Source organism: Myxocyprinus asiaticus, chromosome 45 (genome assembly GCF_019703515.2).
Source record: "Myxocyprinus asiaticus isolate MX2 ecotype Aquarium Trade chromosome 45, UBuf_Myxa_2, whole genome shotgun sequence".
In the NCBI taxonomy this organism is placed as follows: domain Eukaryota; kingdom Metazoa; phylum Chordata; class Actinopteri; order Cypriniformes; family Catostomidae; genus Myxocyprinus; species Myxocyprinus asiaticus.
In genome coordinates this window covers 8078546-8222724 of record NC_059388.1, presented here as the reverse complement: position 1 = coordinate 8222724, position 144179 = coordinate 8078546, and the positions used below count along the sequence as shown (strand labels likewise).

At 39.7% G+C, this 144179-nt stretch overlaps 1 long non-coding RNA gene across 1 annotated transcript; it reads left to right on the top strand.

The window, feature by feature from the left end:
- Nucleotides 1-23317: 23317 nt before the first annotated feature.
- Nucleotides 23318-91225, top strand: LOC127435445 (uncharacterized). Its single transcript, XR_007896207.1, has 3 exons — nucleotides 23318-23392; nucleotides 30056-30219; nucleotides 91157-91225. It is a non-coding gene; the product is annotated as an uncharacterized LOC127435445 (long non-coding RNA).
- Nucleotides 91226-144179: the final 52954 nt, after the last annotated feature.

Here is a 144179-nt window from a genome sequence, read left to right as displayed (position 1 = left end):
GTACGGGAGCTGTCCAGTCCAAAGGTGCTGATCACTTTGGCCAGTATGTCCAGGTGTTTGTCGTCTCAAAATGAAAATAAGGTGGAAATACTAACAAACATGAAAGTTGTTTTGTCTAGGCACCGAAACGTATTACCTAACTATTACAGAATTCAATTAAATAAATAATTATGGCTTTAGTAAGATGGAGTTTCAGATGTATTGATGCTCAGTCATAGAGATGAATGAAAGTGATGCAATAAATGCATATAACGTGAATGTACATAATGTGAATCATAAGGGGCTCTCACGTAGCCTAAAGTTTTTTGGCTGGAAACTGAACAAATGCTCACAGAACAGGATTAAAATGACGGGCATCAGTATTGAACTACTCATAGACCTACAGTATCTACATATTAATAGATCATCTGGTTAGAGTTTAAGGCACTGTGTACTTGTTGCCTTACTGCCATTATGCATCATGCAGTTTGTTACTGCCTTGTAAAAAGACTATGAGCAAGCCGATTTGAACCAGCCATTGGAGGAAGAAAAAAGAGGAGGAGGATGAAGAGAGAGAGAGAGAGAGAGAGAGAGAGAGAGAGAGAGAGAGAAAGAGAGAGGAATCTCTTATTGCACACTCTCGCTCTAATCTCCTCTGTTAACCATATTTTAATTATTTATAAAGGCATATTTATTTAAGTTTTAAACTGCATTGTCACATTACTCACATATGTCTTCTTAAATAATCTGTTTAATAAGAACATGTCATCTTTCTCTTGCCATTACAATTATGCTTATCAAAGAAGGCTAATATAACGTTATACTGTATTATGTGTCTTGTAAATTTAGACCTATCACGTTGCATGCGCTGACTGCAGAGACTATTGATTTAAATGCGATTTTTTTCAACACTTTTTTATCCTCTGAAATAGTTTACAATGGCTTTCCAATGATCAGAATATATTAATAAAATTTATTAAATGTCCCATTGTCTTGAATAAACTGTGAAAAGATGCTACAAAGATATGTTTAAGTTGCAATTAATGGACTTAAGAGCGGTTCAAAGCTCTCATTAATTTACGAACGTTTTTACGAACTACTTAGATAACAATGCTTTTAGGAAATGCACCTTAGAGATTATGTAATACTTAAGTGCTAATAACGTTCTGCTTAGTGCTTTGGGAAACCCAGCCCTTGTTAGTTGACAAAGATATATATATATATATATATACTGTATATATACTGTACATATATATTTATGTTTTAACATCACTTTCTAGAAATTGAAGAAACACCCAAATACTGTCATTGTTTAAAATTACTATCTTAATTACTAATTACTGTACAAATTAGGAGTGTGGCCCTTGAGGTTAAATGGATCCTGCTTTGTGCCCTCTGTGCTCTCCAAAGATGAGTAGCCCTGCTATACAGATACACACACAACAACACCACACTATGTGTGAGTGCAAGTGAGCTTCTGTGTCTCTGTGCAAATCCCATCGATAAAATGTGACAATCTGACATTTTATGCTCCGTGTTCCGTGCAGGAAAGGTAACTCACCGTAAGTGCATTCATCTCAGCTATTCAGCATCGCTTTGAAAAATATCTCCCAGCGTTCAGCCGTTAAACCCCCAACTGTGGCACTTACACGTTCAGATTTCATCTATAAAAAGCCGAAAAGCAACCCGTAACGCAATCAATTCTTTTCTAAGTGATTACGTTGCAGCCCCTTTAGATTCACTTACGCGAGTCACTCTAACCCACTTCACCCTCTGCTTATTTGATCCAAGTCGTGTCGGGAGTTACATTTCACACTTTTGATACAGGAAAAGGTCTTTTTATGCCCATGTAAATACCGTGAAGTAGGGATGTCGATTATATTATACCTCACTCAACTGAAGAGCTCAGTGGACTCAACGGGGGGAGGCATTTTGCTGGCACTCACCAGGTGGGCAAAGATTTGTGCATGGGGCTTTGGTGGTACTAATTAGTATGTGCTGGGCAGGGGGCGAGGAGCCACAGGTGCTGTGGGAATTAGGGACACATCCTGTCAACCTCTGCAACACTTTAATTAACACACACACATTTATACAAACAACCTGAGTCATGCCTGCTAAATGTGGCAGGTATTAGTACTCAGTCCAGATTATGGTTTCACGGTTTACTGGTACTAATGAAGTACCGCGATACCAGAAAAACTTAAATGGTATGATATCATCTTGTTGCTATTTTCAGTACCATATTACAGTATGCTGTCATTAGCAAAATTATATGAGATGTGACTTCTGGTTATGGCCAAGTGTGATCATTAAACAGCAGAAGGATGATATTTCATTAAATATTAAACAGTCACATGCGCTCCACACTACAGAATGAACAAGAGGTGGTGCTCTGCTCTGTCATCTGCTTCACACCCACGCATAGTCACGTGTGCATGCATGCACACACACTCACACAAACGCAACACACACTGATGGTGCTTAATTTTCTTGCAGTGTGTTTCGAGTATAAACGGCTGTTAACACTTAAATGAACTCCTCCGGAGCAGCTTGGAGATTTCAGCTCGAGAGTCACAACGGGAATATCCCAGCATTAATGGCAAGCTTGATATAACTAACCCGTCAAAACAGGAAGAACTCAAATGTCTGTCAAAATAAAAGTCCTGCTTAAATGAAAGCTCTATTCAATGGGATGCATGAAATTGAAGACAGAAAAATATAACTACTGTATAAAAAAATGTATATTCAAAAAGTAACAATATTACAATGATGTAATATTAAATGGTTTTATTATTATTATTATTATTATCATTATTATTAGTATTATTGTCTGTAAGCAATATCACAAGTTTTTTTTTTATCAGCATGTTGTGATTCAACCATAGCAGCCTTGTGCCACAGGTAATCAGATTTTTTTTTTTCATTAATGTTTTCATTAACACTGTGAAGCTTTGTTGTGCAGCATTTTATTTTACCAAAAATAAAATTTCAATTAAAAAAAAAACAAACAAACAAAAAAAAAAAATATTATACTTTTATTTGATTAAAGCCATATGTATCAATTTGATTAAACAATATTTGATCATAACATTTAATTAAAACCTTTAACATGGAATCCATAAAAATTCAAACGGAAAATGCATAATCTGTATCTGTGAAACTTTATGCAGTTCTTTTAATCAAGTTGTTTTCTGTGTCATTTCATCAAAAATCTGAGGCTTTTTATTTGTTGATAATATTATCGATACCAAGGTACCAGGGCAGGTATCATACCGAAACCAACATTTTGGTATCAGAGCAACCCTAGTACAGATGGTTATGCTACAATAAAGTGTGCAGACGTAAACCTGCGTGATGGTGTCAGATAGCAGGCTGGGAGCATGCCCGTTGATTATTAGGAGCCCACTGTGCATGTAGACTATATTTGTATCTGTCTGGTCACAGCTGATGTGGGGTGCAGGTGCATTGTTTTCGATCTACACAGCTAATTTGACTTCAGGTCTGGTGAGAACTGGTGATGATCCATGAGATAGGTCAAGGTATTCATATAACTTTAACATGCACTCATGCACATTTACAAGCTATGAGACATGCATGTATTTGTAAAAGTTCCAGCAAGAAGGAAGCAGGGTGGCAATCTAGGGAAGTCAGCTTTTTATTCAAGCGTTTCCAGCTTCACACTCAAAGCATTGGCTTTTCAGCTTCACAATCAAAGCATTGGCTTTTCAGCCTCACAATCAAAGCATTGGCTTTTCGGCTTCACAATCAAAGCATTGGCTTTTCGGCTTGCAGCTTTGGGTGTATGTTTGTCTCTGACTCTCTCTCTCTTGGTCTGTTGCTCTGGTGGCCTTTTATAGCCCATCTCCGTCATCACTGAAACGAGACACAGGTGTTTAGTAATAACAATCACCAGGTGATGGCCCTTACCACTTCCTCTCTCCCCAATGACAGACACACGACCACGTCCCACTCAACAGTATTACAGCCCAGAATTTGGGGGATGGGATTTCATAGTGGGACTGAATACTTCATGATCCTGGACATTAACACATGTTTGATTGGTAACTAGATCAATCAGCAAGACTTCCTTCGTCAACCAGCACCAACCAGCTGATGATCCACCACACTAAACCAGCACTAACTGGCATAAACCAGCCTGGACCAGCATGGAAAATCTTACTGTCAAAGCTGAACTTTTGTAGCAAGGGGGATGTGTCATAATACTTGAAATGTTTGACCTTCTAAGTTTGGGACTTTCCATTGTAGATCATTTTTGAGAGTGTATGTCAGTTCTGAAGACACTGATCACATTACTGCAACACAATAAAACTGTCACTTCCTGTTTCCTAATACCTTAGGAGTCTATCTAGGTCCTTCTACACTCTTTCACTCTTTATTCACTTTCTCTACCTGTTCCATCACCTGATCTCTCCGGGTTCAGCATGTTCCACTTCCCCCAATCCCCCCTTACCCTTCAATTTTATTCCATTTTCTTTTTGATTGTCTCCTCAACTTCCTTTACCACTCTGTCTCTCTTTACCCATCCCATTTCAGTTATTGGTCTCCTTCAAAGGCTGTGTTCACACAGCAGCTGAATATGGCCTATTTTTTTTTTCTTCATCATTCATCATAAATAACAAATCTGTTTTTTGGGAGACTGTATGAGCAGCAAAAATCATATTGAATCTGACATTTTAAATTCTGATCTGGGCAACTTTTATAAATAAATTAATAAATTAACCTCCTGAGACTGAGCATGACTGCTGTGAGCATTTTTCATTTCACTTTTTGATTTGTAACTAGTAGCACCTAACAAACAAGCAAGCAAATAAATAAATAAATAAATAAATCTAGAGCAAATAGTTTTCCTAAAAAGTTGTGAAATTTTAAACAATACCAGAAAAACAGAAAGTCAGATTTCTTTTAATCAAATTGTTCATTATTTTTCCAGGAGAGCTGGTTATTCATGTTTTTGAGATGTTGCAGATATTACATCAGAAATTAGCATCATTATTAATTCTGATTCAAAGTAGTCAAGTCATTTTTATTTGTATAGCGCTTTTCACAACACACATAGTTTCAAAGCAGCTTTACAAAAAAAAAAAAAGGAACGCAAAACTCCATATGTTCATCCAGTCACTGCCAGCCATGTTAAAAATAAAATTGTACATTATAAATGCTAAATCTATGTACTGATTACCATTGTCCCATGTCTGCCAAACATGTTGTATGTAGCCTGAAACTGAACACCACATGCACTTAGCTGCTTAGAGAGTTATAGGATGCTCCCTTGCTCCCTATTTAATGAATGACTTAACCTCCAGTGTGCTGTCTGTCTGTACTGCTCTCAGAACAGTTCAAAATGCACCTTATTTTCATCCTAACTCCATATTAAGCCTCTGAAAGCAACATTTATCAGCTTTTGGATGAACCCATTGATTTTAAATGTGAAAATGCACAGTATATATATAGGAATGCATTTACAAATGTTTATGAATAGAACCATTTTGTACAGTGATAACAAAATAAAATATGACAACATTTATATTAAAAGTTTTATATTTAATGGTGTTAAAGTGTTGTTCAAAGATGTTGAAAGTTATTCAAAATAACAAACATATTTATTTCAACTTTTGAGGGAATACTGTCCCAATTTCCACAGATGTGGACATCATGTTTATAAGCTCTGTGATGCACGAAAAATTAATGATTTTTTTTTTTTTTTTTTTTATAGCGGCATATCAAACAAAACTAGAGATGGTACTCTTTACACCCAAACAGGTTTCAATGAAAAAACTTAAAGAGGTTTCTTACCAGAGGCACTTTTGTAGAAGCCTGTAGAAGCATTTTAAGGAAATTGATGCCATGCTGTTACATGGCTCGGTGCACCAGAAGTTTAACCCTTAAATGACAGTCTAGAGTCTTGTGAACAGTATTCAGTCAGTTTAAATTCATTTAAATTATGCGATGTGTATAGCGAAGCCAAAATACAATGTCCACATATGTGGACGTAGAGTTGCACAAGGTTAATTTGAACAATGACTTCAGTGTAAACAGTCACTGGAATTGGAATTCATGTGTTTTATATGTCAGTATAACTGAGCGCCCTATTTTAAGAGAGCAAAGTCTATGGGCATGGTCATGAAGTTTTGGTATTTTCGTGCAAGAATGCGCTAAATCTAGGTTCATGTGGGTTTGGCGATATTTTGCGCGCAAATTGCTAATTGGCTTCAAGTGCAATTTAATTCTGAGTTTCTTCTCAGGCACTGTCTGCCAATGTCAGGCACATTTCTATGACAGTGAGAGGCTCCTTTTATACGCATTGGAAAATGTGGTTCTCTGCAGGATTTGGACTAACGGTCAGTTAAATTATAGAGAATGTAAGTATTAATAATCATTTTCATATACTGACAAACAAATCATGGCTAGTATTAACAGTGATTTGGACTGTGTATGAATGCACTTCACTTCTACCATTGATTTTGATGCTGAAAAATTAAATTCATTTATTGAAACACGAAAAATATTAACCAAAAATATTTCTAAATTCAAATTACACTTCAAACGAAACATAAATACAATTGTAAACATAAAAATGATAATAATAAATGAAAAATAAACCATGACCTAAAGATAGTTTAACGCAAATCTCATAAATATTTGTTTCTTAAAGTGGCTACAGCAGTGGTGATCATGGACATAATTACATTTTCCACTTCATTTTCAGAGTTTGGACATGGACTTTAGTACCACATGCTGGTGGAATGTCTTAGCGCAATGACCTATTTCTCAGGATAATAGAAAATTGTGCTTTGCACCACTTCATCAAAACACAATACACCTACAGTTTGTGTGCATACACCCACAGATAGTGCAAACACTCTCACCCACGCCCACTTGCACTTTGTGCTGGCACAAAAATTGCACTTGCACTCTCACGAAAATTGGATATGATGCTAGGCGCAGTTTAATGTGCAATTACGAGGAGTGAGTTTTCAGACCAATGAGAATTCACAGTGGGCGGGGCTACACAGTGCATTGCCACAGAAAGCAAGCAATCAACAAAATGTCCTCTTGTACAACATTGTCAGAATCGCTGCAGGTTAGGACAAAAACTCTGATTCATGTGGAACTGATACCTTTTATCGCTTGTTGCTTTTTAACTCAATATTTGCCAATATTGCATTCTCAGTGTCCTGCTTTGCTGACCTCACAGACCTCAAGGCACATTCCACAGCTTTGTTAGCACTGCCTCAGATTTTTTACTTATTTATTTATTTTACTTCTGCAAACATGAACATAAATGGTTTAGAAGCATCGTCTGTTTAGACAAGTGTCTAAAATAGGCCATCTAGAAAATTTGAATTTGAATAGTAAAAAATCGGAATTGGGAACTTTGGTGTGAAAATAGCCTATCTCCCCTCTGTCTGTCAGGTGTTAAGCATAAAATCAGACTTTAATGATCTCAGTCTGTCTAGATTATTGGAGGTGATTCTTGGTAATGATCATATGTTAGAGATCTATTCTGAAAGGTGAGTGTGTAACACTTAACCACCCATTTGGACCATTGATGAATCACAAATCCATAGAGAGCACATCATACATGCACATTAATGAGGGTGCATACATCGGATATGTTTGCAATGGAATGCTAGCTTACTACTTGAATACAATGCAGTGTACACTATATACTGACTACTAAAAGTTGTAAGTAAAACAGCATGCACTACAGTAATATGCTACACTGTTGTCATATGATCTAAATATGTAACATGTCTTATTTAGCAAGCAACATCTAGTTATTATCTAGGAAATAAATATTGTTATTTTCAGTGTTGGGTAAGTTACTCAAAAAAGTAATTCACCCCAAATTACTAATTACTTCAATATTTATCGAAAAGTAGTTACATCTTAATTTACTTTTAAATTACTTTCCAAAACACTTTTCATAGAAAAGTTTTAGTTTTTTGCTCAACGAATTCAAAATAATGTCAATATTTCCTCCTTATTCATTGTTGCACAAATGTCAGTCACTTAGAATTACTCGTTTCTCCCTTATAATGACTCATTAGTGGGCGTACGCCCTTCAGCTGTCACAGAAAAACAAACATAATGAACATAATATATGTTTTAAATTCTATATAAATAATACTTTTATTTTTTATTTTTATGTGTAACCCCAGTAATGTACTGAAAGGAATTAACTTATTTGAAAGTGTAATCTGATTAATGGAATTGAAAATGTAATTTCTTACACTACTTTTTGACTAAAGTTATTACACTACAGTAACTAATTACTTTGTAATCAACACTGATCATTTTGCTTTTTAAAAAAAAATAAAAATACAAATAATAATTTGTTCAAGCTTTAAAACAATTCAATCAGGGCAAGTTGTCACATCTTAAATGTTGCAAGTGTACAACATTTGTGTCAAAAAACAATGACTTGACATTTACAATTTTGCTGTTTCAAAAATTGTTTTGTGTTTCATCTTTTTTTTTTTTTTTTTTACAGTTAAAATTTAGCTGAAATGCCTATAAAAGGCTATTTAATGGCAGGTTCCATTGTGATTTAGGGGCATGTTGTCACAAAAGGCATGTATTCAATAAACTGTTAAATTTTTCTTTGGCAATAATAGTCAAAATATTAAATTGCCTTTTTTTTTGCCAAGACTTTAACGTATGTGTCTATAAAGAAATTGACTTTCAAAAATGAACTTAAGAACAACAGAAGAAATCATAAAGTGTGACAACTAGCCCCAGTCGCCCCTATGTTATGAATCGTTCAATTGTTTGACTCTCTAAAGAAGAACTGCTTGTTTCATGTTGTTCATATCTAGATAAATATTCTTTCTCAAACACAAAAATATCTCTGTGTGAATGAAGAGCGATCAGCATTGCACAGATATGATCATATTTTCTAATTGTGAATAAATGCTTATATAAATCAGCATATGCACAGCTCTACTTCAGCGTGTAATAGGCTGGCATAAGAACAGATTGTGTCTTTATGCACGTCTGATAGGCTGTCATAATTCATCCAGAAGCCTCTCATACCTCCATAACTCGAACAGCATCAGACGTGGGCATCTAGCAGACAAAGCTATCATCTTATGAGCTCACATCAGTCACTTTAACAACTGGCTGATGCTCTGTGCTCCCTATGGTTATGATATGGTCACTGGGAGGGGGGTGAAGAATTCTTCTCATATAAACACTGCAAAGGCACAGCGCTTTAGGAACGACTTGCCGTTGCGGAGGAATTAACCGCCTGTGCGTCGGTTTGTCATTTCCCAAATGCCATCACACTTAAAAGCACAGAAGGATGGTGGGGGCTGCATGATATCTAGGGAAAGGAGAAAGATAACCCTAATGGAAGAGAAAGACAGGGAAGAATGTTTGTCTCTATTTGGCAGATGATGAGTGTGATTTTAATAGCAACGGGATTGTCCAGTGTGTTTGTACAATCCACTAGGATTGATAAAGCCAAGAGCCATAAGCTCTTTTCTTTAGAATACATCTGCTTTCTCTTCAGATTTTCCCACTGGACAACTATAATGTCGATGTTGCATAATCACTAGACAATAGTTACTAATTTACTCTAGATCCTTATATATATATATATATATGGCGTTTTTATGAACTCAAATTAATTGGGAGACTACATGGAATATTTGTACTTTTAGAAATTCATTGATTATAATCTTAAGTGAATTGCAAAAGAGCTAAAAGGAGATATTTAAATGTACATTTATGCATTTTGAAGATGCGCATTTTATCAGTATGCATGTTCCCTGTAAATTGAACCCTTGGCCATGGCGTTGCTAGCATGTTCTATAAAAATAAATACATATATATATATATATATATATATATATATATATATATATATATATATATATATATATACATGATAATTATGTGTTTATACTGTATGTAATGAACGGAATTATTTAGGTTATTTAGGTCAGCTATTCAGATATCCATATTTATGGTTTTATTCTGCATTGAAATCATTAATCAATCGCTGATTTCCATGTTTGTTTGTTTTTTTTTTTTTCTTTTTTTTCTTCTATTTAATGGATGCAATAAAAATGCTAATGAATTCAAATGGCGTTCTGAGATTAACTAATTTCATGTAGTCGGCTTACATTCAATATTTCTGAAAGATATGCTGCAATTAATTGCCAGTGGAGGAAATTGAGCCTTCTGTTACAGCTGGACAGACTTCATTGAATAATCATTTTATAGCATTGTAGATACCAATAAGAACATCCACAACCAAAAGGACAGAGGGAAACAAAATAAATGCACGAAAAATCGAAGGGTAGTCCCGCAGAGCCACTTTCTGACTACCACCATAAATTGTCCTTTACAATGAAGTTTATTATTGTCTACATAGACAGGAAGAGGCCAGCTGACTGTCATGAAAATAAACCAACCACAGTTTGCTGTTTTATGTCATGTTTAGGGGCAGGAATATTTTAAATGGGTGATTCCACAATAATAGACCTGTATGCAACAAAGTGCTAGCTCTTTTAAAAAATGGTGCAGCATTTTACACTAAATCTGAAATCCGAAATCTGAAAATGCATGTACACATTTCCATCCGTTTTGGGGTAGGGTTAGCCCTAATCCTAACCCTATATACCTCTAAAAACAATACCTATACAGTTACAGATGTACTCAAGGGCATCTTGTTTACTTGCTACTAAGGGCCTCAACCAAAACTCTGAAATATCTCTAAAAAATTAGAAACCATGAACCCTGTGAAATTAAAAGAGATCATTGCAGCAGCATGGTCAAATGTTAACATGACTATGTTCCTCTAGGGTTGCTTTTCCCAAAATCATTGTTAGCCAGCTATGGTCATTACTAATGTTACTAACAGTAATCAGCACACAGCTCTACTTGTGTTAGATTGTTGTATGGGACACACACCCCAGACTGATATAAACCTGTGCACCTTGAACCCTGAAAGTTTAATTGCAGCCATCCAATCAGATTGGAACCACCAAACATGATGCCCAAACTAACTAGCAAAAAACAAAACAAACAAAAAACATAATAACAATAATAATAATAATAATAATAACATTCTAACAAATCAGACCATTCTACAACTTTTTAATTTTAGCAGTGCCAATTTTCAAACTAAAATGGAGAATGATCCTGACATTCTGACAGGGTTTAGGATTTTGAGATTATTATTACTGAAATGCTAGCTATTGGACCAAAAACCTCTAAAAATAAGACGCTAAAATATAATTTGACTCTCGATGGATGTACTGTTACATCGTCTTCAACAGCGAAGAACTTAGGAGTTATATTTGATACCAATCTGTCCTTTAAAAATCAAATTACCAATGTTTTTAGAACAGCATTTTTCCACCTAAGAAATATTGCTAAATTACGACACATGCTCTCTGTTGCTGATGCCGAAAACTAATTCATGCGTTAATGACCTCAAGACTAGATTATTGTAATGCATTACTGGGAGGATGTCCAGCAAGTTCAATAAATAAACTTCAATTGGTTCAAAATGCAGCAGCCAGAGTGCTGACGAGAACCAAGAAATATGATCATATTAGCCCCATTTTATCATCGTTACATTGGCTACATGTTAAATTTCGTGTTCATTTTAAAATTCGGTTAACTACGTACAAAGCTTTGAATGGTCTAGCTCCGCAGTTCTTAAGTGACCTTCTACCATGCTATATTCCATCACGTTCATTACAATCGCAAAGTTCTGGCCTGTTAATAGTTCCTAGAATATCAAAATCCACAAAAGGAGGTAGATCCTTTTCATATTTGTCTCCTAAACTATGGAATAGTCTCCCTAACACTGTTCGAGATGCAGACACACTCACTCAGTATAAGTCTAGACTAAAGACTCATCTATTCAGCCAGGCATACACCTAATTTATCCCTCAACTCACAGTTAGGCTGCTTTAGTTAGGTCTGCCAGAACCAGAAACTAGAAACATTGATCGTGATCTATATTTTTGGGGACCTGGGTAGCTCAGTGGTAAAGACGCTGGCTACCACCCCTGGAGTTCGCTAGTTCGCTAGTTCGAGTCCAGGGCATGCTGAGTGATTCCAGCCAGGTCTCCTAAGCAACCAAATTGGCCCGGTTGCTAGGGAGGGTAGAGTCAAATGGGGTAAACTCCTTGTGGTCTCTAAAATGTGGTTTGTTCTCGGTGGGGCGCATGGTGAGTTGATCATGGTTGCCACGTCTCCGTGGCAACGCGCTCAACAAGCCACGTGATAAGATGTGCGGGTTGATGTTCTCAGACGCGGAGGCAACTTGGATTTGTACTCCACCACCCGGACTGAGGCGACCACAAGGACTTAAAAAAAGCACATTGAGAATTGGGCATTCCAAATTAGGAGAAAAAAAAAAAAAAAATAGTCTTTTATTTGTTTACCTGTCTCAACCTCGTGACTCCTATCCTGAGGTCACCAGAACCGACTGGATCCAGCTCCATTCCTGCTTCGTGTTGGACTCCACTGATACATGTCGCTGTGTGATGATGACTAATAGCAGCCGGTGCCAGCCAAAAATCACTTCTATATTATATACAGTCTATTACGATGGACTTCAGAAGATGAACTGATGCCATCTCCAACCATAAGACATGGGATACTTCCTATGCCATTGCCTGAACCTTGGACTTAGGATAGACCTCACCGAAATTACCGGCCAGGTTGAACTGCGATGCACCTAACTGATCTCTGCCTGCATCACCTCAGTCTAATGATGGACTACACTCTTGAAATGGAATACAAAGACTATCAATTATTTGCCAACAAAACCCTTCATCAGCCAACTAACAAAGACAATTGCATCTATGTGAACTTCTGCAGTAAATCCAGGATTGACTTCAAAGACATTAGTCATTAATCTTACAGTTCATACACAATCTTTGTTTAAACACTGACCCTTAACACTTACATAGTTTAATAAGTTTAAACCATGACTTGCACTATACTTATTAATATTGGCATTATATTCATGTTGTTTAGCCAGAGGGGAACTGGCTCCTACAGTGAGTCTGGTTTCTCCCAAGGTTATTTTTCTCCATTAACCAACATCTTATGGAGTTTTGTGTTCCTTGCCACAGTGGCCTTCAGCTTGCTCACTGCGGTTATAAATACAATTATTATTTAATTACTTATTTTTAAACACAATTCACAATTGTATTTTATCAAACTACACAATGATGACTCTAAGACATTATAGATATTACAGTTTTAGTTTCTGTTAATGCATGATCTTCTGTAAAGCTGCTTTGAAATGATGTGTGTTGTGAAAGGCACTATACAAATAAAATGTCTTGACTTGACTTGACTTAACTAATTACTAACTAATGTCATTTGGTGTTTCCAGAAACTGTAGATCCAAAGAACATTCGCAAACAGCATCGCAAAGTTGTGTGGTTGGAACTTCAGCATTTACCTGTGGTTAGAAGCATAGTTCCTTGGACATCATTTTACTTTGCTGAGGCTTCTTTATCTTTCATTCAAGACTTTGACCATGTTTACATGCACTAAATGAACTGCTTATTTTTTAACTGCCGGGGTTTTGCAGAAAACGGCATTCTAAAATGTTACGTTAATGCAGATGCAGCCATTTAAGGGATTAAAGGCTGTTAAGGGACAGCTTTAACACACAGGGCTTATGTCGGAGAACACTTTAAACATCTTTCTGAAGTACGTGTAAATGAGCTATTATAATTTGATATCCGCAGAAGTTATTACTCCACCACATCCGTAACCTAATTAACGACAGCTTTATATTGTTGAACTAATGTGGCTGGAACAACGAATGTGCGATATAGTTACTACGGTTTCGGGAAACAGTCGTAATTAACTAGTTAATTTCTCCAATGATGCATCATACTATGGTGGTTAAGCAGTGAGTTACATTGTTGTACGGGAAACACACCCCAGATTAATACAAACCTGTGCACCTTGAACCCTGAAAGTTTAATTGCAGCAAACCAATCAGATTGGAACCACCAACTTCTGCCATTTTTTTTGTGTATTGTCCATGATGCCCAAACTAACAAGCAAAAAAAATAAATAAATAATAAAAAAAAAAAAAATATATATATATATATATATATATATATATATATATATATATATATATATATAATAATAATAATAATAAATTCTAACAAATCAGACCATTCAACAACTTTTTATTTTAGCAATGCCAATTTGTAAACTAAAATGTTGAATGGTCCTGACACTCTGACAGGGCTTTAGGATGTTGAGATTATTATTACTGAAATGCTTAACAGTGAGGAGATTTTCCATTCTCTCATTTTCTCAGGTGTCAATATCATGACAAATGGCTGTACTGAGAACAGCTGATAACAAAATGCCCTAATAATCCTCACACAAACTTTTTAGCCAGATGGTGACACCTTCCCACCATCCAGAGAAGACCTGATCTACCCGCAACACTGATAGTAATTCTACTATTTTTGTTCGCACTCACTGGGTGAATGAGGATCTATGGGATTAACAGCCTGTTGTAAGGATAATGATTTGATGCTTTGGACCAAAGTCCATGTAGACGCCATATTGTATTTTATTTGAATGAAAATAGGGCTGTGCGGGACAAAAGTTAAATCCATTCAATAGATTGTACACCTTGGTATCAACACTGAACATGCGCTTTTCCAAAGAACTTCACAGTGGACATACAATGGTGGAAAACACTGTTTGTGAAAATTAGATTCAAGCCTCCATTGGATTTTCCCCATTTGAATTGTTATATGGGCATAAGCCCCGTGGCGTATTAGACATCATGAAGAAAAATTGGGAGGGACCTTCACACAGCAAAAATTAATTTCAATACGTTCTTGCCCTTAGAGCAAATCTCCACACACTGGGGCGACTATCACAGGAGAATTTGCTACAGGCGCAAGAATGTCAGTCCCGGCTGTATAATGGGAGCTTGGCTACGGGAGTTTGCACAGGGAGATAAAGTACTTTTATTGCTGCCCACATCAAGCTTGAAATTACTCACGCAGTGGCAAGGGCCCTTTGAAGTCACACGGGGAGTTGGGGAAGTCGACTATGAAGTAGTGCATACGGATAGGTGCTTGGCACATCAGATTTCCCTGCCTCAACCTACTAAAACCGTGGAGAGAGGCTGTCCTCATATCCTTGGTGATGGTAGTTCCGGAGAGGGAGGAGCTCGGACAGGAGGTGAATCTAAAAGCCAATCAGTTCAACCCGGTCTCTTGCGGAGACACCCTCTCGCTGTCACAACATTTGGAGGTTTCCAAGTTGCAAAATAATTTCTCTGATGTGTTCTCACCTCCCCCCGGCTGCACTAATCTCATAAAACACCACATCGAGATAACCCCAGGGGTAGTGGTACATAGTCATCCCTACTGCTTACCTGAACAAAAGAAACAGGTAGTATGGGAAGAATTAAAGGCCATGCTCGATATGGGGTAATAGAAGGATCCCACAGTGATTGGGCCAGCCTGGTGGTTCTGGTACCTAAGAGCAATGGCTCGGTCCGGTTCTGTGTGGATTATAGGAAAGTTAATGTGGTGCTGAAATTTGATGCTTATTCAATGCCTCGTGTTGACGAACTGCTTGATCAGTTGGGCATGGCTCCCTTTTATTCGAAACTAGATTTAACAAAGGGATATTGGCTGATCCCCTTAACGTTGATGTCCCATGAAAAAACAAGTTTCTCCACACCGTTTGGTTTACACCAATTTGTAACCCTTCCATTTGGTTTGTTTGGGGCCCCAGCTACGTTTCAGCATCTTATGGACAGGGTCCTCAGACCACACGCTGCGTATGCTGCTGCCTATTTGGATGATATCATTATTTATAGTAATGATTGGCAGCAGCACATGCAACATCTGGGGGCCGTTCTGAGGTCGCTGCAATGAGCAGGGCTCACAGAAAACCTGAAGAAGTGCGCAATTGGGCGGGTGGAGGTATGGTATCTGGGGTTCCACTTGGGTCATGGTCAGGTGCGGCCCCAAATTGATAAAACCGTAGCGACTGCGACCTGCCCGAAGCCCAAGACCAAAAAGGAGGTGAGACAGTTCCTGGGGCTGGCTGCTATTATTGAAGGTTTGTGCCTAATTATTCGGACATCACCAGCCCACTGACTGGTCTTACTAAAAAGGGAGCTCCAGACCCAGTCCAGCGGACAGAGCCATGCCAAGCAGCATTCTTGCAGGTAAAAGCTGCTTTTTGTGGCAGGCCACTTCTGTATTCTCCTGACTTTTCTCTCCCTTTTGTTTTGCAGATGGATGCATCAGACAGTGGGCTGGGTGCTGTATTGTCCCAGGTGGTGGAGGAGTGCCCAGTGCTGTAGAAGCCTTTATTTTGGCTAAGCTGGGGTCAGAGTGCAGGGTCAGCCATGATATGGTGCCCCTGGAGCAGATAGCATCAAGGGCCTTGCTCAAGGGCCCAACAGTGGCATCTTGGCAGTGCTGGGGCTTGAACCCCCAACCTTCTGTTCAGTAACCCAGAGCCTTAACTGCTGAGCCACCACTGCCTCTTCTTCAGTACATTAGTCATAAACTCTCTATGAGAGAGACGAAGTACAGCACCATAGAGAAGGAGTGCTTGGCCATCAAGTGGGTGGTCCTCACTCTCCACTACTATTTGTTGGGATGACATTATACATATTACAGTTTCATTTTCTGTTAATGCATGATTTTCTGTAAAGCTGCTTTGAAACGATGTGTGTTGTGAAAGGCGCTATACAAATAAAAATGACTTGACTCGACTTGACTATTCACCCTCTGTTCGGACCATGCCCCGCTCCAATGGCTCCACTGCATAAAGGATGTCAATGCCCGGATCACTCGTTTGCATCTGGCACTCCAGCCATTTAAATTCGAGGTGGTCCACAAGCCTGAGGCCTGAGTCGGGCAGTTGGGGTATGTGGAGGCGAGGGCGTAGTCGAGCATTCTTCTGGGGAGAGAGGAAGCGGTAAGGCTTTTCACCTGAGATGAATTGCTGGTAATTGTATAGTTTCTATGTTCGCAGTGAGAGACAGGGGAAATAAAAAGGGGCTAGAACTTAGAGTGAGCGAGAGAGAGCCCAGCAGAAAAGCTATGTGTGTGTTGACTACTGCCGTTTCCATTAGAAAACCTGCTGAGTGATTCATCTGAAGCTACACCATTGCACATTCAAGTGAACATGTTTGTGTTAACAGTAATGTGAAAGACTGGTAGAGAGTATGCCAAGATGCATGAAATCTGTGACTGAAAATCAGGGCTATTCCATCAAATATTGTTTTCTGAACTCTTCCTAATTTAAAACATTAGTATTGTGTTGTTTAAAAATGAATATGAACTTTTTTTGTTTGCATTAATAGAGGTCTGAAAACACTGCATCTTTTATATTATTTTGAACAGTTGTCATTTTCTGCAAATAAATGCTCAAAAAGACAATATTTTTATTTGGAATTTGGGAGAGATGTTGTCAGTACTTTATAGAATAAGACAAAAGATTTCATTTTACTCAAAAACATACCTATAAATAGTAAATCCAGAGAAACTGATCATTTTGCAGTGGTCTCTTAATATTTTTCCAGAGCTGTAGGTCTTAAAATGATAAATCTCACAAAAGTCTAACAAAAATTAGCAAACTGTCACTGGCTGTATATGTGCTCTACACATGCTGGTTCACATTTCCATGTCATATACTGTATGTGGAGTTAAACTGCTGCGTTTAAATAGCCTCTTTGGGGGTCCATTGATTTTTAAATGTTTTCAAATTAAATTACATTGAACTTATCTAATTACTGTACTTAAGTCAGCATGGGGGGGGGGGGGGCACTGTCTCACCATTTATCAAGTGATGAAACTGTGCTTTGTTAAAAACAACCTGGAATCATGTTTAATAACAGTCATGAAAACCAACGCAGGTGTTTCAAGATGTGTTTATAAAATTAAAGTTATTTTTAACTTTACTTGGTGATCCCACGAAGGCGTTTTATTGCCACATTAAATACAATGCAAAAAATTACGATTTCGATAATAAAGTCATAATATTTTGCAAATAAAGTAAAAATTATGAGAATAAAGCTGTAGCATTAAGAAATTAAAGTCGTAATAGTTTGAGAATAAAGTCGTAGCATTATGATATTAAATTTCATATGAGGATAAAGTAAAAAAAAAAAAAATATTAGAATAAAATCATAGCATTGTGAGAATAAAATAGTAGCCTATATTTTGTGAATAAAGTGGAAATATAACAGAAACAAAATCACAATATTAGGCTAGACAGAGTGTCATTATCACTAGGATAGAACAGACGCCAAGCCAACAGCTTTGTTAATGCAAGTGATGGATGTGGAGGATGTAGTTAAATCATATTTTAGGATAGGATTAAGCAATAAAGAAATCATTGGTTTTTTGGTTCATCAGCACAGAGTTATTAGTATCTGGACTCTGCAGCAGTTATGTAAATTTTATTTATTCAGGAGAAAGGACCAGACAGATTTGCACAGTCCCGATCAGCATTGGGTTTTCCTCTCTAAACAATACTATGACTGAGGGGATGTTACCACATCTTGATATGAACTTATATAACTCACAGCAGTTCCAAATATTTTTCGCTTCACTTGAGTGTGAGCCTTTACAGAGACTATTTAGCAGAGATGGGCCACTTCTTTTTAAATGAATTGGAGAAACTGGAATGCCCAACCAAGAAGCTCTAGAGCCCAACAGTCAACTGATGTAGAAAGGAAGTCCCGCCTTACAGGTGAAAGAGCCAATCAAAGTTTAGATACAGACATTACCTGTCAATCAACTCAAGAACGTGCATGCGCATTAGCTATACAAGCTGGGAAAATTGCGTGTTTTAGCGCAATATGAGATAAAGAAGCACAATTTATTATTCCAATATTATAAACGTTTATTGCCGATTTGAAATATGTTCTTTGATCGTAATCTTGACCAACCGTTTTTGAGATTTCGGTGTTCCCCCATTTAAGAAGATAGGGGCTGCACTGTCATGACTGGAAATAGCCTCCCGAGAGCGTTCCAAAGTTGGCCGACTGTGGACTGACTTGCTAGAAACACTTTGGCCTATATCTCACGCCTCCCTTGACAGGCACCCACATGTTGAAAACTCCTTTAATAATGCACACCTCATTCATAACTGAGCTCGCAAAAACTTCCTACAAATTCAGCTCAGTTGTATAGCCAAGTTATCTCCCTGGTTAGTGGTGTTGTATGTAAAGACCCAGATGCTCCACTTTGCTGTTGTCCACCACGTCACTTTGATGTTACGACTTTAATCTTATAATTCTTCAACTTTCTTCTCATAATTTATACTTTATTCTCAAAATATTATGATAAATGACAATTGCAAATTTAAATTGTTAAATTAATTTTATTGTTAGCGCTAGTTTCTGTACAATGAACAATGAGCCGACAAGTTGAAATTCTCACTTTGATCCTCTGCAATTTAAATAAAAATGTGTTTGATTCAATTATTGTGCGCCTGACGTTTGCTCATATAAAGTTCTGAACTGGTGTCAGTGTTGCGCTTAAAATTGTCCACCCTACCTGTCAAATAATAATTATATTAAGTCATGGAAGGAAGGATTCTTCTTCTTTTAATATTATAATATGGCCTGTGGGCTAAGCCCCGGATGACACTGAACTCTAGTGATGCCCCTGGTGTTAAGAGCGTGTTCTGCCCATAGAATGTCTATGGGACCGCTGTGTTATGCTATTTTATACTAAGCTTGTAGGCTCATTTTGGTAGAAGGGCTCTGAAACTGTGGCAGTTTTTGAAGTGTGCTTCAGTATAATGACTCCGGGTGGACACATTACAAAGGTTCCGCCTTTCACACCAATATTTATGCTGTATTAACGGTAAATGCATTAATCACGATTAAGAAAAAATAACATGTTAAAACTTTTTCATTAATTGCATGTGTTAATGCGTTAATTCTGACAGCTCTAGGAAAGGAATTTTTTTTTTTTATTTTTTTTATTTTTTTTTTTTTTGAAAACTGCAAGGAGAAATGGCTTTGGTAATAGTTAAAGGTCCCTTGAAACAAAAAAGAAATTGTGGCTTTTAGTCCATGTTTTTTAGCTTTGAGGGAATCTGTTTGCTAGTGTACTGCTTATAGTTGATAAAATTAACTTCTAGCAGATAAACACATGTAACCTTTTAAAATATTGTTGACATCATCTACTTTGTTCAATAAAACATCCTCTAGAAATAGAATATTATCTTCCTTTAAATTATAAATAAAACATCAGACTAGCAAAGGTAAGTAGCAAATCATGTTTTGCCATCTGGAACTTAACCTAAAGGCTATTGGCTATTTATTTAATTAACCCTTCTGTGGAGGTGAGGGTGTGGTCAAGCGCCCGTCTGGGGAAAGTGAAAGCGGTAAGAACATCCACCTGAGATGAACTGTGACTAATTACCATTTCCATGTTCACAGTGAGAGTCAGGGGAGATAAAAGACGGCCCAGTCCACCGAAAGAGGGAGAGTGGCACACACCAGAGACTGCGTGTCTGTTCCAGAGAGAGTGTTAATGCTGAAAAGCAAGATCCTCTGTGTTTATGCTGAAAAGCAATATTTTGGTTTCGTTTATGCTGAAAAGCGATTTCTATTTTGTTTGTAATAAATGTAACTCATGTGGACTGTGGAAACCGGCTCCCGATTCCTCCTTTATCTGCTCCAAACATGAACCTTTGCTACACCTTCTTTATGTCCCACCTAGGGTTGCCAGCTGTCCTTGGGGGGGACCCCTGTCCCACAAAAAAGTCGGCAACCCTACTCCCACCCCAACTTTCTGTTTCACTTGGAAATATATCAACACAGGAAAGAAAACCATTTCATTGGGTCTTTAAACACAAACATAGCTTCTATTTTGCATTATATATCAGAAACAAGTTAGCTCTGTCCACCCTCATTGTGGGTGAACCTTTATGCTGCACTGATAATTGGAACTTGACATTTTAACAACAAGAAAACCAAGCAAAACATTTGTGTTTTGGTCCATAACAGATTTAAGTCCTGTTGTTTACTAGTGAAGTAAAAATCGCATTTAAAGTAATGGTTTGCACTGGCTGTTCTTGTGCAATATCTCACAGGATTGCACTTCTAATTTCTTCTTCATCTGTAACACTTGTCCCAGGTACATTGGTGCAATTACAAGTTAAAAAAAAGACCAATCACAAAATTGCAAAACTCTAAAATGAATGATCCCCAAAACATGCATTATTTTGTTTTGAAAAGCAGGAGCGTGAGAGAAGGACTTGTGTTTTCCAGTCTTCAAATTAAATAGCCTGTTGGATCAGGCAGGATCCAATTTAGGCTTGACAATAATGGGCTGGCTTGCTTAACTAGAAATCAAACACCATTGGCAAGTTCATCAAGACCAGTATTGACTGGAACGAGGTCATTGAAGGAAGAGATGGAGGAAGCATAACAGGATTAACGACTGAACATCGGAACCCAGAGCGACTGCTTTCCAAACGCGCTGCTTAATCCCTGCAGCAACACTTACTACACGTAACCCATTCATGAATCTGTCTCTTTCTCTGCTTTTCTCTGCCTCTCATTTCTCAATCTCTCTCTCTGATAGACTTCCCACTAAAGCTGGGCAATATAACAAATACTCACAATATATAGAAAGTGATTTTGCTGGTGATTTAAAAAAGGCTTTTAATTTGTCCATTACATTTTCTAAAGGCCATTTTAGGAATCTGCAAATAAATGACTCTAGAGCTTTTTGCAGAGCTAACTTATTTTTCTTAGCTTTTTTATAAAGCTTTAGCGAAACCTACCTCCCTACCCTAAACATTAAATCTAAACCGATATTGTCATAAAAGTTTTGGTGGGACATATGGAAGGGCTTGTCCCCTTTTGTAAATAGCCAATAGGCTATAAATAGGCTACATCACTGCCATGAAGCACAATTTGCTATTTGCTAGTCGGTTGCAGGTGGTTTTAGGGGAGGGACATACTCATTCTAGAGAACATTTGATTGGACAAAAATCTGTGTAGTGCAAGATGAGTCACAAATGAATTAATGAATGTTATATTTATATAGCACTTTTCTGACACTACACTCAAAGGGCTTTACCTACTGAACAGGGGACTCTCCTCACCCACCATCAGTGTGCAGCATCCACTTGGATGATGCAACAGCAGCCATAGTGTACCAGTACGCTCACCACACACCAGCAGTTGGTTGAGAGGAGAGAGTACAGTTATATAGCCAATTCAGGGATGGGGATTATTAGGAGACCATGATTGTAAGGGCCAATGGGGGAACACCCCTTCTCTTTGCAAGTAGTGCCCTGGAATTTTTAGTGACCACAGAGAGTCAGGACCTCAATTTAACATCTCATCCGAAGGATGGTGCCTTTTTACAGTATGGTGTCCCCGTCACTATACTGGGGTGTTCAGACCCACTCAGACAGCAGGGTGAGCACCCCCTGCTGGCCTCACTAGCACCTCTTCCAGCAGCAACCTTAGTTTTCCCCATTAGGTCTCCCCATCCAGGTACTGACCAGGCTCAACCCTGCATAGCTTCAGTGGGTAACTAGTCTAGATCTACAGGGTGATATACCTGCTGACATCTATACTTTTGGTCAGTTTTCCCTGAAGAATGTACCGTTTAAATACGTATATATGCTAAAATATTATTTTGTAAACATTTAGGAGTATACTAGCATATAGAAGACCTCAAAACAAACACACATAGACTAGAAGCCACAAACTGGGATATTTAAAAATCTAAAAAATATTTCGATGTAATTTTGTTTAGCTACATCGCTCAGCCCTACTTCCCACCACATTTCCCTATGCTCTCTCTTTCTGTTTCCGGTGGTTTCCATGCATCTCTAAGCCTCTGCAGATGTTGCTTGCTCCGTGAATAGACCTTTTACTCATGGCTGAGCTGGAATATGGCAGGGTTTGCTAATCTACTTTGCCTTAATCCCTGTGGCCCAGACCTATTTTGCCCAGTGTTTTACCACTTCCTCAGAATAAGACGTGCACATATAAACGCACACACATTCGGCACCGATAATAATAAATCACTTTCTTTTCCCAGGGGGAACACTGGAGACAGAGAGAGGTGTGTTGGCATGTGTGGACAGGTTTTAGTTTCGTAAATAGATGGTGAATGCTGCACAAGCATGAGAGGAGAGTATTTCCGCCTCGGGGCTTTGAGATATGATGCGATTCGTTTTCGCGGTCCCTCAGTGCGAACGGAAGGTAAGCTGGCGGGATCCGGAGAGAAAATGACAGAAAAATATCACCCACACAGGGATTTGGGTGCCAACAAAAGATTCTGGGAAAAAGAGACAGCTACCATTCGGTAGCTCAAGTGGAAAAAAAGAAGAAACAAGGAATGCAGATATTAGCAACCAGGTAACCTGATGCTTAAGTTTCATTGATTCAACTGCCAATCTTTTGCTTGCTTTGTGTTTCTATTGAATGATCCAATGCAAACTACAAGACTGGATGCTTAGACTGGATAGTAAACTACACATGTTAATTGATAAACAGTCAAAAAGCACTTGACATCCACGTGAAATTAAATTAATTGAATTAAAATAAGTCTTGTCTTTTCTAACTTTTGGTTTTGCATTCAATGACAGTAACAGATATCAAATGTAAATATCTTTATTGCCAACTTATAATGTACACAAGTGTAATGGTGGGTGAAAATGTGGGTCCATGCTCCACAGAATTCCCACACATTATATAGAGAGTATAATACATTAAGAGCACAATTTACACACTATGCATAACATACTGTGCACACATCAGAATGCCCAAAAAGCACAGTGGGAATGGAATTTACTAAGTATGAATTTTGCCTGCTGATAGCGTTGCTTATTTGCACATGCTGTCTGTGTTGTTTTTGCCCCCCGTTCACTAGGAATTACACAAATCAGGTAATGATGCAAACATTGCCAAAAGTTAGTGCTGATTGTAATTTGTACACTATGTTGCAATTTCCCATTTTGCAGGCCATTCTGAGTGCTAGGTTGTGGAAGATGCAGTAGACTAACACAAGCTGGCATACTTTTGTGGGAATGCACAACATCCAGACACCTGAAATGGCTCTATAAAATGACGAGAGTGCTCTAAACAACACATATGGATATATCCCCAGCTATAACACTTGTCTCCATCATTTGATGAATTACTTCTGCCATGATTGCTAGAAATGTACATAATTTCTTCTAAATAAAAATCTGTTTATTTTTTGGTTGCCAAACAAAGTAGCAACTTGGTGCATTAACCCTTTAAGCTCGGATTGGCCCGCCAGCCATTAGTCTCGCCGATGAGGAAAAAATAAATAAACATTAATTACAGTTTTGACCAACACAAAATAAATCTTAGAAGCTGTATTTTGCAATTCATATAGACATTATGACCAAAACTGAACAAGTGCTTTGAAATTTGAATACAAATACGAAATGTTTTGATAATTTATTAATAATTTTGCACTGTACATATTATTGTAATAGGTAAAAATATCAAACTGACCAAATAGCCATGTGTCATATGTCGTTGGAAAGCTCTCAAAGAGTAGAATACAGCACGTCTATTTGTTTTACTCACAGACAAAAAATATAGTGAGTAATAGCTAAGCACATGTCTTTGAAATAGATGTTACATGTAAACAGGTGTTGCTTATCAGCTGTGTTTTCACTTATAACTTCACGAAAAATAAACAGAACATAAAATATCACATACCATTACTTAGAAGGGATTGCTGTTAAAACAAGCCCACACACAACACAACCGGATGCATAGATCATTAGATAATCCACACGAAGCACAATGTGCACACAGCACATAATGCGCTATCTGGCTAAAGACACGTTACCTTTCCTGGATCAGATGACTTAAGTGGAAATTATGTAGTTTTTTTTATAATTTCTCATAATTTATATCATAAAAAAAATTGTAGAGTCATAAGCCTTTCATTTTAGGCATGCCACTGTAACAGGAAATCTTTAAAAAACATGTTCAGAGTTTAAATTGTTAATACAGAATGTGCAATACAGTCATTTTACAACGGTTTTGAATGTGGATCATCAAATCAGAATTTTGAGTAGGAACTATCCGTTTATGATACATATGGATTGACAAAATACAGCTGTACAAAATACACAGCACACACAATACATAAGGGGCACCTACATGAGATATTTATATTCTTTGCAATATGATGAGACTCATTCGAGGACTTAAAAAAAATATTTTGGGTTCAATAAAAGTTAAGCTCAATTGACAGCATTTGTGGCATAATATTGATTACCACAAAAAAAAAAAAAAAAAAAAAAAAACTGAGGTTACAGTGAAGCACTTACAATGGAAGTGAATGAGGCCAATTTTTGGAGGGCTTAAAGGCAGAATGTGAAGCTTATAATTTTATAAAAGCACTTGCAGTAATTCTTCTGTAATCATGTATTATTTGAGCTGTAAAGTTGTTTAAATTGTCATTTTTACATTATATTTCATTACATCATCATGGTGATAAAGTTGTAAAATTGTCTATAACTTTACACAGAAAAGGTTAGTACATGATTTTATCATTGTGCATATTGTTTACGTCTTGTTGCTATACTTTTGAAAAAAGTGATTATTTTAACGTTAAAAAATTGGCCCCCATTCAGTTTCATTGTAAGATTTTTGCTTTTTTTTAAAGGAAGGGTATGTTAAAATAAATTTTTGTGGTAATCAAAATTATGCCACAAATGCTGTCAATTGAGCTTAACTTGTATTGAACCCGGAATATTCCTTTAAGTGAAAAAAATAATATAATCAATCAAAAGATTATTAATGCATTGTCTGACACAATCAGATATTATTATTGTTTGCTTAATCCTTTAGTTTTACACATTGCCTACCAAAAATAAAAAAATAAAAATAAAAAAATAAAAAAAATAATCTATTCAGTTTACTCAACTAATTCATGACCTTTATTACATATAACTAACTTCTGCTGGCATTATGTGCATGCTGTATAGCCAGAGGAGAACTGCCCATGTGTCTCCAACAGGGTCAGCCAACAATACCTCTTATTCAGAATTGAATCTCTGCAAATTTAGCCAATTGCTCTTTGACTCTACATTATAGGGTTAAACTTACATTCTTTCTACATTCGGTTAGACTTTTGCTAGGGCTCCAGTTAGCATAGCTTGAACAGCAAGGGAAAACAATGCAGAAGTCTTCTGTTGACCCTGATACTCCCAGAACGCTCATCCACCCACTCACAGCCACCGAATAAACATGTTATTCAAACACGGTCTAAAAATGTGCAAACGTTATTTTGAAAGGGGCAAAAATTTGCTGTACCGAAGGCAAGTTGAATTGTCATATATATATTTATAACTGTAATGGAGTGGAGAGATGCTATGAAACAAACACACAAGGCCAATAAGAGAACACAATATTTAGAACAGAATGAACTACTAAGCTGGTTGGTAAATTATTATGTTGAAATGACTGTTCCTGTATTTAAACTGAAGAAAAATACAAAAACAAACACGCACCATTACTTAACATTGTTATGGTTGTACAGTAAATGTGTATTGTACTTAATAGAGTCAGTAAAATAATTAAAGATTGTATTCTCTTTCCTCCTTTCTTTATCTTTCATTTTCTTATCTCTTTGTAACTGACTGTATCTTTTCATTCTCGTTTTCTGTGCAATGCAAAGTATTTCACTGTATAAGGCCTGTTTCACACATACTCCGTGAGTGGGGCATGTGCAAGGCGTGTGCAGGGCGTTTTTGTTTCGGTGCCCATATTAACAGATTCCAGCCTTCGCACTGCGAGCGGGTGCCGTGAGGTCTCATGTCCCAGAAGCGTCCCAGACGTGGCAGTGAGTATTTTTGCACCACAGCTCAGGGAGCAAAACTCAGCGGGTCTGGGTGCAGTAGAAAAATATAATATTCGGAGATCATAAAAAAATATGCGAAAGCAAATAAACAATATTTAAACCGAACCTACTATACACTACAATTTATAGGTCTGCATTCAAACACAAAATAACTAAAGGAAAGATTAAATAAATAAACTGCAGGACTTTTGCCCATGTTTATATATACAGAGTCAGTGTAGAAGAGATGGACCACTTTCGCACATGCCATCAAACCGGTGTGATCGCACTAGTCTGGGCTCATATGCATACAATCAAGCTGGTGCAATCTGCATTTGTGCTGCTGTTTACCAGCAAAAGAGGGACTGAAGCAGTTGTCATTATGAAACAGCTGCTCAAATAGTCTTTTCAACATCACAATATCTTTATTTTTATATGTTGCAAACATTCAAACAATCACTAAATAAAAGTTTAAAGCCTTTACCATCAGAGCTGACTGTTTTGGTGTAGCAATGCTGCCATGTTTTCAGACATCAAAAAAAGAATATACAAACTAGTCAGTCCACTCGAGCCTTCTTCCATTCCGTCCATCACTCATTCTAACCACTTCCAGAGCTGGGAAAGTTGAGGGGCTAGGTTTTTAGAACCTTCTATGCTTCTATGACGAACTCAGAATCCCGTGCTGCATTGCTTGTAAACAATATGGCAGCATGCATAGCAGGCAAGCGCAAGCGTATTCGCGATCGCATCTTATCTATCATAATCAATCATTATAAACATCTAAAAACCACATTATATGTTTGATAATATATAATCTGATCTTCTGTGCACCTGCTGTGATATAATCTGTCCTCCAGTGCATCTGCTTTGAAGTGTTAGATAAAAAAAAAAAAAAGAAAAAAAAAAATCTTATTACAGCATGTATTAATAACTCACGCTGGGGGATCCATCAGTACAGGAGAAACTCAGTGCAAAAAGGTTAAAATGAATGAGTGAAATTGGAACATCCGCCTAACAGGTATAAGAGCCAATCACCTTTTAGATACTGTACAGACATTACCTATCAATCAACTTGAGAACATGCATGCGCATTAGCTGAACCACCCAGTTATTTAAAAATTATTATTATTTTTTTTTTTTATCATGATCTGAGCTAAAGAAGCACAATTTATTATACAATTGTTGTCAGATTTTACTGCTGATTTTAAATATGTTCTTTGATCGTATTCTTGACCAACCATTTTGGAGATTTCAATCTTTCTTCATTCAAGTTGATTGGGGCTGTACTTGTATGCCACTTGTTTACATAACCACTTGCCCGAGTGCGTTCCAAAGGTGGCCACCGAATGGACTGGCTTTCCTTGAAAAGGGCTTTGATATATAGGTGATATATATAACCTAGATACAACTTTTTTTTTTTTTTCTGCGCACAGCTGCAGGCTAATTTGAAAGCACAAACATGACTGCGTTGCTCACACGTTGCTCAAGCCTCACGCATCGCTCATGAAGTATGTGTGAATCAGGTGTAATATTCTTATTATACTTCTTTAGTTTTTTTTTTTTTTTTGTGTGTGTGTGTGTGTTCAATAATTCATGTTGCAAGGCTTTTATTATTCACACTTTTTTTACTTCATATTGAAGACTCTGAATATAGTTTTTTTTTTAATTATTTTTTATTATTTTTTTACCCATTGTTAAGTCATGGAGCCACACCAGTTAAATATGCCAAGAAAAAGTACATTTATTAAATCTTTTTATTTATCAGACATTGGAGAGAAAGCAAAATTTCGATTTAAAGTGTGGTGTCATACAATGGTTTCCGATCTTCCTCATTTCTCTCGGTGTCGCTCGGTCTTTCTCTGAAGAGCATACTCATGCAGGCCATATTTAAGTCCATCCATAGGAAAAAAACAACAACATAGGCCTTCCTTTGTCTAGAGCAGACCCCACTCTCCCCACTTAATTTGATCCGCATGTGTATATGGAAATAATTACCATGAGGTAATGTGAAGAACTTACATAAGACTTACAGTACATAATAACTTACATAAATTTTACTTTCATGTGGCTGTAAGAATGCATATGAGACACATGATGTAAAAGCATAAGTAGAATAATGCAATGCAAATGATCAATTATGTTACTAAATCATTACAAATACTGATGATAATAAATAATACTGATAAACATGAACATTTTAGTCTTCGATATTTTAGAATCTTATTATTATTATTATTATTATTATTATTATTATTATTTTGAAGGACTATCCAAAAATAAAAAGACAAGTCAAGGCAAGGCAAGGCACATATAGTTGTACAGTTAAAATGCTAACATGCCTGAGTATATCGCTGCTCTGGAGGCTGGTTTGTTTGCATTTGTTAAAATTAACTGCATATTTTACAGTCAAAACTGATCTGATAATGAAGTAATCTTGACAAACTATATATCATTTGAAAGCTCTTAGACTCAGTTTTCAGTATATTCATAATTTGTTTCAACACACATGGAAACATGAAACTAAAATTAAAACAGACGTTTATTATGTCGAAGCAATGCACCTGTCCACATTTCTAATGCTTGAATTCAAAGCAATTTACGGTGTATTCAAGGTATACATTTATCAGTATGTGTATTTCTAGAATTCCAATGAACTTGACATTGCTAGCAACATGCTCTACCAGTTGAGCTACAGGTATTATGGATGTAATGGATGCTTTGGTTTGATCAGTACACAAAATGCATTAGAATTTTTAGTTAAAATATGTGCATAATGCACATTTTTAAAAATACTGATGGATTCTCATACATTGTGTTTACTTCACATTTCTTCAGAGACAACCATCATTCATGGCAATTGTCCATTATTATTATGCTATAATTATTTTGCTACAATTACTTTTACAATTATCCAGTCTGAATGATCTAAGCACTACAGAAGAGCTATTACAAGCTATTCTTTTTTCCCTATTTGTGCCTTTTTCTCTGTATATCTCTTAAATAGCTGAATGTATCTATCATTATTTTCTATTCGCATAATGACGTCTTTAACTGTACACAATTCTTGAACTTCTATCTCTCAGTTGAAAATATTCTCATTGAAATGTATTAATTTGTTGATTCATATTTTTCATGTCTTATTTTGAAAAGTTTATTTCTAGTTCCTGTTTCATGTCTTTTGGTCTATTCAGATGTTGCAGGATATGATGCAATCCCATGTTGACTGCATCATCCACAGACCTGTTTGCTCGATAAGCAAATTGAAGGGGATCTAGAAAGGGTCCAGTGATGTCCTTCAGGTGGGCCAACACCAGTCTCTCAAATGACTTCATGACCACAGACGTCAGGGAGACAGGTCTGTAGTCATTAAGTTCTGTGATTTTTGGTTTCTTTGGGATGGGGATGATAGTGATACATTTGAAGCAGCATGGGACTTCACACTGCTCCAGTGATCTAATGAAGATCTGTGTGAAGATAGGGGCCAGCTGGTTAGCACAGGATCTAAGACATGCAGGTGAAACGCCCTGTGCTTTCCTTATCCTTTATTTTCGAAAGACACGGCACACATCATCTTCACAGATCTTAAGTGCAGGTTGAGTAGCAGGAGGGGGGAGGAGGGGGGTTGCAGGAGGTTTTGGTGTTTGTGTGAAGTGAAGGTCAGAGTGGGTGTGGGGTGTGAGATTGGGCCTTTCAAATCTACAGTAGAACACATTCAGGTCATCAGCCAGTTGTTGGTCCACCACAGGGTTGGGGGCAGGAATCCTGTAATTCGTAAGTTGTTTCATGCCACTCCACACTGATGCAGGGTCATTAGCTGAAAACTGTTTTTCAGCTTCTCAGAGTATCTCAGAGATTCCCTTATTCAGTGTGTTCCTGACCTGATTGTACATTTTATTCCCAACTCTGTAAGCATCCTCTTTGACCTGATGAAGCTGCCTGAGTTCCGCTGTAAACCATGGTTTGTCATTGTTAAATGTTAAATAAGTCATAGTAGGAATGCACATATCCTCACAGAAACTGATATATGATGTAACAGTATTTGTGAGCTCATCCAGATCTGTGGCTGCAGCCTCAAAAACACTCCAATCAGTGCAGTCAAAGCAGGCTTGTAGTTCCAGCTCTGCTTTGTTGGTCCATCTCTTTACAGTCCATACTACAGGCTTAGTAGATTTAAATTTCTGTCTGTAGGTTGGAAGAAGATGAACCAGACAGTGATCAGATAGTCCCAAAGCTGCTCTAGGAACAGTGCGATATGCATCCTTTATTGTTGTGTAGCAATGATCCAGTATATTTCTGTCTCTGGTTGGGCATGTAATGTGCTGTTTGTATTTGGGCAGTTCATGTGTGAGATTTGCTTTGTTAAAATCCCCAAGAATAATAATAACTGAGTCCGGGTATTGTTGTTCCGTGTCTGTGATTTGATCAGCCAGCTGTTGCAGCGTGGAATTCAAACACGCATTTGGCGCAATATACATACTCACCAGAATAAATGTGGAAAACTCCCACGGTGAGTAGAAAGGCTTACAGTTAATAAAGAGCACTTCCAAATTAGGACAGCACATCTTCTTTAACGTTGTTACATATGTACACCAAGTTTCATTGATGTAAAAGCATGTTCCACCAGCTCTCGTTTTCCCCATTAACTCCGCGATGCGATCCGCTCTGAACAGCTGAAAGCCCAGCAGATGTAACGCACTGTCCAGAATGGTTTCACTCAGTCAGGTCTCTGTGAAGCACAAGGTAGCAGAGGTTGAAAAGTTCTTGTTTGTGCGGGTGAGGAGATGTAGTTCATCCATTTTGTTAGGGAGAAAGTGGAGATTCGCTAGATGAATGCTCAGCAGTGTTGTTCGAAAGCCCCGCCATCGGAGCCTGACCAGCGCGCCTGCTCGTCTCCCTCGCCTGCATCTCATAGCGCGTTTAAACAACACAGCCATGCATCTGACTAAAATGTCAAACAAAACGTCCGAATATTCAAAATCCGGGAAAAGATTGACTGGTATATGCTGTTGAATGTTCAGCAGTTCGTCTCTGGTAAAACTGACTGGAAAAAGATTACTAAACATAGGACAAACAAACAAAAACAATAGAAGCATTCCACACCGATGCGGCCATCCGTGGTGCCATCATGATTGATGATCATACTTGACCCAACCATGAACCCAGCAGTTCTACTCCTACGCCTACGTCGGGGGAGTCGTCCCCTAGAAGATTATGTCGAGGACTTCTGCGCTCTGGCCTGGCAGGTGAACTTTAATGAGGTTGCCCTAAAAGACATTTTCCATTTTGGAATAAGTGAGCCAATCTCCACCTAGATGCCTGGTGGTCGCAGTTCCCTCAGCCTCGCTCAGTATATCAACCTTGCCCTGCAGATCACTGGTTCTACGTTCACTGTGGGGGAGGCGGATGCCGAGCCAGAGTTCCACGACATGGCCGCCTAGCCAGAGTTCCATGACATGGCCGCCGAGCCAGAGTTCCATGTCATGGCCGCCAAGCCAAAGTTCCACGTCATGGCCGCCTTTGTACCCACCCTTAGTTCTCCTGAGCAGGCAAGGGATCTTTCAACCCTCCGACACTGCCTGGAGCCTCTGAGCACTGGACTCCGCCTTGGCCTGTTGGCCCCTTGACATTGCCTCAGCTCTGCGTTCCCTCGGCTCCACTGCTGTCCTTCAGCCTGTCAGCTTTGCCGGGGTCCCTCATCCCTCAGGATCCTCCTTTGTCTGTCGGTCACCTGGCTCCACCTTGGCTCTCCGATCCTCTGGCTGCACCTCGTCCCTCTGATCCGTAAGCTCCACTGGGGACCTCCTTCTCTATGGCTCCACCTTGGCCCTGAGTCCCACCAGCTCTGCCTCAGTCTTCTGATCCCCCAGCTCCGCCTTGCTCCTCCGAGCCTCCAGTGCCTCCTTGGTCCTCCCTGCCTCTGGCTCCTTCGAGTCTTCAGCTACTCTCCGGGCACCAAGTTCCATGGTGTCGACCTTCAAGTCTCTTATGGCTCTGCTTTCCATGGCTCTGCCCCTTAAGTCTCTCTCAACCCCACCTTCCACGGCTCCGCCCCTCAAGCCTCTCAGGGCCCCACCTTCCATTGACTCTGCCCTGGTCCCATGCCCCACACCCTGTCTCACCAGGCCACGCCCCACACCTCAAGACCCCCCCAACCCCAGCTTCCTACAGAACTTTGGAACTATGTCATGTTAGTGGGGGCGATATGTCATGTGTATTTTGTTGATTTATATTTATCATGTCTTTTATTTTGAAAAGTTTATTTCTAGTTCCTTTTTCATGTCATGTGGTTCCCTTGTCATGTGATTTCATGTTCCCTATCTGTCACTCACTCGACATTGTGTCAATGTAGTGACACTAGGGGTCACTCATGGGAGCCCCAAACACCTCTGCTTCTTTGAAAAAAGGCCCATGGGAATTGGCGAGTTGAATTTGCATGCCACTCCCCCGGACATAGGGGTATAAAAGGAGCTGGTATGCACTCGTTTAGATTTTCTCTTCGGAGCCGAGCGGTTGTATTCAGTGCACTGAATTCAATTCCCTCCAAAGACGCACCTTAAAACTGCTAGATTTACAGCACATTTCAGCGACTTCTCCCCCTCTGCACCTGTGGAGTGCAGAGAACACCCCTGGGTGCTTTGGCAGAGCGAAAAAAGAGAGTACTGTATATTCTAAAAGAGTATATTTTCATTTACAAAAAGAGCAGCACACACGGAACATCTTTTTAAAGATGACTTTCCGTTTGTGTGTTATTCCTGGTTGCGGTCGTTATCTCTCCACTTCTGATGGCCATGATCGCTGTCTTATGTGTCTGTGCACTGCCCACGTGGAGACACATTCATGGATGGGTCATGTCCTCATTGCGAGAACAATGTTCATGGCAATGTTTGTAAGAAAGAAAGCCACCCCAGCGGCTCCCCGCACCGGTCCTTCTACCTACGGGTTTGAGGCTGCATTGGTTAGCACTGGGGCCAATTTGGGGACATCAATGGGACCACCTCCGCTGGGTATCCCCCCATGGACCTCCAATTACCCAGCACGCTCACTTGCCCCGTTCGGGCGATCGGACGAGACCGCCGGCTCATCTCAAGAGTTCAACCTCTTGTTTCGGATGAGTTATCAAGCGCAGCATCGGAGAGCTGGCTCATCCAATCAGACGCAGAGGCTTTGGCTGGGCTTCCTCCTTCGGGAATGGTCGCCCAGTCTCAGGCCTGCATGGAAATGATGGACATGCTTTTCCGGGTGCCTGCGAGTGTCAGGCTAGATTGGAACCCTCCACTCTCCCCTGAACCCTCATGGCTCGACGATTGGTACCTGGGCTCGGGGCGCCGCCCACGGCCACGCCCCGGTTCCTTTCTTTCCGGAAGTGTATGAGGAGCTGACAAGATTGTGGGAGACACCTTTTACTGCCCGGTCCCGGTCTTTCAGCTCCCCCGCTCTCACTACCCTTGATAGTGGAGCGTCCAGGGAGTATTCGTTGATCCCCCAGATGGACAAGGCACTTGTGTCTGCAGAGTGTTGCCAACTGGTGCGGACACCAGGATCTCCCATCCAGGGACTGTAGGTTTACGTCATCCCTGACGACTAGGGCCTATGGTGCCACTGGACAAGCCACCTCCACCCTGCACGCCATGGCTCTCCTTCAAGTACACCAAGCCAAGGTGCTAAAAGAGCTGCACGAGGGTAGTTCTGACCCGGGATTAATGCAGAAACTGCGCTCGGTGACCGACCTCGATCTCTGGGCGACAAAGGTCACAGCACGTCTCTCGGCTGATGACCACCCTGGTGGTCCAGGAGCACCACCTTTGGCTCAACTTGGTTGAGATACGAGAGGCTGACAAGGCATGGTTCCTTGACGCCCCCATCTCCCAGGTTAGCCTGTTCGTCGAGGACTTTTCCCAGCAGTTCTCGTATATCAACCGTCAAGGCGGTCTACGCTCCCGTTGCATGTCACAACTCGCCCGCCATCTACTCCTCTGGAGTCACCAGCACCTCAAGTCGCTATGAGCCACTCACATCCTGGGCGACTTCAATACCGCAGCGGACGCGCTGTCACGACAGGTTACCCTCAGGGGAGAGTGGAGACTCCACCCTCAGGTGGTCCAGCTGATTTGGAGTCGATTCAGTCGAGCACAGGTAGACCTGTTTGCTTCAACGGAATCCTCCCACTGCCCGCTTTGGTACGCCCTGACCGAGGCACCCCTCGGTATAGATGTGCTGGCACACAGCTGGCCCCCTGGACTACACAAATACGCATTTTTCCCAGTAAGCCTACTTGCACAGACCCTGTGAGAGGTCAGGGAGGACGAGGAGCAGATTGTCCTAGTAGCACCCTACTGGCCCACCCAGACATGGTTCTCAGATCTCACGCTCCTCGCGACAGCCCCCCCGGCGAATTCCCCTGAGGAAGGACCTTCTTTCTCAGGGATGGGGCACCATCTGGCACCCGTGACCAGACCTCTAGAATCTCCATGTCTGGCCCTTGGACGGGATGCGGAAGATCTGAGTTGCTTACCACCCGCGGAGGTAGACACGATCACTCAGGCTAGGGCGTCTGATCGCTAAGTGGTGTTCTTTCCGACGTGAAGACCCCCAGAGATGCACAGTCGGATCGGTGCTTTCCTTCCTGTAGGAGAGGCTGGAGGGGCAGCTGTCCCCCTCCACCTTGAAGGAGTATGTAGCCTCTATTTTGGCTCATCACAATGCAGTAGATGGTAAGTACTTGGGGAAGCACAACTTGATCATCAGGTCTTAAGAAACACTAGAAGGTTGAATCCCTCTAGACCTTGCCTCGTCCCCTCGTGGGACCTCTCTGTAGTCTTTCGGGGTCTAGGGGAGCTCCATTTGAGCCCTTGGAGTCAGCTGAGCTTAAGGCACTCTCTTTGAAGACTTCCCTCCTGACTGCACTCACTTCCATCAAGAGGGTAGTGGACCTGCAGGCGTTCTCTGTCAGCGAATCATGCCTGGAGTTCGGTCCGGGTTACTCTTACGTGATCCTGAGACCCCGACCGGGCTATGTGCCCAATGTTCCCACGACACCTTTTAGGGATCAGGTGGTGAACATGCAAGCCCTGCCCCAGGAGGAAGCAGACCCAGCCTTGATTTTGCTGTTTCCGGTGCAAGCTTTACGCATCTATTTGGATCGCACGCAGAGCTTTAGAAGCTCTGAGCAGCTCTTTGTCTGCTTTGGTGGACAGCGGAAAGGAAGCACTGTCTCCAAACAGAGGATCATCCACTGGGTCATTGATGCCATCGCGAAGGCATATCAGGCGCAGGACGTGCCACCCCCTGCCACCCTCTGCAGACATCTGCAGAGCAGTGGGCTGGGCAGCACCCAACACTTTGCGAGGTTCTACAATCTCCGGGTTGAGCCGGTCTCTTCCCGTGTATTGGCAGGCACGAGCAGGTAAGTTCCAGGACAGTTGGCCGGGTGTACCGCTTGCACATAGCACCTTTCCCCTCCCTTGAGTTTAAGACGTGCGCTCTTGACTCCCAGTCATGTTCACAGACTGTGATCCCTGGATGACTTTCCTCCTTAGCCCTGTGGCAGTTGAGTTTGCGGCAAAACTCGCTGCCAGCCCAGTACGTGCACTAATGAGGCCCTGTACTAAGGTAGGTGCTCTACATGTGCTGGTTCCCCGAAGGCGACCCCATGTGATATCTTCTGCAAAATCGTTTCCCTGTCAGTAAACTGTGTCTTCCTTGGGCAGAGGCCCCTCTGCCCCCGGTCGCCATGCTTTGTAGAAACTCCTCCCCCTTCGGGTAAGACCTACCATGGGACTCTCCACTTGACATACTTCCGACAAGACTTGGTAAGACCATGTGCGCCTTTGGGCGGGGTGTGGTCTCTCTGGTGTCTTCCCCTTGGGAGGGACACCCCCCGAAGTAGACACTTATGGCTCCCAGTCGGTTAACAAATTCCACTCTTTTAGGGGAGAAAAAGAGGAAAAGAGGCCTCGGCTGGGCTAGCCTGTCCCTATTGTTGGGCAGTTGACTTGTTCCTGAAGGACCGTTCGAAGCTCATATGAGCGTTGGGGGAGGTTACGAGGCACACAGCAGTCTGCCCGTCACGCACCGCCAGTTCACATAACAAGGTTCAGATAGTTGTGGCATTTTATATAGGGACCACTAGTGTCACTACATCGACACAGTGTCGAGTGAGTGACAGATAGGGAATGTCATGGTTACTTTCGTAACCTCCGTTCCCTGATGGAGGGAATGAGACGTTGTGTCCCTCTTGCCACAACACTGAACTACCCGCTGAAATGGCCGGGACCTGGTCTCGGCTCCTCAGCACAAAACCTGAAGTGGTTGCATACCAGCTCCTTTTATACCCGTATGTCCGGGGTAATGGCATGCAAATTCCACTCGCCAATTCCCATTTTTCAAAAAAGTAGAGGTGTTTGGGGCTCCCAAGGGTGACCCCTAGTGTCACTACATTGACACAACATCTCGTTTCCTCCATCAGGGAATGGAGGTTACGAAAGTAACTATGACGTTTTCCTCCATGTTCACGTGTCTTGTTTTCATTGGTTCATTGTCTTGTTATCTTGTTATTAGTTCTGTCTGTTCATTGGTCATCTTTGTCATGTTTTCTCCCATGTCCAGTATTTCAGCCTCATGTTTTCCTTTGTCCATTGTCAGGTATTGTTGAATGTAACTTTGGTTGAGATTGGTAACGTATCATGCTAAGTCAAGTCAAGTCAAGTCCATGTTTATATTTTGTTCATGTTTGGATTTATGTTTTTGGGATTTCACATTTGTAATAAATTGCACTTGGGTCTTCAATTCAACGTCATCGTCTTCATCATTGCCAGCACCAGCAGCCAATCGCTACATGCCTTCAAGATACATTTTCTGAAAACATTCTATTTTTTTTTTTTTTTTTTTTTTAATGCAGCTTTGCTTATCAGGTAAATTTTTTGCTGTTTTAGGGTCAACATAAAATCAAAATAGACCCCATTTACTTTCTTATTGCTCGTTTCTGGTTTTAAAGTGCACATTTCATCAGTGCATGTTATACCAAAGAAAAAATAAAATAGTTTGTCTTTGTAATCTTTAATCAAAATGTAATAACTTGCTCTTTCTCTGCAAAGACTTTCCTTTTCTGCTGATACAACTAATGTATAATATATAAAGCCAATAGCCAAATAGTTATTTTGGCATTATTTTAGAAAACTTGCATTTAAGCCTGGCTAAATTCTGGTATGGCATGCCCACTTTTAAGTAAAATGGGTTGCAAACTGCAATTCACATTGAGTTTAAGAATGTTTAGACATTTATTCTGAGAAAACAAGACAAAAATAATGTTTATTTATTTATTTATTTTTTATTCATTTTAGCTTTAGTGCTTTTGCAGCTGTTTGTGTTGTAATATGCACTAAAGTTTGGGGATTTTCTTGCAGGTCTCTCATGAATAACTAAAGTATTTTGATTGTTGTGAATGTTGCCATCCATCTCCCTTTGGAAGACTTAAAACTGAACTCTCACCGTCTGTTCTTGAATATTTAAATTTTTTTATATAGTGACAATCAAAATGCAAATCTAAATGCACCAGCCTGAGGTCACAGTAATAATATAGCGAACAGGATGACCTGAAAATGTCCTGTTCATCACCCACCCACACACACCCTCCCATAGAATAATCACAAGTAATTAATCAGTAGTAATTGATCTTCAATCTAATTACAGTCTGACAGCACATAATAATCTGCGGTGAACGCACAGAGAAGCTAGACACTTACCAAAGTTAACTTTTGTACAGCACCTTAAAATAGTATATGACATATACTTCATGTGCTCTGAGGTCACTAGGCAACCACATCATGCCGGGGTTGGTGTTACGCCCTCCATATAATAGTGATGGAGGAAGCCAGAAGTGTGCGCCAAAAGTTTACATACTTGAAGTTGCAAAAAGATCAGATTAAACAGGAAAAAAACAATAGTACATTCAGCATAAGGATGTTACACAAGCAAATATCTATGGATTTATCCATTTGTTTGTTTGCATGCTGCAAAGCAAATCAGCAATGAAAGCAGAAGGAAATGTAAAAGAAGGCTATAAAAGGAAGTACACATATGCCAAGTCGACCCACGAAGCATCATGGCTGCCCAAGTGACTGAATTTTGAAGCTCTGATGTAATTATAGCAATAAGATTATGGCTGAATTATTGCAATAAGACATGCCATACCACATTTATACATTATTATATATACATCAAAGCCTGCAAATATAAATATGTGGTTATGATTTTAGGAATGAAAAAAATAAAAATAATTATTTAGTCTTTTCTTAAACTTTCCATATTTTAGCGTATGTCAGTATGTTTTATGTATTTATTAATTGTATTTTTTGCTAATAGTCAATGCAGTAACATTGATGTTTATCACATTTTTTATATTATTTTCATTTTATTTAATAGGGTATAAAGATTGTGCCAGATGTGCCAAATGTTGTTCTTTTAATTGCTACAACATTATTTTTAACAACAGTATCGTGGTAACACTTTACAATAAGGTTGAATTCAATAAGGTTAATGTTAATTTCAACATATGCTAACATATGAAGCTGTATAAGTAACATTAGGTAATAGCATAAACTAACAATGAACAATTTATTTTTTTATAAATTAACATTGACCAAGATAAATAATGTAAAAATATATATCTTATTATTACTTTAATATATCAAATGCATAAACACATTTTAATTAATATAACCTTACTGTAAAGTGTAAGATTTACAATAATTTTCTCATTAATAATAATGTTAATTTTTACTAATAAAAATTATTCCTAATATTGTTCACAATATTATTCTTATTTTACAGTTTTACTCCTAAACACAGCCTGATCTCATGAAATTTAGGTGACAATGGTAACATTTTTGCAAACCAAACTTACGTGCTTTATTATACCTTTGGCTGCAGTTTCCCAATTAAATGTCCAGCAGGGGACGCTAAAAATAAGTAAAATGATGTACGTAAAATGTACCTCCCAAACCTAAAAATTTAGCCTAAACCTAACCAATAGTGTCCAAAAAGATCAATTAGAGGTGAGCAAATCCCTAAATCAAGATCTAAACCTAACCTATAGTATTTTAAAAGCAAATATAACATTAAAAGCACATTTACTGAAGCAACCATGTAATTTCGTATTGCTTCTAGGACACTTTCGCTTCACTTTCACATTTGTTTCCAGTATCCATGGCTGGGCTCGAGGCTTGGTTGCCAAGTCCAAAGTTCAACAGGTGTGACATTTTTTTAACTCATTGATTTAGACGATGGCATGATTATTGGTGACAGATTGGCTGGTTTGAGTATAACATAACAGTCTCTAGAACTGACTCAGAACTGTGCCAACATTTTTTTTTTTTTTTAAATAAAAAATATAAAAAACATCCAGTGAGTGAAATGCCTTGTTGATGAGAGAGGACAGAAATGCCTTGTTGATGAGAGAGGTCAACGGAGAATGGCCAGACTCGTTCAAGCTGACAGAAAGGCTACGGTAACTCAGATAATCAATCTGTACAATTGTAGTGAGCAGAATAGCATCTCAGAATGCACATCATGTCGAACCTTGAGGCGGATAAGCTACAACAGCATAAGACCATGTTGGGTTCCACTTCTGTCAGCCAAGAACAGAAAGCTGAGGCTGCAGTGGGCAGAGGATCACTAAAACTGGATGGTTGAAGACTGGACAAATGTAGCCTGGTCTGATTAATTTCTGCTGAGGCACACAGATGACAGGGTCAGAATTTGGCACCAAAAGCATGAATCCATGGACCCAACCTGCCTTGTGTCGACAGTCCAGGCTAGTGGCGGTGGTGTAGTGGTGTATGGAATCTTTTCTTGGCACATTTTGGGCCTCTTAAAAACAATCAATCATTGCTTGAATTCCACAGCCAATTTGAGTATTGTTGGTGACCATATCCATAAAACAAATCACAAAATTAAATTACATCAAGTACAAAAACACATACAATTTAAAAAAATTGTTGAACACTAGAACATCATCAACAATTTTACACAACATTCCATTCTGACACCACATCATTTTGAAAGAAGTCAAGTCTTTCATTTCTTTAAAATACAGAAAACCAACCAATATCCTAGTCTTCACTAAGTTTATAAAAACACTTAAAACATTGCAATCATACAACTGTACTATTTTGTTTTTTCTGCTTACATAAATAGCCATTTTAGCTTCTCCCAATAGAAAATGTAAAATCTGACATTTAAATTTCCATCTCCGTGTATATTTAAACCCAAAAATAAAAACCTTTAAGGAGAAATTCTCATCAAAGCCATTAAATAAACTTCATATCAAACAAGGTTTTTAACCTGTAACATTCTATAAAAGCATGAAAAACATTTTTGTACATAGAGCAGAAGGGACATTATGAGCTCACATTTGGATTTAAAACAGATATAAAAGCATTGACAGCAATTGTTTCATGCAAAAGTCTCCACTGTAAATCCCCCACTTTTTTTGCCAGTGGTGACTTATATAGTGCTCTCCACTCAGGTCTTATAGCATCATCCAGACCTAACACTATCCTCCATGGAGTCTCAACTTTTTTATCTAAAGCTTTTTATTCAAGGCTTTGACACAGCTCTTATATATTTATTTGCCCTTTGTAGGGTTAGAACCCACAAACAATAGCTCTTTCGTTTGCAGAAAAATGCCTTAGCAATTTTCTAAATTTGCAGTCACAGTTAAACTTGGAAAATAATCATGGCAGTTGGGTTTTAACACACCTGAACAGAAACCATTTAACAGTTCCATCTCTTCTCTCGAGATTAATGCCTTCCATTTCTCAAGTAATTGCCCCCCCTGCCAGACCGATCTCATTCCTAGGCTTTTTGCAACTACTTCCTCATTTGAGAAGGCTGGACCTGTTAGTGCAGCCAAGTTTCCTAAAGTTATAACCTTAGCATCTGTTAGCTTTTCCATGAGAGTAAAAGAATGTCCATAACATGACACATCCAAACAAGAGCCAAGAATTAGGGGTTCCTGTAAAAGCCAAATAAGAGAGTCAGTATAATTGTCCCTCCTCACAGTAAAAGGTGTCCATACTTTAAACAGGTTCTGAAAAAAGATTGGCAACTTGGAGAGGTTCATTCTAGCTGTGTCCATCCAGTATAGGACTTTATCCAAGCTTAGGCCTTCAAAGTTCCTTAGAATTATAGAAGTTGTCACTCTCCAGTTTGGGTCCAACGGTCCACTCAGAAATCTTTGGACATATTGCATGCGAATAACCGCTGTTCTGCTCTGAATATGAACAATTCCTTGTCCTCCTTCATCCTTGGGTAAATACAGAACACTTTGAGGAACCCAGTGCACCTCATCCCAGAGAAAATTATTCAGAATTGCCTGGATCTTTTGCAAAGTTTTAACAGGTGGATCTATTCAAGCTAGGCGATGCCAAAGTGGATGCTACCAAATTATTTATAACCAACACCCGTCCTCTGTAAGACAGTTTTGGATGTATGAATCTCCATTTGGCAATCCTGCTTTCAATTTTCCAAACACTTTCCTCAAAGTTATATTTTACAAACAGTTCATGTCCTAGAAAAACTCCAAGGTATTTAAGACCTCTTCTAGTCCATTTTAAATGATCTGGGAGACATGGCTCTCTGTTTGTCCACCTCCCTATTAACAGGGCTTCACTTTTTGACTAGTTTACTTTTGTGGATGAGAAGGTTCTAAACTCATTTATGATTTCTAAAAGTGTTTCGATATGACTTTGTCCATTTATTAAAAGCACAATGTCATCAGCATAAGCTGAAAGTTTAAAAGTAGTTTCACTATTTAGAATGCTTATCCCACTTAATTTTAATCTCAGTTTACTTAACAAGGGCTCTATTGCTAGTGTATACAGCATTCCAGACAAGGCACAGCCTAACTCTCAACATCGCAGTACAAGACTTTGATCTTATTTATAAAACTGGAGTTAAAACCAAAAGCTTCCAAAACATCCCATAAAAAAACAACGGTCAAAAGCTTTCTCTTGATCGAGTGATATCAAGCCTAAGTCCAAGTCGAGAAGCTTTCCAATATCTAGGATATTCCTGACAAAAGATATATTGTCAAAGATTAGTCTCCCTGGTATACAATAGGTTTGGTCAGAATGTATTATCTGGCCTAACACTTTACATAGTCTGTTAGCCAGAGCCTTTGAAAGGATCTTGTAATCAGTGCATAACAACGAGACTGGTCTCCAATTCTTTATATTGTTTAAGTCCTCTTATTTGGTAATAATGTTAGCACAGCCCTATGACAAATCAAAGGCAATAGACCCTCCTTTGTGCTTTCATTAAATACTTCCAGTAGATCTTTTTTTTTAATTCTGAACAAAAACATTAAAAAAACTCAACTGAGAGACCATCTAGACCAGGTGCTTTTCAACACTCCATGCCCCATAGCGCTTTGTGTAACTCGTCTAAAGTCAGATTTTTACTGAGTAAAACATTTGCTTCATCTGAAACTTTCAGTAAGTTCTCAAGGAATGGGTTAACATCTGTTTCATCATTCCTAAGTTCAGATTTATACAGTTCTTTATAAAAGTTAGTAGCTCTCATTCTGATTTCAGAAGGGCTTGTTAATAGATCCCCATTCTCTGCATATAAAGCATGTATGACTTTATTCTGACCATTCTTCTTCTCTAGATTAAAGAAGAATTTAGATGGCACATCCATCAGTTCAATATCTTGAAAGCAGGATCTAACTAGAGCACCTTGAGACTTTGACTCTAGTAAATCAGACAGAGTTTATTTCTTTACTCTGAAATCCTCCAACACATGCAGGTTTTGATCTCCCCCAAACTGCTCCTTAAGTATAAGTATATCTTTTTCTAGTGACTTCATTCTGTTCATGATGTCCCTTGTGACATTACAGGAATATTGCTGGCAAAACTGCCTGATTTAAATTTTTACGCAATCCCACCATTGCCTTAAAGATAGGAAGCTTTTCCCCTCCCTTAGATTTTCCCAAACGACCTTAAAAAGCTCTCTTAAATTCCTATCACATAACAGGCCATTATTAAAAGCGAAAGAACAAATTGTACCATACTGTGATCTGAGAAAGTAACCGGAACTATGCAACATTTCCTAACCAGACTGGATTGGTGTCTAAAACAACATCTAACCTTGCAAAGAAAAACATATTATCAAAAGCATGAGCCCAAGTATACTGCCTCTGATCTCAATGAAGATTTCTCCACACATCAACCAGTTCAAAAGAGTGTATCATTTGAATTAGCTTCCTACGAGAGGGCACATGAGGTTCTGTATGGTTCCAATCCAAGGCTTGTGCAGTGCAATTAAAATCACCCCTCAGCAATAAAAAACCTTCAGAATCACAATCTTTCAGTGCATTGCATACTCAGTCTAAAAAAAAAAAGTATCCTATCAACATTGTTAGTCGGGGTCTAAACACACATTTATATGAAGTTCCGATTCTCATGTTGCGCTCTAATTTTAAAAAAATCTTCCTTTTACGATCTCTTCAACTTGGTAAGAAATGGGTAAAAACGATTGTGACCCCACCACTAGTTATAGAGTTGTGACTTAACACAGATAACCCTTCAAACTCTCCAAACCAGTCAGCTTCAACTACAACATCACTATTTGTTTCTTGAGCAAACAGTACATCTAAATTCCTTTGTTTCATTAACTCAAATAATTGTGCTCTTTTCATACTTTTCCTAGCTCCATTTAATTAATGGATGCTATACGCACTTCTCCCATACTGTTAACAGCAAAAAAGGAGGCAAAAAGGAAAGAGGAGTTGGGCCTCATGTATTCAGATAGAAGACAAAGGCAGGCCTAACACAGTCGTAAAACCTAACTCAGGCCCACACACAGTGCATCCGGAAAGTATTCACAGCGCTTCACTTTTTCCACATTTTGTTATGTTACAGCCTTATTCCAAAATGTATTAAATTCATTATTTTCCTCAAAATTCTACAAACAATTCCCCATAATGACAACGTGAAAAAGTTTGTTTGAAATCTTTGCAAATTTATTAAAAAAAAAAATAAATAAAAAAAAAATAAAAAATCACATGTACATAAGTTTTCACAGCCATTGCTCAATACTTTGTTGAAGCACCTTTGGCACCAATTACAGCCTCAAGTCTTTATGAGTATGATGCTACAAGCTTGGCACACCTATTTCTGGGCAGTTTCTCTCATTCTTCTTTGCAGGACCTCTCAAGCTCATCACGTTGGCGAGCGTCGGTGCACAGCCATTTTCAGATCTCTCCAGAGATGTTCAATCGGGTTCAAGTCTGGGCTCTGGCTGGGCCACTCAAGGACATTCACAGAGTTGTCCCTTAGCCACTCCTTTGTTATCTTGGCTGTGTGCTTAGGGTCATTGTCCTGTTGGAAGATGAACCTTTGCCCCTGTCTGAGGTCCAGAGCGCTCTGGAGCAGGTTTTCATCAAGGACATTGCTGCATTCATCTTTCCCTCGATCCTGACTAGTCTCCCAGTTCCTGCCACTGAAAAAACATCCCCACAGCATGATGCTGCCACCACCATGCTTCACTGTAGGGATGGTATTGGCCAGGTGATGAGTGGTGCCTGGTTTTCTCCAGGCATGACGCTTGCCATTCAGGCCAAAGAGTTCAATCTTTGTTTCTCATGGTCTGAGAGTCCTTCAGGTGCCTTTTGGCAAACTCCAGGCAGGCTGTCATGTGCCTTTTAAAGAGGAGTGGCTTCCGTCTGGCCACTCTACCATACAGAACTGATTGGTGGAGTGCTGCAGAGATGGTTGTTCTTATGGAAGGTTCTCCTCTCTCCACAGAGAAACGCTGGAGCTCTGTCAGAGTGACCATCAGGTTCTTGGTCACCTCCCTGACTAAGGCCCTTCTCCCCCGATCGCTCAGTTTGGCCGGGCGGCCAACTCTAGGAAGAGTCCTGGTGGGTCCAAACTTCTTCCATTTATGGATGATGGAGGCTACTGTGCTCATTGGGACCTTCAATGCTGCAGAAATTTTTCTGTACCCTTCCCCAGATCTGTGCCTCGATACAATCCTGTCTCAGAGGTCTACTGACAATTCCTTGGACTTCATAGCTTGGTTTGTGCTCTGACATGCACTGTTAACTGTGGGACCTTATATAGACAGGTGTATGCCTTTCCAAATCATGTCCAATCAACTGCATTTACCACAGGTGGACACCAATCAAGTTGTAGAAACATCTCAAGGATGATCAGTGGAAACAGATGCACCTGAGCTCAATTTTGAGTGTCATGGCAAAGGTTGTGAATACTTATGTACATGTGATTTTTTCGTTTTTTATTTTTAATAAATTTGCAAAGATTTCAAACAAACTTCTTTCATGTTGACATTATGGGGTATTGTTTGTAGAATTTTGAGGAAAATAATGAATTTAATCCATTTTGGAATAAGGCTGTAACATAACAAAATGTGGAAAAAGTGAAGCGCTGAGAATACTTTCCGGCTGCACTGTACCAAGTCATAAATTTTACTGATAATAATTGCGCCAAAATCAAACAAAGGGAGTCCAAAACAGACTACAAATCCCATGAAGCCTTGCTCACGAACTCTCAACTCCTATTGGATGAGGCACACGACAGAACGCACCTCAACCATGACATCATCAGGAGTTGAAATACCTCTGAAATGTTTCCGGGATTTGCTTCCAGCAACTTTGTTCGCCGTGCGAAGATTCAGCTCATCGCTGCTCTCAGGTGTAGCCCCGTGGCACAAGGAAGTAACGTCCGACTTGAAACTGTGGCCATACAATCTCCATCTCGCTGGACGAGTTAAGATTACTCTGTGTTCCACCGAACACTAACAGATCCGAAGGAGACTGCCGAGCAATCCGCATCTTCATCCGTTTGCCTGCAGAAGTGAAGAGATAAAAGATATCCCTTCCATCTTCAATCAAGTCGACGTCGCTGATTTCTCCGCCAGTCCGCCGAGAATCAGCAGCCGTACCGCCCACCGACAGAGCGAGGAAACAGCCTCTCGTCATCATCCGAGCCTCAAGGAACTGGGTCGGAGTTAAAGGACAGATAAACACACATTCTACGTCCTCGTACGATTCAAGTAAGAGGTTTACGTCTGGGCAGAGATAGAATATTATAGTGTGTTATTCTTGTGTATCAAGGTTATTGCTTGTACAGTTTACGGACCGCCATGTCCGCTCATTGCTAATACTCAGGGTATTAATTATCACAAATTTGATTTGCTGTATTGTAGTCCAACCACATTGGACTGTTGTGCATTTCCACCATCGCGGGTGAGACCAGCAAACTGAGTTTACCCATTAAAGAATCAAAGACTGCGGGACGGTTTTACGAGCCGTCCACCATGTCTCTGAGTGATAAACAGCTTCTTTCTCTCCCACATTCGCGAAACCGGCTTTGGGACCGTCACTTAACTCTCTCTCTCTCTCTTACTAACCACACACACAGACACACGCGACCCCTCACAAACATTCTCGCTCACATTTTTGGCTAGTAGATAGCTTCGTGATTAAGCTCAGCTTTGTCCCTAAACTGTTATACAAGTGGATACCGGTAGACGCCATTGACTGGTTTCTCTCTGCCCACATTCGCGGCCATATTCTCTGGCCGGAAGTCTCGCATGACATACTCTCCACGAGAGTCACGTCTGCCATTTTGTGCGTGTCCCTCCTTACACACACACACACACACACACACACACACACACACACACACACACTCACTCTCACACACACACACACACCCTCATGTGTTATAGGATTATTTTGATTTCCATATCTAATCATATCACTGTTTAGTTTGTAGTTGTAAGTCGGAAGTTTATTGACTGCATTGTATTAATTATTAACTGAAATTACTGCATAAATAAATTTTGTTATATTACAAAGAGAAGTGTTTTGGTTTGTTTTGCATACACCTGTGTCATGCTGATGGGATGTCAGTGCTCAGATTCAAGCCTCCATTCATTGTTTTTTTCCTGAAAATCGATATTCTTCGGTTGTCGATTTTCCTAAGAAAACAATCTAATATTGAGACTGTTATACCATCTGGTTATTAGTCCCTGATTCCAGGGTGGTGCCCTGTCAATATTAATCCTTATTAATATTCTATTGATTTTTGATAATTGATCATTATCTTTGATGATTGTTGAATTTGAATGATCAATAAGCTAGTGTTAATTTTAATTAATGTTTCATTGATGTTAACAATGAATGATTATCTTTGATAATTGTTGATTTAAAGGATTAAAAAAGCTAACATTGATTCTCACCAATGTTCTATTGATTTTAATAATTTAATGATTCTTTTTGATAATTATTAATTATTGCTAATAACCAAACCCGCTCCTAAACGTAGCACACTACATTTACTGGAGCCCCATATGAGGTTTTAATTAGTTAGATTCAATTAATTAATTTAAATATTAAACTGGTTGCTCAATTCCATTAAATTCAGCAAGGAGCATTTATCTTAGCAAAGACTTTCTTTAATCGATAACATTTGCAGTGATTTCTACTCAATTCACCGATGACGTAGTGATTTTTGATCACGTGTCACTTAAGGTGTGGTTATGAGTGTATCAGAAGACCCCTCACCCATTGCAATATGGGGCACCAGTTAAGAATACTATCTTAACAATTTAAGAACACTCTCAAAAGAGCTGTTGGATCATTTAGAATTCATGTAAACTAGAGGGAGTTGGTCAGCTGATTTATCTGAAGGATTTGTGAGAGTCTGGACAACTAGTAGAGTCTTTGATCATCAACACAATGAAGACACAGTTGTAATAAAATTAATGAAATTTATTAACAATAGATATGCACCGTCCACCTTTTTTCCCTTGCAGGATTGGCACTCCAGCGGCAGTCTCCCCTCCCCTGCACGCCCAGCTGTGGCACACATCCACCCCCGATGTGACAGTCTCCACGGGTTGCGAGGATAGGCCTCTTCCTCCCCCGTCCCAGGCTGTTCCGGAGGTGGTCACATGGAGCCAGGTAAGTGCTTCGAAATCAGCATGGCCACGACATGGTGTGACACCACGAGCTCCTCCCCGCCATGAGGCCCCACCTGCCGGTACGTCCGATGACGTTGTCCCTTTGGTCCCTCTCGCACGGAACTTGGATGCGTGGCTTGCGCTTTCCAATCCGTCGGGATGGCTGGTCCGGACCGTCCGACTCGGCTATGCGATTCAGTTCGCCAGGTGTCCACCCAGGTTCAGCGGTATCCACTTCACCTTGGTGAAGGACGAAAACGCTGCTACATTGCGTGCGGAGATCGCCACCCTCCTATGGAAGGGTGCGATAGAACCTGTCCCTCCGACTGAGATGAAGAAGTGGTTTTACAGCCTCTACTTCATCATACCGAAAAAAAGCGGTGGGTTGCGGCCAATCTTGGACCTGCGAGTACTGAACCGTTCTTTACACAGACTCCCGTTTAAGATGCTGATGCAAAAACGCATTCTGGCGAGCGTTCAGCATCAAGATTGGTTCATGGCGGTAGACCTGAAGGATGCATACTTTCATGTCTCAATGCTACCTCAACACAGACCCTTCCTGCGGTTTACATTCGAGGGTCAGGCGTATCAGTACAAGATCCTCCCTTTTGGCCTGTCCTTGTCCCCTCACGTCTTCACGAAGGTCACAGAGGCAGCTCTTGCCCCGTTAAGGGAAGTGGGCATTCGCATTCTCAACTATCTCAATGACTGGCTAATCCTAGCTCACTCTCAGGACATGTTGTGTGCACACAGGGACTTGGTGCTCTCGCACCTCAGCTGATTAGGGCTTCGGGTCAACTGGGAAAAGAGCAAGCTCCTCCCGGTTCAGAGTATCACTTTCCTCGGATTGGAGTTGGACTCAGTCTCATTGACAGTGCGCCTCACGAACGAGCATGCACAGTTGGTGCTAACCTGTTTGAAGGCGTTCAAACAGAAAACAGCGGTTCCACTGAAACTCTTTCAGAGGCTCCTGGGGCATATGGCATCCTCAGCGGTGGCCACCCCGCTCGGGTTGATGCATATGAGACCGCTTCAGCACTGGCTTCAGACTCAAGTCCCGAGATGGGCATGGTGCCGCGGGACACATCGCGTGGCCATCACACCAGTCTATCACAGTCTCTTCAGCCCTTGGACCGACCTCTCGTTTCTACGGGCAGGTGTTCCCCTAGAGCAGGTCTCCAGGCACGTCATAGTCACGACAGATGCCTCCAAAATGGGCTAGGGCGCTGTTTGCAATGGACACGCAGCCGCTGGCTTATGGACAGGCCCGCGGCTGCATTGGCACATCAACTGCCTTGAGTTGCTGGCAAATCTGCTCGCCCTGCGGAGGTTTCGGCTGTTGATCCAGGTCAAGCACGTGTTAGTTCAGACAGACAACATGGCAACGGTAGCATATATCAACAACCAAGGTGGTCTGCACTCTCGTTGTATGTCACAACTCGCCCGCCGTCTCCTCCTCTGGAGTCAGCAGCACTTCAAGTCGCTGCGAGCCACTCACATCCTGGGAGACCTCAACACTGCAGCGGACATGCTGTTATGACAGGATACCCTCAGGGGAGAGTGGAGACTTCACCCTCAGGTGGTCCAGCTGATTTGGAGTCGATTCAGACAGGCACATGTAGACCTGTTCGCCTCCCAAGAATCCTCCCACTGCCCGCTCTAGTACGCCCTAACCGAGGCACCTCTCGGCATAGACACGCTGGCACACAACTGGCCCCCTGGCCTGCGCAAATATGCATTTCCCCCAGTGAGCCTACTTGCACAGACTCTGAGCACGGTCAGGGAGGACGAGGAGCAGGTCATCCTGGTAGCACCCTACTGGCCCACCCAGACATGGTTCTCGGACCTCACTCTCCTCGAGACAAACCCCCCCCTCCCCCGGCGAATTCCCCTGAGGAAGGACCTTCTTTCTCAGGGACGGGGCACCATCTGGCACCCGTGACCAGACCTCTGGAATCTCCATGTCTGGCCCCTGGACGGGACATGGAAGACCTAAGCGGTCTACCACCTGTGGTGGTAGACATGATCACTCAGGCTAGGGCCCCCTCTACGAGGCGCCTGTATGCCTTTAAGTGGCATCTGTTCGCTAAGTGGTGTTCTTCCCGACGGGAAGACCCCCAGAGATATGCAGTCAGATCGGTGATTTCCTTCCTGCAGGAGAGGTTGGAAGGGCGGCTGTCCCCTTCCACCTTGAAGGTGTACATTGCTGCTATAGCAGCACACCACGACACAGTGTCATCAGGTTCCTGAGAGGCGCCAGGAGGCTGAACCCCTCCAGACCGTGCCTCGTTCCCTCATGGGACCTCTCTGTAGTTCTTCAGGGTCTACAGAGAGCCCCCTTTGAGCCTTTGCAGTCAGCTGAGCTTAAGGCACTCTCCTTGAAGACTGCCCTCCTGACTGCGCTCACTTCCATCAAGAGGGTAGGAGACCTGCAAGCGTTCTCTGTCAGCGAAACGTGCCTGCAATTCGGTCCGGGCTACTCTCACGTGATCTTGATACCCCGACCAGGCTATGTGCCCAAGTTTCCCACGACCCCTTTTAGGGACCAGGTGGTGAACCTGCGAGCACTACCCCAGGAGGGAGCAGACCCAGCCCTGTCGTTGCAGTGTCTGGTGCGTGCTTTACGCATCTATTTGGATCGCACACAGAGCTTTAGGATCTCTGAGCAGCTCTTTGTCTGCTTTGGTGCACAGCAGAAAGGAAGTGCTGTCTCCAAGCAGAGGATTGCCCACTGGCTCATTGACACCATAGCTATGGCATATCATGCCCAGGACGTGCCGCCCCCGGTAGGGCTACGAGCCCATTCTACCAGGGGTGTAGGGGCCTCCTGGGCCCTGGCCATGAGTGCATCTCTAACTTACATTTGCAGAGCAGCGGGCTGGGCAACACCCAACACCTTTGCAAGGTTCTACAACCTCCGGGTGGAACCGGTTTCATCCCGGGTAGTGGCACGCAATATAAGCGGATAAGCCCGGGATAGCTGGCCGGGTGTATCGCTTGCACATAGCACCTTTCACCTCCTCTGAGATGAGGACATGCGCCATTAATTCCCAGTCATGTTCACAAACTTTGTTCCCTGGTTGACTTCCTCCAAGCCCTGTGGCAGTCTAGTTTTCGGAGAGACTCGCTGCCAGCCCAGTACACGTGCTAACTAAGAGCGCTGTTCTGGGGACGTGCTCCACATGTGGCGGTTCCCTGTAAGGTAACCCCATGCGATGTATATCTTCCGATAATTCGTTTCCCTGTTGGCAAACTGCATCTTCCTTGGGCAGAGCCCCCTCTGCCACAGTCTCCATGTTTGTAGTAACTCCTCCCCTGTTAGGTAGGATCTACCATGAGACTTCTCCACATGGTCGGCAAGACCATGTGACATATTTTCCACTGAAATATCCCCCCCTCTCTCTGAGCGAGGTGTGGTCTCTGCAGTGTCCTCCCCTTGGGAGGGACACCCCCTGACTAGACCTGGCGGCCCAGTCAGATAATCCCCCTTGTTTTTTAGGGAGTGGAAAAAAAAGAAGGGGAAAAGAGCCCATGACTGGGATAGCCTGTCTCTATCTTTTGGGTGGTCGACTTGTCCCCAAAGGGCCGTTCGAAACTCATAACTATGTTGGGGGAGGTTACATGTCAGCATGGTGCGCTGGCTACAAAGCACACAGTTGTCTGCCTGTCACACACCGCCAGTTCACGTAACACAGTTCAGCCAGTTGTGGCGTTTTGTATAGGGACCCCTAGTGTCACTACACTGACACAACGTCAAGTGAGTGACAGATAGGGGACGTCCTGGTTACTTGCGTAACCTCCGTTCCCTGATGGAGGGAATGAGATGTTGTGTCCCTCCTGCCACAATGCTGAACTACCTGCTGAAATGGCCGGACCTTGTCTCAGCTCCTCAGCATAAAACCTGAATGAGTGGTTGCATACCAGCTCCTTTTTTACCCTTATGTCCAGGGGAGTGGCATGCAAATACCACTCACCAATTTTCATTGGCATCACAAGACCAGAGGTGTCTCGGGCTCCCAAGAGTGACCCCTAGTGTCACTACATCGGCACAACGTCTTGTTCCCTCCATCAGGGAACGGAGGTTATGCAAGTAACCAGGACGTTATCTGGTTTTCTTTTGTTTATTAAAGATGTTGCATTTAGATCCTCCATTCTCACCTGACTCGTTACAGAAAGACTGACCCACTGAAATCGATCTAGCAGTGTGCTTTGTCCAGTTGAGCCGAGCGAACTTACCAATTAGAGAATACTCTTGTCTGTTTAGCACCATTTCCAGATACACAGGATTAAGCCAATTCCTACTTGCAGTCCTTGTATCAGTTCGGCCTCATAGCTCACAAGTGGAGGGAATTGCCGGAGACCGGTGATTACACATGGGAGGAATATGTGGAGTTAATTTTAAAGACATTTGCTTCAGAGGAACCTCCTCTCTTAACCCCGGTTCCGGTATCCGAGTCTTCCATGCCTCAGCCTGTTTCATGTCATGTCACAGCAATGCCTCAGCCTGCTCCATACCATGTCACAGTCAAACCTCAGTCTGCTCCATGCCATGTCATAGCTACGCCTCAGCCTGCTCCATACCATGTCACAGCCAAACCTCTGCCTGCTCCATGCCATGTCACAGCCAATCCTCAGCCTGCACCACGCCATGCCACAGCTATGCCTGAGTCTGCTCCATGCCATATCACCACCAAGTTTAAGTCTACTCCACGCCATACCACAGCCCAGCCTCCCATGGCCCTTGTTTCCAAGTTAAGTTTTCCACCACTTATGTCGGTTCGTAGGGTCACGATGACCCTTCCTCACAACTTGTCAGTACTCACGCCTGCCATGGCCAATAAGCCAATGCCCACACCTACCACGGCCAATGAGCTAGAAGCCTCATCCATCCCAGAGCCGGCGTTGCCAGCTTTGTTCGTCCCATAGCCAGCGTTGCCAGTCTCGTCCGTCCCAGAGCCATTGTTGCCAGCCTCGTCTGTCCCTGAGCCAGCATTGCTAGCCTCGTCCATCCCAGAGCCTGCATTGCCAGCCTCGTCCGTCCCAGAGCCTGTGTTGCCAGCCTTGTCTGTCCCAGAGCCTGCATTGTAAACTTCGGCCATCCGGAGGAGGAGGAGAAGAAAGGCTTCTGGTCCCAAGTCTCTTCCCATGTACACGACCACAGAGGTCGTTCCCGAGTCTCTGCCCATGCTCACGACCACAGAGGTCATCTCCGAGTCTCAGCCAGTGTTTAAGACCACAGAGGTTGTTCCCGAGTCTCCGCTCATGCCCACGACCACAGAGGTCATTCCCAAGTCTCTGCCAGTGTTCACAACCACAGAGGTCATTCCTGAGTCTCCGCCCATGCCCACGACCACAGAGATAATTCCTGAGTCTCTGCCAGTGTTCACGACCACAGAGGTTGTTCCCGAGTCTCTGCCCATGCTCACAACCACAGAGGTCATCTCTGAGTCTCAGCCAGTGTTTACGACCACAGAGGTTGTTCCCAAGTCTCTTCCCATGTTCGCGACCACGGAGGTCATTTCCCAGTCATCCAGGACTCTTTGTTTCGGGCCTACCACGGCTTCACCTTCCTTGGCTTCGCCCCTCGAGCCTTCCACAGCTCCACCTTCCATGGCTGCGCCCCACGAGCCTCTCCTGGCTCCACCCCCAGAGTCTTCCATGGCTCCGCCCCCAGAGACTACTCCTCCAGCGGCTCTGCCCCCAAAGACTATTCCCCCAGTGGCTCTGCCTGCTTCTCCAGAGACTATACCCCCAGGGGCTCCGCCCGCTTCTCCAGAGACTATTCCCCCAGCGGCTCCGCCCCGCTTCTCCAGAGACTATTTCACCAGCGGCTTCGCCCGCTTCTCCAGAGACTACTCCCCCAGCGGCTACGCCCGCTTCTCCAGAGACTATTCCCCCAGCAGCTCCGCCCGCTTCTCCAGATACTACTCCCCCAGCGGTTCCGCCCGCTTTACCAGTACTTCTTCCTACAGCGGCTCTGCCACCTAACCCAGTCCCTGTCCTGTGGCATTCTCCCAGGCCTCCTGACCCTGTCTCGGTCCCCAGCGGCTCCGCCCGCTTCTCCAGAGACTATTTCCCCAGCAGCTTCGCCAGCTTCTCCAGAGACTAGTCCCCCAGCGGCTCCGCCCACTTCTCCAGAGACTATTCCCCCAGCAGCTCCGCCCGCTTCTCCAGATACTACTCCCCCAGCGGCTCCGCCCGCTTTACCAGTACCTCTTCCTACAGCGGCTCTGCCACCTAACCCAGTCCCTGTCCTGTGGCATTCTCCCAGGCCTCCTGACCCTGTCTCAGCCCTGCGGCTGCCTACCAGGCCTCCTGATCCAGTCCCTACTGGATCTCCTGGTTGCCCACCTGATCTGCTCTGGTCGCCTTGGTCTGAAGCCGTCCATCTCATCTGCTCTGGTCTTCTGAGTCTCCTGGCCTGTTCTTGTCTTCTGGGTCTCCTGGCCCTCTGCCTGATCTGCTCTGGTCTTCTGGGTCTCCTGGCCATCCGCCTGATCTGCTCTGGTCTCCTTGGTCTCCTGGCTGTCTGCCTGATCTGCTCTGGTCTCCTTGGTCTCCTGGCCGTCCGTCTGATCTGCTCTGCTCTCCTTGGTCTCCTGGTCGTCCACCTGATCTGCTCTGGTCTTCTGGTTCTCCTGGCCATCCGCCTGATCTGCTCTGTCTCCTTGGTCTCCTGGCTGTCTGCCTGATCTGCTCTGGTCTCCTTGGTCTCCTGGCTGTCTGCCTGATCTGCTCTGGTCTCCTTGGTCTCCTGGCCGTCCGTCTGATCTGCTCTGCTCTCCTTGGTCTTCTGGCCGTCCGCCTGATCTGCTCTGGTCTCCTGGTCGTCCACCTGATCTGCTCTGGTCTTCTGGGTCTTCTGGCCGCCCGCCTGATCTGCTCTGGTCTCATTGTTCTCCTGGCCATCCACTTGATCGGCTCTGGTCTCCTTTGTTTCCTGGCCACCTGCCTGATCTGCTCTGGTTGCCTTGTTCCTCTGCCCCCCTTTCCCCTTGTGCCCCCCTGAACTCCCGGTTTCCCTTTTCCCTCACGCCCCATGGACAATTATATATTTTTTTGAGTGTCTGGAATCTGCTCTTAAAAGGGGGCTCTGTCACGTATTCCCCGTGTTTGCACTGAATTTTATGTTGATATTCTTGTTTAGTTCCCATGTTCCTGTTTCCTGTTAGTTTTTTTTAGTCCTTTGTAGTTTCATTTTATTATTGGTTTTCCCCTGATTGTTTCCACAGGTGTTCCTTGTTCCCTTGTTTTCCCCTGTATATTTAAGCCCTTGTTTTTTCATGTCAGTCTTTGCATGTATTATGCCTTACTCTGTACGTTTGTTCCCCGTGTTTTGTTTCTTTATGTTCTGAGTTAGCTGGTTTTCTTTTGTTTATTAAAGACGCTGCATTTAGATCCTCCATTCTCTCCTGACTCATTACAGTGTTTGTTTCCAAAGGCTGAGAGTCTGCAGACTGGGCAGACTCCCTTGAAACAGAGACTGAAACATTCTCCATTGATACCCCTGCACTTTCTGCCTCTCTTGCCGGGTTTTCAGTACTTGTTTCCTGCCTTTGCGAACAGGTGCAAATAAGGTGTCCAGTTTCACCGCACCCAAAACATTTCATGTTCTGGGTTGTTGCATAAATGACATAATTGAAGTCATCGTATCAAAAATTCAGTTTTACATCCAGATCATCATTATTATCCTTTAAGATCATATATATGTCGCCTAAATGACACTACATGCTTGAGCAGTGGGGACTTACTGTTGATCTGAATCATTTTGATCGGCAACATCAACTTTCCTTAACACGAGAGCATCTCTGACAATAATTAATTTTTAATGAATGGGGGAATGTTAGACAGGATTAATCTCTTGGATGGTCTCAACAAGGGCAGTACAGGTTTAAATGTTATGTTGATTGGCATTCGAGGCATTTTAACAGTGTGCCGTCATGTGAGAGAGTTCAAGTACTCTCCACCTGTAGCAGCCATGCTACACGCACTTCACCTGAGGCAAATGCCTCGGTGTAACAGCGAAGAAAAGAAACGCTTTTACCTTAACTCAAAAAGACACTAAACTATAACAAAATAAAAAAGAAAACTGAACCAAAAACACAAAAGAATTAATTAGAAAAGAGTTAGAGAAAGTAGTACACTCACTCTTGCACTCACCACACTCACCACACTACTCACCCACTCAGCACATGCGCATGAGAGAGAGAGAGAGAGAGAGAGAGAGAGAGAGAGAGAGAGAGAGAGAGGGAGAAAGGTAGAAAGACTGAAAGGGAATGTGGATCTGACAGGTGGTGACGGATGTCCCTTCTGGGGGTGTTGCGTGAGTGTGTGTGTGTGTCTGTGTGTGTGGAAGATGGAGTGAAGGGACAGGATGTGTCTTGTGAATGGGGCTGCCAGAGCTCCAGGGAGCAAGACTCAAGACATGTAGACGTGGTTGTGTGAGAAAGAGAGACACAGGACATGAGTGAGAGAGATGAACAGAATTAAAATGGAAAATGTGTGGACAAAGACATTATAATTCAGATGACATAAAGATACTATACAGAATAAAGATACTATATTTTTTATAAAGATTCCAATTAGATGAAACAAGTATTTTAATTTCTGATGTCATAGGAGAACCATTTCTGCAAACACAAATTGTGTTTACAGAAATGCACTTTGATAATGGAACAATGGAAGTCTATAATGGAAGTCTATAGTGGAAGGCCTGCCCACAAGACTTCCATTGTAAGTACAATATTTTTTCCAAACTGAGGGATTGGGCAAAATTATTTCCTATCAACATCATGTCACAGATGCTGTGCATAGAGGTTAACTTGAACATGGAACATCACTTAAAGTTTAACTTTTTGCCTTTAGTCAAGAATTTCAAAAATGTTGGGTCGCAACATAAAGTTGTAAAATCTGCTCTTCTATGCAGTCTCTGTCTTAGAAAACTACCCGGGACTGAGTGCCATTCAAAGTGTCTCTGCTTTTCTCTTAAGGCCTTGATATACTTCATACGAAATCAAAGAATGAATGGGTGTGACTTCATTAAGAACAAAATCTGGCCAAAATGAAGGTGTTTTTGAGTTTGTTTCGGTGGTTCATAACAGCTCGCAGGGGAAAGCTTTTAAATTCCCATGCATCATGTAAAACCGGAGTCAAATACACAAATTCGTATTGTATTGTCACTGCCTGCGGCTGCGCATTGTGAAACAACATCAATGGTTAAGGGCGCTTAAACCATCATGATTGATTACAGCAGCAGCCAATCGTGTGCTTGGTAATCGCGGTCCAACCGAGGCAGATCGCTTGATTTGGTTACAGCTACAGCCAGTCGCGTGCTTGGCTACAGCAGTGCTTGTACAGTGAGAAGCGGCATTCGTGAAACTTCTCATTCATAAACAAACTAAATGACCTGGTACATACATATACCATCCAACTGAATGAGAGGGGCATTTTGTTCATTTACTTCAGCATCGGCATTTGAGTCTACCTTTTTACCTTTAAGAGCTATTTATGTGTAAAAATGACTGACGTTTATACATGTTGATGGGGCTTCCACATGATTCACATCAGTGCTGCCGATACATTGAAGTCTATTAAGTGACGCATCAGCGCAACCTCAGCTCATCACAACCTTGGCTCCAACTCCAAAATGTTTTTCACACACTTTTTTAATTATTACCTTATCGTTTATGAGTATCCAGAGACCCAAGTTACTGAACTACGTTAATTACATTCACCAAAAAACAAAAAAAGATACAAGCAAAAAACAAAAAACAAATGCTAAGACCTAAATATAAACAAGTCCTCTTTTTAATCAAATCAAAATCAAATCAAATCAAATCACTTTTATTGTCACGCAACCATATACACAAGTGCAATAGTGTGTGAAATTCTTGGGTGCAGTTCCGAGCAACATAGCAGTCGTGACAGTGATGAGACATATACCAATTTAAAATAAACATAAAATTTACACAACTCAATTTAAAATCTAATATACACATAATTACACACAACACAATATACAAATAATAACATTCAATGTACATTATACAATATACACAATATAGAATACACATTATACAATAAAAAAATAGTATATATAGAATATATATAATAAGTACAGTATGTTGTATTGTACTGTATTGACATGCAGGCTGTCGGTTGATAGTCAGTTGCCAGTGTGTTGTTAAGAGAGAATATAATTGATGACAGTCCATTGTGAGATAATAAGATTAATAAAGTGCTGTGCTGATGTATATTGATCGTGAGAGATCAAGAGTTCAAAAGTCTGATTAATTGGGGAAAGAAGTTGTCATGAAGTCGGCTGGTGCGGGTCCTGATGCCTGATGGTAGCAGTGAGAGCAGCCCATGGCTTGGGTGGCTGGAGTCTCTGATGATCCTCGAAGCTTTTTTCACATACCGCCTGGTATATATGTCCTGGAGGGAGGGAAGCTCACCTCCGATGATGTGTCTGGCAGTTCGCACCACCCTTTGCAGGGCTTTGCGGTTGTGGGCAGTGCTATTGCTGTACCAGGCGGAGATGCAGCCAGTCAGGATGCTCTCTACAGTGCTGGAGTAGAACCGTGAAAGGATGTGGTGGTTCATTCCAAACGTCCTCAGCCGTCTCAGGAAGAAGAGGCGCTGATGAGCCTTCTTCACAATGGCCTCAGTGTGGACAGACCATGTGAGTTCCTCAGTGATGTGGATACCCAGGAACTTGAAGCTGCTGACTCTCCACTGGTGCTCCATCGATGGTGATGGGGCTGTGTTCTCTTTCTCTTCTCCTGAAGTCCACCACAAGCTCCTTTGTCTTACTGACGTTGAGGGAGAGGTTGTGCTCCTGACACCAGTGTGTCAGAGTGTGCACCTCCTCTCTGTAGGCTGTTTCATCATTGTCAGTGATCAGACCTACCACCGTCGTATCATCAGCAAACTTAATGATAGCATTGGAGCTATGTGTTGCCACACAGTCATGTGTGTACAGGGAATACAGGAGTGGGCTAAGAACACAGCCCTGCGGGGCTCCAGTGTTGAGGGTCAGTGATGAGGAGATGTTACTGCCCATTCTAACCACCTGGCGTCTGCTTGACAGGAAGTCCAGGATCCAGCTGCACAGCGAGCTGTTTAAGCCCAGAGCCCAGAGTTTCTCATCAAGCTTGGAGGGCACTATGGTAATGAATGCTGAGCTGTAGTCTACAAACAGCATTCTCACATAAGTGTTCCTTTTTTCCAGGTGGGAGAGAGCAGTGTGTATTTTAGATGCAATGGCATCATCAGTGGAGCGGTTGTTGCGGTAAGCAAACTGCAATGGGTTTAGAGAGAGAGGCAGCACAGAGCAGATGTAATCTCTGATTAGTCTCTCAAAGCATTTGCTGATGATGGGGGTCAGAGCAACAGGATGCCAGTCATTTAAATAAGTGATTTTGGATTGCTTTGGTACAGGTACAATGGTGGACGTTTTAAAGCATGTGGGGACTACAGACAAGGAGAGGAAAAGTTTGAAAATGTCCGTAAAAACACCAGCAATTTGGTTCACGCACGCTCTGTTGACGCGGCCTGGAATGCTGTCTGGACCCGCGGCTTTACGGATATTCACCTGTCGGAAGGATCAAGTTACATCCGCTACACTGCTATATTATTGTACATTTTACTTTCTGCAATCAAAGCAATTGCCATTTTTTCTCTTCCAAATACATGTATTCAATGTTTATTGTGCAAATCTCCCACTTACTTGTGTGGAAAGCTCATAAATTTGCCCCTCCGTGATGCTTACAGCAACACTTGTCTTATGGAGGGCAAAGCGCCGCTAGACACTGGAGTTGAATGAAGCGTTGACGCCTCGACTCAACTCATATAAAATGTGTTTTACAATGACGAAATGACATTATTGAAACACAAAATTAGTATTATTAGGCTATTATTGTTGTCTATTCTGATTAAAGTAATTCTCAGCAGTTTAAGTACTGTATGCAAATGATACAGTACATCTTCTTTGTTCTTATAATGCTTAAACATTCTACTGAAGTCAGTAGATTTAACATGCACATTTTAATAAATGAGGAGGTAAGGACATTAATGATACTTATTAATATAATTTCAGACTATTATTTTTGTCTTTTTGGATGAAAAGTAATGCTTGGCTGTTCACAAACTGAACGGAAATTATAGATCTGCTTTGTTTTCATAATATTTAAATACTATAAAGTCTCTTGGCAATTTTTGGTCGTGAACATCTCAAAATTATTCAGTTACTCACTCATGGCACATAAGATGCTCATTTGTTGCCACGTGAACTGAACAAATTTGTGAAACATAAGAAAGCCACACCAAAAGTGTGCAGATAATTCTCTATACTTGAAACATTAAAATAGCTTACGTTGGTGCTTTAAGCTTATTCTTTAAACAAATAACCTCGGAAAACAGTTATTGTCTCAACTTTTTTAAGTTTTTATACCTGTGAGTTATAAACTTTAGACAACGATGACAGTCTGACCACTGATTTAACAAACAAAAACAAAAAAGAAAGAAAAAAAAAAAAAGAATTCACACTGGGTTGGTAGCGTGGTGATTTGGCCTTAATACAGCAGGATGTGAATTCATTTTCAATAATTCAACGATCGGAGTCAGCTTATACCGCAGTTACCACATGTAGTATGTGGAAAACACGGAATCTAGTCATAAAAATGGCATTAGCAATAAAATGCAGAATGTCATGGAATACGACATATTTGGACGAAAAAAAGTTTGAATGTACAATTAATCAAATTAAAATTGTGATATGTCCTAGTGTGATAATTAAACTAAAAAAGTATCTGATTTAATTGAATAAATAAATAATCTGTAAGTGATGCGCACTTCAAAATGAATATGTAGAGATGGCCGCTCATACACTGAAAACACCTCATCATGATCGTTGCTCACTCTTTTGTGTGTGTGTGTGTGTGTGTGTGTGTAAGCGATGACAGAGACAGAGAGCACTCTGAAGTGTGCAGCACATACAGACTATGTATTTATTTAATTGAATCAGCTTTATGGGGATTAATAATCTCACTGAGCCATGGAGCAAACAGTTTATCTGGAGGTGAGAAACTACCATCAAAAATACACAGTAACTCCAAAATAAAAGCTCGATTTAAATGGATGCATGTGTTTTTGCTCAAATACTACCCATGTTGGGTAAATAAAATGTCCTGGAAATGTCCTGGAAAATTGTGCCTTGAAAAGAGTGCGAACTCTGTTTTAGGAAAACTTCTTACCGGCTGCTAAACACCCTCATACTGCCACTGGTCATCGTTAGGTGTAAATGAAGCTCCACCTACTTTGTTTATATTGTTCAATCAGTATTCAACAGGAACACACCGGCAGGCAGAGTTATTAGCGAGCTAGTGCAAATTTACCAACATCTGTACAATCGTTCACATAGGGACATTTTCCAAGACCATGTCATGTGATTTTTTTTATTTGTTTTTGTTGTTTAATTAGTCTACAAAAGGAATAAAATCTACTCAAATACTTTCAAGTACCTATTCACTCATGTGCCATCTGCAGTGAAAGCCATTCACACATCTGCCCAAAGTAAGATATGCCTCTCTTATCATCATTCTTTTTGTATTCTGCCCATTAACACTGCTAAAATAAATAATTCAATAACAATGCAATGGACACATCATATGGCAGTGTATAGCATGTTAGCTCAATAGCTCCATGAATTCAGAATGTAAACAAGATATATTAAACATTATCTACTGCATATCTATTACTTTACATCATCACTGAGTGGTTAAAACAGCTTATTTTACTGACCTCATGTGAATTCTACTTATAGAATGAGGCATAAAGTCATTGATAACAATTTTAATGTCACATTAGTTAAGGTTTTACATGTTGTCTTGTGCATCCTCATACGTAAATGTATCTCCACATTTAGATGTGGTGGGTGTCTGAATGTGAACAAACAGTATACCGTTGCTTGGCTGTTTTGAACTTCTTTTAACTCCTGAATGAAGAATGAAGAAGAACTCCTCCAGAAGTATATTGGCCCTTTATGATGGCATCCCTATGCTGCAATATCACTACGTGCACTCCGTGCCAGACAAATAAAGTCTCTCCGTGGTATCAGTGGCGGTGTGCTGGTCATGCAGTGAATTGTCACTCAGTTCATACAGAATGCCGACAAATTTAGCGATTGATTATTTGTTTATCTCCGTTTTATATAAAACATCAGAAAGAGCTTGGACTGCCCAGAATGCATTATGTGGACAAGTTCAAAGTAATGAGTCACTCTTAATAACACAATAAGCTGGCAGTTTGGAAGAAAGCTATGAAAATTCTCTAAGGACAAAACAAAAACTCTTCAAAAAGTAAATGAGTAAATAAAAAAATAGTATAAGGTCTATTAAATTGGGATGAGTGAGTTGCTTACAGTACAATCTTTCACTCTGTACAGTTGTGTGTGTGTGATGCAATTTTTCCTAGTCAAGATAAATAGCATTCAACAGTATGAAAATGAATGCTTGACACTGATTCATCTTATCCGTTTTGTTAAAACTGTTTTTCACAAAAAGTTACTAGGGGCATTTGCCATGGTAACCATAGTTTCTGCCAAAATACCAGAGTTACTGCAATTATTATTATTAGGCCTATTGTAAACATTTGAATTCATATGCCATCATCTTCAAACTGTGGAGGAATCTTACATAATCTTTCTGGCTTTTCCTGACTAATACCAACTTATTTTATTAACAAGCCTGTAATAACTATGGCATTTAGGCAGAAACTATGGTTGCCATGGTACATGCTTGAAGAGGTTACAAAATAAGATGCTTTGAGGAGTCTCAAAGCATCAAAATATGTTATTTGTTTTATTCCAGTTTAAACTGGATGTAACTGATTTTATCAATTTCAAAGTGGACTTTATATATATATATATATATATATATATATATATATATATATATATATATATATATATACAATTTGAGAGTATTTGTGTGCATGTCCAAGTATTTAATTTCAGTTAAAATGTATTTGTATGTCTTTGAAGGAATAATAATGATTTCAAAATTAATCCCTACATATTAGGCATGTCATAAAATATAAATATATTGATTATTATTCGACACTTTATTTAATTGAGATATTTTTGAGGCATCAGTATATTAACATTAGCTGACATTTAAATTAGAAGGCTAATTTGCGTGCTTTCCAGTTCACTCAGCTGGGCTTCTGTTTAATGTCTGGGGTGATATAACATTTTCCGAAGCAGGTTGCAAGGCACAGGTATCACAACATAGGATGGGTATTTTAGAGCTACTTGCACAGGAAGCATACAGACAAAAGTTACAAAGATTTTTGTACTTCTTCAAGATTGAAAGTGATGTTGATGAGTTTGCAGGTTAGTGTATGAAACTGGTTTACTGCGCAAACTAAACAATTAGAAATGAATATGCAATTTCTCTGTATGTATCTCTGAACAGGTTTCATTCAAGCTGTCAAAAAAAAAAAAAAACTTCTTGTAACTGAAAATATATTGTGTAGGCTTTTTAAAAAGATGCATATACACAATATATCATCAACTGATGGATGGAGTAACTAATCTTTGTCCTTTGATGATGATTTGGGTCTAATTTAATGGAAAACTATGCAAGTTGAGCTCCGTGGTGCTGCAGATCTTTGAGTAGCCTCCGGAGATGGCGAACAGCGGTGTGTATGTACCTTTATAGAAAATAACTGTTTCGAATTTTAGAAAGCACCATGTTGTCTGCCAGATGCATCCGGTGTGCCACCACCTTTAATTTACCCTGCCGGTCACGTTTTACCAAAGTTTACCAAGAGAAATATGTCTGAAAAGACTACAGAAACTAATGTGCAACAGATAGCCTTATTTATATCTGAAAAAAGGCCAGATGTACAACTAAACAAGAGGATAAGTACATCAGAGTCTCTAGTTTGAGAAATAGATGCCTCAAGTGTCCTCAGCTGACAGCTTCATTGAATTCTACCCACTCAACACCAGTTTCATGTACAACAGTAGAGAAGACTCAGGGGTATAGGCCTTATGGGAAGAATTGAAAAAAGCCACTTTTGAAAACAGAAAAACAAAAAAGAAAAAGTTAGAGGCAAAGATACACAGACATTGGACAACAGATAATTGGAAAAGAGTGTTATGGATCTTAACCTCATTGAGATTTTGTGGGATCAGCTAGACTGTAAAGTGCACGAGAAGTGCCCGACAAGACATCTATCAAAAGTGCTACAGGAAGCATGGGGTGAAATGTCACCTGAGTATCTGGACAAACTGACAGCTAGAATGCCAAGGATCTGCATAGCTGTCATTGCTGCACATGGAGGATTTTTTGATGAGAACTCTTTGAAGTAGTTTTAGAAGTTCTGAATTTTTTTTTTCAAATTGTAATAGATTACAAGAATAAATTGTAATTTTCACATTATTAATGTCCTGATTATACATTGTGATCAGTTGAATGCCACTTTGGTGAATAAAAGTACCAATTTATTTACATAAGAGAAAAATCTGTACATTATTCCAAACTTTTGGCCTCCAGTGTAAATGAACAGTTACAGCAAAAACAGCATATTGCACGGTTTTATAAGTTAGGGTCCCATATAAACAGAATATCTTATTTGGATCCAGGGCCAAGAACATTTAAGAACCCCTGCTATAGTCCTTTAGAAAATCATCTACTGTATGTACTGGTGCTTCAAAGAACCCATAAACCAATATGCTGATCTGCAAAACCTATAATGTAACATCAAGTACTTTATCTCCAAAGAACCATATCGCCACCTCAAGAACAGTGCACAGCTAACATTTTTTATTAACTTTCTTTTTTTTTTTTTTAAACTAAGGTGCTGCAAAGGACCGTTGAAGCAGTGTTAAGGGTGAATGTGAGGACAGCAGGGTTGGAGTGATCTAACACATTATTGAACAAATGTCGACAAAATAACCAAGTAAAAAGCAATAGGAAAGACATATCGCAAAGGCGATCTCTCTAATATCTCAATTGTTTCTCCGAGACAGCAATAATATTAAACAGAGCAAATGGAGTCTCCGGCTTCTCAGATTTTTCTCCAACGAAAAAGACCCCAATAATCTCACATGTGTCTCCTCTAGAGTTTCAGAAGAGATCTCAACAATGTCTCAAACATGCTCATATTTGCCTGGCCACCAATGTCTGCAAAACTCAATATGATCACAACCATTTCTCATCAAATTCTTCCCAGCCGAAATTTTTGTATAGCTCAATAATTTTACTTTGTCAGCAATTGTCTCGTTTACATCTAGTTTTATTCTTCCAAAAGAATTTTAGGAGACACCTCTGAGATAACTTTTATATAATGAAACCTAACTGAGAACAATCTCCTGAGCTTTAAGCTATGAAAGAGAAACATTTGAGCTGGAAAGATATATATATTTTTTTTTATTAATTGACAAAACTTGTGTGCATGTGATGTGCTCTCCATACTTCCACATTAAATATAGATCACTGGAGCATGTCTTCAGAACAATAACACTAATAAAAAAGCGGAATAACAGCCACTGGGTTGAGCACACTGAGACAATATAAATTTGCAGGTTAGTCTCTCCTAATACAAACTATTCTCTCTCTCTTGTGTTTTTCTCACTCTATCACACTTTGTTTCTTTCTCGAAAGAATGGGATTGCAGGGATTTATTCGAAAAACAAAGAATGGAGTGTCAGAAAGTAGAGATGAAGGGCTAATACAAAAAAAAAAGAAAAAAAAAAGAAAGAAATTAACAGAGATAAAGGAGAGAAAAGGAGACACTAACTTCCAACAAGAGGCACCAGGAAATCCACCTGACAGTTGCCATGGCAACATAGGTGAAGATGGGCCAGACGCCAGGCCCGTGGAGCGTCTCTTAATTGGAAGGCTTTTAGCCTTGGCTCACTATCGCACAAACACACACACATCATCTAAGTCCCGCACATTCACCCAGAACCTCACACACATTCACATAAGCATTACTTCATAGTATAGATAAGAGCAATAAAATCAAACGGAGGTTAAATGAACTGGACTGAGAGAGACATGTGCAGCATGTATGCAAACACTTTGGCAAACTGGATTTTTGACTCAAAACCAAAACCATAGTTACTGAAATATACCGCTTGTGACAACTAGCCCTGGTCTCCCTGTATATGTATACACACAAATAGATAAACTCAGCAAATGTGTGTGCACATATCTGTGGGGACTAAATGTAAACCGTAGATGTCTGAAACAGGCTCAGCAAAGATAGCAGCACCATGGGAAGTGCTGATTGCAACGTTGTGCGAACGTTATCCACTCTGTGTGAGTCTATTACTGATATATTGATAGAACGTTGCCATCCCAGTGGGGAATGTATAGGACAATGTTGGGAAAACGTTATCTGTGAAGTGGAGGGTTTAGCATGCCATTGAGGAAGAAATGTGCACTTCTCATACCACACAATGAGGAAAACCAGACAACGGGAAAAAGACGGCAGTAGGTAAAAACTGTTTTAGAATAAAAACAGATAAGACTGAACATAGTACGCACAAACACATGTTCTTCATGCTTCTTAATACTACCATTGGAGTTGGTATGGTGGGTTATGGACATTAAGAAATCAGGACCTTCTAAGATTGTGAGGATAAATATTTGTGATGGAAAATGTGAGACAGGTTGGAGCAAGTGTACAAGTTTGACCAGTTCTAGGACCATCCTCTAAAGATAATTGGGAATACATTTTTGAGTCACACCAAAGAGAGCGAGTTGCTAGTGTTCAGATTTGTCAATATGCCAGCATTCGGTAGAACTGCTTTCTAATGCTTTTAAAACATTTTTTTTTTTTCTCAACAGTAGATGTGTGATGAATAGCCCAGTATCAATAAACTGTTTTGACTCATTCCGTTCTGCATGATTTGTGTGTAGGACTAAAAAGTCAGAATCAGAATCAGAATGAGCTTTATTGCCAAGTGTGCTCACGCACACAAGGAATTGTGTTTTGGTGATAGGAGAAACAAGCAAGTGCACACATAACATTACAATGAGACACAGAATATAAAACAAGGTAAGAGTATAATTAGACATACAAAAAAATAGGACATATAACATAGAATGTCGTATCTACATGTAAAAGTGGTAATATATGTGCAAGGCAGGGGTATGTACAGTTATTGAATTTACATATGTACATGACATATTTATACATTATTCCACTATGGGAGTCCTGAAGGCAGTTTAATTGTTCATGTGGTAAATGGTCTGAGGGTAAAAACTGTTCTTGTGCCTGGTTGTCCTGGTGCTGAGTGCTCTGTAATGCCGACCAGAGGGCAACAGTTCAAAAAGGCAGGGTGTGTGGGGTCCAGAGTGATTCTACCTGCATGTTTCCTCACTCTGGAGATGTACAGGTTTTGGAGGGTGGGCAGGGGGGCACCAATAATCCTCTCAGCAGTCCTGACTGTCCGTTGTAGTTTCCTTCTGTCTGATTTGGTGGCTGAACCAAACCAGACAGTTATAGATGTACATGGGACAGACTCAATGATGGCTGAGTAGAACTGAGTCAGCAGCTCCAGTGGCACGTTGAACTTCCTCAGCTGGTGAAGGAAGTACAAGCTGAGCTGAGCCTTCATCACAATGGTGTCTATGTGGGTGTCCCACTTCAGGTCCTGAGAGATGGTAGGGCCCAGGAACCTGAATGACTTCACTGCTGCCACAGTGATGTTCAGGATGGTGAGGGGGGAATTTGTGGGGGTCCACTGTTTTGAGTGTGTTCAGCTCAAGGTTGTTGTGACCGCACCAGACAGCCAGCTGTTCAACCTCCCGTCTGTATGCAGATTCGTCACCATCACGGATGAGGCCAATGACCGTGGTGTCGTCTGCAAACATCAGGAGCTTGACAGAGAGGTCCTTTGCAGTGCATTAATTTGTGTACAGGGAGAAAAGCAGTGGAGAGAGAATGTCTTGGTTACTTTCGTAACTTCTGTTCCCTGATGGAGGGAAGGAGACGTTGTGTCGATTTAGTGACACTAGGGGTCGCACTTGGTAGCCCCAAACACCTCTGATCTTTGAGAAAAGGCCAATGGGAATTGGCGAGTGGAATTTGCATGCCACTCCCCCGGACATACGGGTATAAAAGGAGCTGGCTCGCAACCACTTATTCAGGTTTTGCGCTGAGGAGCCAAGACAAGGACCCGGCCATTTCAGCGGGTAGTTCAGTGTTGTGGCAGGAGGGACACAACATCTCATTCCCTCCATCAGGGAACGGAGGTAACAAAAGTAACCAAGATGTTCCCTATCTGTCACTCACTCGACGTTGTGTCGATGTAGTGACACTGGGGGTCCCTATACAAAACGCCACAACTAAATGAACTGTGTTACGTGGACTGGTGGTGCGAGGTGGGCAGGCCATTGCGTGCCTCGTAGCCAGCGCACCTGGCCATCACATAACCTCCCCCAACGCTCCTACGAGCATTGTATGGTCCCCTGCACCTCAGGGACAAGTCGACTGCCCAAAAATGGGGTCAGGCTGCCCCAGCCATGGCCTCTTTTCTTTCTCCACAAAAAATAATGGAAATCTTGTTCAGCTGGGGGCCATTAAGTGTCCGCGTCAGGGAGGTGTCCCTTCCCAAGGGTAAGACACTGCGGAAACCACACCCTACCCGAAGGGGAGGTAATTGTGTAAAAAAATGTCATATGGTCTTACCGAGCTTGTCAGCAGTGTCTCACATGGAGAAGTCCCCATGGTAGGTCCTACCCAGAGGGGAGGAGCTCTACAACATGGTCTTCCTGTGGCAGAGGGAACTCTGCCCAAGGAAGACGCGGGTTTACCAACGGGGAAACCATCTTGCAGAAGATACATCACACGGGGTTACATATAGGCAACCGGCACATGTGGAGCACCTACCTCAGCACAGGGCCTATTAGCACACATGCTGGGCTGGCATCGAGTTTCTCCGCCAACACGCCTGCCACAGGGCTAAGGAGGAAGGACATCCAGGGTCCACGACCTCGTGAACATGGCTGGGGGGTAAAAGCACACGTCTCCGCCTCCAGGAGAGGGAAGGCGCTATGCGCAAGTGGTACACCTGACCAGTTGTCCCGCAAACTTACCTGTTCATACCTGACAACACATGGGACAAAACCGGCTCAACTCAGAGATTGTAGAACCTCACAAAGGTGTTGGGTGTTGCCCAGCCCACTGCTCTGCAGATGTCTGCTAAAGAGGCGCCTTTGATCAGAGCCCGGGAGGCTGCCACACTCCTAGTAGAGTGTGCTCATAGCCCCAAGGGGGGCAGCATGTCCAGGGTGTGATATGCCAAAGCAATGGCGTCAATGACCCAGTGGGTGATCCTCTTTTTGGAGACAGCGCTCCCTTTCCTCTGTCCTCCAAAGCAGACGAAGAGCTGCTCAGAGCATCTAAAGCTCTGCATGCGATCCAAATAGATGTGTAAATCACGCACCGGACACAGCAACAACAAGGCTGGGTCTGCCTCCTCCTGGGGCAGTGCTTGCAGGTTCACCACCTGATCCCTAAATGAGGTCACGGGAACCTTGGGCACATAGCCCGGTCGGGGTCTCAGGACCACGTGAGAGTATTCCGGACCGAACTCCAGGCATGTGTCGCTGACAGAGAACGCCAGCAGGTCCCCTACCCTCTTGATGGACGTGAGCGCCGTCAGGAGTGCAGTCTTTAAAGAGACCTCATTTAGCTCAACTGACTCCAGGGCTCAACTGAGGGTCCCCGCAGGACCACGGAGAGATCCCATGAGTGAATGAGGCGCGGTCTGGGAGGATTCAACCTCCTCTTGCTTCTAAGGAACCTGATGATCAGGTCGTGCTTCCCTAAATACTTACCGTCAACTGAATTGTGGTGCGCCGCCATAGTGGCCATGTACACCCTCAAGGTGGGGGGGACAGCCACCCCACCAGCCTCTCTTGCAGGAAGGAAAGCACCTACCCGCCTGCACATCTCTGGGGTCTTCGCATTGGGAAGAACACCACTCAGATAACAGACACCACTGAAAGGCATACAGGCGCCTCATAGAGGAAGCCCTAGTCTGAGTGATCGTGTCTACCACCGCGGGTGGCACTAAGGCATTCTGCGTCCCGTCCAAGGGCCAGACATGAACATTCCAGAGGTTTGGTCGTGGGTGCCAGATGGTGCCCCGTCCCTGAGAGAGGAGAACCCTCCTCAGGGGAATTCGCCAGGGAGAGGCTGTCGCGAGGAGTGCGAGGTCTGAGACCTAAGTCTGGGTGGGCCAGTAGGGTGCCACTAGGATGACCTGCTCCTCATCCTCCCTGACCTTGCACAGGGTCTGTGCAAGTAGGCTCACTGGGGGGGGAAACGCATACTAGCGCGGCCCCCGGGGCCAGCTGTGTACCAATGCATCTGTGCCGAGGGAAGCCTCGGTCAGGGCGTACCAGAGTGGGCAGTGGGAGGATTCCCGGGAAGCGAACAGGTGAGTGGGCAGAGGACAGTGAGTGGGCGTTGCACCGGTGAGCGGGCAGGGCACAGTGGAGTGGGCGGAACACTGAGTGGGTGGCGCACCATTGAGTGGGCAGAGGACTATTGAGTGGGCGTAGCACCAGTGAGTAGGCAGGGCACAGTGGAGTGGGCGGAACACTGTTTTGTGGGCAGGGCACTGTTGAATGGGCGGAGTGCTGATTAGTAGCCATATCATTGTTGACTAAGGTCCGTTACAATCCATTCCATTATTTGAATGTAGAATTGTAGATTTCAGGTCATTTTGAAGCAAACCCATGCTGACAAGTTGGCCTGAAGAGTACTAGTTAAATAATCTTGGAAGTTCCACCTTGACTGTCACAGAGATGATCACAACTTTCCTATCTGACATCTTGGCTTGCTTGACAACTTGGATATCTACTCGTTACCTAAATCTAAACCTTCCTCCAAGCTAAAAAAAGATCTCCCCCATTCAATTTCTTCCTATCTTGGTGAAAGATCCTGCATGTGAATTGGATGAGACACGTACATTTATATTAGTTCGTGTGGACGTCAATGCCAACCTTTCTTGGGGAATGAACATCATTATCTCCTTCCTAAGAAGAAAACTGGTTTCCAAACCCCTATCCTCTCCAGCTTCTACAGGTGTGTCATCTGGAGTTCCCTGAATTGCTACAATACTGTCTGTTACAGGAGCACCCTTCACCTCAGATTGGAAGGCCCTGGAGCAGTTTATCAGTGGGTCCTGTCTTCTCACTGTCATGGACGTCTACTCTGAGAACAAAGCCTTAGTGTACTTAGGAATATCTTAGTCGATTCCACTGTGTATCTAGGGACCTAATTTTCAGAATTAGCAATAGATAATAGGGGAGCAATGGACGCAACCCACAAAAGAGTTAGCCTATTAACAGTAAAAAAAAACTACAGTAGTCAACAAAGTTTGATCATATATTTTTTTATTCACAATATTCACTTATGTCGTTACAAACAAATATGCTTTCTGGAGATTGACAGCCCCTGGACACTATGAAGTTTTAAGAAAAAGAAAAAATTCTACATTTGTGAAAAATAACAGAATATGGATTTGAAATTTCATGAGGGTGAGTAAATGTATTTATTTATTTATTTATTTATTGGCTAAAGTATTCCTTTAATTCTTCAGAGTAAGAGTAACCAGCGTAGTCTATAGAACAACTTGATACAAATAAGGAGGAGAGGTGAGGTCAGTCTGTACTAAAAAAAATATATAAGGGAGCAAAAGAGGTTGATTCAGAAGGGCAGAAATTTGTTGTGATTTCTCATGGAAGATAACATTTTGTAGAAAACTAGAACGCAGCAGAGAGATGGCGTTTAAAAATATATCTGAGAAAAATGGTCAGGTGGTCAGAGAGAAAATGGATAGACAGGGATGTTTCATGGTGAGATGTCAAACTAGAGGCTTCTAAAATAATAATCTCACCTTTCAGATAAATCTCTGACTGGGATTCTATTATTTGACTTATCTGTCATTATTCAGCTACTCAATAATTCAACTAAATTGTTAAAATACATAATTACATAGAACATTTGTTTTGGCATTTTACATTAAATGACCTAAAATTTGATACCCTCTGTAAAAACTGGATGCCACTTTGGACAAGTTTATCCTCGGGGGATTATTGCCCCAGTAGTGGGGTAAGATGACCCCTTTTTCAGAATTTTTATTTTTGTGCTATGACAGCTTAAATAGTTAATTTTAAATTTATTTCCCATGAAATATATGTGATGATGCATCATAATACTGTACATGTTAAACTTATATCCAGGGCTTGGCTGTAACAGAAAACATGTAACATCATTAAGTATTCAGAATACAAATATGAAGTAACTGTATTCAGCCTCCATTACATTTTACATTACATTTGTTCATTTAGCAGATGCTTTTATCCAAAGTGACTTACAAAATTAGAAAGCATACATACAACATAATCAACTCATCTTTAGGAGACAGTAACACCAAAAATGCTGCATTACAAAGTTTCAGTTGCATCAGAATAGTACTAGCCAAGACAGAGATTTGAGTGCAACAATATATTTTTTGTTGTTGTATTAATTATTTGTTAAATTGAGTTTTAAAGCACCTGAGCTAATTTGAAAACACAATTGCAGGTTAAAATTATAGCATTGTGAGCTGTGGTTTTTGGGATACTTTAAAATGTACCGCGGTCACCAAAAGGTTTGATGATAGACACTAGATAATGAAAAAACATCTTAGTAATGTATAATGATTTCAGAATGGCAACCACACTGGAATGTTGTTATATTAATCAGCGCGCTGTCAGGTGTGCACAAGAATCATTTTTACACAAATATTACAGTACATTCGAGCAATTGATGTGTACATATTATACAAATCTAACACTGACCATTAAAATCAAAGGAGTAAAAGAATTAAAAGCACCCCAAAAAATAAAGGTGTCAGTAATAAAAGAAGTAGAAAATACAAAGAATAAAAAGGCCTGGATAGGGAAGCAAGCCTAGTTAAAATCATTCATATACCACATTGCTGTCACAGGCCATCACTATTTTAGTCATGCTTATGTTAATTTTTGTAAGGGGCATCAAGTTAGCATCTCAAAAATATGGTTAATTTGCATTCCGTGTCCAATTTTGTGTCAAATTGTATTAATCATTGTCAGTCTAATCAAATAATAGGTTAGAAAGAAGATTTAAATCCAAAACATTAGTTAAAAAAATAAAATTAAAAAAAATTAAAAAATAAAAATGCCATTCATTCATAAACAACCCTGCTTGGTAGCTACAATGTCACAGCTAGGGGCTTTTGAGTCTTGGAGGTACAAGCAGCATTTTGTCTTGTTGGAAAGTGGATGAAATATTGTAGTTGACCACAAACTGCCTTCTGTTTGCCTTCTGTCTTCCATAAAGAAAAACATCAGTGTTCAACTCCACATCTAATTTAAAGAAAATAAGGTAGTGCTAAGTTCATGAAATTTGCTGACAAATAGCTAGCTACATTTAAAAGAGTATTTAGTATTCTGCCCAACACTGCTTGTATCTAAATATGTTCACATATTTAGTTTCCCATATAAGTGTAAGACACAATAGTATAGTAGTATATTTTTTTGTTAAGTGTGGAAGGGGATTTTTTGTATGAAAAAAGCAAATAATTAATGGTAGATGCGACAACTGGACTGGCCAAACTTAAGACACATTAATGCTTGATTTCTGCAACAGCATTTTACACACTTTTTAACCTATAATAATTGTGCAACTTAACTTTCAAATGTATTTATTTATTTATTGTATTTTTCTATTTTTTATTATTCTTTTTTTTTTTTTTTTTTTGCGCAAAAATATACTTGGCTCAAAAACAAAAGAGGGCATGTGCAGTCTGCATGGGCATGACACTTCTACTTATAATGGAGAAAAAATATTGCACAGAGCTCAAAACATGATAATATGCTTTTCTAAAATAGCTACTGATACCTACACTGATAGCTACTTAAACAAGTGTAAAAATACTCTCAAGGTTTGTCATCAGGCGAATAGCATCATGCCTCAAGACTTGAGGCAAATGATTGGGCTTACGAACTGCATAACTTATAAACATGTGGAAATTTATGTATGATTGACCTGTTTGATTTGAGCTATGTAAAGCAGTTGTTTGCTCAAGTACTTTGTGAGAGATTTAGATGACCAATGCAACTTTAAAAAGTAGAGAAATTTGATTGTAAGGCCATGAGCCCATTAAACGACTTTGAGTTTGTGAGGCTTAAGGAGGGGTGAGGGTGGCAGGAATGCTAAAGAGATGCGGAAGAGGCACTAATGAGAGGGTGGAGCTCTTCTTTATATTTTTATTAATAGACTAATTTAAGTTGCAATTCAACTATTTTGGCTTTGGAGTCCGAACAATACCTGAAAGTGATGAAGAGGAGGATGTTAGAGGAGTTTGAAGAAGAGCATTTGTGATTTTTTATTTTTATTTATTTATTTTTATTTTTATTTTTATTTTTTTAGACTGACATATCGAACGAAGTGGACACAAGCCAAGTTTTTTAAAGGGGTCATGTCACGTATTTTTTTTTTTTTTTTTACTTTATATTTTTCTTTGAGGTTCACTTATAATTTTAGTAAAGGTTTTTGCACAAAACATTTATAATATAGTATTTGTAATGGATCTTCAGGTTCGGGTATGGAGAAGGAGGAGGTGGGGAGCAGTGACACGCTTCAGGTAGCTTTTATTCTCTGCTTTCAGTTCGCTTGAGTGCAGCCTTCTCAGGGCTTTCTTATTTATCAGTTCAAAGCAACAAAAACTCTCAATAACTTTTCGAACACTTCATCTTCACAACAATAATAATAATAATAAAACACACTATACCACCTGACCACACACAATAATAAAATAAGGCACGCCAGTCACTGCGCTCTGATGTCGTTCTCTCTCTGCCTTCCTCTGGAGTGTTTGGCTGTTTAAGGCGTCTCTCCACTATCACTGTAATGTGAAACAGCTGTTAGAAATTATGTCAACCAGCTTGACGAGCCACACCACTCCCTCTCTCCCGCAGACAGACACACGACCATGCCCCCATCACCGCAGTGTTAAATTACCTTTTTCCACCCTGTCTCTGGTCCTCTGCCTGAAACGCTCGGTTTTATGTGCTGTCCCCTTTAAGACTTCAGTGTTCACGCCCACTGCGTTATGATTGGCTAATATCTCTTCTGTTCTGATTCTGTTAACATCTAACAGCTCCTGAAGTTTGCAGATGACACTGCTGTCATTGGCCTCATCCAAGATGACAATAAGTTTGCATACAGAAGGGAGGTTGAACAGCTGGCTCACTGGTGCAGTCAAAACAACCTGGAGCTCAACACACTCAAAACAGTGGAGATGATTGTGGACTTTAGGAGGAACACCCCAACGCTGACCCCGCTCACCATTCTGAACAGCACTGTGGCAGCAGTTGAGTCATTCAGGTTCCTGGGCACTACCATCTCACAGGACCTGAAGTGGGAGACCCACATTGACTCCATTGTGAAAAAGACCCAGCAGAGGTTGTACTTCCTTCACCAGTTGAGGAAGTTCAATCTGCCACAGGCGCTGCTAATCCCGTTCTACTCAGTCATTGAGTCTGTCCTCTGCACTTCAGTAACTGTCTGGTTTAGTTCAGCTACGTAATCAGACATCAGAAGACTACAAAGGACAGTTTGGACTGCTGAGCGGATTATTGGTTGCCTCCTGACCTCCCTTCAAGAACTGTACACTTCCAGAGTGAGGAAAAGGGCTGTAAAAATTACTCTGGACCCCACTCACCCAGCTCAATACCTTTTTGAACTGTTGCCTTCTGGATAGCGCTACAGAGCACTGAGCAACAGAACCGTCAGGCACAGGAATAGTTTTTTTCCCCTCATGCTATCCATCTCATGAACAGTTAAAACTGCCCCATTGAGCAATAATTATCTGCAATACACAGCTTAGTCAATTATTTTTATTAAACATAAAAAATGAGATCATATGATGTATTTAACAATTTGTATTTTTTTTATTTTTTTTGAAAATGTTTGTTTTCACAAACTGCAAATATAAACTTAAAACTATATATTTTTTTAAATTTTCAAATTGTATTTAACATCCACACTTTCACAAACTGACATTAAATATTGCTGATGAGCGAAATTGATTTTTATGTTCCCTTAATAGTCTTATTTTTGTATGGTAGGCTCATTTTGTAAATGTAAGCAATTACTTTCGACAGGATGAGCACAAAGTAAGTGTTTGCTTTCTGCAGATGTATTTCCTGCACTGTACACATATGGTGCTGGTTTTACTGTCCCTCAAGGGGGTCACCTCTTTTTCACTATTTTCTAACACCTGTATCCACTTCTTGATTTTCTGTGGGGCTGGATACGCCTGCTTGAACTGACGCAACAACAGCTGCAGCCTCTGGTGATCGAGGTGGGTGGGAGTGCCCCTGGATCTTCGCTGTGATGAGAGCCCTTCCAAGCTCCGCCAGGAAAAGCCATTCCAGTTTGGATTGATTTCACTCCACAGGACAAAGGCATCATAGGCAGACACATCTAAAATGTTATAAAAAACCACCAAGGGCCAATGGGCAGTCTTGCGCTCAGGCAGCTGTAGGCTGATGTGACTTTGTCTAAATTGTTAACTCCTCCTTTGGTGGAATTATAGTCCAGGATTATTTCTGGCTTCAATTCCTCTCTTGCACTCGATGCATCTTTGTGCATTGTACTCATCACAAGAACATTCTTGCTTTTCTTTGGGCAGTATGAAACAACTGTTGCAGTTTCAGAGAAATAAAATTTTGAGGAATGCAATTCAGAATTTTGCTGGGAAGCAAAAATTATTATTATTGTTCCGATCGTGGACAGCTTTCGTTTCTGTAGCTTTACACCAAGGTGGTAGGATGTAAAATTAATTTGTCACAGGTTATGTAATGACCTTGCAGCCCTTTACACATTTGAAGCACCACCCGCATCCATGGTTTTTCTTAGGTGCTCTACCTGGTGGCTTGCCTGTGTAAATTTGTATATTCCATGCATAGCTTGATTTGGAATCACAGGCTGTCCAAATTTTGATGCCATATTTGAAACCAGTGTGGAAAAGCTCCTTTCTGACTTCACAGGGTAGTAAATAACCAACATAACAACATATATCAAAGAAACATTTTTATTTTGGGTCTTTGCAGCTGCCTTTGAACATGAAAGTGTGTGGGTCAAAATGACCCACAAACATCATCATTGTATACAAATTCTATACACACTTTCCACAACACATCTGTGTGTCCTTATGCATGTTCATGGCCCTGAATGAGGAAAAGTCACAACATTTCAAGAAAAAAAAGAAAAAAAAAGATATGTTAAATAGTATTTCAGATAGCTCGAAATTGACCAGCAACATAATACAAGAGTTAAAGAAGCATACTTGATTATATTTTGAAAAACAGATGAAAGAAAAGCCGTTGATGCGTGTCTCTGATTCACTGTGTGTTCAGATGTTTTTTTGAGGCGTTGGCGCTCATGCGTGTAGCACGAGCATGTCTCGCAGAACACGCACATATGACGAGTTCTCGGTATTTCTTCTCTGTCCGTAATCTGGAAACAATTTACAGGAATAGAGTTGTCTGTGAGAACGCTGAATATGATCTCAGACCATCTCAGGATGCAAAGACATTGGGACAACAGGTGAATTGTCATATGTGTCATACTTCAGTAGCTACAACCTCAGAAATGGTTCCTGAATAAGAAGTTTCTCTTCTGTACTTGTCTACTCTTTAGCCTCTATTTGAATGTAACATTCCCCAACTCTATAGGACAGCTGTTAAATAGAACACTGACTGACTCGTGTTTTTCACCAGACCTCTTATTTTACATAGACTTCAAATCAAAATAAATATTTTGCAACATTGCAGCAGCTCCACAAAGCCCAGGAACTCAGCCAAAGGAAAGTTGCTTAATTAAAGATTCAATCTTTGGGGAAATAGCCAACGGCTGGATTTCCCGATAACGTTGCAACTTAAGCTTTTATGATCATCTTCACTAACGTTGCTTGTTATTTTACGATGCAGTAACACCTGTTTCCCAAACCAGCACGTAGATTGGTCGTTATTAAGTTGAACTTAAGTGCTTTGTTATGGGAGCTGTCCGGTCCGCAGGTGCTGATCACTTTGGCAAATATGTCCAGGAGTTTGTCTTCTTAAATTGAAAATAATGTGGAAATACTAATAAACATGGAAGTTGTTTGTAATCTTGTCGAGGCACCAAAAGTTATTAACTATTACAGAATTCAATTAAATAAATAATTAGAGCTTTGGTAAGACAGGGTTTCAGATGTTTGCTCAGCTTATAGAGATTAATAAAAGTGACACAAGGAGTGCATGTAATGCGAATGTACACGACGAGCATCGCATCATAATAAGAGGATCTCACGCAGCCTGGTTGTTTCTTTGGCTGGAAACTGAACAGATGAACAAAGAACAGGATTAAAATGATGGACATCAGTACTGAAACCACTCATAGACCTTTCTAAACAGAATGAAGGGAATCTCTCATTGCACACTCACTCTAACCTCCTTTGATAAACATATTTTATTTATTTATTTAGGCCTATTTATTCATGTTTTAAACTGCAGGGTCACTTTACTCACAGATGTCAAAGGAAATCTGTGTAATAAGATAATCTTTCTATTGCTAACATAGTTATGATTATCAAATAAGGCCAATGAAAAGTTATACATGTATTATGTGTCATGTTAATTTAGATTTATCTTTAGACCTAATTTAGACCTATCACAATGCATGCGCAGACTACAAAGACTGCCAATTGATTTCAATGCTATTTTTTCACACTTTTTTATCCTCTAAAACAGTGTATAATGGCTTTCCAATGATCAAAATATATTAATATAATATATTCAATGTCCCTTTGTCTCTGATAAACTGTGAAATATGCGAGAAAGCTACACTTAAGTTGCACTTAATGGACTTAAGAGCGGTTCAAATCTCTCGTTCTTTACTAGCGTACGTAGATAACGTAACGTAACCGTAGGAAATGCACCGTAGAGATTAAGTACTACTTAAGTGCTACTAACATTCTTCTTAGTGCTTCGGGAAACTCAGCCAACATCTGTGCAAAGCAGGAGGACTGAAAAGTGTCTAATAATAATGTTTATTGCAATATCTCTTTTATTCATTTATATTTATTTTTAATTTATTGTATTTATTTCTATGGCCATTTCATTTTTCATTGCATCAGTATGACCTATTAAGGTAAATTTATAATAATAAACGTAATAATTGTTACATATAATTATTGTTATTGTACATGTAATTATGCAACTCAAAGTATTAGGCTAAGTGTAAATGAGCGAATATTGACTAATAAAGGCTGAGGAAGGGGCACACTTCATTATATTCACAATGAAATTCACCAAGGTCCACTCATTTGGGGATTTCTGGTCTCGCCCCTGTCCCGGAGTAGGAGCTAAAAAAAGTCTCTCTAAACGGCTAAAAGGAACTATAGTTTCTTATGTGTGAAAACAATGAAAATTGCAGTTCCGAGTAAAAGTACCTAAAATGGGCTTTAGTTCCTGCAGTGGGAAAGGGCCTAATAGTACGATTTTCAGAGTTGAAATACCTCAGCCACTCTATCATTTCACCGTCATGATTACATTTGTTGTGGAGGCAGAGATATTCAAAGGAACACCCCATTCCTGCGTCACTGTGGGGCTGATTTCAAAAGTTGTCTTTGCAGTGTGGAAACAATAAAAGATTTCTTTGGACTGGAGAGAAGGTTTTGAGTTCTGAAATGTATATGTTTTTTTTATAGTACAATGACTTCTTATATGTCAAAATATCAAGGAAAATGTTATTCCTCATGACATGACCCCTTTAAGACAACAGTCACATGGAGGAATTGGCAGGAAATGAAGGGATTTAATGCCAAAACTTGTCGTTCAGTGGACATACAACATGAATGATACACAACCATTAAATACAGTATATGAACCATGCACCGACATTGACCCACACACAAACACCTATCTCACTATCAGTCGCCTGATGGAGTTTTTTCTTGTATGTGTGTGTGTGTGTGTGTGTGTTTGTGTGTGTAATCTGACTGATTTGATAAGAGTCAGACAGGCCTACCTGAGACCTCAGCCGCCAGGTCAATGTTATCAGGCATCTCAGCGGATAGCCTGCAGAAAATAAGGTCTATCTGAGACACACATGCGCGCTCTCACACACAGACGCAGGATCGATTCTTATCGACAAACCCAGTAATTACATTTCATTAGCTTTAGCTACTTATCCAAGAGTTCCTGAGAGGACCTGAATGAAAGCTGAAAAAACAATAGTGAGTTAAAAAAAGTGGCAGGAAACAAAGAAAACAGAAAAATGAATGAGGGACACTTTTTAGATTGAGGGAAATGTTTTGTTAATGGAATAGTTCACCCAAAAATTTATTTTATTGTTTACTCACAGTTTTCTTCTGTGGAACACAAAAGAAGGTTATAAAGAATGTTCATTCTGCTCTTATCCATTTATGAGATTGTATGTGAATTTGCAACTTCACATATAACCTTATACTTTACAACTTACAACTTAAATTTCTGTCTGCTCCTAACACAAAGATATTAGAGTGTGAATGCGTATGTCTGTGTGTGTTAGCCCTGGGTGGATGGATGGATGATGCCGATTCTTTATAACTTCATTTGTGTTCCACCATTGTTTTTTTTTGTTTTTTTTCCCTTCTGTGGAACACAAAATAAGTTATAAAGAATGTTCATGCTGCTCTTATCCATTTACGAGATTGTATGTGAATTTACAACTTAAATTTCAGTCTGCTCCTCACACAAAGATATTAAATTTGCAATTTAAAAGTTCGATTTCATCCATCCATTCACCTATCCCAGCCTATCCCAGCTGTCTCAGGCCGAAGGCAGGAAAACAAACTGGACAGGTGGCCAGTCCATCACAGGGCTAACATACACAGACATACACATTCACACTCTCACTCTTAAGTTCGATTTCAGTTGGAGTAAAACAATAATTTGTCTTTTTGTTTGACTGATCCATATTTTGCAAAGTCTGACTAATAGAAAATATTTAGATACACATTTAGACAAACAAATAGACTCGCCTCTCTATTCCATTCTATCTTTATTTAGTTCTCTCCTCTTCCTTTCCCACTTTGCACATTTCTCCCCTGAAGGAGCCATCGGACTGTTAATGAATTTTAAGTGACTAATAGAGCAAACAGAAAAACCTTTATTCTTTAAAGGCACACCAAGGGCTCAAAGACTCTTTTAAGCTAATGTCTCCAGCTCTGACTTCACACTAACTCGGTTTCCTTCTCATTTCCCCAATAATTTATGTAAAATTCTGTTAACTTGGGGCAAAATTTATTTTAAATATACTTTTAATGTGTTTTCTATCTTAATTGGTTGTGAATCAAAGCTTTGCATAAACTTAGTGCAAACACTGGGTGTGTTGGACCAGAAAAATAATCTGCAAGTATGCAAACACAGACATGAAGGATTGGCCAACACTTCACAAGTTTGTCTGTTATATATACTTACAGTGCGCTTTTGCATATATAACGCAACTAGAGTTGTGCTACAAAATGTATTCTGACATATTTCGGAATACAACAACATGTAAAAGTGAGCTTGCATTCCTTGAAGTGATTGCATTTGTGTACTAAAAATAAAGTGATATTTCAGGTCAAAATTTCAATTATATCATCATTTACTCCGCTGCATGTGTTCCTAACCCATGCAACTTTTTCTCTTGCATGGAAAAGTAAGGGACTTTGGACATTCGCAGAATTGGTGCCTTTTCCATTTCAAAAAGGTTACATTTAAAGTACATTTCGGTAAGATTTTAAACATGCTATCAGACAAAGAATATATTTAAGTGTTAATAAATTGTACTGTGTGTTCCTGAGCTAAACTAAAATAATTATATTTTATGCTGGGACATAGCTAAGCCTCAAACAGGGTTGACAGTTTACAGTTAATTTAGCCATTACTAGATTTATTCTTAAGATCATTACACCACAAGATGTTTTTCGAAAGATAATATAATGCTGATATTCCCTTTTTAGTTATTAGTTGTTTTATGTAAAAAATCATGGTAACAGGGATGGCAATTTAAGATTGTCCCCTAATGAAAAACATAACACCATCACACACACACACACACACACACACACATATATATATATATATATATATATATATATATATATATATATATATATATAATAATAATCATACACATACACTACAAAATATATAAAACATATATATATATATATATATATATATATATATATATATATATATACATACACACACACACTACAAAAACAAAATAATAATTATCTTTTATCAAAAATTAATAAATTGCTCCACCTCCAAAATGACTTTTCAGCTTTTCAGATGTCACAAAAGGCATATGCCTTTTATATATATATATATATATATATATATATATATATATATAAATCCATATCCTACATTACAGAAGTAAAATGTGTTGCGAATGCTGTTTCATGTTTACTTTAATAAGCCATAGAGCTTTCTTCCATTCACCCCGACAATACATATCTGTGTTGCGTCCTTCACTGCCAAAACACATCAGACTGAGAAAGACGAGAAACAGGGTGAGACTGTAAAAGAGAAGGAGGGAGCTTGTCTCTTATTTGTTGTCCTCATGAGAAACAAATAGAACAAGGAAAAGTGACAGACGGAGAAAAATGGTAAAAAACACACAAGAAAAAAGCAAAATAAAGTGAGAAAGGCCTTGACAGGTGTCTTGAGCCTTTCTCACTTCGGGAGCTGATACGTGTGCGACTGTAATTAGTTATATCTCAGGTGAGAGGTAGCTGACAAGGCATGGAGGACAAGTAACCACGGTGACAGCCGAGTGCACTTGTGGGCGGCGGCTTTTGCACCATTTCAGGAAATTGGCCAATCACGGCTGAGGAGAGAGTGTGTGGGCAATTAATTACTACCTCCTGTCAGCTGAATCAGACATCAAACCACATGCCAAGAGACAGAGCACCTGTGTGTCTATCACATGGGTTACCAGTCATCACTCTGTGTGTGTGTGTGTGTGTGTGTGTGTGTGTGTGTGTGTGTGTGTCTGTGTCCAGTCTCGGCCAAGCTGTCAGTGTTTTTTAAAAAAACTTAGCCTTGTTAGTGAACACATATATCAACACAATTTGCGAGGAAATTAAGGCTGCTAGCATGTGGGTGTGTTAGTGGGCTGGAGTTGGTACTGGGAGATAAGTGTGTGTTTTGTTTTGTTTATTGATTTCTTCCCTTCTCTCTTCCCAGAATAATTATGTAAAAAATAATTAAAAATACATTTAATTATGTTAAAATGTAAACAACTTTACAGAACAACCTGCACATTTTACGGTTTAAAACTGTTGTTTTTACGGTATATTTTATGGTGCAGTACCATCTTTTATATTATTAAATGATAAACTTAATATATTAACCTTCTGAAACTGTAAAAATCTGCTTTTCGCTATATAATGTATTGTTAATCACCATAATAATTACAGAAGGGCACATGATGACATGAAGTTCATCAATAGGAGGCAATAATCAATAAACATGTAGAGACAGTGCTCAGTGTCACTCACACAAACATTAAACACCATCAGTGTAACACATGTGAAAAATTATACAATAAACATGAATTAAACAACATCAAATATAACATAGAACACCCCAAAGTACATAACTGATATTAAAAATAAGAAGAAACATATCTATTCCCATAAAATATAATGAAATGTAATAGGTCACGCAGGGAATTCTGGGAATGCCCGATTACTGTTTTTTTTACCGTAATTTTAACAATAATTAAAAGTACATGTACTCTCTTGTTAAACATAATCTACATTTTAACCATTAATTCCTTTTAAATATATGTAAAAAAATGTAACGTATATTTTATGGTAACTACTCGTTAACCAATTTACATTTATGTTAAAACTACGGACATTTTTTATAGTGTACCCATAAATCTAACACACACAAAACTTTAAGCATTTTTTGATTTTCATTAACCCATTATTTATTATGTTTATTAAAACATTTTCCGTGAGGGGGCCGTTAGCTGCTCCCCACAATGTAGGTGATTTCATGTGTTACAATCATTACCCCCACAATGTAGGCAAAAACCCAAACCACACACACAAAACTCTGAATTCCTTATATATATATATATATATATATATATATATATATATATATATATATATATATAGATAGATAGATAGATAGATAGATAGATATGCTACAAATATGGTAAACATTTGCAAATCAAGTAATTAGTTCTTCCTCAGAAGTGCTTATTGTAGGAGCCCATACCTTGTAAACATGGCTTGGTTTTCTGGCAAATTCAAATACATTTAATTAAATTCACACACAGACACTACTACACTAATGACTTATAGTGAACAGGAGCTTTTCCTGCCATAAAAGTGAGAAACGAGGCCACAACAAACATAAGAATGGCAATGATATCCATCTTATATTACATTGCCTCCAACCATTTTATATCCCCCTTAAATATTGGCAGGCTGCTATCTAAATTCTTTAATCAGCTAGTGAATGTCTTCAATAAGCACTGCTCTGATGCTCTGTACATGCGAAATCCCAATGGCTGTTGAATGGATAGGATCTATACAATTGATTCCAATGTATGCTTCAGGAGATCAGTCACAGTTTCCACAATACAATGTCATCATTGCTTTGTGGATGGATGGATGGAATAGTAACAGATGGACAGACAACATAGTAACAGATGGATGGATGGGTGAATGGACGGGTGAAGTGGATGAATGGACGGGTGGAGTGGAGTGACATTACGTTTACATGAATTTACTGTGTAAACTGGATGGATGACGTAGAAACAGTTGGATGGATGGATGGGTGGATGGATGGATCGGATGACGTAGTAACAGATGGATAGATGACATAGTAACAAATGGATGGATGGGTGGACAGATGGACGGGTGGGTGGACAGATGAACGTGTGGGTGGGTGAATGTGGATGGATGGATGGATGAAGTGAAATGGCATGAAGTTTACATGAAGTTACTTTGTAAACTGGATGAATGACGTAGAAACAGATGGATGGATAGATTGGATTACATAGTAATGGATGGATGGATTAGATGGATGTAATAATGGATGGATGGATTGGATGGATGGCATAGTAACAGATGGATGGATGACATAGTAACAGATGGATGGATGATGGATGGCATAGTAACAGATGAATGGGTGGGTGGGTGTGTGGGTGTGTCAGTGGACAGGTGGGTGGGTGGATATGGATGGATGTGTGGAGAAGTGACATGAAATTTAAATAAAGTTACTATATAAACTGGATGGATGATGTAGAAACAGATCGATGGATGGACCGGATGACATAATAACGGACGGACGGACAGACGGCATAGTAACAGATGGATGCATGACATAGTAACGGATGGGTGGGTTGGTGAACAGGTGGAGTGGATGGATAGATGGGTAAAGTGGAGTGACATGAAGTTTACATGAAGTTAATGTCCGTAGTGACGGATGGATGGATGGATGACGTAGTGACAGATGGACGGACAGATGGATGACGTAGTAACAAATGGATGGATGAATGGATGACATAGTAATGGATGGATTGATGGATGGATGACATAGTAACAGATGGATGGACCAACAGACAGATAAATAGATTGATAGAAGTATGGTACTTTGTGGTACAAAGATTTATTGGTTATTTTGCAACACCTCTGTCTCCATTGAGAAGCTGCTGCTATAATTGTCTTTCTGTCCCATGAAAGTGGGTAAGGTTTTCTAAATGACAAATCAATAAAGTGCTTTGCTTACAACTGCCTGAAACACGAATAGAAACAGGAGTCTGTTGGGGGGAGTGTTGTGTGCAGTCAAAAAGAACAATGCTGTGCTTTATCTGAGAGCTGTAATGCAACAACAGCATTACAAAGTAACTGTGCACTTGGCCATGATCGCTTTAAAGGCAACAATTCTCACACAAAAGGTTTACTAAGCTAATAGCCAACCGCTCAGACCTAATGCTCCAGTCTGCTGTTCTGATAACGCTAATGTATTTTGTATTCATGTGCAAAGTAATGCTGTGTGTAAGGGAATAAACTCAGTTACCTCAGTGTGTGGGGCTTTGAAAATTGGAATCTTTGTATAATTGGTGTCTACTAAGGTAAGTATCACTTTTACTATTGTTCATATACACACATACACAAACACATAGTGCTGAGTAGTAACAGACTGCATGTGATCTGAATTACATAATCAAATTACAAAAATCAAGTATTTAGTAATTTAGATCATGTTACAGTTTAAAATACCCATAATCAGATTACAGTTGCTTTTGTGTGGATTACGTGATTACATATTAATCCGGCAACAGCAGTGAATTGTTTATAATTTATTGTTTCCCCTAATTCTTCTTCTTCTTCTTTTTTTTTTTTTTTTTTTTTTTCCAAAATTAGCCTAATGCTGATATACATTCGGGAAGTCTTTGTGTGTTCTCAGGAGGTGGGCTTATTGAAGACATTCACTAGCTGATTACAGAATTTAGGTAGCAGCCTGACAATATTTAGGGGGATATAAAGGGGTGTGCATTTGGGGGGGCGATTGCACACGTAGACCTGATACTAGACACTAATCAGTTGGCAATAATTTCAAGGAAGATGGACAGGTTTCACTCAGCATTTTAACACTAGATGAAAAAAAAAAAAAAAAACTTTTAATGACACACAGGATAAAAACATTACTGTGCAATGGAAACTCTGCATTCCAAAACATAATATCCTATCCACTGTAAATAATTCTGAGTCAAATCTAAATTAGCATTTGGAGGTATGTTTGCATGTTTTCATTGCATATCTATCTAATTAATGACAAACACATTTGAATTATTATTTGTATTTTTACTCTTGTGTCATATAAACATGTGTCACTATGTCTTTGAAAAGGTTTTGTCCATCAAACACATCAAAATACCTAAATACACGCCATTTTGGATTTACAATCTAATCTAATCCACACATACATGCCAGACCGATTGTATTAGCATGGTAAAGTTAGTTTTAGTTTCGCAAATTGCTTTTGTACTCAGTTTAAAAATGTACAGTACATAATTGTGCTTTTGCGAAAACTTTTCAGACTGTTTTTGTGACATTGATTGACACATCTAACAAGTCTGATCTGTTACCTCACATGGATGGCATTTGTAATGCCACAATTGCTGGAGTAAAACCACATTTGTTAAACAAGCCCTGGATAACCTGTCCATAATTCTAGAAGTAGTTAATCTTCTTAATAGGCATGTTGATGGTATGAATTATTCTTATCTGTTATAATGTGTTTTTGTGTTTCAGGATAATTTAACTGCCTTTTTTTATTTATATGAACAGACAAATAGCGATCAAAACACAAAAAAATCATACCAATTCACATTTTGATTCATTTATTAAGTTTTCTTAAATGCATTTAAGCAACATCATGTCAACATGGTACAAGATTATCCTTCTCAATGCATGACATCAAATAAACAAGTTACAGTAGGTCAGTAGGTAATTAATAATAATAATTAATAATTAATTTTCTTTATTTATCACACATTATACATTTGCACATATACGGTGAAATTCTTCTTTTTCACATATCCCAGCTAGGCTGGGGTCAGAGTGCAGGGTCAGCCATGATACGGCGCCCCTGGAGCAGATAGGGTTAAGGGCCTTGCTCAAGGGCCCAACAGTGGCATCTTGGCAGTGCTGGGGCTTGAACCCCCAACCTTCTGATCAGTAACCCAGAGCCTTAACCGCTGAGCTACCACTGCCCTAGTGGTTACAGAGGCAATCCAAAATTAACCAGATTGAATTACCTAAAACAGTAATCTAAGAGATTACATAGCTGATTACAATTTTGGTCATGTAATTTGCAATCAGTATCAGATTACAATTCTGAAGTAATATACCCAGCACTTCAAGATACTTGAGGATCTTTGCTGTGACACTTTAAGCGAAGTCAAAACTTCATCCTGTGCTGTGCCCTTCTATCACACAGCATCTTCTCATCAACCTCCTCAATGTGTGTGTGTGTGTGTGTGTGTGTGTGTGTGTGTGTGTGTGTGTGTGTGTGTGTGTGTGTGTGTGTGTGTGTGTGTGTGTGTGTGTGTGTGTGTGTGTGTGTGAGTGTGTAAATCTGCCCAGCACTGATGGATATATGGGGAGCGATCAGGCAAAAAATAGCTGCCACACACCAAGACTGGATCTGATGAGCTAATAGCACACACACACACACACACACACACACACACAGAAACTCATTATATTTAAGAGACAAGATCGTATTTGCTCTGGCCTATCAATTCAGGTGTGTGTGTGTTTGTGTCTGTGTGTGTGTGTTTGCACTGCTCTGAGCTCTGGTCACTGCTCAATGGAACATATACAAAATTCAGCACTGTCTTGGCTCTGTCTGTGTGTTTGTGTTTATACTGTGCATGTACAGTATATACTGTGTGTATCTATGCTTATTGAACAGTCATCTGTCTCTTTGTCTGCCAGTTGATATAAAAATCCTCTAGCTGGCAGGGGGCATATAAGTGCTTAGATAGCCCACTAAAAAATGGCTGTTTTATTTCAAACTATACAATCCAGACTTATCTATATTACACAAGGTGTGTGTGTGTGTGTGTGTGTGTGTGTGTGTGTGTGTGTAGAGAGAGAGAGAGAGAGAGAGAGAGAGAGATTGAAAGATAGATTAATAGCTGCCTAAGTAACATCAATGGCTGATGAAATACAAAATTTAGGTGAATTGACTTTTTCAAATTCAAACCATTTCACACCAATTGAAATCCATCAACATGATCACATTCTTGCACGTGAGATATGCTAAAGTAACAACTACACTGAAACGTGCCAAAATGGGCCCTTTAAAAAAAAAAAAAAAAAAAAATTGTTAACGTGACAGTGTTATTTTAACATTTTATTTATCACATGGCAATTTGTGTTGACATGTACAGTACATGGTGACTTTTAGTTTGGGAAACTTGCAGTGTTTTTAAGAAACAGCGAGATTTGGGGGGCCTGGGTAGCTTAGTGGTAAAATACGCTGGCTACCACCCCTGGATTTACAGGCTTGTTTGAGCGCAATCAAATTGTGCGGTAGCTCAACTGATCGAGTGTTGCACTTGTGATGAGAAGGACCTGGGTACAAATCCTGAAAAGCACACGAGTTGACACGAGCTGAAAGAGTCATAGAAGCACAACAAAATTACAGTACGTGGTTGCATTCAAGCAACTGCATTTTTTATCTCACATTTGATTTTTCTGACCCAATCGGTTGGGTTTAGGTTCAAGGTTTAGGTTAGGGAAGTATGTTTTGTTGATTTAAAACTCAATAGAGCATTAAACTTAAAAACCTCAACTATTCGTGAGAGCATTTATCTCACTCTTGATGCCACACAGAGGACATTCCCCTCGAAACTGCCACGATCTGTGTGAGGAGCCACGTAATATAATTTAGCAAAAATTTCACCAGTCACTTTTCTTTTTCATGAGATGAAGCTCGAAAATCTCTTCCCTTTACTCACAACCTTGCAATTGCTAGCACCATGCTCTACCAGCTGAGCTAGAGGAACCACCTATATGGCATTTTGAGTGTGTGAGTGGTTACTGTAAGCCTGAGGTTTTGATGACACAGAGTGATTGCTTAGCAGATTGTACATGTAAGCACAGCATCATACTGCAGAGCTGGTTAGAACATCTCCCACAGTACCACCAGTGACAAAGGGAGGAATGATGCAACACTTTCATGCCACAAGGAAACTATTGCACTCTCACACACATACACCAGAAAGATGACAGCAGCAAGAACCCCAAATCCCCTTGACTAATCCCACACCATCACAGAAACAGAGAGAGATCAAATTTAATAAAGAATGGAAGGAGAATAAAATTAAAATAATTTTGAAGAAAGCCTAATTGTATGCTAACTGTTGTACTGATGGAACTTTAGTCTTAGAATCAGTGTTGTCCATTAAAGGTTGTTTATGTCTATGACGTACTAAATGCATGAAAGATGATCATTCACAATTCCGTATGCAAATGAGTGCAGGACAGAAGACCAATCATATAGCAGTTTGCAAAATTTATAATGACATCATTATGGTTGGTTATATTTTGAATAGTGGTCAATTGAATATTATAAAACTTAAAAGGTGAATTGTGTAATTTGTTATATTTTCTCTGATTTCAGCTAAATGTGCAGAGAAAGCCATAAGTAGGCCCTTACCAGGCCGACATAAGAAGACTGACTCATCCAATGGCATAAGTTTGGAGTGGAACTATTTGTTTTCCTGACAAATGAAAGATGGGGGGAGTGTTTTTTTTTTTTTTTTTTTGGACATTAATCAAATCTGTATGCAATTCTGGTGACTCTAATGACACATAAATTGCACGTTTTACCTTTAAATTTTTTAAAGTATAAAAATATAATTTGTAAAAGTATAATAAAGTATATACAAGTATAAAAGTATCAAATGTATTAGAAGTATAAAAGAAAAAAATACTGTTGGATGATGTTCATATACAGTGCATCCGGAAAGTATTCACAGCGCTTCACTTTTTCCACATTTTATGTTACAGCCTTATTCCAAAATGGATTAAATTCATTATTTTCCTAAAAATTCTACAAACAATACCCCAGAATGACAACGTGAAAGAAGTTTGTTTGAAATCTTTACAAATTTATTAAAAATAAAATACGAAAAAAAAAAAAAAAAAAAAAAAAAAAAAAATCACATGTACATAAGTATTCACAGCCTTTGCTCAATACTTTGTTGAAGCACCTTTGGCACCAATTACAGCCTCAAGTCTTTGAGTATGATGCTACAAGCTTGGCACACCTTTTTTTGGGCAGTTTCTCCCATTCTTCTTTGCAGGACCTCTCAAGCGCCATCAGGTTGGATGGGGAGCATCGGTGCACAGCCATTTTCAGATCTCTCCAGAGATGTTCAATTGGGTTCAAGTCTGTGCTCTAGCTGTGCCACTCAAGGACATTCACAGAGTTGTCCCGTAGCCACTCCTTTGTTATCTTGGCTGTGTGCTTAGGGTCGTTGTCCTGTTGGAAGATGAACCTTCGCCCCAGTCTGAGGTCCAGAGCGCTCTGGAGCAGGTTTTCATCAAGGACGTCTCTGTACATTACTGCATTCATCTTTCCCTCGATCCTGACTAGTCTCCCGGTTCCTGTTGCTGAAAAACATCCCCACAGCATGATGCTGGCAGCACCATGCTTCACTGTAGGGATGGTATTGGCCAGGTGATGAGTGGTGCCTGGTTTTCTCCAGGCATGACGCTTGCCATTCAGGCCAAAGAGTTCAATCTTTGTTTCTCATGGTCTGAGAGTCCTTCAGGTGCCTTTTGGCAAACTCCAGGCGGGCTGTCATGTGCCTTTTATGGAGGAGTGGCTTCCGTCTGGCACTCAGTTTGGCTGGGTGGCCAGCTCTAGGAAGAGTCCTGTGGTTCCAAACTTCTTCCATTTATGGATGATGGAGGCCACTGTGCTCATTGGGACCTTCAATGCTGCAGAAATTTTTCTGTACCCTTCCCCAGATCTGTGCCTCGATACAATCCTGTCTCGGAGGTCTACCGACAATTCCTTGGACTTCATGGCTTGGTTTGTGCTCTGACATGCACTGTTAACTGTGGGACCTTATATAGACAGGTGTGTGCCTTTCCAAATCATGTCCAATCAACTGCATTTACCACAGGTGGACACCAATCAAGTTGTAGAAACATCTCAAGGATGATCAGTGGAAACAGGATGCACCTGAGCTCAATTTTGAGTGTCATGGCAAAGGTTGTGAATACTTATGTACATGTGATTTTTTTATTTTTAATAAATTTGCAATTTCAAACAAACTTCTTTCACATTGTCATTATGGAGTATTGTTTGTAGAATTTTGAGGAAAATAATGAATTTAATCCATTTTGGAATAAGGCTGTAACATAACAAAATGTGGAAAAAGTGAAGCGATGTGAATACTTTCTGGATGCACTGTATATATGTATCCAATTTAGCATTTTTGGGCTGTGCTGAACCAACAAGTCTGATCCACATTGGCTCCATTTTGCAACTTACAGGACTTGCTAAGGATCTGCTGCTAATGTCTTGGTGCCAGATACCACAGGACACCTTCAGGGTTCTTGTAGAGTTCATGACACAGCGGGATGGCACTGTTTTGGCTGCACGCGGAGGACCAACAGCATATTAGACAGGTGGTCATAATGTTTTGGCTCATCAGTGTGTATATACAATGCATTCAGAAAGTATTCAGACCCCTTCATTTTTTTTTCACATTTTGTTATGTTGCATCCTTATGCTAAAATGCTTTAAAATATTTATTTTTTTACATCAGTCTACACTTCGTACCCCACAATGACAAAGCAGAAACCAGATTTTTTATAATAATGCAAATTTATATATATATCTATATATATATATATATATATATATATATATCAAACCACTTATTAAGAAGCCACAGCTTGATCCTAGAGAACTGGCTAATTACAGACCGATTTCAAATCTACCATTTATGTTGAAGATACTAGAAAATGTAGTGTCCTCCCATCTGTTCATTTCTACAGATAAATGGAATATATGAAGATTTCAGTCAGGATTTAGGCCCCACCACGGTACAGAGACTGCACTTTGAGTTACAAATGACTTGTTCTTAACATCTGATCATGGCTGCATTTCTCTTCTAGTGCTTTTAGATCTTAGTGCTGCCTTCGACATGATAGATCACAACATTCTCTTTAATAGGCTGGAGAATTATTTTGGCATTAGTGTACTTGCATAAGCATGGTTTAGTTCCTATTTATCAGACAGCTACCAATTTGTATGTGTAAATGAGGAATTGTCAAATCAAACAAAAGTGATGTATAAAGTGCCACAGGGATCAGTTTTAGGACCTCTGCTTTTCTCATTATACATGCTTCCCCTGGGAGATATTATCAGGAATCATGGAATAAGTTTCCACTGTTATGCCGACAATACCAACTTTATATTTCTTCTTAATCCAACGAAAATTCCCAGTTCTCCAAATTAGCAGAGTGTATCAATAAAAGAAAAGAAATGAAATGTCCTTCTACTCAATTCCGATAAAGCAGAGTTACTAATGATTGGACCAAAAACCTCTAAAAATAAGCCGCTAAGTATAATTTGACTCACAATGGATGTACTGTTACGTCGTCCTCTACAGCAAAGAAGGTAGGTGTTATATTTGATACCAGTCTTTCCTTTGAAAATCACATTTCTAATGTTTGTAGTACAGCATTCTTCCACCTGAGAAATATTGTTAAATTACGACACATGTTCTCTGTTGCTAATGCCGAAAAACGTTTGACCTCAAGACTAAATTATTGTAATGCATTACTGGGAGGATGTCCAGCAAGTTCAATAAATAAACTTCAACTGGTTCAAAATGCAGCTGTCAGAGTGCTGACCTGAACCAAGGAATATGATCATATTAGCCCCATTCTATCGTCGTTACATTGGCTACATGTTAAATTTTGTATTCATTTTAAAATTCTGTTAACTACATACAAAGCTTTGAATGGTCTAGCTCTGCAGTACCTAAGTGACCTTCTGACATGCTATATTCCGTCACATTCATTACGATCACAAAATTCTGGCTTGTTAATAATTCCAAGAATATTAAAATCCACAAAAGGAGGTAGATCCCTTTCATACTTGGCTCCTGAACTATGAAATAGTCCCTCTAACACTGTTCGAGATGCAGACACACTCACTCAGTTTAAGTCTAGACTAAAGACTCATCTATTTAGCCAGGCACACATCTAATTTATCCTTCAACTCACAATTAGGCTGCTTTAGTAAGGTCTGCCGGAACCAGAAACATACATCATGATTTATAACTCTGCATAAAACTGAATGGCATCTACGCAAATATTATTTATTTATTTATTTATTTTGTTTCCATGTCTCAACCTAGGGATTCATATCCCGAGGTTACCAGAGCCAGCCAGATCCAGCTCCGTTCCTGCTTGTTGTCGGACTCCACTACTACCTGTCGCTGAAAGATGACAACAAACTACAGCCGGTGCCAGCCAGACATCACTTCAGTCTTTTGACTCCAGAGGATGAACTGATGCCTACTCCAACTGAAAGACATCGGATACTTCATATGACAATGCCTGAACCTTGGACTTAGGATGGACCCCACCGAACCTCACTGAAATGACCTGCAGGTTGAAATGTGATGCACCTCATTAATCTCTGCCTGCATCGCCTTTGTCTATTGATGGACTACACTCTTGAAATGGAATACATAGACTATCATTTAATTGCCAACAAAAGCCTTCATCAGCCAACTAACAAAGGACAATGCATCAGTGTGTATTTCTGCAGTTAATCCAGGATGGACTTCAAAGATATTAGTAATTAATCTTAAAGTTTATTTATTTTTTATTTTTTTTCATTTTTTATTTTTTTTTAAAGCAATGGACCTTAACGCTTACATAATTTACACATTTAAAACCATGACTTGCACTGCACATAAATAACTAATATTGGCATTATATTCATGTTGTTTAGCCAGAGGGGAACTGGCCCCCACAGTGTGCCTGGTTTCTCCCAAGGTTATTTTTCTCCATTAACCAACATCTTATGGAGTTTTGTGTTCCTTGCCATCAGCTTGCTCACAGGGGTTCTACATACAATTATGTAATTATTTAATTTCTCTACTCAAGTTACAATCATGTTTAATCAGACTACACAATGATCACTCTAAGACTTTATACATATTACAGTTTCATTTTTTGTCAATGCATGATTTCATGTAAAGCTGCTTTGAAACAATGTGTTTTGTGAAAAGCGCTATACAAATAAAAATAACTTGACAATCCTGTCTCTGAGCTCTGCAGGCAGTTCCTTTAACCTCATAGCTTGGTTTCTGCTCTGATATGAATTTTCAGCTGTGAGATCTTATATAGACAGGTGCATGCCTTTTAAAATCATGTCCAGTCAATTGAATTTGACACAGGTGGACTCCAATCAAAGTGTAGAAACATCTCAAAGATGATCCAAAGGAATGGGATGCACCTGAGCTAAATTTCAAGTGTCATAGCAAAGGGTCTGAATACTTATGTCAGTGTGATATTTCAGTTTTTTCTTTTTAAGAAATGTGCAGTTTTTTGCTTTGTCATTATGGGGTATGGAGTGTAGATTGATGTGGAACAAAAATCATTTAAACAATTTTAGCATGAGGCTGAAACATAACAAAATGTGTATTATTAAAAAAAATAATAAAAATAAATAAATCTGGGGTCTGATTACTTTCTGAATACACTGTATAATCATCAACCTGAGCATGTGATAACTATTACATTTTTCCAATTATGAAAGCTGCAGTTTTATGTATTTGAAATAAATGCTTGGATTAAATTTCTATCACACTGTTTGTTTATAAAGACGAGAAACTTAAATCTGAGTGAATCTCAACAGCAAATTTTTAACCCTTCTGTTTTTGTACAAAAATGATAATTGTGATGTTCGGATCAAAAAAAAGCCCATATAGGGGAGAGCGGGGCACAAACTAACACTCTTTGGTTTTCTTAAGTTTGTGTAAATGTACTTGGGGTTCGATGTATTTTTATTTTTTCACATTCATTTCACACGTGTCTATTACACATATATGGTCTTGTTTCATGAATACAGCATATACCATAGACGGGGCACGTTGTAACAGGTGAGGGGCACATTGTAAGAAAACCATATGACAGCTTAAAATCCCCCTCTAACAACTGTACCTGATGTGCTTAAAAAGCCTAGAAGATAAACTAAATGTCAATAAAAGTAATTTATTAACTTGGTCATATATAATATAGCAATAATTTTGACACTTGACAATAAATACAAAACAAAGCCACAGCACTGACTGAAATAATGCATGGATTGATGACACAACACACTCACACACACACACACACACACACACACACACACACACACACACACACACACACACATTAAGGGGAATTATGTAAATTACATATCTGACTGCATGGAATTGCATATATTTTGTTTGTAATTGGGGCACATTGTAACGCAGTGTTACAACATGCCCCGTCGGCGCAACTAGGATTTAAACATGGCTGGTCGCTTCTGCTGGCTATCTGAGAGTTAAAAGTCTATGTAAGATGCTAGCTAAAAGATTGGAGATTAAAATGATACCAAGTTTGCCTCATTTTAAATAAACAGTAAAAACAGAGATGAAAATGTACTTTCATGTGAATTTTTACTTTTGCTACTTTAAAATGAACTTTTGGCGATATCTTCCAAAGTTTTTAGAATTTTTCCCCAATTATTTTTATCTACACAGTGTTGATATGGCAACAAGTAAACAAATGAAGTTTCATCTATCAGTGTGTGTGGAAATGTTTAAACCACGTGTGTTACAGCTAGCCCCGTGTTAATTTGTGCCCCGTACTCCCCTAGAGTACAACAGGTTTGCAGTAGATTTACAGCACACTCACCTATTGATTATGAACATGAAAATTGGCATAGGCTTACATACATGTTTTCACCCTGAAAACACAGAGAACACAAGTGCACTGAAATCCAGCATTTTGGACAAAAAGTTTGACATTCCATAATTGTAAACAAATATTATAAAATCTAAAGGCATTTTGACTAAACATAAGATTAAGATTTTTTTTTTTTTAACTCTTAAACAGGTCAAAAATGACCCAGACATAACAGGAGGATTAAAGGGGCCATATTCTACACTTTGTGTTATTTTGCCTTAACATTTTGTATATGTAAATAACATCTGTTCTGACTGGCTAATCATTTGTGGTTCATCAGGACAGGTCAAGTTACTGAATACAGAATGGGTGTACAGTAGATATGTACATTTAGAAGGTCATGTTATAGTGCATATCCATGCTGATTTCTGAACGACTTGTTTTTGCAGCTTAGTTATGTCTACAGTACATACAGTTGCAGTCAGAAGTTTACATACACTTAGGTTGAAGTCATTAAAACTAATTTTTTAACCACTTCACAGATTTAATATTAGCAAACCTTAGTTTTGTCAAGTCGTTTAGGACATCTACTTTGTGCATGACACAAGTATTTTTTCCAACAGTTGTTTACACACAGATTGTTTCACTTTTAATTGACTATATCACAATTCCAGTGGGTCAGAAGTTTACATACACTAAGTTAACTGTGCCTTTAAGCAGCTTGGAAAATTCCAGAAAATGATGTCAAGCCTTTAGACAATTAGCCAATTAGGTTCTCATAGGAGGTGTACACAACTGGAGGTGTACCTGTGGATGTATTTTAAGGCCTACCTTCAAACTCAGTGCCCCTTTGCTTGACATCATGGGAAAATCAAAAGAAATCAGCCAAGACCTCAGAAAAAAAAATTGTGGACCTCCACAAATCTGGTTCATCCTTGGGAGCAATTTCCAAATGCCTGAAGGTGCCACGTTCATCTGTACAAATAATTGTATGCAAGTATAAACACCATGGGACCACGTAGCCATCATACCGCACAGGAAGGAGACACATTCTGTCTCCTAGAGATTAACGTAGTTTGGTGTAAAAAGTGCAAAACAACAGCAAAGGACTTTGTGAAGATGCTGGAGGAAACAGATAGACAAGTATCTATATCCACAGTAAAATGAGTCCTAAATCAACATAACCTGAAAGGCTACTTAGCAAGGAAGAAACCACTGCTCCAAATCTGCCATAAAAAGCCAGACTACAGTTTGCAAGTGAACATGGGGACAAAGATCTTACATTTTGGAGAAATGTCCTCTGGTCTAATGAAGCTAAACTTGAACTGTTTAACCATAATGACCATCGTTTGGAGGAAAAAGGGTGAGGCTTGCAAGCCGAAGAACACCATCAAACTGTGAAGAATGGGGGTGGCAGCATCATGTTGTGGGGGTGCTTTGCTGCAGGAGGGACTGGTGCACTTCACAAAATAGATGGCATCATGAGGAAGGAAAATTATCTCAAGACATCAGCCAGGAAGTTAAAGCTCGATCACAAATGGGTCTTCCAAATGGACAATGATCCCAAGCACACCTCCAAAGTTGTGGAAAAATGGCTTAAGGACAACAAAGTCAAGGTATTGGAGTGGCCATCACAAAGCCCTGACCTCAATCTGATTTGTGGGCAGAACTGAAAAAGCATGTCCAAGCAAGGAGGCCTACAAACCTGACTCAGTTACACCAATTCTGTCTGTAGGAATGGGACAAAATTCCAGCAGCTTATTGTGAGAAGCTTGTGGACGGCAACCCAAAACATTTGACCCAAGTTAAATAATTTCAAGGCAATGCTACCAAACACTAACAAAGTGTATGTAAACTTCTGACCCACTGGGAATGTGATGAAAGAAATAAAAGCTGAAAGAAACCATTCTCTCTACTATTATTCTGACATTTAATATTCTTAAAATAAAGTAGTGACTGACCTAAGACAGGGAATATTTTCTATGATTAAATGTCAGGAATTGTGAAAAACTGAGTTTAAATGTATTTGGCTAAGGTGTATGTAAACTTCTGACTTCAACTGTAGTTTTTATTTAAAAAGAGCAAGAAAATTCCTGTTTTCCATGACAAGTCCCCTTGAATTCCTGATGGTCATGTCAGTCTCCAACAAAAATGAGCATCAGTTCAAAATAAGGGGCATTTAAACCTAGATAGGTGCCAAAACATCCTAGCCATTTTCTAACTTCAAACTCATTTTAGCTACACTGAGACAATCTGTTATTTTACACCAGAATACCTTGAACTTTGCCATGTCTCATGGCGTGACTGACTTTGCCAAAGTCCACAGGCACAGCAAGACATCACAAACCCCTGCGTGAGTGAAAGGAAAATGGATTGACAGAGTAGGAGTGATAAAAAATGGAAGGATTGGGAGAAGGAGTGATAGAGAAATGGGCAATAGAAAAGCAAATGCGTAGCAGCTGATGCAGGGAATGAAGGGGACTTGAATCAGAGGAGACGAATGAAATGAGTTTGAGAATGTGAGACAGAGATAGAGAGATAGAGAGAACGGCTGGATTGTCAGAGCGGTGCATAGTAAAGTATAAATGTGAAAAAGAGGGCACATGATCTGGAAGAGGAAGAGTGAAGAAAATGTAAATAAAAAAAACAAAATGTAGGTTGATAGGGAAAAGATGAGATGAGAACTACGGTTGAGCAATATATAATGCATATTTACAATATGCTCAATATTATTTGTTGGTGATATAACATTGACAAATATTGTGAATATTGCAACAATTTCAATGTGTTTTTTATTTTATTTTAGACATTATTTTTTGTTCCAGTAGACTGATTTCATGCTCACTCCTTGGTCACAGCCATAGAAACCATGGTAAGTACAATATGAGAGTGTTAAGATCTCTATTCTCTAATTTAAACTTAGTAGGTTGAAATATTGTTAGAAAGAATAATTCATTTCACTGAATTAGTTTTTTAAACTAGAGCTGGGAATTGATTTAAAAAATAATAGATTCTTCGTTTTTGAGGCATTGGGAATCGAGTATCAATTACAGAGCCTGAAATCAACTTCTCTCAGAGGCGTGACATCTTTGCATTGTGCTTATTTCCTTGATCACCAAACTACTACACATTCCAGATAGTCTTAAATGTACCAATTCAAATACAGATTTTATGGCAGCTAAATAATTATAATTGTTTGACTGATCAACTTGACTCTTTTGTAGTCCATCAGCCATCTGAAAATCTGATCCATTTGTTCATATGTAAGAAGCAATTCACAAAAGCCTTTTAGCACATGAGACAGTTTCATCAAATGCTGTTGTTGGATATTTTTATTCAGTGCTCAAAATGACATACATACTTAAATAGGCTGCTCTTTTTAAACAAGAACTGATGAGCGGTGAAAGGCAATTTGAATGTTTATGTAAAATGCTGCTTTTAACATTTTTGCGGTATTTCCACTAGTTCTTCAGAAAATAGGCACATCTGATCAGCCAACCTTCTCTCAAATTAATCCTATGGGATTGAAGCATCACACGTTGGGATGCATATAGGCCATTGCAATCTCTTATTTTAATATAGATTACTACATAGAACATGCAAAGATCTTTTGTAATTCATTCTATCAACAATAAATAAAGTATGCTTATATTGCACTGTATATTATATTACACTTTGCCTTCTGTTTTTTCTTAATAATCATGAAAATTGGACACACTTTATATTAAGAGTCTTTAACTAAAATGTACTAAAAATCTAAAATAAAAAAGCATTTGATACAATGTACATATTGTGTACATGTGTGTTCTTACATTACACTTATAGTTGAAGTAGCTGCATCTGTAATAACACTGTTGACACTAGCCTTAACCCTAAATCTACTCCAAAACCTAAACATGCCCCAACATCAGTAGCAGCAAATGCAACATTTTCACAGAAATACATGCATGTATATGTTATTTTATCGAAAGTACACTGTCAAATGCTTATATATATATATATATATATATATATATATATATATATATATATATATATTTTTTTTATTTTATTTTTTTTTTTGAGTAGTCAATAAAAAATTGGCATTTAACGTTAAAATATAGTTAAATATTACTACTTACTACTTACATTGCTACTATTGTGTTTATTTAGTGCAAAACAGAAAGATATTTTTGAATAATTATGATCGACAAATACATAAATATTGCAATATACAAAAATAAAAATTGTCAAAAGGCTAAAAAAATATAAAATAAATATTATTATTTATTTATTTTTTACGTAAGGAATCAGTCAATCAATCAAGGGAATGATGGATAGAGTACATGAAAGAAGGATATGTAGAAAGAGGATGTCTGAATGGAGAAAAGAGTATGCATTTTTAGAAGAATGTACAGATATATGAAGATGCTCAGAGGAGGGCTTGCACTGTATATCTAGACTGTATAATAAGTGGGCTTACGGATCAGTGCTCAGCCAATCCCACAACCCCTATCAAACTGTCAGCGTGCCACACATGACGATACACGCCACTGCCTCTCACACTCAAACACACACACACACACACACACACACACACACACACATGCAGGGACATGCAGACTAGGGTTAGCAGGTGAAGCTCTTTAATCAGTAATATGGATTTGTTTTTTTAAACATTTGCTCACACACTCAGAGAATTTGTTACTAATGGGTTGCGTCTAGGGATCAGAAATAAAATAAACTGTTTATATAACTAGTCTTTTTTTTTTTTTCACAATGAAAATAATGTGTAGCTTTTGAAGTAAAACCCAAAATGCAAGAATGCGTTATTTTGGTGGTAAAAAAAAACCTCAGTACACAAGGGGGCAAAATAAATACCTTCAAATGTCTGTGCCATTAAACCAGATATGTTATTATTCAAGAAGCTAGTTATAAACATGTCAGCTATTAAACTAACTTGTTTAGCAAGATTCTCTTCCTGCAATGACAGTAGTTAAACTGAAAGAGAAAACTGACTGTGGAAGAAGACACGTATGCCAATGCCCGCTTCAACACCCCTTACTGCAATGCTAGGAAAGCAACGCATACCTACATTGCCATTAAATAAATTGCATCCTGACAAATTTCAGAGTGCAAAGACTTGTGTAATCAAGCTTTTGTATGTAGAAGCGTTCACATACTTGAATAGAGTATGTTTCAGGCCTTAAATAGCACAAGCTTCAAATACACACACGTATTTTTCATTACGATTTTGGCTTCCAACGATTATGAAAACAAGATTCTGTTTCGCAATGAAACACCCTGGAATTATATCTTTAAAGCATCCTTTATTAAAGTTCAAATAATAAGGAAGCGGGTTATGAAAATAAACCCTGAAACTGACATTTCTATGAGTTGCGTGAAGTGACCGGGGAAGAAATTGAATCTTCTCTCAGCTGATGTACACTCTGGCGCGGGGACGCTCATCACTTGCACGCGTTTGCTGCAGCTAGATTATAACGTGATGGCTCGTGACGTAGTAAATCATAATGTATGTGTCATGTTCACTGAGTGTATCTTATTATGAAGAAGAGAAAGTTTGTTTTTTGTGAGTTAAAGATGGACTGTAGTGAACATAAAGGTGAGAGAGTGTAGTCTTAGCCCATTATATACTGGAACAATATATGTACATTTACTTTAGGAGTTATACTGCAGAAGAAAAAAAAATGTTATCTGAGAATGTTGAATACAATATTTAATCAGGGTTCAGCATTAATGCATTAACAAGTGGATTTTTGAAAGGGCAAGTGAAAGAGAATTGTACTTGTCTGACCGGACAAACAGACTGATTAAAACGTCAATAACAAAAAAATAACCGGCTATATTTGTGATAGCCTAGGCCTGTGTCACTTATTAGAAAGTTCATATTCTTATTCTGCTGTTGAAAGTAATTTTATAATTTGCATGCAATCTAGTAACAGCTGCACTGTTTGATTGACAGGTGGCATATGTGTGTGTGCTGAACATGGGTATGTTCCGAAAATACTCGTGCTAATGCGCACCTGAATGGTCAAATACATTGCAAAATTATGCCAAAATGCCCATTTTGGTGAGGTATTCATGTGAACACAGAGAGTGATGTCTAAAGTGAACGTAAACAGCGGAGAAAAAAAGCTAATTTGTATTAAAATATCAGAATTTTAAGTATAAATGTAAGCTAATAGACCTGCTGCTGTCGAGTGTGTCATTATAATAATCAAACAACCATAACAAGAAACTGAGAAAACACTCACTGCTCTTGACTGGGTAACTTTAGTAGCTTTAAAACGTATTAATGTATTATAATCATACAGTGAAGACCAGTAGTAGTTTTATGTTGCATTTCATTCTAAATGTTTCTTGAATACTTAATAGCCTACTGCTGTTAAAAACTTTTAAAGCTGTTTTAAAAAGCACTACATTTTCTTAATTTATTTATTTTGTTCTATTATTTTTAATCTATTTCTATTCATTGCCGTTTTTTATTCTTATTTTATCACTGACTGTTTACTAGTTTTGAATAATTACTTAAGAACTTGAAACCATTCTTCCATAATTAACATATTAGTTAGTGTTATTATTTGTTGTGGTTTTGAAGCTGGTATTGAGAATTGTCAAATTTCACTACCGACCACTGAAATTTTGGTATTGTGATAATGTGTAGCCGTTACTGTACATGGTTGATCTTGCTGCAATAACATGATGAAAAAGTAGATCTCATTCCATAGAAGTGTGAGCATCCCTGCTGTAAATGATGGCAGTGGAGGCTTTCCTTTATTTGACTACCATATGTAACATAAAATAATTTTGGAATGGAATACTTGTCTAGTGCTTACTGTGCGGTAAACAATGAATACTGCATATTAGTTTTTAAAACAGTATGTGAAAAAGTATGCATTATCCAACAATGGACACTCCAAAGACTGCATTTTTCTCACATGACCACTTATAGCATCCACCTATCATATTGGAAACATATACATACACAATTGACATTATGGTGCCTTGGAAACCTGTCACAGTATACAGTACTGCATACTATATACTGCAGAAATAGTAGGAGTAGCATGCTATGAAAAACAAAGTCTCACACACACACACACACACACACACACACACACACACACACACACACACACACACACACACACACACACACACAGTAGTTTGCCAACACCAGCCAAACATAGACATGCATGAAATAGTCAAAAAAAAAAAAAAAAAAAAAAACATTGAAGAAATGGAGAAACAATTGTGAAAAATACATGCGAAAAAGATGCGCGGGCGCTAGTGGAGGTGTAGGAAAGAAGAAACCGTCAGAGCAGCTGAATGACACTGGTGATGTGAAAGAGAACTAGGAAGACCGGGAAAAGAACATGTGTGTGAGTATGTGTGGGAGGTGTGAGAGAACCGGAGGAGGAGAGATTCACACTTAATTTGTGAGAAGAGGAAAGAAAGAGAGAAAAAGAGAGCGAGAGAGAGAGAGTTCAAATCACATCCTGAAGGTCCCTCCTACACAAAACAATACACACTTTCATCAAGCATACACACCAAAACACACAAGCACACACTCTCTTGAGGAAATCTTGCATCATCACCATTTCATGCTTAGTTTACCAACACTTCATACAAGTTGTTTTGTGTTGCTGCGACACAAATCCAAGCCAGGGTTTCATTAAGGCGGCAACACGTGCAACTGACTGAAAGCGAATATTCATTTGGCTTTCCGCTTTGTGTGCAGGGTTGTGCACCATTCAGAATTTAATTGAAAATGACCTTTAACAGGATAGTTCACACAAAAATGAAAATTTTGTTTGCAATTGCTCACCCTCATGTCGTTTCACTTCATTTCTTCTTTGGAACTCAGAAGGTGCATCTTCTGTGTCCTTTTTTTTTTTTTTTTAACCTTGAATGGTCCAGTCCCCATTCTTTGTAAGAAAAAGGTAATGAGCAACCAGTTCATTTTTCAGAAATGTTCCTTTTCTGTTCCACATAAGTCATGTGGGTTAGGAATGACATTAGGGTGAGTAAATGATGACAAAACATACATTCTGGGGTGAACAATTCCTTTAAAAGTCATAATTCAATTCATATAGGAAGTAGAATTAAAATGTACTAGAAATTCAAAGTAATCAATATAACTGATGTATATGTAGTTATTAATAAGATTTTTTTTCACTACAAATTAGCCATTAACATTATCATACACAACATATGGGCTACTTTCAGAAGTATTAGATATTAACAATGTTTAAATTTTCCACATATTTGTATTTGCAAATATATAATATATATATATATACGCACACACACACACACACACACACACAATTGCAATCAAAATGATTCAACCCCCCCAAGACATTAAATCTTCACCAAGGGAAATGTTGACTTGAATATTCAAAAAGGAATTCGGAAAGACCTGTGGAGTCCTGGAAGAAGGTTTTATGGATGTATGACACTAAACTGAAAATTAGTTTTAGACCCATGGGTCAGCAGTATGTCTGAAGTAAGAAAGGCAAAGTGATGACAAGAACGGCACCATCCCCACAGTCAAGCATGGAGGTGGGTCAGTCCTGTTGTGGGGGTGTTTTGTGGCTGCAAGAAATGGCTATCCTGACTATGTGACTGACGCCATGGATGCTTTCAGGTATCAGGCCAATTTGGCAAAACATTTGAAGCCTTCAGTGTGTAAACTGAAGCTCTGTGATCACTGGACTTTCCAGTAAGACAATGACACCAAGTATACATCCAAGTGAACAATCCATGGGCCCTTTCAGTCCATCATTAAAATCCCATTGAAAATCTTTGCTGGGATTTCAAGGAAGCAGTGGCAGCACAGAAACCAAAGAATGTCAATGAGCTGGAAGTTTTTGCTCATAAGAAATTTGTAAAGATTCTAATAGAGAGGTGTCCGAAGCCTGAGAACACTTACCTGAAACATTTATTTGATGTTATTAAGGGTAAAGGATGCTCCACAAATGATAGACTTTTGGGGGTTGAATATTTTGACACGACATTTGTGGAGAGAATTACTTATTTTTTTTATTTAAAAATTTGGGTAAACTGAACTCTTTGTTCTCAAAATCACTCAAATGTGTATTAAAAAACTTACTTTGTTTACTGAGGTTTAAGTGGATGTGTTTTAATTCCCATCAATAGAACATATTGCTGGTCGGGGGGTTGAATAATTTTGATTGCAACTAATATATAAACTCAGCAAAAAAAGAAACATCCTCTCACTTTCAACTGCTTTTATTTTCAGTAAACTTAACATATGTAAATATTTGTATGAACATAAAAAGATTCAACAGCTAAGACATAAACTGAACAAGTTTCACAGACATGTGACTAACAGAAATGGAATAATGTGTCCCTGAACAAAGGGAGTGCATCTCCTCCTCATGGACTGCACCATATTTGCCAGTTCTTGCTGTGAGATGTTACCCCTCTCTTCCACCAAGGCAATTGCAAGTTCCCAGACCATTGGGGGGAATGGTCCTAGCCTTCACCCTCCGATCCAACAGGTCCCAGGGCTCTTCGCTGGCCATGGCAGAACACTGACATTCCTGTCTTGCAGGAAATCACACACAGAATGAGCAGTATGGCAGGTGGCATTGTCATGCTGGAGGGTCATGTCAGGATGAGCCTGCAGGAAGGGTACCACATGAGGGAGGAGGATGTCTTCCCTGTAACGCACAGCATTGAGATTGCCTGCAGTGACAACAAGCTCAGTCCGATGATGCTGTGACACATCGCCCCAAACCATGACGGACCCTCCACCTCCAAATCGATCCCGCTCCAGAGTACAGGCCTCGGTGTAATGCTCGACGATAAACGCACGTCCGACCATCACCCCTGGTGAGACAAAACCGCGACTCATCAGTGAAGAGCACTTTTTGCCAGTCCTGTCTGGTCCAGCAAAGGTGGGTTTGTGTCCAATTTTTCATGTTATTAATGTCTTGACTATACACTGCGATCAGTTGAATGCCAGTTTGGTGAATAAAAGTACAAATTTCTTTCCATAAGAGCAAAATCTGTACATTATTCCATATATATGGAAATTATAAATTATATATATATATATATATATATATATATATATATATATATAAAATAGATTTATTAAAAATACTTTTTAGGAACCATGACAGAAGAACACTTGATTTTGCATATCTAATTTACTATATTTTACTAGTTTATTTAATTTAGCTATAAAATAGCTATACACAATAAAATAGATTCACAATTTGATGTCAGTGTTTACTTGAAAAACTGAAAACAATGTGTCAGACATTTAATGGTGCTATATAGCAGAATTGCAATGTTTTGTTGTCCTTAATTTTTTGACAGCATTGAACTGTATTGAAATTTTTTTCTAGACATCAGGTGATAAAGTAGCATTAATTATGTAATAATGTTTATGTTTTGTCACAAAACTTGTTTTGGACTACATTTACATTTATGCATTTGGCAGACGCTTTTATCCAAAGCGACTTACAGTGCCCTTATTACAGGAACAATCCCCCCTAAGTACCTTGCTCAAGGACACAATGGTGGTGGCTGTGGGGATTGAACTGGCAACATTCTGATTACCAGTTTTTGCTTTAACCCACTATGCCACCACCACTCACATGTTCAGTTCGACAAAATTCCAACTAATTAATTGAAATAGTATAGTAAGAGTAGCATGGTAGTATGGTAGTTGTGCTGGTTTTGAGAAACTATTAAAGTCAGTTCACCATATGCATGTTTGCTTGTTTTGAGAGTTATGAATTGTTTTTTGCCTGGTTCTTTGTTTGTTTTTTCACATACAGATGTTAGACGTGAACCTACCTCTATCTTCCAGACAGAGCTTTGAATAGTTTTGAATGACAGTATGCGTGACATCAGCAGACAGACCAATTAAACTCATTTGCATAACACTCAGAAAAAAAAGTATTGTGTAGGTGTGTGCGCGCGTGTGCGTGTGAGAGTGTTTGAAAGAGACAGCCTATATGCATATGATTTACATTATGTGGAGGTGAGTTGGTTTTTGATTATGTGTGCGTGAGAGTGTATGAAAATGCTGAAGTGTTTGTCTTGTCACAGGCAGTAATTAACACAAACAGTGTTTTGACGAGCAGATATACTGCTCAAGCTTACAACATGAGAGTCTCTCTTTGTATGTGTGTGTGTGGCATAGATTGTTGTAATAACATGCTTTAGCTCTGACAAAAACTCCCATGACCCCCAGTGTAAACAGGTCATGTGGCCCTGTGGATCCCACCAGTTAGAATATAAAGAATATAAAGAATGCTGAACTTATTAACACTTTACGTTAATATTTCCATTGTTAGGTGTTTATAAAGGGATTCATTAATGACTAAAAAGTCATTTACAAATGCATTATAAATCATGTATGTGCAAATATAATGTGCATTTTACCTTGCATGTTATAAATGCTTAATAAATACACTTATTCATACTTATTTTAATGAAAAACATAAACTGCCCTAATTCAGGATTTATTTCACAATGTAGGCAAATACTCAGTTATAAAGATTATAAAGAGGTGTTACAGTCCACTTTGTGTTTCTATTCATTACTGTACAGGTATTGCATGAACATCACACAATTTATGCATTTTGAAATAACCTCATATTTAAATTTGATAATGCATTTGTAAATGGTTTATTAGTCATTAACGAACCCCTTTATGACACCTTAAAGGGGACCTATTATGCAAAATTCACTTTTACATAGTGTTTGAACATAAATGTGAGTCGGCTGTGTGTACACAACCACCCAGCAATGTTAAAAGTCCACCCACTCCTCTTTCTTATATTTCTATTAATCAAAAACAGTGTCTCAAAATGATCGGTTTTCGTTTCTGCTCTAAAGTGACGTCACTTTAGAGCAGGCCTCGCTCATGACTGGTGACGGACTCCACCCTATTATTATAGATCCTCCCCCGAGTGTTCTACACACAGTCCGCCAATTTTTTCTACGCTGGAGCAGCTACGGTGAGAAGAATAATATCTCAGCTTCATAAGCATCATAAGTGTTCTGTTGTTGGATGTACTCCTGGCATCAGAGCCACTGAAGACGCAGTGGACAAGTTTTGTTTTTGAAGCAAATGTGCCCCAAAACATAAAAAATTTGTTTATGTTTGTTTAAATCATTTTACACCGGACTGCTTTGTGAATGAGGATAAATATTGTGAAGGTTGCACGGGAAAGGACGAGTTGGGAAGCTCAGACACTGTCAAAGTAAGGCTTTTATTTTCTGCCCTCTGCCTGTACAGCCTGTACACTCTCTCTAGTGTTTTCCTGGGTTCACTCAGATAGCTTCACCAATAACAAAAACTCTCCATAAACTTCTTAAAAGACATGCAGCTTTTTGACATTCAGGACACATGCCAACACTGGACTGACGTGTCGTCCTCTCTCTGCTTCTGACGGTGACGTGGCTGTTTATATGCCACTCTCCTCAGCTCACTGGAATTAGAGACAGGTGTTAGACATAATTTAGCTTCGGTGTAAGCGCCCTTACCGCTTTCTCTCTCTCCGGACGGGCGCTTGACCACGCCCCCACTGCCACAAATATAAAGCAGGATTTTCCGAATATTTGATTCTCAAGCATGGATCAGTACCAACTGTTCGTGTTCCAGCTTTAGTATCGCACTTTATATTTTGTTAATGTTTGCAAATCGCCTTTCCGAACGTGCTTGTTAACTGATTCCACGGCTAATGCAGCTAAAGTTACCATTGTCTCTGGTTGTATTCACGGAGAACAGAGCTATGTCGTTATTTTTAAAAAGGGCAATAATAGGTCTCCTTTAAAAAATGGAACATTAATGTAAAGTGCTATGCAGAACTTCAGTTGACTGAACACAAAACAAAAAGACTACGAGGCACATGCTATCAAAAATGGAAATGTTTAAAGAAACAGTTCACTGGAATAAATATTTAAAAAAAATTATAGTCATCATTTACTCACCCTCATGACTTTTGAAAGCTGTCAGATCGTTCTTTTTTTTTTTTCTTCTTCTTCTGCGGAATGCAACATAAGATGTTTAGCAGCTAATCTACACTTTTCCATAAAATGAAAGTGAATGGTGACTGGGGATGCTCCTAAAAGGACAAAAAAGCATCATAAAAGTGGTCCATATGATTTGTGAGCTATAATCCAAATCTTCTGAAGTCATCCGATAGTTTTGTGAGACAAGTAGACCAACATTTACACAGGGGTGCACTATCCCTTTTAAAAGCCTGTGATTGGATGGGATATTTAAAAACTCTTAAAACATTATTTAATTGTTTCTTTCAAATTTCTCTACCAAATTCAACTGTAGTCAAAATTAATCTATAAGGAGTGGAGAAAATGTCTTCAATTATATATATATATATATAAAATTGAAGACATTTTCTTGGTGACATTTTCACCTAAGTGGTGAAAACTATTGTATATCTATTGTACAACTACACATAAACATGCAGGTATTTAAATTATTTTTAATTTATTTGACTTTTTATTTTATTTTATAAATAGTTGTTTATTACACTGATATACATGTATTATTATTATTATTAGCAGTATATAGTCATTTAAACTGATCCTGTCTTATATTTAATATAAAAATAAATCAATATTCATTCCCAGTTTATTACAGTTCAAAGTAAAAGTGCCTATGATAACATATTCTACAATGAAATAACCCTGGAGTCATCTCTATTTTTACCTATATATATATATATATATATATATATATATATATATATATATATATATATATATATATATATATTGCACACTGAGGTGAAAGTGTGTGTTCCGAGCTCACATCTATTTGCCTTTAATGTGATTAACATTGAAGGATTGTCAGTCAGCCACAAACACTCGGCTTATCTTGCTTTGCACAGAGGGCTCTCCGAGTCTCCTTATAACCGCAATCAGGGCTTGACTCTTTTGAATAAGCCACATTCAAAGACTACTGGCTCTCACTAAAAGACTTACGAGAACATATCTACACATACACACACGCCGACACCTTTAAAAAGAAAAGACTGTTATAGCCATCAAAGCGGAGGATGCATTAAGTGTGTATATTAAGCACGGCACACACAAAAATACACACACTCGAAAATGATTGTGCCCAAAGCTACATTAAAGCACTTCCATTACAGGTTTTATTACTGTATTTTTATGAGGGGCAATTTTATTTTTTTATTTTTTTTATGTGCAAGACATTTTCTATTCAAGAGGGCAAAACTGCTTGTGATTGAAGAAACTATTTTGTAAACCGTGCATTTAGGAAAGTCTTTTCTTGAAATCTTAGCAATCAGTGATACTCAAACACGAATGCCCGTATATAAAAATGGACTTTGAGTGTTCTAGACAAGAGGTTGAGCCCTAATCTAATCTCAGCTGTGAGTTTTCCCCATGACATCTAAAAAATGTCAAGATCAGATCTCTTTCAAATTCACACTGTCATATAAATACACTCTCTATCACTTTATTTTAGTGTAAAAACAGATGTAATGAGTGTTGGTAAAAGTAGCAATGCTACCAACTTCATTTTTCAGTAGCCTGAGAGAACTTCAGCAGTTTTCAAAATAGCATACATTTTTTAAGTTACTTTTTCCAACAAATAGCAGCAAAAAAATTACAAAACACTGCATCAAAGTTTTTTATGTCACATTGTAGGCTATTGGGTATGAGTAAGCTGAGACAATAATTAAATGTACTGTTTTCTTTCAAGAAACATTGGGAGGTCAAATTCATTTTAGTGAATTTGTGTTCACACAGTTAATTTCCAACATGATCGCACAGAAAATCAACATGCTGCTACGCCATTCTGCTGATCTTACTGACAAGCGGCATCCCCCATCAGACATCTTTACATTAGTTAAGATGTGTTCACCTTGTTCTGTAGTGCTACTGTAAGCACTTCGCGAGCAGCCTCAGAAACAGGTGTTCTGGTCCCGTGAAAACCAGGAAGTAATTGCATTTACATAAACAATGGTAAGCATGATTCACAGGTTGCATTTTCACTCTAAAATGACATTCTTGCTCCATTGAAAGTTAGGTTTAGGGTTGGTATTAGGGTTAGGGTGCATGGTTAATAAAATATGCATTCCTGTTGACTATATTACATCATTTTCAACTAAAAATGCACCTAGCTTTTGGTGCCACTTTTTGGACATTTCACCTCAACAACACTTCCAGCTTCGGCCACTGGGGCAGTGTTTGGAGTTTCAGCAAGTACAAGCCATTTTCAGCAGCAGAACTTTAGACATCCTATAGCCAAATTCACAGTGTGATCAGTAGAGTGAAGTAGCTAACTTCACTGAAGCTATTTAAAGGGACAATATCTTTAACTATATATCAGATAGAACTCAAGATGGCGCAGAGTATGGCTGCTGCGTTGCGAGCTCCAACCCAGCATGCAGTTTTTTGTTTGTTTTGTCTACAATTCTTATGTTTTTTGTCTTGGATGTTGTCTGCCTTATTGTATATGATAGACAAACACTTTTGTACATTGGTTCTGTAATAGCACACCGAAAACTGGACTTTAAATACCTAAATGCCGACCCGTTGTTTTCAAACACGCCAGCGGAGCCCTTTGTCTGGGCAGCCCGGCATCGGAAATGCAGCCGGAAAAGGGGAAGGAGAGCCGGCGTTCTCATCAGACTAAGACGTTGTGCAAATCGACCACCACTACCCAGTATTCTACTGGCAAATGTTCAGTCTCTGGACAACAAGCTCTGCGAGCTGAGAGCGTGGATCTCTTTCCAACGAGAAACAAGGGACTGCTGCATTATCTGCCTTACAGAAACTTGGATGTCTGCGGAGATTCCGGACTCAGACATCGAACCTGTGGGGTTCTCCATGTACCGAGCGGACAGAGTGAAAGACCTCTTGGGTAAAAGCAGAGGTGGTGGTGTATGTTTTAGGATCAACATATCCTGGTGTGATCAGAGGAACGTACATTTTATCAAGTCTTTTTTCTCTCCTGATCTGGAATTTCTCATGCTTCTGTGACGACCATTCTGGCTACCGAGGGAATTCACAGCAATCATTATCACAGCTGTGTACATCCTGCCACAAGCCGACACAGACCGGGCACTCAAGAACAGTATGGGAGTATAAGTGAGCAGGAAACTGCGCACAATGAGGCTGCGTTCATTGTACCGGGGACTTTAACAAAGCCAACCTCAAGTCATTAGCACCGAAATACTACCAAAACATCAGTTTCAACACACAAGGGGACTGGTTTTTGGACCATTGCTACTCTCCCTTACGGGATGGCTACAAATCCCTCCCCCACCCACCATTTGCAAATCGGACAACTCTTCAGTTCTGCTTCTGCTCACTTACAGACAGAAACTGAAAGAGGAAGCACCCGCCCACAGAACGATCCAGTGCTGGTCGGACCAATCAGATTCTATGCTACAAGACTGTTTTGATCACGTGGACTGGGAGATGATCCGGTCTGCCTCTGATGACGACATCGGGGTCTATGCTGATAGCGTAACGTGTTTCATCAGGAAGTGCGTAGATGACATAGTACCGACCAAAACTATACAGATCTACCCTAACCAAAAACCGTGGATTAATAACGATGTTCGTGTGGCACTTAATGCGCGGACCTCCGCTTTTAATTCCGGGAATACGGAGGAGCATAAACAAGGCAGTTATGCCCTCCACAAAACTATCAGAGCAGCCAAATGCCAGTACAGGGACAAGATTGAAGGACAGTTCAACACCACTGACTCTAGAAGCATGTGGCAGGGAATTAATATCATCACGGACTTCAAAGGGAATAAAAACACCGCTGCCTCTCTCCCGGATGAGCTTAATACTTTTTATGCTTGTTTTGAGGGAAATAACACCGCCCTCGTGGAGAGAGCTCTCACGGCCAAAGCTACAGAGGTTAGTTCGCTCTCCGTCTCTGTAGCGGATGTAACCCGATCCTTCTGACAGTTGAATATCCGTAAAGCCGCGGGTCCAGATGGCATTCCAGGCTGCGTCATCAAAGCGTGCATGAACCAACTGGCTGGTGTTTTTATGGACATTTTCAACCTTTCCCTCTCCTTGTCTGTAGTCCCCACATGCTTTAAAACATCCACCATTTGGCCTGTACCAAAGCAATCCAAAATCACCTGCTTAAATGACTGGTGTCCTGTTGCTCTGACCCCCATCATCAGCAAATACTTTGAGAAGAGATTACATCTGCTCTCTGCTGCCCGCCTCACTGGACTCATTGCAGTTTGCTTACTGCAACAACCGCTCCACTGATGATGCCATTGCATCTACACTACACATTGCTCTCTCCCACCTGGAAAAAAGGAACACATATGTGAGAATGCTGTTTGTAGACTACAGCTCAGCATTCAACACAATAGTGCCCTCCAAGCTTGATGTGAAACTCCGGGCTCTGGACTTAAACTGCTCGCTGTGCAGCTGGATCCTGGACTTCCTGTCAAGCAGATGCCAGGTGGTTAGAATGGGCAGCAACATCTCATCACTGACCCTCAACACTGGAGCCCTGCAGGGCTGTGTTCTCAGCTCACTGCTGTATTCCCTGTACACACATGACTGTGTGGCAATACATAGCTCCAATACCATCATCAAGTTTGCTGATGACACGACAGTGGTAGGTCTGATCACTGACAATGATGAAACAGAGAGGAGGTGCACACTCTGACATGCTGGTGTCAGGAGCACAACCTCTAACTCAACGTCAGTAAGACCAAGGAGCTTGTGGTGGACTTCAGGAGAAAAGACAGAGAACACAGCCTCATCACCATCAATGGAGCACCAGTGGAGAGAGTCAGAAGCTTCAAGTTCCTCGGTGTCCACATCACAGAGGAACTCACATGGTCCGTCCACACTGAGGCCATTGTGAAGAAGGCCCACCAGCGCCTCTTCTTCTTGAGATGGCTGAGGAAGTTTGGAATGATCCACCACATCCTCACACGGTTCTACATCAGCACTGTAGAGTGCATCCTGACTGTTTGCATCACTGCCTGGCATGACAACAGCACCGCCCTCAACCACAAAGCCCTGCAAAGGGTGGTGCGAACTGCCAGACACATCATCGGAGGTGAGCTTTCCTCCCTCCAGGACATATATTCCAGACGGTGTGTGAAAAAAGCTCGGAGGATCATCAGAGACTCCAGCCACCCAAGCCATGGGCTGTTCTCACTGCTACCATCAGGCAGGCGGTATCGCAGCATCAGGACCCGCACCAGCTGACTTCATGACAGCTTCTTCCCCCAAGCAATCAGACTTTTGAACACTTGATCTCTCACAATCAATATACATCAGCACTGCACTTTATTAATCTTACACTGGACTCTTAACAACACACTGGCAACTGACTATCAACCAACAGCCTGAATGTCAATACAACACAATACAACCTACTGTATATTTTATATATACTATATTTATTGTATAATGGGTATTCTATATTGTGTGTATTGTATACTGTACATTGTATATTATTATTTGTATATTGTGTTATGTGTAATTATGTGTATATTAGATATGTAAATTGTGTTGTGTAGATCTGATTTTTATTGTAAATTGGTATTTGTCTCATCACTGTCATGACTGCTATGTTGCTCGGAGCTGCACCCAAGTCTTTCACCCACTGTTGCACTTGTGTATATGGTTGAGTGACAATAAAGTGGTTTGATTTGATTTGATTTTACATAATTATTTTTTTTTTACTATCATTATATGATATTTATAAAAAAAAGAAGAAAAAAAGATCTCAATTAGGTTGACAAAATCACACTTGAACACATGCATTTACATAAAACTAGAATTAAAAAAATACATAAAAATAAACTAGAAACACCATTTAACTGTATATACTGTATATAAATTTTGATGGGGTTCAATTACATAAACCATCTGAATGAGTCAGTTCACTAAAGTGAATCATACCTTTCAAAGATATGAGAGAGAATACATTCTTAGAAAGCCTCTATATGGCAGTAGATAGTCTAGTTTCCAGTTATGTTTACAATGTGCTGTAGTTACCTAGTTCCAGAAACTCCACTTAAAATGAGTGTTCGGGAGAAGATTTTAAGGCCGGGACATTTTCATAGACAAGAGAAGAAATATTATGAACATTACTGTGTACAGCGTCTTCAAATTAAGTGGAAAAACAGTTTTCAGAGCTTTAATTCAGACCAAGCCGATCTAAGAAAGCAAGGGCTGGTATACACTTAAAGCCATTTTACCGTTTCTCCTCACACAGAGGTCTGTAACAGACCTCAAGTGACTCTTCAAACAAATCAGCTTAAACCACAAATGACAGAAGGTTGAAGGAGACAAGTAAAGGTTGTCAGCACCAGCACTATTTGAATGAAACAATTTCAAGCTTCAAAAACTGAAATGCTCCATTTGTGAGGGAGGAGAGAAAGACCTGTTGAAAGCAAGCATCACCCCAACTGAGCGCTGTTACCGGAAACGCCTGAGCTGCACGTAGAAGGCGGAAGCAGTTGTGCAAGTAGTCCAAAAACGTTTAACTACTGTCCTACTACTAAAAAAGATTGTCAAGTTAATAGCATTACTACATGTAGTTAGTTAATCCCCAACACTGGTTGGGTTGAAAAGTTAGTCAACTATGGTCAAGATACCCCTTTGAAAAGGGATCAACTATTGTTAAGTGACACTTTTGAAAAGGTAGCATGACTATAGTTGAATTTATTATGAGGAGTTTCAAGCTGTCCAAGCTAAAGTTTCAAAGTAGTTTCCCTGACACTGGTTGCAACAAACTTTAACACAAAGTGAAAATCCAAAAGAAACACAACTTTTTGCTGAAAACAATCCCAAATATTTGGAAATGTAGAACAAACTACATATACAAAAACAATTTGATCAACTCTGCAATTGTAGCTTCTTGCCCTGTAGTATGTTTAACTGTAAAACTTTCAGTTTTCACCACAGCTTTAAAAAAATACCTAAAAGGAAAAACATTGTCAGGATTTCACTGCCTCTACTGCTGTTGATAGTCTGTCAGCCATTTTGTAAACACCAGAGGAGCCGAACTGGAGAGTTTTATTTTTATTTTTTGCTTGATACACTTTGAAGTCTAACAGCGACTGGCTGCCATTTCTATACACAAGTTTATCCAGAATGAAATGAAGCAATGAATGATAGAGGCAGGATAGAGGGAGAGAGAGATATTGAACCCGACAGGCTGAGAGTAAACTTAAATTAAACACATCCAACACTATCAAAAGTAGAGCTGCGTGACGGACTGTAGGTTTATGAGTGCAAAAGGAGAGAAAATAAGAGATAGATGGTTAGATGGATGTATACGGTATGAGAGAGAGATCCGGTATGAGAGAGAGAGAGAGAGAGAGAGAGAGAGAGAGAGAGAGAGAGAGAGTAGAGAACCCAGAGTAAATGACTTATGCTTGAGACGGATTGTCAGGACAGGAAGAGGATTTCATTACAAGCCTAATTTGACTGGTATCATGTTTCTACACTCACATTCTCTCTTACACAGACACTATCATTTCGACAACAACCAATGCTCAATATCAACTCATTAATCAATTGACAGAATTAAATATAGTGCAAGGCATGGAGAGCAATAGAGATAAATAGTCAGTAAACACAAACACACATTTCACTGTCAGAGAAACAGATTCAGTGATCAGTTAAGAGTCATGCCGAACAGAAAGATACAGTCTAAATATCTAGATTGTTTGACACTGTCAGAATTTTTTCATTACTTTTAATCAATGTTTTATCTGTAACCACAAACACCAAAAAAAGTCTGTGCAAGAAATTTAATGGAAATATATGTCAAATTTTAATGCAGAATCAAATTTGTGTGAAAGAGATACAGACAGAGAGAAACAGAGGTGCGTGGGCAGGTAATAGGTAGACTTTTTTTCAATATAGGAGGAAAAGTAAGAGCAATATCTTTGCACTAATGGTCTTGTTAGTAACAGCAGTGGTACTGCACTCATACAATTTTTTTTTTTTTTTTTTTTTTTTTTTTTAGATCTAGAAATACACACAGAAAGGATGCAGACATCTTGAATTATCCTCAAGTCAAACAATATACAGAAGAATAATGCAACAAACAAAAATAAAAATAAATAAAACCTAATTTTACTAGGCAACAAATTCCCATACCACAATTCCCAGAGACTGATGTAACAAAGGCACAAGCAAATACAAAAGGCAGCGATGGAATTCCTGTGGGAGCCATTTTGTTGACTCATTCTTGTGGAGTGGAGAAATCAGAAGTGATTAGATCACATTATTATCTCAGACTGCCTCAGGACCATTAGGGACAAAACACAAGCACACATCAGCACTAGAACACATGCTTTTAGTCAGATAACAAACCCTTTACACTGCTGACAACTCAATCACATGCACACATATATATGATCAGTGCTGAGTGCTTGCATTCTGATCTGTTTTAAAAATAATATCTTGCTTGTTACCATTTTTGCTCTATAGGTCTTGCATGACAAATTTCAATTTTTGGAGTGTTTCCAGATATTTGATTAATTTTATCAATGTGATTTTCTTTGACTAACACCTAAAAAAAAAAAAAATGATTTTTTTATTCTTTTTTTCATTAATATAGATAAATGTTTAATATTCTACACTTTTATAGCATTTTAGGTGCACAAAAACACATCTGGCAAAATATAAATAAAAAAAAATTCCATAAATAATATGAAGCTTATTTTTGAGCATTGCATACATTATTTTCATAACAAATAAACAGGTATGTATTTACAGTACATTTTACAACAGCTTTGAACACAGCACACCCAATCAGAATTTAGAATCAGATCAATCCGTTTTATGAACTGTGCTTTAATTTTGAGTTTGTTTTTTATTTTAATTTTATTATTAACGATAATCCTCATATGTTTCACACTACTTACATACAATGACTTTAAATAAAAAAATAAAATAAAAAAAAAAAAACAGGGAAGTACAACAACTATTACCATTACAGTATGTGTAAATACTTTACAAACCAAGTAATACAGAATATCTTAATTTTTTTCACATCATTGTAATGAAAATGCTTTTTTCTTTTTTGCATTTCAGTAATGAGAACTGGGGAGTGGGGTAGTTAACTGTCAATAATAATAATAATAATAATAATAATAATAATATTTATTATTATTATTATTATTATTATTATTATTATTATTATTATATACACACTGGCAGCCAAAAGTTTGGAATAATGTACAGATTTTGCTGTTTCGGAAGGAAATTGGTACTTTAATTCACCAAAGTGGCATTCAACTGATCACAAAGTATAGTCAGGACATTACAGATGTAAAAAACAGCACCATCACTATCTAGACAGGCCCCATTTCCAGCAGCCATCACTCCAACACCTTATCCTTGAGTAATCATGCTAAATTGCTAATTTGGTCCTAGAAAATCACTTGCCATTATATTAAATACAGTTGAAAGCTATTTGGTTCATTAAATGAAGAGTAACATTGTCTTTTTTTCTTTCTTTTTTTTTTTTTTTTTTTTAGTTGTGTAGGGCTTTACTGGTTGTTTAGATCAGTGTTACTATCAGAAATAATTAATAATTAAAATTAATATTTAAATTAATTAATTGAATCTAACTCATTAAAACCTCATATGGGGCTCCAGTAAATGTAGTGCGCTACATTTAGGAGCGGGTTTGGTTATTAGCAATAATTAATAACTATCTTTGATAATTATGAATTATTAAAATCAATAGAACATTGATGAGAATCAATGCTAGCTTTTTCTAATCCTTTAAATCAACAATTATCAAAGATAATCATTAATAGTTAACATCGATGAAACATTAATTAAAATTAACACTAACTTATTGATCATTCAAATTCAACAATCATCAAAGATAATTATCAATTATCAAAAATCAATAGAATATTAATAAGGATTAACATTGACGGGGCACCACCCTGGAATCAGGGACTAATAACCAGATAGTATAACAGTCTCAATATTAGATTGGTTTCTTAGGAAAATTGACATCCAAAGAATATCGATTTTCGGGAAAAAAAAACAATGAATGAAGGCTTGAATCTGAGCACTGACATCCCGTCAGCATGACACAGGTGTATGCAAAACAAACCAAAACACTTCTCTTTGTAATATAACAGTTTATTTATGCAGTAATATCAATTAATAATTAATACAATGCAGTCAATAAACTTCCGACTTACAACTACAAACTAAACAGTGATATGATTAGATATGGAAATCAAAATAATCCTATAACTCATAAGGTGTGTGTGAGAGAGTGTGTGTGTGTGTGTGTGTGTGTGTGTGTGTGTGTGTGTGTGTAAGGAGGGACGCACACAAAATGGCAGACGTGACTCTCGTGGAGAGAATGTCACGCGAGACTTCCGGCCAGGGAATATGGCCGCGAATGTGGGCGGAGAGAAACCAGTCAATGGTAGCTTAGGGACGAAGCTCAGCTTTATCACGAAGCTATCTACTAGCCAAAAATGTGTGCCAGAATGTTTGTGAGGGGTCGCGCGCGCGCGTGTGTGTGTGTGTGTGTGTGTGTGTGTGTGTGTGGTTAGTACGAGAGAGAGAGAGAGAGAATTAAGTGACGGCCCCAAAGCCGATTTCGCGATCGTGGGAGAGAAAGCAGCTGTTAGTTTATCACTCAGATACGTGGTGGACGGCTCGTAAACTGTTCCATGTTCTTTGATTCTTTAATGGATAAACTCAGTTTGCCGGTCTCACCCGCGATGGCGGAAATGCACAACAGCCCAATGTGGTTGGACCACAATACAGCAAATCAAATTCGTGAAAATTAATACCCTGAGTATTAATAATGAGCGGACATGGCGGTCCATAAACTATACAAGCAAAAAACCTTGGTACACAAGAATAACACACTATAATATTCTATCTCTGCCCAGACGTAAACCTCTTACTTGAATCGCATGAGGATGCAGGTGGAATGTGTGTTCATCCATCCTTTAACTCAGACTCGGTTCCTCGAGGCTCGGGTGATGACGGGAGGCCGTTTGCTCGCTCTGTCGGCGGGCGGTAAGGCTGCTGATTCTCTGCGGGCTGGCGGAGAAATCAGAAATGTCAACTTGATTGAAGACGGAAGAGAAATCTTTAATCTCTTCACTTCTGCAGGCAAACGGATGAAGATGTGGATTGCTCGGCGGTCTCCTTCAGATCCGTTAGAGTGTTCGGTTGAACACAGAGTAATCTCAACTCGTCCAGCAAGATGGAGATTGTATGGCCATAGTTTCAAGTCGGACGTTACTTCCTTGTGCCACGAGACTGCACCTGAGAGCAGCGATGAGCTGCATCTACCCACGGCGAGCAAAGTTGCTGGAAGCAAATCCTGGAAGCATTTTAGAGGTATTTCTATTCCTGATGATGTCATGGTTGAGGTGCGTTCTGTTGTGTGCCTCATCCAATAGGAGTTGAGAGTTCGATCCTTTAGTGAGCAAGGCTTCATGGGATTTGCAGTCTGTTTTGGACTCCCTTTGTTTGATTTTGGTGTGGTTTTTATCAGTAAGATTTACGACTTGTTATGTGGGGGCTGAGTTAGGTTTTATGACTGTGTTAGGCCTGCCTTTGTCTTCTATCTGAATACATGAGGCCCAACAGTTGCCACAGTATGCAATAGACTGGCATGTCTTAAGGTCAATATTAGGTCAAAAATGGCAACAAAAAAAAAAAAGCCCCCAAAAAAACAAAAAAAAAAGCCAAAAAAAAAAAAAAAGAAACAGTTTTCTCTAGAAACTCGTCAGTCAATCATTGTTTTGAGGAATGAAGGCTATACAATGCTTGAAATTGCCAAAAAAAATACAAAATGAAGATTTCATACAAAGGTGTACACTACAGTCTTCAAAGACAAAGGACAACTGGCTCTAACAAGGACAGAAAGAGATGTGGATGGCCAGATGTACAACTAAACAAGAGGATAAGTACATCAGAGTCTCTAGTTTGAGAAATGGATACCTCACATGTCCTCAGCTGACAGCTTCATTGAATTCTACCTGCTCAACAGCAGTTTCATGTACAACAGTAAAGAGAAGACTCAGAGGTGCAGGTCATTATGGGAAGAATTGCAAAGAAAAAGCCACCTTTGAAACAGAAAAACAAAAAGAAAAAGTTAGAGTGGGCAAAGAAACACATATACAACAGATAATTGGAAAAGAGTGTTATGGATCTTAACCCCATTGAGATTTTGTGGGATCAGCTAGATTGTAAGGTGCGTGAGAAGTGCCCAACAAGACAGCCACATCTATGGCAAGTGCTACAGAAGGCATGGGGTGAAATGTCACCTGAATATCTGGACAATCTGACAGCTAGAATGCCAAGGATCTGCAAAGCTGTCATTGCTGCACATGGAGGATTTTTTGATGAGAACTCTTTGAAGTAGTTTAAGAAGTTCTGATTGTTTTTTTTTTTGTTGTTGTTGTTGTTTTTTTCAAATTGTAATAGTAATTTTTCACATTATTAATGTCCTGACTATACATTGTGATCAGTTCAATGCCACTTTTGTGAATAAAAGTACAAATTATATATATATATATTATACATATTAGAGATGTCAGAATTAATGTGTTAACACATGCAATTAAAAAAGTTTAACACGTACATTTTTCTTAATCACGATTAACGCATTTTCATTTAATATAGCCTAAACACTGGTGTGAAGGGCAGAACCTTTGTAATGTGTCCGCAGGAGTCATTACACTGATGCACATGCCACAGAGCCAGTGCCCTTCTGCCAAGAGAGCCTACAAGCTTAGCATAAAATAACATAACACGGCGGTCCCATAGACATGGGAGGAACAGTCTTAACAGGCTAGTTGACTGTTACGCTCTCTCCTATGATAGAGCTGCAGAGGTTGTTATCTCAGTAAATAAAAGAATATCTGACAGCGCTTCCCTGTCAGTGATAAAATGATAGAGAAAGGACCTCTTAACACTATTTGTTGTCCCAGACGGGACTTGTGACAGAAATCAAGTATTTTTTAGCATATGTAAGGCACGTTTTAATTACCACAGAAGCACACCAAATCTTAACCTTCACCAAAACACAGAATTAGATGTTTTTGTTTGCAAGCACTTTTCATGGTGAGTTCAAAGTGGCACACGACACTAACATTGCCGCTTTGACGCGAATCATGAACCCAGCTTCATGATTGCTGTAACAAAGTGGATAGCCACAGTCTACCGGCAGATTAATATTGTGGACGATGAGAGTTTAAGAGATTTAATGCTAACTGCAATGAATATGCAACCTACGTATGTGGGGATTAGTTTTTTTCAATTAGTCAAACTCCCACTTAGACATTGGGAAACGTTTAATGTTACTTGAATTGGAGATATTTTAGTGCCTTGTCTTTATATTGTGGAAAGCTTTGTTTGGAAAATGTTAATAAAGCATTATATTGCTACATATTGTTTTGTTTTCTTTCCTAAGATGGAAATAAATTAATTTTGATAAGAAAAGAAGTATAGGTAGTGTCAAATTTCAATACTTTGCAATTAATCATGATTAACTGCAAAAAATTATGTGATTAATCATGATTAAAAATTGTAATCGACTGACAGCACTTATATATATATATATACTCAAAAAGAAACGTCCCTTTTTCAGGACACTGTATTTTAAAGATAATTTTGTAAATATCCAAATAATTTTACAGATCTTTATTGTAAAGGGTTTAAACAAAGTTTTCCATACTTGTTCAATGAACCATAAACAATTAATGAACATGCACCTGTGAAACGGTCATTAAGACACTAACAGCTTACAGACGATAGGCAATTAAGGTCACAGTTATAAAAACTTGGACACTAAAGAGACCTTTCTACTGACTCTGACAAACTCCAAAAGAAAGATGCCCAGGGTCCCTGCTCATCTGCATGAACGTGCCTTAGGCATGCTGCATGGAGGCATAAGGACTGCAGATGTGGCCAGGACAATAAATTGCAATGTCCGTACTGTGAGACACCTAAGACAGCGCTACAGGGAGACAGGAAGGACAGCTGATCGTCCTCGCAGTGACAGACCACGTGTAACAACACCTGCACAGGATCGGTACATCCGAATATCACACCTGCGGGACAGGGACAGGATGGCAACAACAACTGCCTGAGTTACACCAGGAACGCGCAATCCCTCCATCAGTGCTCAGACTGTCCGCAATAGGCTGAGAGAGGCTAGACTGAGGGCTTGTAGGCCTGCTGTAAGGCAGGTCTTTACCAGACATCACCGGCAACAACGTCGCCTATGGGCACAAACCAACCTCCGCTGGACCAGACAGGACTGGCAAAAAGTGCTCTTCACTGACGAGTCGTGGTTTTGTCTCACCAGGGGTGATGGTCGTACTTACGTTTATCGTCAAAGGAATGAGCATTACACCGAGGCCTGTACTCTGGAGCGGAATTGATTTGGAGGTGGAGGGTCCATCATGGTCTGTGGTGGTGTGTCACAGCATCATCGGACTGAGCTTGTTGTAATTGCAGACAATCTCAATGCTGTGTGTTACAGGGAAGACATCCTCCTCCCTCATGTGGTACTCTTCCTGCAGGCTCATCCTGACATGACCCTCCAGCATGACAATGCCACCAGCCATACTGCTCGTTCTGTGCGTGATTTCCTGCAAGACAGGAATATCAGTGTTCTGCCATGGCCAGCGAAGAGCCCGGATCTCAATCCCATTGAGCACATCTGGGACCTGTTGGATCGGAAGGTGAGGGCTAGGGCTATTCCCCCCAGAAATGTCCAGGAACTTGAAAGTGCCTTGGTGGAAGAGTGGGGTAACATCTCACAGCAAGGACTGGAACATCTGGTGCAGTCCATGAGGAGGAGATGCACTGTAGTACTTAATGCAGCTGGTGGCCACACCAGATACTGACTGTTACTTTTGATTTTGACCCCACACTTTGTTCAGGGACACATTATTTAATTTCTGTTAGTCACATGTCTGTGAAACTTGTTCAGATTATGTCTTAGTTGTTGAATCTTTTTATGTTCATACAAATATTTAAACATGTTAAGTTTGCTGAAAATAAAAGCAGTTGAAAGTGAGAGGATGTTTCTTTTTTTGCTGAGTTTATATATATATATATATATATACATATATATATATATATATATATACAGTGCATCCGGAAAGTATTCATTGCTCTTCACTTTTTCCACATTTTTGTTACAGCCTTATTCCAAAATGGATTAAATTTATTATTTTCCTCAAAATTCTACAAACAATACCCCATAATGACAACATGAAAGAAGTTTGTTTGAAATTTTTTGCAAATGTATTAAAAATAAAAAATAAAAAAATCACATGTACATAAGTATTCACAGCCTTTGCCATGACACTCAAATTTGAGCTCAGGTGCATCCTGTTTCCACTGATCATCCTTGAGATGTTTCTACAACTTGACTGGAGTCCACCTGTGGACATAACAAAATGTGGAAAAAGTGAAGTGCTGTGAATACTTTCCGGATGCACTGTATATATTCAGCTCTGTAAAAAAATTAAGAGACCACTGCAAAATTACCAGTTTCTCTGGATTTGCTATTTATAGGTATGTGTTTGAGTAAAATGAAAATTTTGTTTTTATTCTATAAAGTACTGACAACATTGATCCCAAATTCCAAATAAAAATATTGTCATTAAAGCATTTATTTGCAGAAAATGACAACTGGTCAAAATAACAAAAAAGATGCAGTGTTTGCAGACCTTGAATAATGCAAAGGAACAAGTCCATATTCATTTGAAACAATACAATACTTACGTTTTAAGTTAGGAAGAGTTCAGAAATACATTTTTGGTGGAATAACCCTGATTTTCAATCACAGCTTTCATGCATCTTGGCATGCTCTACACCAGTCTTTCACATTGCTGTTGGGTGACTTTATGCCATTCTTGGCACAAAAATTCAAGTAGCTCGGCTTTGTTTGATGGCTTGTGGCCATCCATCTTCCTCTTTATCACATTCTAAAGGTTTTCAATGGGCTTCAGGTCTGGAGATTGGGCTGGCCATGACAGGGTCTTGATCCAGTGGTCCTCCACCCACACCTTGATTGACCTGGCTGTGTGGCATGGCACATTGTCCTTCTGGAAAAAAAAAAAAAACAATCCTCAGAGTTGGGGAACATTGTCAGAGCAGAAGGAAGCAAGTTTTCTTTCAGGATAATCTTGTACATGGCTTGATTCATGCGTCCATCCCAAAGATGAATCTGCCTGATTCCAGCCTTGCTAAAGCACCCCCAGATCATCACTGATCCTCCTCCAAATTTCACAGTGGGTGCGAGACACTATAGCTTGAAGGTCTCTCTAGGTCTCCCTCTAACCATTAGACGACCAGGTGGAGGATCGTTGATGATCTGGGGGTGCTTCATTAAGTTAAAACATGAGTATTGTGTTGTTTAAAATGAATATTAACTTGTTTTCTTTGCATTATTCGAGGTCTAAAAACACTGCATCTTTTTTGCTATTTTGACCAGTTGTCTTTTTCTGCAAATAAATGCTCTAAATTAGAATATTTTTATTTGGAATTTGGGATAAATGTTGTCAGTACTTTATAGAATAAAACCAAAATGTTCATTTTACTCAAACACATACATATAAATAGCAAATCCATAGAAACTGATCATTTATATATATATATATATATATATATATATATATATATATATATATATATATAACACATATATACACATACATACACTACCGGTCAAACGTTTTGAAACACTCATTCTTTATTATATATATTTTTACATTTTAGAATAATAGTAAAGTCATCAAAACTATGGAATAACATAAATGGAAATATGGGAATTATGTTGTGACTAAAAAAAATCCAAAATAAATCAAAACTATGTTATATTTTAGCATCTTCAAAGTAGTCACCCTTTGCCTAGATTTTGCAGACATGTACTCTTTTCTCAACCAACTTCTTGAGGTATCACCATGGGATGACCATGGGATGCTTTTTAAACAATATTGAAGGAGTTCCCATCTATGTTGGGCACTTATTGGCTGCTTTTCTTTATTATTTGGTCCAAGTCATCCATTTCAAAAACTTTTTTATTTTATTATTAAATTTTAGTTTTGTAATGAAATAAATTAATATGGTGGCACAATTATATTTTTGTCTACAAAACTAATTTCAAACATTTAAGCATACACCTTCAGATCAAAAGATTTTTAAGATCATGAGAAACATTTCAGTCAAGTGTTTCAAAACTTTTGACCGGTAGTGTATATATCAGCCACAACATTAAAACCACCTGCCTAATATTGTGTAGGTCCCCCTTGTGCCCCCAAAACAGCGCCAACCCTTCTCACCACAATTGTACAGAGTGGTTATCTGAGTTACTTAGACTTTGTCAGTTCGAACCAGTCTGGCCATTCTTTGTTGACTTCTCCCATCAACAAGGTATTTCATCCGCAGAACTGCCCCTCACTGGATGTTTTTTATTTTTTTTTTTGGCACCATTCTGAGTAAATTCTAGAGACTGTGAAAATTCCAGGAGATCAGCAGTTACAGAAATACTCAAACCAGCCCATCTGGCAACAACAATCATCCATGCGATTATCTAATCAGCCAATCGTGTGTTAGCAGTGCAGTGCATAAAATCATGCTGATATGGGTCAGAAGCTTCAGTTAAAGTTCACATCAACCATCAGAATGGGGAAAAATGTGATCTCAGTGATTTGAAGCGTGGCATGATTGTTGGTGCCAGATGGGCTGGTTTGAGTATTTCTGTAACTGTTGATCTCCTAGGATTTTCACACACTACATTATCTTGAATTTAGAGAATGGCCAGACTGGTTCGAACTGACAAAGTCTATGGTAACTCAGATAACCGCTCTGTACAAGTGTGGTGAGAAGAATATCATCTCAGAATGCTATTCTGATTCGTGAGTTGGCGCTGCCACAATATTAGGCAGGTGGTTTTAATGTTGTGGCTGATCTGTGTATACATTCATATATATATATATATTAGTATATATTTTATGATAATTGTTTTCACCCTTTCTGATCTTTAGAACTAACCTGTCTGTTTTTGTTTCGATACTTTTTTGTTATACTTGATGTATAAATGTGGGCAGTCATATGTTAATGAGCTGATGACACAACACAAAAAGACTTCTTAAGTTATTTTAGCAGTTTATATTATGCAGATATAAAACATATAATTAACTTGTGGTGATAGGAGCGTGGTCGTGTGTCCGTTTGCGGGAGAGAGGGAGTGGTGTGGCTCGTCAAACTGGTTGACATGATTTCTAACAGCTGTTTCTTGTTATAGTGATAGCAGGAGAGAGAATGGGTGTGCAGTGTTGGCATCTGTTTATATTGAGTGTTTGATCCATTGAATATTGTGAAGAAGTTTGTTTATTTTGAGAGTGAATTACTGACAGTGAAAAGCCACCAGAAAGTACATACGCTGTACACTAAAGGAAGAAAAGAATACAAATCTGACCTGAAGCATGTCACTGCTCTCCGTCTTCTCATTTTCACACACGAACCCTGATGTGGTGTCACACTGGTGCCGAAACCCAGGATTTGAGATATAAGTCGTCATGGAGTCCTCACCACTGGACGAGGTGATCAAGTCCCTCACCGACATCCAGCAGAACCAGAATCAGGCCCTCATCGAGCTGCAGCTGGAGTAGGAGCAGCATTTTCAACTCCTGCTCCAGGCCCAAGCGGAGGACCGACAGGCATTCCAGAGCCTGATCAGACAAGAGGGAGTTGCTGTGGTGGTCCCGGAGCCCACCTCGACTGTCCAGCCAGTCACCCTTTTGAAAATGGGGCAAGCCAACGATTCAGAAGCCTATCTCGATCTTTTTGAGAAGATGACTGTGGTGTGGGAATGGCCGCCTGACCAGTGGACTTTTGCTGTTACTCTCCGGGGAAGTGCAGCTTACGGCCCAACAGCTCCCCACAGCCAGCCTCCTCGTCTATGCTGACTTGAAGAGAGCCATTCTGCAGGGGGTTGGCCAGACCCCCAAACAGAACAGACAGCATTTCTACGCCCTGCAGCTGGGCAAACACGGCCGCCCATTCGCCTTCGCACAGCAGCTCCGGGATGCCTGCCGGAAATGGATGCTGGCGGGCACCCAAGACATCGTGGACAAGATGGTACTGGAGCAGGTCATCACCCAGCTGCCCCGTGGGATGGCCAAGTGGGTCCAGTGCCACTGTCCGGCGTCACTGGAGGAAGCGATCCAGCTGGCAGAGGACTACATGACGGTGTTTCCTGGAAGCAGTGATCCGGAGTCTCTCTCTCTGTCTTCTCTCTCTCTCTCTTCTCTACCCCCAAACCCTGTTTCCGCCCCTCATCTTTCTGTCCCATTCCTGCCCCCAGGACAGTGGATGGAATGATGCCCAGGTTTCCTCCCTGCTTAGGGGGGTCTCCCCCCCATCTCCCCTGCTAACTCTGCCTCTCTCTGCTATCCCCCCCATGTTGGCTAGTCTGTACCCACAGGTGTAGGAGGGGGGCCTGGGCCAGTCTGTTGGAGCTGTGGGTATCCAGGGAATTTCCAGTACTGTTGCCCCGTAATGGAGGTTGGTACACTGGTCCAGATTCCCGAAGCTCCACAGGCTGCCCCCTGTGTCGGATACTGGTGAGTACCCAGGGGGATACATATCGAGCTCTGGTGGATTCTGGCTGTTCCCAAACATCCATCCATCAACACTTGGTACAAGATGGGGCATTGGGCACAAATAATCGGGTGAAGGTGTAGTGTGTGCATGGGGATATTCACATGTATCTGGTAGTTACCATTGAGATTCTATTCTAGGGAAGAAAACATAGAGTGCAGGCCGCATTTAATTCCTGCCTCACCTATCCGCTGATTTTGGGGATGAATTGGCCTGATTTTAAGAATTTACTGAGTGAAATATGTGTGGATGGTCCTGTGAAATAACGCCTCTGTGTGTGACGTGCGATGCTATGGCTGGAGAGGTGGTGCCAGGGCCGTCTACGTCTGCCTTGCATCAAGATGACGCAAGGGAGGAGGTCCCCACCCTCAGGGAATTCCAAGAAGGGGATTTCCCTCTAGAGCAGTCACGTGATGAGTCCCTCAAACACGCATTTGACCAAGTGAGAGTAATTGATGGTCAATAGCTCCAGCCTAACGTCGCGCTCACATACCCATATTTTTTCAATTATTAAAGATCGGTCGTATCGAGTGACGCAGGACACTCAAACAAAAGAGAATACAACCCAGTTATTAATAACGAAGAGCCGTCAAGAAGCTCTCTTCCAGGTGGCTCATTATAATCCAATGACCGGCCATTTAGGACAGGAAAAAAACACTTAATCAAATAATGGCCCGTTTGTTTTGGACAGACATTCATGGGGACATTTGCAGGTGGTGTGCAGCGTGCCGTGAAGTCAGTTGGTGAATCCACCGGCCACCCCAAATACACCATTGCGCCCTCTACTGTTAATCGAGGTCCCCTTCGAAAGAATTGGTATGGACCTCATTGGGCCATTAGAATGGACCACACGTGGGCATCGCTTTGCATTAGTTCTGGTGGACTATGCAATCCGATATCCAGAAGTAGTGCCCCTGCGCAACATCTCAGCACTTAGTGTTATGGAGGCACTCTTCAGAATAATCTCCCGAGTGGAGATTCCAAAAGAAATCCTCAATGATCAAGGCACTTCATTTTTGTCACAAACACTACGTAAACTGTACAAATTATTAGATATTAAATAGATTCACACCAGTGTTTACCACCCACAAATGGATAAAACCCTGAAAAATATGATACATAAGTTCATACAAGAGGATGCTAGAAATTGGGATAAGTGGCTCGAGCCCCTGTTATTTGCAGTGTGAGAGGTCCCACAAGCCTCCACAGGGTTTTCCCCATTCAAGCTGCTGTATGGGCGTCGGCCGCGCGGCGTGCTCAACATCATACAGGAAACTTGGGAGGAGGACCTTCGAACATCAAAAACTAAATTCAGTAAGTTGTTGATCTTAGAGCAAAACTTCACACTTTGGATCAGTTAACGGAGGGGAATTTGCTCCAAACTCAGGAACGTGAAAGCCGGCTGTATGACCGGGGCACTCGACTACTGGAATTCAGACAGGGAGATAAAGTGCTTGTATTGCTGCCCTCCTCAATCTCTAAAGTACTCGTCAAGTGACAAGGGCCCTTTGAGGTCACAAGGTGAGTCAGAGATCTCAATTATGAGGTTAGGTGAACGGATAGGGGCAGGGCACACCAAGTTTACCACCTCACTCTCCTAAAAACCTGTAGGGAGGCAGTCCCTGTGGCCTTGGCAATGGTAGTCCCCGAGAGGGCGGAGCTCGGGCCAGAGCTGACGCTCAAACCTAATCAGTTCACCCCGGTCCCATGTGGAGACCACCTCTCACCGTCGCAGCTCACAGAGGTAGCCAAGTTGCAAGAGGAATTCGCGGACGTGTTCTCACTTCTCCCCAGTCGCACAAACCTCATACCTAAAAGTGAACACAACACAACACAAACCTAAAAGTGAAATCTGCACTTTGTTGGGGGCTGCTTTTACATGCTCCAAACTTCTCTCTCCCCTTTATTTTGCAGATGGATGCATCTGACAGAGAGCTGGGGGCAGTGCTCTCGCAGGAGGTGGAGGAGCAACCGGTGCTGTACATTAGACGCAAACTCTCGGTGAGGGAAACTAAGTAAAGCACCATTGAAAAGGAGTGTTTGGCAATCAAGTGGGCTGTCCTCACCCTCCGCTACTACCTGCTGGGGTGGGCCTTCACCCTTTGTTCAGATCACACCCCACTCCAGTGGCTCCATCACATGAAGGGTACCAATGCACGGATCACCCGTTGGTACCTGGCACTTCAGCCATTCAAATTTGAGGTGATCCATAGACCAGGTACACAGATGGCTGTGGCTGACTTTCTCTCCAGAAATGGGGGGAGTTGGCAGGCCAGATGTTGCCCCGGCCTGAGTCGGGTGGTGGGGGTATGTGGTGATGGGGGTGTGGTCATGTGTCTGTTTTCAGGAGAGAGGGAGTGGTTTGGCTCGTCAAACTGGTTGACATGATTTCTAACAGCTGTTTCTTGCTACAGTGATAGCAGGGAAAGACCTCAAAAGCAGCCAAAACACACCAGAGAGCAGAGAGAGAACAGAGTGTGCAGTGTTGGCATCTGCTGGCATCTGTTGAGTGTTTGATCCATTGAGTATTGTGAAGAAGTTTATGTTTATTTTGAGAGTGAATTAATGACTGAGTGAAAAGCCACCAAAAAGTACATACGTTGTACACCAAAGGAAGAAGAGAATAAAAAATTGACCTGAAGCATGTCACTGCTCCCCGTCTCCTCATTTCCACACACAAACCCTGACGTGGTGTCACACAACTCCTTTCAGAAGAGTATGACAAATAATATTTTCCAAGATTCAACCTCTTAAAATAGAAGATGAAATTAATAAATTATCTTCATTTATCTGTTTTAGCATCACACAAAAATTAGAATATTGGTTTGCAATATGGCACTAAAAGGACTCCTGCATACATACATGTGTGTGTGTGTGTGTGTGTGTGTGTGTGTGTGTGTGTGTGTTTGTGTGGTGGGGGGCAGGTTTAAGTGTTTTACGAGGACTTTTTTTAGGTTACAAACTGGTAATTACAAGGGTATTATGCTATAAATGTGGTTTATGAGGACATTTCTAGTGTCCCCATAATTCAAATTGCTTAAAAAACAAAATAAATTATGTTTTATTGAAAATGTAAAAATGCAGAAAGTCTTTTGTGAGGGTTAGGTTTAGGGGTAGGGTTAGGGGATAGAATCTATAGTTCGTACAGTATAAAAATCATTATGTCTATGAAGAGTTCTCATAATGATAGCTGCACCAATGTGTGTGTGTGTGTGTGTGATTGAACCATATGAACGGCCTGTACCCTATTAATCCTCCTTAGAGACACCAAATGACACACACTCCAAAACACAGTGTATTGAAAAAGCATTGAGCTAAGAGGCTTACAAGAGAAGTGGCACACATGCACGTTGGTGTAAGTGTGTGTGTAAGTGTGTCGGTATGTGGAGGATCCTTAAATATGTATAATCTTAATGGTGTCTGTATGAAATTACAGCACTTGACTGGACTGAGATGGTTTTCTTTAAGTCCGCAAATGTTACAGCACCAACCACACTGATGACACACACACACACACACACACACACACACACACACACACACGGGCCGTTTAGTAGTGTGTGCTGAGGTAGTCATCACTAATACTCCTGTTCATAAGTATTAAACTTCAGCATGTAACACATCCCACACCCTTTGTGCTACAAACATGAATGATACCTCAAATCATGAAGCTTACTTTTCTGAGTGATCAAGATTTCTGCCTGTTGGACTGTAAACAACATCATCACACAGGAAGTCAAAATGTTGCTTCTGAATGTTCCAGTACCCTGACATCGGCCCTATTATGACGAGTAATTGACAAGTGACATCTCCCATCAGACATTTTTGCATCAGTTCAAGTCTGTTTACCTACTCCTGTAGCGCTACCTGGTGCGTGAAAGACCTGGGTTCTCATCCTGTGTGGAAAACAGAAAGTAATCGTGTTCACACAAACAGACACAAGCGGATTTGGAGGTTCCATTTTCCCTCTAACATTACATGTTTACTCCACTGACGGTTAGGTTTAGGTTTGGGGTTTGGTGGTAGAGTTAATAAAATATGCATTCATCTTCACTGTTTTGCATCCTTTACAGCTAAAAACAACTCACTTTACAATTATTTTCGGCACCGCTCTGCGGCCATTTCATCCAAAAACTGAAGCTACAATGCGCACTAACGTTCAAAAAAACACTTCCCGCTTTTGGCCACTGGGAGCAGTGCTTCAAATATCAATAAGCACAGACCGAGTTAAGCTTAAGAAAAGTCAACCTACTGTTTCAGAATTCACTGTAAGATCATTTTGCAACAAAAAAAGTGAAGAAAAAAAAATCCATAAATGTTCATTGAAGGAGGGAACTGAGTCATATCTAGAGACTAGAATGTCATAGAGGACACTTAGGGGTGTGCTCTTTTGTCTGGATAAGTAACAAACACCCAGAACACCTTATGAACCATAGATATACATACGTGGATACCACATTCAGCTGGTCGGGTTATGTCAGCAGCACCGCTGTCTTGGAATGGTCAACAAGGGCACCTGTTTGAATGCAAGTCAAAGGAGGACATGCCTCATAGTGCTGTATAAGCTGCTTTAGTGTGGAAACAGTTCATCTTGGCAACAGAGTTGTAAAATTGGATGTAATTTTATGCAGAAAATGTTAGGAAGCTATTTGATCAAAATAAAATGTTAACATGCATATTGTTTATGTCTTGTGGCTATACTTTTGAAATAGTGATTTTTTTTTTTTTTTTTTCAGAACTTTTTTTCTGGCTCTCCCCTCCCTGTTTCTCTCCAGTTCAGTGTGTCTCTCCAGATCCTTAGTGCTGTCCCATGGTGAATTGTTTGTAAGCTTTTCACTGTATCAGGTCTCACTTCCACTGCCACTACATCAGTTACGCATTTGTGTGTGTGTGTGTGTGTGTGTGTGTGAGAGAGAGAGAGAGAGAGAGAGAGAGAGAGAGAGAGAGAGAGAGAGAGAGAGATTGAGAGAGAATGTTGTGTACTCTGCTTTGATATTCTGTCTCCCATGATTAAACACTGATAATGTCACCAAGTCCTCCGAATCAGTTCACTCCTGCTACATCAAGTCTTTCACATGCACAAAAAACACATGAAGAGCTTCCTGTTCTCCAGAACCCCAAACTCAGCAAAAGAGGAACAAATGGAAAATAAAATAACTCTTTGCATTAATAGAAAGTGGTGCTTGCTGGTGCAAAATGTATCACCTGTGGTTGCCAGGGCATGCAAGTGCTAAGGTGTTCTGGGTGGTTGTTAGTGCATTGTTATATTCAAAGGAGGTTCAAAGGGGTTGCTAAGTTTTTGCTTTTGGTCATTCGAGCCCACCCCCAGTCTGTGTAGGTTCTGGTCTTTAGATATAACTTGGATCAATGGGATTTTTTTTTCCACCTGTTTTATCATTCACCAGGCGAATAATAATAAGTCTGATTGCTTAGAAAATAAATAACACACCTCTCCACAACAAGTCACATGATTTGACATATCAAATCCGCAGTTCAAATGGGAAAAGTTACATGTCAAAGTTTAATACTTTGGGTTAGGGATTTGTTCAAAAGCTCAAGTATGTAATTTCAGCTAGACTGGTGCCACCAAACAGAATTGCAAAATTCAGATAGTCCGCCAAAACTCACGCCATTGGTTGAGTAACGTTGTTGTGTGGGGTCTAAGCGGGTCGGTCAAAACAAACGCAGGATTTTTTTTTTTATAGTGACACAGAGACACCGTGTTTACAGTTTTCGAGAATATTAACCTATGAATAGCTTACTCATAGTTGGCTCTGCATATTAAGCTTTGATAGAAGAAAGGATTTTAACACTGAAAAAGTTACATGCTTAAGCTTTAAAACTCAGTATGTGTAATAGTAAGAGTGATGATTGCCTAAGTAAATACCAAAAATGGTTCTGAACCTTTGAAAGAAAGAGCCATGAAACTTCTCTTCCACACTCTACCATAGCTCATGAAACAGACATCTGTTTCATGAGCCATATGCCGGAAGAGAAAACACGATAATTTTGAATCCTTTTAAAATATTTAGACAGGGTCGAGTCTCCAGCCTTTAAGATAATATTTGTCTTTCTCTATCTCTATCTGCATCGCTTTCTCTTTCTCTATATCTGTTGCTCTCTCTTTCAAAATGTCTCACCTTTTCTATATCTATTCATCTTTTTCCCTCTCTCTCTTTCTCTCTGTCTTCGCCTCCTTCGTCTCCCAGTCTCTTTTTCCGTGTGCTCCTGAAGCATTTCTTTGAAATGCATCTAATTAGCGCAGGACTTGACGAGCGGGTTAAATTAAATTGCAGAGATACACGGAGGATGGAGGTCAATAGCTCCATAAAGACTGGCAGAGCTGATAATTAGGCTGGCTTTCTTTTTTCTGTGCATGATCAAAATGCCAGTGGATGGAGCGTCATCTGCCTCGGAGAACGCCTGGGAGAGCAAGGGAGATTTCTCTCTCTTTTTTTTTTTTTTTTAAAGAGAAAAGGGAAAGAAAGCATTTATTTTTAGAGGAAACAAAGGCAGAGACTGCTGACCAATCACATCCTGTCTTTGCATTCTGTCTGGGTCTAAATACCAACCTGTGAAGGGAAGAAAATTTGGGTGGGGGAAGAGAAATACTGGATGGTAAAGAGAAAACAGCAATAAAAGTGAAGGGGAGAATGTAGGGCTGGGCGTTATATTGGTATAAACCATGCAGTGGTAAAAATAACCCCTAACCCTTACCATTTATACTGAAGAACTGCTTTATGTTATTTACAGGTGAGAGTGACAAAGAAACATGGAGTATTACTAAAATACCACCCTGATCTCATGAAAATTATGCGATTGCAGCGACATTTTAGCAAAATTATATTACGTGGCTTATTACACATATCATGGCAGTTCCGAGGTTAAATGTCTCTGGTGCTAAAAGCGAGTAAATGTTCTTGCAAACAGATGATGTTTTTAATGCTCTATTGAGTTTTCAATCAACCAAAACCTACCTCCCTTCCCTTAACCTTAAACGTAAACCACTGTGTGGTGCCGAAAGTGAGTAAAATAGCACTCGAGTAAAATAAAAAAAATAAAAAAAGACGTCAGAAATAGTGATATTGTCAGAAAAGCAAATGTGAAATGAAAAAAGCAATTGCTGAAGCAGCCACATCATTTTGTGGATCTTTTATGACACTTTCAGCTCATGTGCTGACTCGCGTGCTCTTCCGGACTTGCACCCAGGCCAACACTCTATCAGTTGACCTACAACACAATTTTATCAGCTTGTAAATATAGTTGGTTATGTAATGCAAACGTTAAAATGCATCACCTTACAAGTCTTGCACTATAGTAAAAGTGTTTAGATGTCAGTTTACTCATGATTTGTGTGAAAGTAAATAACATAATTGTTGTTGTAGCACCTCAAGTGTTCATATGCAATATGGACAACGAGCCAGGCACAAATCATTTATCAAATCAAAATTTCGATATAGTAAAGTGATTCCATGAGACCAGGTAGAAATATACAGACAGGGACATGCCCTAAGCAAGTCAATATGAGGAAGAACTTGTTATAAAGGCATGTAGCAAAAGTTTTAGTCCTAACCAATTAGCTGTTAATGTAAGGTGTTTAGGGTGGACACACAGTTTGTTTGTAGCGGGAAACCACCTCATCTTTGGTTAAGGCACTTTGTAATGCAAAGCAGAGTTCAGTTGTTTACGGCTGCTGAGCAATGTTGCAACTTGCCATATTTAAATATATATATATATATATATATACACACTACCAGTCAAAAGTTTTGAAACACTTGACTGAAATGTTTCTCATGATCTTACAAATCTTTTGATCTGAAGGCATATGCTTAAATGTTTGAAATTAGTTTTGTAGACAAAAATATAATTGTGCCACCATATTAATTTATGTCATTATAAAACTAAAATTTAATAAAAAATAATTAAAAAAAAGTTTTTGAAATTGATGACTTGGACCAAATAATAAAGAAAAGAAGCCAATAAGTGCTCAGCATAGATGGGAACTCCTTCAATACTGTTTAAAAAGCATCCCAGGGTGATACCTCAAGAAGTTGGTTGAGAAAATGTCAAGAGTACATGTCTGCAAATTCTAGGCAAAGGGTGACTACTTTGAAGATGCTAAAATATAACACAGTTTTGATTTATTTTGGATTTTGTATAGTCACAGCATAATTCCCATAGTTCAATTTATGTTACTCCATAGTTTTGATGACTTTACTATAATTCTAAAATGTGAAGAAAAAAAAATTATAATAAAGAATAATCAAAACTTTTGACCGGTAGTGTATGTGTATATATATATAGTATATTATGATACTGTGTATGCCATTACCTTAAAATAAAATTACTTAGATTTTGGTCATACCACCCACCTCAACAAGAAAAAGAGGAGGGTAAGAAACAGGGGGAATGAGAGAAGGGCATGTGAGAGAGAGAGAGAGAGAGAGAGAGAATTTGAGGGCTGAAAGCAGTTGAGACCGAGAGCAGCGTGTCGCACGGCTCTCACCTCTAAAAGTCACGGAAATGCCAGGTCACCTGCTCTCGTTCCGAAGAATCAAACAAATGTGAGGGTGTGAGGTCCTCCAAGATCACACACATCCATACATATGCTCCAAAAATATCACTCGCACCTCTCTGTCAACAACTCTCTTCCTCGACTGCCTTTGATTGCTTTGTTATGAGTGCCCTCGATTTTCCCCCTCGCTACCGCTCCCTTTTTGATGATTACTCTTTTAATAAAGCACCTCTTTGAAGAACGTTGGCTCATATTCCTGGTTGACGACGCAGGTTGATGACACGTCAGCTCAGAGACTGTCACCAGGACACAACTTCACAGAGGCCTCGGATGGTGGGAAGTTTTTTTCAAATTCATTAGTACCAATTAATAATTAAGATATATGGAAATGACATGAATTACGGCCTGGCTGAATGATTAAGTAGACAAGCCGATCTATGCCAGTGAAACAGTGTAAATAATGTTTATATTGCACATATGCATTAATCTCCAGAAGAAATGTCATATCCTTCACTATTTTAAGTGTCCTAGATTATGTCAGTGTTTTATAAGAGAAAGTGACATCTTAAGGTGTACTCTGTAGATTTTTTTCCTGATTAAAAAGTTGTACCCCTAAAGATATCAATAATTGGAAAAATATGTTTAAAATCATCCATTCTAGCATGAGATGGAGTTTCCGGTCTTATTAATAATGTTGGAAAAGCATGGAAAAAGCATAGACAAAAATTTTACATGGATCTGGGCTACCTTAAAGGGGTTTCCATGTTGAGATTTAATGACAATCCAAGAAAAAAATAATTATTTTGTCTCGTTAACACCCTTATTAGACGCCCAGGCAAAAATGTATCATGGCTGACTGTGAATAGTGCATTTCTATAATGTCATTAGTAGCTAAATATTTATTTATTTATTAATTTTTTTGCTTGATGCCGCATCCATTCCACTAGGTGTCAGTATAACTCCTAGATGACTGCCATATCGGTCAGGCAAACATAAATAAATAAAAACATTTATATAATAATTACTGAGTGCACCTTTGTGATTCTAAAGAGTTGCAATATGTAGCATTTGTGTTGAATTTGGAATGTTACAGCTCTACACTATCAAAGTACCAAAAAGTACAATGGTACTACCACATTTGTACCATAGTAGTACAACAGTATTCTTTGAATTGCCTTGGAGTACCATGTTAATATTATGGTACATGAAAATGGTAATCATTCAGTACCAAGGTATTTGTCAAAGTACCATGGTATTACCATCTGATATCATCACAGTACCTAATTACCACAATGGTACTTTTTTGTAAAAGTAAAAAAAAGCACAATATTCAAAGGATGCATCTCGCTCCATTTTGATATTCTTTCCTGGTATCAAAGCCTTTAATGATACTCACTGTGACGAGGAGGAAGGCGGGGCTAGGCTGTGACTATGCATGCCCAGCCCCCAATCAGGCTAATCAGCCGAGGGGAGGGATAAATGCAGCGGGACGCCACTACCAGCCAACCCAGGAGCAGCCGCATCCATCTGCCCGGGGACGGAGACATCACTTCCGGCCGCTGAGGATCTGAGGCACGGCGCCGTTTCCACCCCATAGAAATAAAAGGGAAAAGAAAAGAGGGGGGGAGAAGCAGAACCGTCTGCCCGGGGCCGGAGGACCCACTACCGTCCACCGGAGGAGGAGCGAGTTGTCGTCCGCTAGAGGTTGGGGAGTGGCTGAGGACCGGGCGACAGCGTATCTGGGCGCCGGCGAACCAGGTATTTCCTCTCCCTCCTCTCTCTCTCTCTCACTGTCGCTCCGCTTTGCCCTTTCCCTCTCCTTTTTTTTCCCCTCCACTTGTCCCCCTCCCCAGCCCTAGAGAGGTGGGGAAAAGCCTGTGTCAGGCGGGGCTGAAAGGGCAGTGGGGGGAATGTACGTCATGCCAGGGGTTCCCCAGCCTAAGGCAAAGGATAGAGGAGTGTGAGGAGGAGGGCGGGGCCGGCCGTGAATATGCACGCCCGGCCCCCTATCTGGCTAATCAGCCGAGGAGAGGAATAAATGCAGCAGGACACAGCAGTTCGGAAGAGAGAGAGCCACATGCAGCTGCAGTGTGTGCGTTTATGTTTTGTGTCTTTTTGTTTTCATTAAACATTACTTTGATGGTTTGTCTGGTTCCAGCCTCCTCCTTTCCATTTTAACCTTGTTACACTCATGTTGGCAGTACCAACTAAAATGTTTTATGAAAAGGTTGTCATTAAACATGTAAAAGATACATATTAGATATATGAATTTAATCATAATTGTTTCAGAATATTGGGTCATTGATTATTGTAGTGTATATAGTGTACATTGCCCACATATTAGGCAAGTTACTGTGCAGCAGAACAGAAGAAACACGTATACTTGGTGCAACATTTCTCCCTTACATTCACCCTCTCACAAACCTACACACATTGAGGTAGGCCACTGAGAGCCCTTTAAAGTTATTGTTTACTATTGATCATTGAGGTCTACAGTATGAGGGGCAGTGTGGGCAACAGACCCTTATACTCTAGTGAGTGTGAAACTGCAGGATGGCATGAACCTCCACTACAACATGCTGTGAAATACACAATCAGTCTATTTGTCTTCTACACTCATTTCTCCTGAGCCAGTGGTCTTGATCCAGTGGTCTAATCCTGTGCAATCCATGAGTGTAAACCTGTATATTTACATACAGTGTTCTCTCAACTCTCAAGACCTTTACCAGGGGCCTGGGAGCTTAAGGATCTATTTCCTAAGATAACACTCCTCTGGATCAAGATATCTTTTGTTTTTCTAGAGATATGGTAAAGCCATTTGTCCAGCCACAAGAGCCCTGAAACTACTTGTCAAGACTCACCACATAATTTTTAGATGCTTCCTGTTTCTCAAGTTTCTCAAACAATATTGTATTGGTGTTACTGCCATGTGGGACTGCCAGATATATAACCACTTCTGCTTTTAGTTCCTTAGCTATGATCTCAATGTTGGGTTGGTTGGCCGGAACTTGTCTGTCTAGATCAGGGGTGTCAAACCTTAGAGGGAACCATTAAGTTGGTTCTAAGGTTATGGTTATGGTGAGGTTGAGGGCAAGGTTTAAGGGTAGGTTTAGGGGTAGGTGTAGGTATAGGTGTAAAAATAAAAACAGTAACTAGTGTATAAATGTTGCATGCAAAACTCATGAGACCTTCCCCAGCCTGAGAGTTCCATGAGTAGATCTGGCATAACTTCACTTCTCACTCACAAAATGCATGGATTAAATCAACAGGAAGGAAACAGAGGGAGCCAGCAACAATTGTGGTAAAAAATAAAATAAAAAATATATTTTTAATAACTAAATAAATAAAATATTTATTATATTTTACTTTAAATGAAACATATTTATTATAATTTATTCTTATTGGTAATTTGTCAGAGTGTTATTTAAATGTTCATTTTTTGTAATTTAATTTTAACCCTGATGAAGTCCTATGTGCTGAAACGCATTGGTATCTTTTGTTACTTTTAAGTTATAATAAAGTTTTTTTGTTGTTGCTGGTTCCCTCTGCTTCATTCCCTTCTAGACATGACCACCTTCCAGAATTTAGCTCCAAACCAAATCAAACACTGCTGAACAAGCTAATCAAGGTCTTCAGGATTAGAAGAAAACTTCAGGGAGGTGTGTTGGAAAACCCATGGTTTAGATCAAAAGTGGCCTTGTCATTTTCCAAAAACTTTTTTTTGAAGTGAAAGCTTCTTTGGGAAGTTTCAAATAGTTCTTAGTGCATTTTCCTATACATTGTGTTTCATCCTGAGTGATGTCTCAAATGACACCCTGCATGCACTCTGCTATCTAGTGTATGAATTTTCAGTGGTTAGAATTGTCTCGAATTTTATTTTTTCCTACACGAAAGCATTCTCCATATTTCAGCTGAAGAAAGTGACATTTCAAATGCACATGATGCATTGCTGCCAACTTTAGCATGTTAGCCTAACTCTGTCTAACACTTATACCTAAACAAAAAACATACATATTCACACAACATGGGGTGATGGTAAAGCATTCAACTGACATATCCTGCTGAAAAACCCAGTTTGAGCTGATAGTTGTGTTTTGGAATATGGTAGCAGGTTTCTAGCTGGTCCAAGCTAGTCTTTAGCTGGTCCAAGCTGGTCTTTAGATGGTTCAAGCTTGAAGACCATCTTAGACCAGCTACCTGCTGGTCATACCAGTTCAAGGTGGTCAGGTTGTTTTTTGGAACATGGTAGCTGTTCGACCAGCCTCAAATCAACTTTGACCAGCTCATGACCATCTCAGACCAGCCCTCATGTTCCAAAACACGGCTACCAGCTTAAGCTGGATTTTCCTGCAAGATGCTGTCTTCACATAGGTGTTTTTATTTACCACATTCGCAGTTTTAACTGTTTTGAAGCAAGCATTGCAGCCACATTTGTGACGCAGCTCTGGAGTCTTAATTGTTCTCCTTAGATTTTGCCATTCTTGCATCATGCTTTTAAGTGCTGCATGTTTTTTTTTTTTTATGCTGTAGATACCTGGATTAACTGGTCTGGGGCCGGATTCACAAAAAAAGTCCTTAAGAAAAAAAAAGTTAGGATAAAAAAATTGTAATAAGTTCATAAGAAGTATAATTCTTAAAAAAAAAAAAAAAAAAAAAAAAAAATCGTAAAAAGTTCTTAAATATTTTCTTAGGAACATTTTTTTTTTTTCTTCTTAAGAACAAAAAGACAGGCTTTGACATTATCTGATTACCCTAGCCTGCTCATGAGTGTTTAATACAAAAAATGCAATATTTCTACACTGGTAAATTGTAATAATAAATGTATCTATTTATTAATATTTTCTTTTTTTTTTTCTTTTTTTTTTTAAGTAGCAAGCACCTCGCGATCATTAATGCCACTGCCCCAGAACACAACAGCATAGAAAAGTACTGCTACAATTGACACTTATTAGGACTACAGCATTACCCAACTAACTCAAAAGGACCTAAGCCTCCTTAGAAAATAGAGTTGGCTCTGGTCTGTTTGTTTAAAATATCCGTGTTGGTGGCCCTGCCCAAGTTATTGTCCAAGTGCACTCCAAGGTATTTACAGGTGATGACTACCTGAATGTCCTACACCTGACAGGTGACAGTGAAGGTTTTGCCCTCCTGAAATCTACCACCATCTCTTTTGTTGGTGTTAAGCTGGAGTTTGTTCTGTTAAACTAGTCCACAAAGTTCTCACCAGTACTCCTCTTCCCTACCTTCACTAATACACCACACAATTGCAGAGTCATCAAAACATTTCTGAAGGTGACATGCCTCTGAGTTGTATTTAAAGTCAGAGGTGTTAAAGGTGAAGTGAAACCAGGACAGTCATTGTCAGCTCAGAAACACAGTTCTGTAAACGCACATACAAAACTGAACTATCTGCCTGTCAAATAGTTCATAATGCAAGTTACAATTGGTGCATTGCTGCCCTTAACTTCTCTTGTAGTAGCCATGGCTGTATAGAGTTAAAGGCACAGGAGAAATCAAAGAACATACATCTCACCAT